This window comes from Diaphorina citri, unplaced genomic scaffold, assembly GCF_000475195.1.
Source record: "Diaphorina citri unplaced genomic scaffold, Diaci psyllid genome assembly version 1.1 scaffold480, whole genome shotgun sequence".
Classification (NCBI taxonomy): domain Eukaryota; kingdom Metazoa; phylum Arthropoda; class Insecta; order Hemiptera; family Psyllidae; genus Diaphorina; species Diaphorina citri.
The window spans coordinates 6,008-117,797 of NW_007377915.1; the positions used below are offsets into that span (position 1 = coordinate 6,008).

At 38.0% G+C, this 111,790-nt stretch overlaps 11 protein-coding genes, 5 long non-coding RNA genes and 2 pseudogenes across 20 annotated transcripts in view; 6 read left to right on the forward strand and 12 right to left on the reverse strand.

Moving 5' to 3' along the window:
* Window positions 1–8,797: 8,797 nt before the first annotated feature.
* On the reverse strand, window positions 8,798–9,912 carry LOC103509257. The gene is made up of 2 exons (XM_017444119.2): window positions 9,714–9,912; window positions 8,798–9,225 (listed from the first exon to the last, which is right to left on the reverse strand). The coding sequence occupies exons 1-2, from the start codon at window positions 9,769–9,771 to the stop codon at window positions 8,873–8,875; spliced, it is 411 nt and encodes a 136-aa protein (XP_017299608.1). The 5' UTR covers window positions 9,772–9,912; the 3' UTR covers window positions 8,798–8,872.
* A 3,020-nt stretch (window positions 9,913–12,932) lies between these two features.
* Window positions 12,933–14,696, forward strand: LOC113467457. The gene is made up of 2 exons (XM_026823647.1): window positions 12,933–13,045; window positions 14,376–14,696. Exons 1-2 carry the CDS (start codon window positions 12,947–12,949, stop codon window positions 14,694–14,696), a joined length of 420 nt encoding a protein of 139 aa, XP_026679448.1. The 5' UTR covers window positions 12,933–12,946.
* Window positions 14,697–15,249: 553 nt separating this feature from the next.
* LOC113467468 lies at window positions 15,250–15,367 on the forward strand (annotated as a pseudogene).
* A 14,028-nt stretch (window positions 15,368–29,395) lies between these two features.
* On the reverse strand, window positions 29,396–34,134 carry LOC103509258 (nucleoredoxin-like). Of its 2 annotated transcripts, none has more exons than XM_026823656.1 (6): window positions 33,884–34,134; window positions 33,311–33,610; window positions 32,263–32,363; window positions 31,624–31,919; window positions 30,379–30,494; window positions 29,396–29,773 (listed from the first exon to the last, which is right to left on the reverse strand). In XM_026823656.1, exons 2-6 carry the CDS (start codon window positions 33,530–33,532, stop codon window positions 29,525–29,527), a joined length of 984 nt encoding a protein of 327 aa, XP_026679457.1. In that variant the 5' UTR covers window positions 33,533–33,610; window positions 33,884–34,134; the 3' UTR covers window positions 29,396–29,524. The 2 variants fall into 2 exon arrangements, with proteins under 2 accessions (XP_026679457.1, XP_008472076.2); XM_008473854.3 differs by having other exon boundaries at window positions 33,311–33,630.
* A 652-nt stretch (window positions 34,135–34,786) lies between these two features.
* Window positions 34,787–49,030, reverse strand: LOC103509265. The gene is made up of 6 exons (XM_026823648.1): window positions 48,570–49,030; window positions 47,899–48,109; window positions 42,058–42,157; window positions 40,066–40,244; window positions 35,456–35,519; window positions 34,787–35,082 (listed from the first exon to the last, which is right to left on the reverse strand). Exons 1-6 carry the CDS (start codon window positions 49,028–49,030, stop codon window positions 34,916–34,918), a joined length of 1,182 nt encoding a protein of 393 aa, XP_026679449.1. The 3' UTR covers window positions 34,787–34,915.
* LOC113467459 lies at window positions 43,491–46,228 on the reverse strand. 2 transcript variants are annotated; one of them, XM_026823658.1, is made up of 4 exons: window positions 46,134–46,228; window positions 46,048–46,066; window positions 44,183–44,521; window positions 43,491–43,642 (listed from the first exon to the last, which is right to left on the reverse strand). In XM_026823658.1, exons 3-4 carry the CDS (start codon window positions 44,506–44,508, stop codon window positions 43,492–43,494), a joined length of 477 nt encoding a protein of 158 aa, XP_026679459.1. In that variant the 5' UTR covers window positions 44,509–44,521; window positions 46,048–46,066; window positions 46,134–46,228; the 3' UTR covers window position 43,491. The 2 variants fall into 2 exon arrangements, with proteins under 2 accessions (XP_026679459.1, XP_026679458.1); XM_026823657.1 differs by lacking the exons at window positions 46,048–46,066; window positions 46,134–46,228 and adding exons at window positions 45,681–45,709; window positions 46,015–46,039 and having other exon boundaries at window positions 44,183–44,519.
* Window positions 45,868–45,985, reverse strand: LOC113467467 (annotated as a pseudogene).
* Window positions 49,031–49,262: 232 nt separating the features above from the next.
* LOC113467458 lies at window positions 49,263–51,619 on the reverse strand. Its single transcript, XM_026823649.1, has 4 exons — window positions 51,524–51,619; window positions 50,773–50,851; window positions 49,918–49,941; window positions 49,263–49,622 (listed from the first exon to the last, which is right to left on the reverse strand). Exons 1-4 carry the CDS (start codon window positions 51,617–51,619, stop codon window positions 49,282–49,284), a joined length of 540 nt encoding a protein of 179 aa, XP_026679450.1. The 3' UTR covers window positions 49,263–49,281.
* Window positions 51,620–53,663: 2,044 nt separating this feature from the next.
* Window positions 53,664–57,911, forward strand: LOC103509259 (ras-related protein Rab-21). Its single transcript, XM_008473855.3, has 4 exons — window positions 53,664–53,842; window positions 55,843–56,010; window positions 57,068–57,186; window positions 57,406–57,911. Exons 1-4 carry the CDS (start codon window positions 53,696–53,698, stop codon window positions 57,641–57,643), a joined length of 672 nt encoding a protein of 223 aa, XP_008472077.1. The 5' UTR covers window positions 53,664–53,695; the 3' UTR covers window positions 57,644–57,911.
* A 1,605-nt stretch (window positions 57,912–59,516) lies between these two features.
* LOC113467460 lies at window positions 59,517–60,172 on the reverse strand. Its single transcript, XR_003391528.1, has 2 exons — window positions 60,100–60,172; window positions 59,517–59,966 (listed from the first exon to the last, which is right to left on the reverse strand). It is a non-coding gene; the product is annotated as an uncharacterized LOC113467460 (long non-coding RNA).
* A 27-nt stretch (window positions 60,173–60,199) lies between these two features.
* Window positions 60,200–61,583, forward strand: LOC113467461. Of its 2 annotated transcripts, XR_003391530.1 has the most exons (4): window positions 60,200–60,319; window positions 60,398–60,494; window positions 60,785–61,311; window positions 61,454–61,583. It is a non-coding gene; the product is annotated as an uncharacterized LOC113467461 (long non-coding RNA). The 2 variants fall into 2 exon arrangements; XR_003391529.1 differs by lacking the exons at window positions 60,200–60,319; window positions 61,454–61,583 and having other exon boundaries at window positions 60,373–60,494; window positions 60,785–61,277.
* Window positions 61,584–61,791: 208 nt separating this feature from the next.
* LOC113467463 lies at window positions 61,792–62,546 on the forward strand. The gene is made up of 2 exons (XR_003391532.1): window positions 61,792–62,170; window positions 62,365–62,546. It is a non-coding gene; the product is annotated as an uncharacterized LOC113467463 (long non-coding RNA).
* Window positions 62,547–65,480: 2,934 nt separating this feature from the next.
* Window positions 65,481–69,267, reverse strand: LOC103509266 (dnaJ homolog subfamily C member 22-like). Its single transcript, XM_008473861.2, has 4 exons — window positions 68,789–69,267; window positions 68,343–68,490; window positions 67,905–68,106; window positions 65,481–65,676 (listed from the first exon to the last, which is right to left on the reverse strand). Exons 1-4 carry the CDS (start codon window positions 69,104–69,106, stop codon window positions 65,481–65,483), a joined length of 864 nt encoding a protein of 287 aa, XP_008472083.1. The 5' UTR covers window positions 69,107–69,267.
* A 169-nt stretch (window positions 69,268–69,436) lies between these two features.
* Window positions 69,437–75,597, reverse strand: LOC103509261 (dnaJ homolog subfamily C member 22-like). Of its 2 annotated transcripts, XR_003391527.1 has the most exons (6): window positions 75,030–75,597; window positions 74,132–74,279; window positions 73,694–73,895; window positions 73,015–73,282; window positions 70,194–70,452; window positions 69,437–69,664 (listed from the first exon to the last, which is right to left on the reverse strand). XR_003391527.1 is itself a non-coding variant. In XM_008473856.3 (5 exons), the coding sequence occupies exons 1-5, from the start codon at window positions 75,345–75,347 to the stop codon at window positions 70,249–70,251; spliced, it is 1,140 nt and encodes a 379-aa protein (XP_008472078.1). In that variant the 5' UTR covers window positions 75,348–75,597; the 3' UTR covers window positions 70,093–70,248. The 2 variants fall into 2 exon arrangements, 1 of the variants encoding a protein (XP_008472078.1); XM_008473856.3 differs by lacking the exon at window positions 69,437–69,664 and having other exon boundaries at window positions 70,093–70,452.
* LOC113467464 lies at window positions 71,835–72,260 on the forward strand. Its single transcript, XR_003391533.1, has 2 exons — window positions 71,835–71,902; window positions 72,027–72,260. It is a non-coding gene; the product is annotated as an uncharacterized LOC113467464 (long non-coding RNA).
* A 335-nt stretch (window positions 75,598–75,932) lies between the features above and the next one.
* On the reverse strand, window positions 75,933–76,706 carry LOC113467462. Its single transcript, XR_003391531.1, has 2 exons — window positions 76,359–76,706; window positions 75,933–76,193 (listed from the first exon to the last, which is right to left on the reverse strand). It is a non-coding gene; the product is annotated as an uncharacterized LOC113467462 (long non-coding RNA).
* Window positions 76,707–82,560: 5,854 nt separating this feature from the next.
* Window positions 82,561–103,007, reverse strand: LOC103509267 (sodium-dependent nutrient amino acid transporter 1-like; the record flags this gene model as incomplete). Its single annotated transcript, XM_026823650.1, is given in 14 exon segments — window positions 82,561–83,119; window positions 83,351–83,776; window positions 83,981–84,142; window positions 84,453–84,650; window positions 86,340–86,465; window positions 86,831–87,068; window positions 87,943–88,096; window positions 89,817–89,821; window positions 89,987–90,108; window positions 90,617–90,728; window positions 90,730–90,853; window positions 92,244–92,375; window positions 92,940–93,051; window positions 102,948–103,007. Coding segments are annotated over 14 exon segments (2,115 nt in total), but the record flags the coding sequence as incomplete, so codon positions are not given.
* A 5,523-nt stretch (window positions 103,008–108,530) lies between these two features.
* The window catches only part of LOC103509268 (alpha-tocopherol transfer protein-like), a 29,770-nt gene continuing 26,510 nt past the window's right edge, over window positions 108,531–111,790 (reverse strand). The window contains exons 10-11 of the mRNA XM_026823651.1: window positions 109,073–109,219; window positions 108,531–108,593 (exon numbers count right to left, since the gene is read on the reverse strand). Coding sequence (XP_026679452.1) covers window positions 108,531–108,593; window positions 109,073–109,219 — 210 coding nt within the window. The remainder of the gene's footprint in view (window positions 108,594–109,072; window positions 109,220–111,790) is intronic.

Genomic DNA, 111,790 nt, shown 5'->3' on the forward strand with positions numbered 1-111,790 from the left:
GTCAAGACGCTCGCCTGGTAAACAGGAGGGCGTGGGTTCGATCCCAGCCGAGGCATGGAATTTTATCCTCATTTATTTGAGATTTTGACCACATAATGGAGCTCTAAGGGTTAGGTGGTAGAAAACGCCTCCGGCGTTAACCTCGCCTAGTGGTTACCTTCCACTCAAGAGTCTATTATTATTATTATTATTAAAAAACTGTGGCCAAGTTCTTTGTTTGCGTTGACACTTTTAGCTTTTCCCTTCAATCTACATTCCCAGTTTTGTGCCCGACCTAACTAAGAACCCTGCCACTTAAAAGAAAGCCGTAAAAAAAACTGTGGCCAAGTTCTTTGTTTGCGTTGACACTTTTAGCTTTTCCCTTCAATCTACATTCCCAGTTTTGTGCCCGACCTAACTTCGCTTTCTTTAGAGGCTTGTTCACATTTGTCGTGAGTTTCATACGATTTTTTCCCCAATGTCCTTGGCAAGGTAATTTAAATGCGAGTGTTCCCACTATACGCACGTCATGATTTTTTCCGAACGGCAGCCGGCAGGTGGGAACGGGCCTTCAGGGCAGTGCGTCATGCCAAGTTCCATAGTAGGTACTCACCCGAACAAGGTATTTCAAATTCCATAGGAGAGTTTTCATGCATATTCTATTTTATTCTTGTAAATGTAAATGCAGTTTCCTTGTGTTATTAAGTTATTATAATAATATCACAACTTTGGTGCTCACTGCAGCACTGTAGGATTTTTCCCAATATCTCAATAATCCTAACAACCAATGTTTACCTACCATGCTGGCACCGGTCGCTATGCGCATACGTCATAGCTACATTTGCTTGATACAAATTTCTTGATCCCGCCGGGAATCGAACCCGGGTCTCTCGCGTGCAAGGCAAGTGCAGTGACCACTACGCCATGGGAGCTGACTTCTATTTATTCTTCTTACAATACTTCCGCTATCTAGGTATATCTGGAAGGAGCAAACTGCTTCAAAAGAACGAACGTGACAACAAAATGAGGAACAAGCTTTTTATTTAATAGCGGCTTGAATAAATGAAAAACCGAATTGAATAAATGAAAAACCGAATTGAATAAAATATCTGAGATTCAATCATTCAATCTGTCTGAAACGATCCGTGGTAGAATGCACAGATATTCACTTGAAGCAGCAGTTTTATAGTTTTTATTACCTTTTTTTTTTTTTTTTTTTTTTTTTTTTGAGAATTATTTACAGACACTATAATTATAATGGTATACACTATATAATGGAAAACAAATTCTTGAAAAAATATATTATCACTTCACAATAAATCATGGAGTCACCTCATCTGTTGCATAGTACCTATAAAGACACTTGTTCAAATGTATAAAGGTGTTTTGACGCTATCGGTTAGATTTATTTTTTTGTTTAAGAGGTTTGACAGAGGGAACTGTAACTGCTATGGTCTTATCGTTCCGAAATGGAAGAGAGAAGGAAGACAGGATTACTGACTCATGACCAGCCGTTCCGAGAACGAACTTTATCCCATCAGGATAAAATCCGCCCCGGGCGGGGATCGAACCCGCGGCCTAGCGCTTACAAGGCAGACGCACTACCAACCAAGCTAACTAGGCTGGCCGGTTAGATTTAAAAACAACACACACTGTAGGGTAGGAATTTCTTTTGTCGCGACGCCGACGGTACGCCCCCACCCCCCATAGAGTGATTTTATCTAGACCGGCCCTGACTGAATGCCATTTCTATCTGCATGTTGATTTTGTAACCACACGGCAGATAGGTAGGTATGTTTGTTCCAATCCTGATTCATTTTTTTTTTTTTTTTTTTTTTTTTTTTTTTTGTTTAAAACCGCCCTTTACTCCAGCAGTAGGCTACTACTATTATTGTGGTCATATTCTCAAATTATTTTGAGGTTAAAATTCCATACCTCGGCTGGGATTGAACCCACGCCCTCCTGTTTACCAGGCGAGCGCCTTGACCACTACACCACCGAGGCAGGTTTACTATGAAAGTCTGTTTACTGTGGATACCATCGACATACAATGTTATTTACCTTCAGTTATCCATCGGACAGGACTTTTTTTTTCAAGAGGTTTGACAGAGGCAACTGTAACTGCTAGGGTCTTATCGTCCCGACAGCGAAGAGAGAAGGAGGGCAGGATAGGAGAAAGCCAGCCGTTCCGAGAACGAACATTATCTCATCAGGATAAAATCCGCCCCGGGCAGGAATCAAACCCGCATACTATAGCGCTTACAAGGCAGACGCACTACCAACTAAGCTAACTAGGCTGGCATCGGACAGGACTAAGGGCCGAATTTCAAACTCGGATTATCATTTAATCCTGGTCAGGATTAGCTTCTGGGAGAGCTATTCTATGTGGGAAAGTAATGTTGGACAATTAGTTTGACTAACTAAGACAGGAACTGAAAGTAGTTTTAAAAAAAAAAATCTTAAAACCTCTCCGAACACTCTAAGCCTAACCGCCCCTAAAAGGTAATCCGGTTTTAAAATTCGACCCTAATACTCGTAAGTAAAGGCTAAAGGATCAGATCCGTATACACAAAAAGCTCACTTTGGGGCTTTGGTGTACGGGCAGTACGGGCAAACAGCCTCAAAAGATGGGTTCAATCTTAATTGGTTTTTGGGGGGGCACGGTTGGTCCAGTGGTAACGCGCTTTCTTGCCATGCAGAAGGTCCCGGGTTCGAATCCCACCATCGACAAAAATTTGTACTCGTTTTTCGATTGCAAATATTTCTACCTTACTTTCTATTTGACTAGGGTTCTTAGTTGGGGATTATTATTTACACCGACTCGAGTTTCGCCTCACTCGTAGGCTTTTTCAAGATGACTGAGGTTGGTTTGTTGTTGTTTGCATAGGTGTTGGGCGTGCATTGTGATCTTGAATCAGCTGTTCAGTAGCATAGACTAAAGATGGAAGAGTGTCTAATTAATAATAATTCCCCTTCGTTCCACGATAAGGTATAGTATATTCTATTCTATCTGTTGTTTTCAGATGCCGTTCTCAACAGCCAACAGCGGCACATTTAAACGGTGTACTTGGCTTTTTTTCCCAATTTTGTTTTTTGAGGGAGATCTCACAACTTTTTGTTCTGAAAGTTTAAATATTATGGTTTTACTGTTATTATTTGCTGCTCTCAGATGCGGTTCTTAACAGCGGCACTATCAAGCGGGATTAAACCGACCAGTTCATCAAAGTATTCAAAAACAATACCAACATTTGCCGCAACGGTGACAAAGCCGCTTGCGACGCCTTCAACATGACCGACGTTCTTCATATGTGCGGTAGGCAAGGCTTATAACTATTCGCATATCGTCAATAAGACCTGCCGCAAGGATGACACCTGTCTTATCCTGGTTGAGAATACGGGACCTTACTATTATCATACGGAACAATAAGACGGGACCGCACGCCTACTGTTTGTGCTGCAGATATAGCAATGACCCGAATAATTAAAAGCAATGACCCGAATAATTAAAAGCAATGACCCAAATAATTGAAAACAACAATTGAGAGATTTGTGGAATATTTATTTAATTGAGAGATTTATACCGAATAACTAATAAATGGAAATTTCATAAGTAAACAAAAGTAATGACCCAATCAATTGAGAGATTTGTTGAATATTTATTTAATTGAGAGATTTATACCGAATAACTAATAAATGGAAATTTCATAAATAAACAAATAAAATAAATTGAGCCGTGATCTGGAAAAAGGGCTTAACTTTACTTACGCCCTTTTTCGCAAGTCAGCATATCGAAAAGAAAAATAAATAGGTACCTACTAAGTACTAAGAAGAAGAAAAATAAGAAGAGTAGCAGGAGGAGGAGGAGGAGGAGGAGGAGGAAGAAGATGGAGGAGAAGAAGAGGCTAAGATGGGGAGGAGGGAGAAGAAGCGGGGATATAAAAGGAATTGAGGAGCTGAGTGCAAAAAGGGCAATAAATGAAAATCATCAAACTGAGATATTTAACTTTAAAGTTTTCAATTAACTTCACTTACGCCCTTTTTCGCAAGTCAGCATTATATGTAGAATAGGCAATTTTGTTCTGAACACGACTCGACTGTGAAAAAGTCGTCTTTCTATCTCTTTTCTTTTCTACGACAAGTTATGGCCAATTCTCATTCTTGGGACATAAATCCGGAATCTGGAGGCCCTATGGCCTAGGCTCTGGACGAACGTCTTTGACCATAAGACCATCGCCACAGAGACAGGCTATTGTGGAACAGTTCCCTCTATCAAACCTCTTCAAGAAAGGGTCTTTTTACCTCAATTTCAAGGCCGGGAAGAACATCATCTAAAAAAAAGGCTTTCCTTTCGGCATTTTGACAGGCATGAGGTGTTGGCAAGTTTCCAAACGTTGTAAAATATTGCTTCATGCTGCACTATACATATCAACCTGGACGAACGTCTTTGATCATAAGACCATCGCCACAGAGACAGGCTATTGTGGAACAGTTCCCTCTATCAAACCTCTTCAAGAAAGGGTCTTTTTTACCTCAATTTCAAGGGCGGGAAGAACATCATGTAAAAAAAAAAAGCTTTTCCTTTCGGCATTTTGACAGGCATGAGGTATTGGCAAGTTTCCAAACGTTGTAAAATATTGCTTCATGCTGCACTATACATATCAACATCTAGATAAGGAGTAAGTAAATCAATACACATACTCAAGATGGATATCGGCGCTATAGGAACAAAAAGGCCCAACGACCCGCTGAGTTTTCATGATTGGCGTCCACAACAGAGTCCCGGCCCTCGACCCTACCCTAAGTGCGTGGCCACAACGGCGACCATAGACCATGGACCAATGACCCCCGCCGAGATCATTCACCATCGCAGAAAATCAACTCTATGTCTTTGATTGCAAATGTTTCAACAGGTTACTTTCTGGTGTTCTCGTGTTGACCCAGCACCTAAATGGGAAGTACTGTGTCTCTTCTCGCCCATCTGATGAGAGGCATACTACGGGATGGGCATGCTACGACACAGGCCACAAGCGTCTAATGATGTAGCAGTTGTTCCATTGCTACGAAATAAAAACGGCGGTGGAACACTCATCTTTTTTTTTTTTAAATCTTGATTTTCTGCGAGGGTCGGTACTATGTTCGGTTCTCCGTTGTGGACGCCTACTAACTCCCGACCCGACCCAAGAGAAAATAAACAAACCATGTTAATGAATAGAAGCGTCCTCAACGCAGCCTTGACCATAGTACCAACCCTCGCAGAAAATCAATCAAGAAATTGAGCTGATTACTTTTTTTTCCGTGAGGGTCGATATTTTCGTATACTTACATAAGTGCATTTTTGCAATAAGTCTGAATTCTACAGATTTCTTACAAATTTAACTTGGGCGGTACACACAGAATTATTAACAGAGGTGTAGCTGTAGCATACCTATCGACATGCTATGGTTGATAAGCGATATTGTTTCTAAAGCGCTGATTTGTGGATACCTATTGTGATATGAAATAAAACTATCAGACAATATGTAGCACGATGCTTTCTCTCTTTTCTCTCTCTCTCTCTCTCTCTCTCTCTTTCGATATAGGGAACTGTAACCGCTGAGGTCTTATCGTCCGGAAATCGAAGAGAGAAGGAAGACAGGATAGGAGAAAGCCAGCTGTCCAGGTCTACAAGTAGGACAGCGGTTTCCAACCAGCGGCTCCCGAGCCCCGAGCCACATGTGGCTTTTCGGGTGGGCCTCATCAGGCTTCATTTTTGCTCTTTTACTATGGGGTGGACTCTAAAAGTGTGGAGCATCCACCCCCCCCCCTGGATACGGGCCTCCTAAACCGTGTATGTGGCCCGCGAAGTACCTCCTAATGTAGTATGTGGCCCTCATACAAATGGAAGTTGGACATTGCTGATCTAGGATAATGTTTCGGCCTTGATGTTTAGACTGCGGGAGTAAAATGACTTTTCAGTCTTATCCCAGCAGGATATCTCAAATTCCATAGGAGAGTTTTCATGCATATTCTATTTTATTCTTGTAAATGTAAATGCAGTTTCCTTGTGTTATTATATCACAACTTTGGTGCTCACTGCAGCATTGTAGGATTTTTCCCAATATCTCAATAATCCTAACATCCAATGTTTACCTACCACCAGAGATGTGCGAACCGCAAAATGCAAAATGGAAAATGCAAAATGTAAAATGTACATTTACATTTTACATTTCAAATTGGTTTTGAAAAAGCATTTTGCATTTTACATTTTAAATGCTTTTTTTGACCCATTTTACATTTGAGCCAAAATGCTTTTTTTGAAAATGCTTTTTTGAAAAAAAAAAATTCATGATTTGGCCCTAAACTCCCAGTAGAAAACAGGGTCTCCACTCCAAATTTTTGAAAATCACTAGATTCAAGGAAAAGAAATCACTAGATTTTTATATTCTCCCAAATGGTAGTTTATTCGTGGTTTTTGAGGGTAGAAGTCTCATATAATATTTTTTATAGTGAAAAATCCTCTATGGACAATGGTAAAACTGGTTAACTTTTTTACTTTCTCTGACTTCAGTAACTTTTTTTTAAAGCTAGCAGCACGCTATTGGCCAGATGGTCACCCATCCGGGTACTAACCACGCGCAACCGTGCTCAACTGTGATCCATGCAGAACTGGTGCTTTCAGGTTGTGGTTATGTGCCGGGTTGAGTGGTAACTTAAAAACAAGGCAAGTTTACCAACCTTGCCTATCTCAACCCAGTACATAACCACGACCTCAAGGTGCTATCGCCGCTCACATACGGCATACGAGTCTATTGGTGTTGTGAATTGGTAGCATCCACCAATACATACGTCATACGAGTCTATTGGTGTTGTGAATTGGCATTTTTTAAATTACCTAATTTTTATAGGTAATCAACTAATCACCCTACACCTACCTCTAGGTAAATTAGAATACCTATACGTAGGTACGTACATATTCTACATTTACCTCCCTAGCTACTTTTAATTTACATCTACGAGAGCGCAGGATCCCGCAAAAGAATCCTTGGGAAACATAGAAATCACAGAGGGAGTGTTAAAAGAGGGGAAATAGACAGAGGGAAAAGGGAGGGAGAGAAGAGAAAATTCAGGGGAAATTCAGGTGGGTGGGTGGGCGAAATGTCACTTTAAAAAGAATCCTTGGGAAACATAGAAATCACAGAGGGAGTGTTGAAAGAGGGGAAATAGACAGAGGGAAAAGGGAGGGAGAGAAGAGAAAATTCAGGGGAAATTCAGTTGGGTGGGTGGGCGAAATGTCACTGGGAGGGGAAAAAGTCGAGTCACATGAGGGAAGAAAGAGGGAGAAAAAACGGAACTGCGAGGGCGCGAGGGAAAGAAAAGGGAAAAAGGGTACAGCGAAGGGAAGGCGGGCAAAGGAAGGAAAGTAGGGCAAAGGAAGGGAAGGTTAAAGGGAGTTTTTCCGAGACTGACAGGGAAAAAGCAAAGAGGAAAGCTCGTGAAGAAAATTACTTTCAGTCGAAAATTTAATCCGTAACTTTCGTCAGTCAGCCATAAGTCTAAAAGAGAAAAAACGGAACTGCGAGGGCGCGAGGGAAAGAAAAGGGAAAAAGGGTACAGCGAAGGGAAGGCGGGTAAAGGAAGGAAAGTAGGGCAAAGGAAGGGAAGGTTAAAGAGAGTTTTTCCGAGACGGACAGGGAAAAAAGCAAAGAGGAAAGCTCGTGAAGAAAATTACTTTCAGTCGAAAATTTAATCCGTAACTTTGAAGGACTTATCCAAACCTGGTCGACCTATGTATATATCAAATTAAAGTCCTAAAGTTATGGTGCAAATTTTGTTCAAAAAACCGAAAAAAAAGGCTTTTGGGGTTTTTTTTTTTTTTTCACATTTTCTCACAAAAATGAGCTCTGATCTTGAAATTTGTCGCGACGACCTATGAACTCAAAGCGGGAAAGTTTTAGACAACACTTCAGTCGATAATTTAAGACCGATTCTAGCGTCACCAATGTTAATCTACGCCGAGGGAGGCCAACAAATGGATGGGTGACTTAAACATTGGTAGTTATTAGGAAACATTAAAAGAAATAAAGGGAGAACGGGCTCTAGTCTTGATTTTAAATCCATACATGTAAGTAAAATCAAAAGTAAAAATCAAATCAATAATAACAATAAACTGAATATAAAACAAATTAGGAAGGTACATAGGTACTGATTTTATTTAACCACGATCGAATAAACCACGGGCTAAAAAATTCCCGGAGGGACGGGCCCAGCCAACAAATGATTAGGTGACTTAAACATTGGTAGTTATTAGGAAACATTAAAAGAAATAAAGGGAGAACGGGCTCTAGTCTTGATTTTAAATCCATACATGAAAGTAAAATCAAAAGTAAAAATCAAATCAATAATAACAATAAACTGAATATTAAACAAATTAGGTAGGTACATAGGTACTGATTTTATTTAACCACGATCGAATAAACCACGGGCTAAAAAATTCCCGGAGGGACGGGCCCAGCTTGTTCACACCCTTTATGGATATCACAGCATTACCAAGTACCTACCTCCTTTACAATCAATTTCCAGATTTCAATCTGGGTTTGATACATGTATTAGTCAATTATTTTTGTCATTGCTTATTGTAATAATTTCACAGCATTACCAAGTACCTCCTTTACAATCAATTTCCAGATTTCAATCTGGGTTTGATACATGTATTAGTCAATTATTTTTGTCATACCCAGCTTGTTCACACGCTTTATGGATATCACAGCATTACCAAGTACCTCCTTTACAATCAATTTCCAGATTTCAATCTGGGTTTGATACATGTATTAGTCAATTATTTTTGTCATTGCTTATTGTAATAATTGTTATTGTAATTATTACACTCGTCACTTGTAATAATAAATTGAAACCGTCAATTATTCTCGTCATTGCTAAATCTGCAGCACAGACATTGCGAGTATGGCAGTGTCTTATTATTCCAGCAATATATCTCCGTGTGATAATATGGCCCACTATTCTCCACCAGAACCACACAAGTCTCATTCTTCAGGCAAGTTCTATTGACGATATTCGTATAGTTATACTCCTTGCCGTCCCTGGCGGCAGAGACGAGGGTACTGCCGCACATATCGATGACGTCAGTCATATTGAAGGCGTCACAGGCGGCTCGGTCGCCGTTTCCACACATGTTCGTGTTGTTCTTGAACGGCTTGATGTACTGCTCGGTGCAGCCCCGCTTATACGTGCCGTTGTTAAGAACGGCATCTGAAAGCAACAAATCATAATAGTAAAACCATGCTGTTTAAACTTTTAGAACAAAAAATTGTGGGATCTCCCTCAAAAAAAAAATGAGGGGAAAATAACGCCAAGTACCAATCTACAAATGTCCTGTTTAAGAGATGACATGATAAAAGTGGTTGAGTGGAAGAGCTCCTCCAGGAGAACCCTGCCACTTAAAAGAAAGCCGTAAAAAAAAACTGTGGCCAAGTTCTTTGTTTGCGTAGACACTTTTACCTTTTCCCTTCAATCTACATTCCCAGTTTTGTGCCCGACCTAACTTCGCTTTCGTTAGAGGCTTGTTCACATTTGTCGTGAGTTTCATACGATTTTTTTCCCCAATGTCCTTGGCAGGGTAATTTAAATGCGAGTGTTCCCACTATGCGCACGACATGATTTTTTCCGAACGGCAGCCGGCAGGTGGGAACGGGCCTTCAGGGCAGTGCGTCATGCCAAGTTCCATAGTAGGTACTCACCCGTATTTGAATAAATCGTCAGTGTTACCATACCAATCAACAAGAGAAACGTGTACATTCTCAGGGTTGAAAAACCGAATGTAAGATTTAATGGAAAACCGAATTGAATAAATGAAAAATCAAATTGAATAAATGAAAAACCGAATTGAATAAAATATCTGAGATTCAATCATTCAATCTGTCTGAACTCTGAAACTATCCGTGGTAGAATGCACAGATATATACATAGGGTAAGAGAGTAGGTAGGTAAAAAAGGATTTCTTAAAACATCCTTTATTTCTTAAAAGGACAAAGTAAAGTAGGTGCGTATGTATGTGGGTAAAAAAAAGGATAGAAGTAAAAAGTCAGCCTAGTTAGCTTGGTTGGTAGAGCGTCTACCTTGCAAGCGCTAAGCCGCGGGTTCAACTCCCGCCCGGGGTAGATTTTATCATGAGCGGATAACTTTCGTTCTCGGAACGGCTGGCTTTCTCCTATCCTGTCTTCCTTCTCTTTTCGATTTCGGGATGATAAGACCTTGGCAGTTACAGTTCCCTCTGTCACACATCTTTAAATATGCAGTTTCTTTGTGTTATTATGTCACAACTTTGGAGCTCACTGCAGCATTGTAGGATTTTCCCAATATCTCAATAATCCTAATCCTAAATATCTCAATAATTCAATGTTTACCTACCATGCTGGCACCGGTCGCTATGCACATTTATATTACGTCATAGCTACTCATTTCTCTCACGAGGCTGAGTGGGCCCCGCAACAGCCAGTCACGGAATCAATCATTTGCATGATACAAATTTCTTGACCCCGCCGGGAATCGAGCTTTTTAATTATTATTAGATGTTATATCTAATAATAATAATTGTTGTCACATTTGTGAACAACATACCAAATTTAAAGTCTCTAGCTTATACCGTTCCCGAGATATTGTTAAATTACACCAAAAAAAGGTAAAATGCCACCAACCGTTGCACCGATCTTAACTTGTCGCATCGTTGTCACATTTGACAGCTACATACAAAATTTCAAGTCTCTAGCTCTTACCGTTCTCGAGATATTTTGTTTACAGACAGACACACGGACCTGTCTCGAATACCTCACATTGTTGGGGAACTTCTACTCCTAAAGTTATTGGAAACTTAGTGGGAACTTCTAACTTCTAAGTTATTGGAAACTTAGTGGGAACTTTTAAGATTAGTAGGTGATAATATTTTAATAATAATTCTTGACTCCAAGAAACATGCTATCTACAATGTCAGCTACATAGGTATGTTTGCTAATAATTACCTAGCCCATGTATAATATTATGCCATGCTAAATACCATTGTATTTTATGAGAAATAACCTAGTTAGCTTAGTTGATAGTGCGTCTGCCTCGTAAGCGCTAGGCCGCGGGTTCGATTCCCGCCCGGGGCGGATTTTATCCTGATGGTTTTGACACAAAAAACTGACCATCGAAAATTTGACCCGATTACATTACTTTCCTTCCTATAGGATAAGGAACGTAAAAATGACTTAGCCCAGTGAAAACTACCACATTTACCATTATTTCCTGCTGACAGTTTCAATAATTCGCATTGAATTTCTTAATCCGACTATTTTAACATATTTAGGATTCAATTTGAAATCTCCTTGCTCTAAGAATGTACTATTCGTATCTTTTGTCAATACCTAGGTATGCATAGTGATATTACAGACAAATCTCATAAAAATCAAAAATATACGAGACCTTGTTTAGACTGCTGGGGTAAACGGACTTTTCAGTCCTTTTCGGGCAGGATAAACAAGGTATAGTATGGCTTACCTTATTTTCTATTTGACTAGGGTTCTTAGTTGGGGATTATTATTTACACCGACTCGAGTTTCGCCTCACTCGTAGGCTTAAAATAATTTAAAAGGAAAAATATATAATACAGAGAGAAATTGAAAAATTAATAAAATAAAAATTCATAGACCTAACTCAGAATTTTTTTTCCTACAGCCCAAATAAGGCTCCCATAAGTCTGATCGGAGGTTAAACTTCGAATTTCCTTTGTTTAAATGAACTGAGTAGTTCACTGAAAAGAGTAGTTCTTTTTTATAACTCACTCATCTCTTGACTCACTCAACTCTTGACTCATTCACTCAACTCTTGACTCATTCACTCACCTCTTGACTCACTCACTCAACTCTTGACTTACTCACTCATCTCTTGACCCACTCGCTCACTCACTCATCTCTTGACTCACTCACTCACTCACTCATCTCTTGACTCACTCACTCACTCACTCATCTCTTGACTCATTCACTCAACTCTTGACTCACTTAGTCATCTCTTAACTCACTCACTCTCTAATTTCAGGTGTGAATGTACAAGACCAGACTTTGTACTCTCTGCATCATCATCTTTGTCTATCTGATTGGCGTTATAGTTCTCTCCACAGTTTCCATCCATGATTCGAGAAAGGTGAGTAATAGAAGGATAGAATAGAATAGAATAGAATAGAATAGAATAGAATAGAATAGAAAGGTAAGTAAATTGAGCGTTAATCCCCGGGTGAGATTTTCAAGACGAAGAGTAGAAAAAATGGGGAATTATTCTTTTCCTTCTACAACTTTACATTTTTTATAACTCACTCATCTCTTGACTCACTCAACTCTTGACTCATTCACTTAACTCTTGACTCACTCACTCAACTCTTGACTCATTCACTCAACTCTTGACTCATTCACTCAACTCTTGACTCATTCACTCAACTCTTGACTCACTGACTCATCTCTTGACTCATTAACTCATCTCTTGACTCACTCACTCATCTCTTGACTCACTCACTCAACTCTTGACTCATTCACTCAACTCTTGACTCATTCACTCATCTCTTGACTCACTCACTCATCTCTTGACTCACTCATCTTTTGATTCACTCACTCAACTCTTCACTCATTAACTCATCTCTTGACTCATTCACTCATCTCTTGACTCATTCACTCAACTCTTGACTCACTTAGTCATCTCTTAACTCACTCACTCTCTCTTGACTCACTCTTTAATTTCAGGTGTGAATGTACAAGACCAGACTTTGTACTCTCTGCATCATCATCTTTGTCTATCTGATTGGCGTTATAGTTCTCTCCAGTTTATGACTTGACTTGGACTCGAACCACCAACCTCCAGATCCGAAGTCCACCGCGCTAATACATTTTCTATACATTTTGACTTCTGATTAGTCATCTCTTGACTCACTCTCTAATTTCAGGTGTGAATGTACAAGACCAGACTTTGTACTCTCTGCATCATCATCTTTGTCTATCTGATTGGCGTTATAGTTCTCTCCACAGTTTCCATCCATGATTCGAGAAAGGTGAGTAATAGAAGGATAGAATAGAATAGAATAGAATAGAATAGAATAGAATAGAAAGGTGAGTAAATTGAGCGTTAATCCCCGGGTGAGATTTTCAAGACGAAGAGTAGAAAAAATGGGGAATTATTCTTTTCCTTCTACAACTTTACTCGTAGATTTCGAGATAATTTTAATCTGCATACATATGTAAATTTGAAGAATACCAGAAATTTTTGAAGAATTTGGTATTGAACAGCTGGTAAAGCATCCGCCCGTTTGACAGCTTTCAAAGGATCAATAAAATTGGTTTATAGAAGGATAGGATATAATAAAATAGAAAGGTAAGTAAATTGAGCGTTAATCCCCGGGTGAGATTTTCGAGACGAAGAGTAGAAAAAATGGGGAATTATTCTTTTCCTTCTACAACTTTACTCGTAGATTTCGAGATAGGTAATTTTAATCTGCATACATATTATGTAAATTTGAAGAATACCTACCAGAAATTTTTGAAGAATTTGGTATTGAACAGCTGGTAAAGCATCCGCCCGTTTGACAGCTTTCAAAGGATCAATAAAATTGGTTTAACTAAAGAAACTTCAAATATACCTTTTTTGATATCTGACGTTACGAAAAAAAGGAAAAAAAAAATCTGGAACCTAGGATAAATGATGTGAATTGGTAGCATCCACCAATACATACGTCATACGAGTCTATTGGTGTTGTGAATTGGTAGCATCCACCAATACATACGATCAATAAAATTGGTTTAACTAAAGAAACTTCAAATATACCTTTTTTGATATCTGACGTTACGAAAAAAAAAAGGAAAAAAAATCTGGAACCTAGGATAAATGATGTGAATTGGTAACATCCACCAATACATACGTCATACGAGTCTATTGGTGTTGTGAATTGGTAGCATCCACCAATACATACGGCATACGAGTCTATCGGTGTTGTGAATTGGTAGCATCCACCAATACATACGGCATACGAATCTATCGGTGTTGTGAATTGGTAGCATCCACCAATACATACGTCATACGAGTCTATTGGTGTTGTGAATTGGTAGCATCCACCAATACATACGTCATACAAGTCTATTGGTGTTGTGAATTGGTAACATCCACCAATACATACGTCATACGAGTCTATTGGTGTTGTGAATTGGTAACATCCACCAATACATACGTCATACGAGTCTATCGGTGTTGTGAATTGGTAGCATCCACCAAAACATACGGCATACGAGTCTATCGGTGTTGTGAATTGGTAGCATCCACCAATACATAAGAACCTTTTTGTTGGTTAAACTCTGTAGGACTTTCACTGACGACAAATTTCATTTCAGGTCGGTTACAATGCTGCGGGCCGGAGTCGCGCTATGGAAATGTCCGGGTCGGCCTTGGCCCGGCCCAAGTATCACATCCAGTGGTGCAGGCCGCTGCACTACATCGAGAGGCCGGAGGGCAGGCCTATTATCGGCCATAATAGTCATCTAACTGAAACCAGAAAATGGACCACTCACCCTCAGACCGCCTGGCAGACAGTCGGAACGAGTGTGGCGGAAAAAGTTGCCGACCTATGTCTCTCATGCCTCATTTACATTCAGCTCACTTCTGTGGCAATGAGCAGGAAAGTGGGCAGGGAATTGGGCATGACGAGAATGTAAACACCTCACTCGCCTCGCCACTTCTACTGCCACTGCTCCTGCCCTGTGCTCCCCTTATTGTCGGTTTTTTGTGCACGAGTCAAAGGACCGGCATGACGAGGAGAAGGGGCAGGAAGGTAAGGTAGCTACTGGAGTAAGGTAGCTACTGGATTGTCCTCACGAGGCTGAGTACACCCCGAACTGCAAGCACAGAGCCGAAAAACTTCGACCCCGCCTGGAATCGAGCCGGGGGGAACCTAGTGTGATACCCGCTCGGGTTCGGAGGTTCGCTGAAACTTACCATTTCTCTCATAAGCCGCAGTCTCTTCTCAAGCCGAATTACTTGACGGAAATAGTAGTACTCGTAAACCTGCGGATTATGCACGAACACATAACGAATGGCCTTTATTTCTTCTCTCAGATTGAAATCATCACTACTGTCGTCGTTGGGGTCGACATAGTTTCCGATGTCTCTAAGAATGTACTCGTTGTGGACGAGGTTCGTGTAGAAAATCAGGCGTCCCTGAGGATCTCGGTGTTCCTGACCTGTCAATCAAAGAACAAACGTTGAACAACCAGCAGCGATAGCACGTTGAATGTACCAGTTCCCCCACGGATCACTGAAGTTAAGCAACGTTGCGCGTGGTTAGTACCTGGATGGTGACCATCTTTGGAATTGTGTACTGCTGGGTTCCCGGCTCTACTCAGACTGCGTGAAGTTAAATTGAGGAGGCGGGTTAGCTTGTCCGCGAATGGTGGTATGTATAATTTATGGCACTTAATACTTAGGCCGGCCACACACTATGAGGTAGACCTGTATGGTACACCTGATCAGGTCCTTCTGTTAGGTCTACCTGGTACCTGATGAGCGTGCCGGGAGGCGCGCGAACGTCAAGAGTTCGAAGCGCCGCCCGGTAACCATAATAATAGAAAGTAAAAATCGATTTATAATGTTTATATGTGACTAATTAGAAGGAAATTGGTTACCTAGATAGTAAAAAGTCTCTGTTCGATCAAACAAATGTGTATGAACTTGACTAGTTTGAATATTCAGATGAAACCGGATGCCCGCCTACATAAACGGTATCTTCCTTGTGGAAGTTGGCTACTCAAGTCATGATGGTAAATAGGAAATTAAACAATGTTCCATCCCTCCAAAATAACTATCAAACTTTAACAAAGAAAACCCGGCTGTATCTACTAAACTTAAGACTCTTGTTAAGAGACATACTGTTCAAACCATGGAACTCATAAACTTCAGGGACATAGGTACTGTTGAAAGCGTGGTTCAAACCATGACCTCTCGTATGGACGCCTAGTGTGATACTCGGCCACGGAAATTTCTCTGAAAATCCATTCTTCTTCGTCCACAGATTGGCGTCAGTTCTTCTACGACAAGCTCACCGCGTGGCGGGAAATGACGCTCGACTGGCTGCACAACTTCCCCGGCCCCATCCACATCATCACGTACGAGGACCTCGTCTCGAACCTCCCTCACACGCTCCTCTCGATCCTCCACTTCATCGAGCTTCCGGTAACGCAGGCGGATTTGGACTGCGCCGTCCGCCGACGCGAGGGCATCTTCCGGCGACGCAAGCGGAAAACCAAACTGCAGCCGTTCACCAAGGAGATGAAGGTGCAGCTAGAGTACGAGTGGAACAATGTGTTCGCCCAGATCAACAGTCTGATTGATCAGAACAGCAGCAGCTATTTGTAAAAGAGGAACTACAACAGTCTGATTGATCAGAACAGTAGCAGCTATTTGTAAAAAAGGAACTACAACAGTCTGATTGATCAGAACAGCAGCAGCTATTTGTAAAAGAGGAACTCCAACAGTCTGATTGATCAGAACAGTAGCAGCTATTTGTAAAAGAGGAACTACAACAGTCTGATTGATCAGAACAGCAGCAGCTATTTGTAAAAAAGGAACTACAACAGTCTGATTGATCAGAACAGCAGCAGCTATTTGTAAAAGAGGAACTTCAACAGTCTGAGTGCACGAACACATAACGAATGGCCTTTATTTCTTCTCTCAGATTCAAATCATCACTACTGTCATCGTTGGGATCGACATAGTTTCCGATGTCTCTGAGAATGAACTCGTTGTGGACGAGGTTCGTGTAGAAAATCAGGCGTCCCTGAGGATCACGATGCTCCTGCCCTGTCAATCAAAGAACAAACGTTGAACAACCAGCACGGATAGCACGTTGATTGTACTAGCAGCTATTTGTAAAAAAGGAACTACAACAGTCTGATTGATCAGAACAGCAGCAGCTATTTGTAAAAGAGGAACTTCAACAGTCTGATTGATCAGAACAGCAGCAGCTATTTGTAAAAGAGGAACTTCAACAGTCTGATTGATCAGAACAGCAGCAGCTATTTGTAAAAGAGGAACTACAACAGTCTGATTGATCAGAACAACAGCAGCTATTTGTAAAAGAGGAACTACAACAGTCTGATTGATCAGAACAGCAGCACCTATTTGTAAAAAAGGTTCAAGTTTTCTGGCTAGGGAACGTTAAACAGGGAGGAGAATAGAGAATAGCTAACCCTAACCAGCCTAGCTAGCTGGCAGTTCTTCAAAGGCTTCTCTCTGCTTTTAAAGAACAAGCACAAGTTCTCACGATGTTTGACGGTTCAAGTTTTCTGGCTAGGGAACGTTAAACAGGGAGGAGAATAGAGAATAGCTAACCCTAACCGGCCTAGCTAGCTGGCAGTTCTTCAAAGGCTTCTCTCTGCTTTTAAAGAACAAGCACAAGTTCTCACGATGTTTGACTGCGTGTCTGGCTAAGGGAAGTTAAACAGAAAGTCTACTAGTGTCTAGATGTGGGACTGTAAACAGAGAATAGCTAACCCCCCCTAACCGGCAGTTCTTCAAATGGTTCTCTCTGAGCCAATTAAACATGGCTACTTGGCTAGAGACCTTCACCCCGGTGCATGTGCATGGCTGATAGAAGAGACATCTGTGGACGATTCATTTGACATCGGTTGACGTCAATCAACGGCCGCGACCGGTCGACTATGTCTGGACACACCAGTCATACACAATAAACTACCATTTATTACCTATACTCGTAATCCACAGAGAATAGCTAACCCCCCTAACCGGCAGTTCTTCAAATGGTTCTCTCTGAGCCAATTAAACATGGCTAGAGACCTTCACCCCGGTGTATGGCTGATAGAAGAGACATCTGTGGACGATTCATTTGACATCGGTTGATGTCAATCAAGGGCCGTGACCGGTCGACTATGTCCGGACACACCAGTCATACACAATAAACTACCATTTATTACCTATACTCGTAATCCTATATTGACCTCATGTACATATTTATATAAGTATAATGTCATTGATATTAATATTATTGTTATACTTATAACTAATTAACTACGCTAAACAATGTAAGGGCCATATTGTTTTTCGTCCAGCAGCACTCGATCGCCCAGATGGTCACCCATTCGGATACCAGCCACGCTCAACTTTGCTCAACAATGATTCATCGGGAAATGGTGATCTCCGGGCCGCGAGCTAGCAAGTTCTGATCTTTGTTGGGACTAAAAGATTCACTCACCAAAAAGGAAGGGTGACCTTTGTAGATTCGTAGAAGCAGCACTTCGAATTCACCATTTCCCGATGAATCATTGAAGTTGAGCAAAGTTGAGCGTGGCTGGTATCCGAATGGGTGACCATTTGGGCAATCGAGTGCTGCTGGACGAATAACAATATGGCCCTTACATTGTTTAGCGTAGTTAATTAGTTATAAGTATAACAATAATATTAATATCAATGACATAAATGACATTATACTTATATAAATATGTACATGAGGTCAATATAGGATTACGAGTATAGGTAATAAATGGTAGTTTATTGTGTATGACTGATAGTGTTAGTCGAGTCAAGGGTTTATATTTTTAAAATAAATGCAAATAATTATCGGAATAATTATTTAGAAAAGAATCTCTACAAATTAAAATATAAATTTTAAAAGACAATTGAGATTCGACATTCAACTAAAGAAAGTTTGGTGAGCTTTCGGGAATACTCAGATTCCCATCGTCAGACCAAGATCGCAAGAGAGGTGTTGACTCTACGAGCGCTGGAGTTGAAGTGAGACTATGGTATGCTGTTTAATAGGTTTTGATATATGAAAACAGTGTTCCCTACATCAGTTTTAAAGTTAATAGAGTTCTTTTCTTGATTAATATAAAAAACTTCCAAGGTTTTTCTTGACTCTACAAGCGCTGGAGTTGAAGTGAGACTATGGTATGCTGTTTAATAGGTTTTGATATATGAAAACAGTGTTCCCTAGATCAGTTTTAAAGTTAATAGAGTTCTTTTCTTGATTAATATAAAAAACTTCCAAGGTTTTTCTTTTTTCCAATGATCTTCTTTAGTAACAATTTTAACATTATCAAATTTAAAGGTATGATTTTCTTCAAAGGCATGGGTAGCTAAAGCTGCATAAACAAGGTATATTCTATTGTCTATTCCAGTGGTTCTCAAACTGTGCTCCTCGAAGAGCTTTCAGGTGCTCCGCGAAGAGCTTCCAGGTACTCCGCATAGTCTCATTTTTCTTACCACATTAAAAAAAAAAATCACACGAATATGTTTAGTCAAATGGGAAGTATTGGAACAAGCCGTACGGACCGTACGCTAATGAACATTTCCGAATCATTCCGAATTATTTTTATAAATTCCTAAAGGGTTGGGGGGGTGCTCCGTAGAGTTTACAGCAGTTGCTTGGTGCTCCGCGGCCAAAAAAAGTTTGAGAACCACTGGGGCTTTCTCCTATCCTCGTCCTCTCTTCGGTTTCAGGACGATAGAAACATGTTAGGTCAAGGGAACTGTAACAACAAAGGTCTTATCGTTCCGAAATCGAAGAGAGAAGGACAAGATAAGGGAAAGCCAGCCGTTCCGAGAACATATTTCTAAGGAAAAAAGGAATTTTAATTGTGTTAAGCATAAATGCTTGTCAAAAATGTCGTTCCCTGCTTAATGCACTACGCTAAAGAAAAAAAGCGCTATTAGAAAATCATCAAAATTAAAAGTAGGTACCTACATAGAGTACATCTTTGGTACATAGACTACATACCTAGGTGTTTGTGTTCGTTTATACTGCTCGCATACGATTGAAAAGTCCCTTTATATCCAGCAGTAGGCTACTGCTTTTATTGTGGTCAAATTAAAAATGAACTCCCCGTCTAAAAAAATGAGCTCCCCATCCGTGGCACAAGCTCTGCTTATACGGATGGGTATACCATTTATAAGAAAAATGTATGTTCTGAGTTTTTTGTCGATCAAGACTTCTGATTTATTTGATGGCCCGTCGAATATTCATCAAATGAAAGAAAGAGTAAGAAGCTCGGAATACAGATAGCATTACGTTGTATCTGAAACGGAATGAAACAGTTTCGTGTCATTAGCGATTAGCGCATTGACATCTATTCACTTCCTTAGGCCAGCCACTCACCATCAAATAGACCTGACAGGTAAACCTGATCAGTTGCACCTGTCAGGTCTACCTGATAGTGAGTTGCTGGACCAAGGAAGTGAATAGATGTGTGGCTAGACTTGGACATTTCTGCAATACTTCCAACCTAGCCCCGAGTGTGACTAGGAAAAGACAGCAGCACGCGATAGTCCAGTCGGTCACCAACCATCCGCAGCGTTGCTTAACTTCAATGATGAAAAAAAAACCTTCATACCTTAATTTCAAGGGCGGGAACAACGTCATGTCTTTGATCTTCTGACTCATTCTCATCAGCATCAAGAGACCTCGCCTCGTCCTCAGACTACACTTGTGCCAATGACTAAACCATGTGGCAGAACCCACGTGACACAACACTAACATCTCGCCGCAGAAGAAATACCTATAGGAGACGAAATTGAAGGCATTCTTAGCTAAATCCTCTTTAGGGGCGAGCTATTCATTTCTACCGAAAGTCACAACTTTGGGTTGGGTTGTGTTTTTGAATACAAATAAAGGTTTGACGTCACTGAGGTCCTTAGAGAGTGGTCCCCCGAGACCAAGTCTAGCCGAAAAGTTTATAGTGGGCGCAAAAATCTTCCGACTTCAGTCTTCAGAGCTTCAGACCGTCTGAGGGTCTGAGAGGCCTAGGTCTGAGTCTAGACAGCCGGAGCGTGAATGGCTGACCAGGCTGACCTTATCAAGGTGTGTCACGACCACCGGCCGTTGATATCGACTGAACCGTCCAAACTGCCTCGATAACAGAGTTTCACCTTGCCGGTCGACTATATTTGGATACACCTTTACAAATAGATCAGTTGCGCTTACTTGGGTGAGGTTTCTAAGACAAAGGACAGAAAAAATGAGGAACTAGGGAATTTTTCTTTTTCTTCTTCGATTTTTAGATCACGAGAAAAATCGATTAAAAAATGCCGGTAAGTCTTGAACGCTGACGTCACGGCATACGCTCCCGTAGGCGATGACGTCACATCAAATGTCCCGAGAAAAGCTCCCTCGCAGGCAACACATTAATCTGTTTGTGCGCATGCATTTCTGCGCAATTCATGTTTGTGCGCATACGTTTCTGCGCATATTTGAAGTCTGACGTCAGAGTTCAGTACTCTGACGGAAAATAAAAATTGAATTTTCGACCTTTTACAGTTATTTTTTCGGAGTTTTGACCTCAGATTTGAATTTTTCCCAACTTGTGTTTCTGCGCATCATCTGAAGTCTGAGTACTGAACTCTGACGGAAAATAAAAATTGAATTTTCGACCTTTTACAGTTATTTTTTCGGAGTTTTGACCTCAGATTTGAATTTTTCCCATAGGAATTGACCATTTATTAATAATTTTTACCCGTTTGCAACTGCTCCATTACGAAAATTACTCACCCAAAGTAGGCACATAAAAGGATGATACACTCGCAACCGGTTTTGATGCGTTTGGGTGTTGATAGTAGTTTATTAATAATTTTTACCCGTTTGCAACTGCTTCATTACGAAAATTACTCACCCAAAGTAGGCACATAAAAGGATGATACACTCGCAACCGGTTTTGATGCGTTTGGGTGTTGATAGTAGTTCATGCGCCAGAGAGCCGTACATGCTTGTTAGAATCATAAGGAGACCAATGGGGGAGCGAATTGAGAGGCTGCTCACGTAATAGTCATCTAACTGAAACCAGAAAATGGACCACTCACCCTCAGACTGTCTGACAGACAGTCTGAACAAGCTCCCGACCTATGTCTCTCAGATGAGACGGTCTGACAGAGTGAGTGGCTAGTATAAGAGATGAGTTGATGACACTAAACTTAATACTTACTCTTCTAACTTAAACCTATTTCGGTGATAAAGCACCGAGCTTTTTCACAACTTTTCTGGATAACTCAGCGTTACTAAGATACCAAGTATGTACGTACCTCCTTTGCAATCAATTCCCATTTTTCAATTATTTTTTTTTTTTTTTTCGCTGGAAATGTCACCACTGGTCACTACTTGAGTAAGGTAGCTACTGGATTGTCCTCACGAGGCTGAGTACACCCCGAACTGCAAGCACAGAGCCGAAAACCTTCGACCCCGCCTGGAATCGAGCCGGGGGGAACCTAGTGTGATACCCGCTCGGGTTCGGAGGTTCGCTGAAACTTACCATTTCTCTCATAAGCCGCAGTCTCTTCTCAAGCCGAATTACTTGACGGAAATAGTAGTACTCGTAAACCTGCGGATTATGCACGAACACATAACGAATGGCCTTTATTTCTTCTCTCAGATTCAAATCATCACTAGTGTCATCGTTGAGGTCGACATAGTTTCCGATGTCTCTGAGAATGTACTCGTTGTGGACGAGGTTCGTGTAGAAAATCAGGCGTCCCTGAGGATCACGATGCTCCTGACCTGTCAATCAAAGAACAAACGTTGAACAACCAGCGGCGATAGCACGTTGATTATACCAGTTTCCCACGACTAACTGAAGTTAAGCAACGTTGCGCGTGGTTAGTACCTGGATGGTGACCATCTTAGGAATTGTGTACTGCTGGGTTCTCGGCTCCACTCAGACTGGGTGAAGTTAAATTGAGGGGGCGGGTTAGCTTGTCCGCGAATGGTGGTATAAATTATGGCCCTTAATACTTAGGCCGGCCACACACTATGAGGTAGACCTGTATGGTACACCTGATCAGATCCTCCTGTCAGGTCTACCTGATACCTGATGATCAGGGCACACACACTATCAGGTAGACCTGACAGGTACGGCTGAAAACGTTCGTCTGTCAGGTCTACCTGACACCTGATGAGCACACACACAATCAGGTAGATCTGATTAGGTGTACCTGTCGTCAGGTCTACCTGATAGTGAGTGGCTGTCCTTGGAAACTTACCTAGAAGTAAAACCAGGGCGCTAGCGACCTCCGCGTACGCCTTCAGATCAAACACCAGGAACGAAAACACCACGGCCGTCATCGTTAAGGTCGAATAGTAGAGGAAACCGCAGAATCCCGTCAGAACGTATAAGATGGCGTAGACCGGCGGCTCACTGGTGTCGATGTAGGGGATGTAGAGGGGGACACTGAAGGTGTTCTGCGGGTACTTGTGCTTGTAGATTCTTTGGAGGCGTGCGAGCTCCTGAGGGCTCTTGGGCAGGAGAGGAAGTAGATTGAGCCCTAGAGGAAGAATGGGACAAAAAGAAATTTCATAAGAAGAATGAAGATCAAAAGAATGAGTTGCGATAGACCTGAGCTGTTTCCTCCTCAGTCGACACAAACTTGAGCTATTTTTGCTAAAGTTTTAGACGAGGAGGATTCAGCTCTAGGTTCATTGAGCTTGTGAAAGAATTGTTAGATGAAGTAAAATAAACAACAACAACAACAACAACAACAACAACAACAACAACAACAACAGGAAGGAATAAATGGCTCGATTACACGAAGCCAGAAACTGGATTGCCCTGCTGGACGGGGTCATACTTAGAGCCCCCCCTCGAGCTTCATTTTTCTCCATAGGCAACTATACAGAGACGATACACCCCTGTCAAAAAGAGGTCGAAAGAACCCCATACTACTGTTCCACATCTGACCTTTGACTAAAATGCCTCAACAGAAAGGTTGGGCTTTCATTTTAAAAGAGATCAGAGGCCACCCTAGTTAGCTTTGGAGGGTTCTTGAAAAAAACAGTTTTTTTGGTTTGTTGGCTTTATGGTTCTCTGGACAAAATTTGCACCACCATTTTCGTGTTCCTGGTAAAAAGACCTTTAATTTGATATATAAAGAGATCAGAGGCCACCCTAGTTAGCTTTGGAGGGTAGTGCGTCTGCCTTGTAAGCGCTAGGCCGTTCGATTCACGGGGGCGAATTTTATATTGAACGGATAAGGTTCGTTCTCTCAGTTTTCAGAACGGCTGACTTTCTCCTATCCTGTCTTCCTTCTCTCGGGACGATAAGACCTTAGCAGTTACAATTCCCTCTATCAAACTTCTTGAAAAAAACAGTTTTTTTGGTTTGTTGGCTTTATGGTTCTCTGGACAAAATTTGCACCACCATTTTCGTGTTCCTGGTAAAAAGACCTTTAATTTGATATATAGGTCGATCAGGTTTGGATAAGTCCTTCTATGGGCACAGACAGACAGATGACACCGAAGCGAATACAATAGTCCGTCCCTTATACCTTTTTATTACTATTGTAATAATAAAGGAAGGACGGACTAAAAACTAAGTTTCTAGTGGAGCTGTGATCGATTTTCCTGTGTTCAATGGTCAGTTCCCCGAAAGGAAAATAAACCTATAGAAAGTATCTCAAAGTAAACCATGTATGTATTAAAAAAACAAAATGTACTTCTTAGCTTCTTACCAATCACAGAAAGCGCCATCACAACACGGACTAAGCGCAACACATTCTTCTCTCTGCTCTTGAAAAAAAAAATCAGTTTCTGTTGGAGCTGTGATCAATTTTCCTGTGTTCAATGGTCAGTTTTCCGAAAGGAAAATAAACCTATAGAAAGTATCTCAAAGTAAACCATGTATGTATTAAAAAACAAAATGTACTTCTTAGCTTCTTACCAATCACAGAAAGCGCCATCACAACACGGACTAAGCGCAACACATTCTTCTCTCTGCGCTTCAAACTCACAAGCGTGGGATTGCGCGCATGACGGAGCGCGAACTCCTCAAAACTGTCCAACAGGGTGAGGAACTGCGCTAAATTCCAGCGCAAATAGAACACGTCCGCCGCGCAAATTACGCAGACTAGCCCTTCGAAGACCTTGCAATGAAATCAAATGTTTCATTTTTAGGTATCTCAATACATATTACAAACTGTTATGGTCAGGTCAATTAAAAAAAAAAAAAAAAAAAAAAAAAAAAAAAAAAGCGCATGACGAAGCGCGAACTCCTCAAAACTGTCCAACAGGGCGAGGAACTGCGCTAAATTCCAGCGCAAATAGAACACGTCCGTCGCGCAAATTACGCAGACTAGCCCTTCGAAGACCTTGCAATCAAATCATATGTTTAATTTTTAGGTATCTCAATACATACCTATTACAAACTGTTATGGTCAGGTCAATTAAAAAAAAAATACAATTCAAAATAAAAGAAAAAGAAACACTTAAACAAGGTCTAATATCTATAAGTAGGTAATTTTATTGTAAACATTACCCATGAAATAAATAAGACCTTGTTTAGACTAGGGATGGGATATTCGACTCTTTTTGAATATTCGAATACCACGACTCGATTCTTTTCAAATATTCGACCTAGTTTAGACTGCCTCATTCTGGCTCAGGATAAACAAGGTATATTCTATTAATTCAAATGATGAGAAAAAAAAAGCACTACTACAAAATCATCAAAATTAAAAGTAGGTAGGTACATAGAGTACATCTAAGTGTTTGGTACATAAACTACAATAGGTGTTTGTGTTTGTTTATACTGCTCGCATACGATTGAAAAGTCCCTTTATATCCAGCAGTAGGCTACTCCGGCTACTGCTTTTATTGTGGTCAAATTAAAAATGAACTCCCCATCTAAAAAATGATCTCCCCATCCGTGGCACAAGCTCTGCTTATACGGATGGGTATACCATTTATATGAAAAATGTATGTTCTGAGTTTTTTGTCGATCAAATATAAATGGAAACTTGTTAAAAAAAATCTCAAATTATATTGATGATAAAATGCCATACCTCGGCTGGGATTGAACCCACGCCCTCCTGTTTACCAGGCAAGCGTCTTGACCACTACACCACCGAGGATCGGACCTAGGTCTCTCAGACCCTCAGACGGTCTGAAGCTCTGAAGACTGAAGTAGGAAGATTTTTGATTTTTGCGCCACTATAAACTTTTCGGCTAGACTTGGTCTCGGGAGACCACTCTCTAAGGACCTCAGTGACGTCAAACCTTTATTTGTATTAAAAAAACACAACCCAACCCAAAGTTGCAACTTTCGTTAGAAATGAATAGCTCACCCCTAAAGAGGGTTTAGCTAAGAATGCCTTCATTTTCGTCTCCTATAGGTATTTCTTCTGCGGCGAGATGTTAGTGTTTCGTCCTCAGACTACACTTGTGCCAATGACTAAACCATGTGGCAGAACCCACGTGACATAACACTAACATCTCGCCGCAGAAGAAATACCTATAGGAGACGAAAATGAAGGCATTCTTAGCTAAACCCTCTTTAGGGGTGAGCTATTCGTTTCTAACGAAAGTCACAACTTTGGGTTGGGTTGTGTTTTTGAATACAAATAAAGGTTTGACGTCACTGAGGTCCTTAGAGAGTGGTCCCCCGAGACCAAGTCTAGCCGAAAAGTTTATAGTGGGCGCAAAAATCTTCCGACTTCAGTCTTCAGAGCTTCAGACCGTCTGAGGGTCTGAGAGGCCTAGGTCTGAGTCTAGACAGCCGGAGCGTGAATGGCTGACCAGGCTGACCTTATCAAGGTGTGTCACGACCACCGGCCGTTGATATCGACTGAACCGTCCAAACTGCCTCGATAACAGAGTTTCACCTTGCCGGTCGACTATATTTGGATACACCTTTACAAATAGATCACTCCCGAGACCAAGTCTAGCCGAAAAGTTTATAGTGGCGCAAAAATCGTCCGACTTCAGTCTTCAGAGCTTCAGACCGTCTGAGGGTCTGAGAGACCTAGGTCCGAGTCTAGACAGCCGGAGCGTGAATGGCTGACCTTATCAAGGTGTGTCACGACCACCGGCCGTTGATCGATATCGACTGAACCGTCCAAACTGCCTCGATAACAGAGTTTCACCTTGCCGGTCGACTATATTTGGATACACCTTTACAAATAGATCAGTTGCGCTTACTTGGGTGAGGTTTCTAAGACAAAGGACAGAAAAAATATGAGGAACTAGGGAATTTTTCTTTTTCTTCTTCGATTTTTAGATCACGAGATAAATCGATTTAAAAAATACCGGTAAGTCTTGAACTCTGACGTCACGGCATACGCTCCCGTAGGCGATGACGTCACATTAAATGCTAATAGAAGAAATCTCTAAGAGACGAAGAAATCTACCTTTTCGAAGAAATCTCCCAGGTCATGGACGCAGTAGACGAACAGGGCGGACGTCGTACTGACGTTATGAAGAAATAGGATGGTGACGACGACGTTGGAATAATAGCGATGCCATTGAGTCTTCCGGGGGTCTTGGTAGAAGTTGGGCAGGGAGAGGAATCCGAACATATGCAACGAATGTAAGAACCGACGTAAGATGTGCGGTTCGTTGGGTTTAATGGTCATTTTGTTTTATTTTTAACATATGCAACGAATGTAAGAACCGACGTAAGATGTGCGGTTCGTTGGGTTTAATGGTCATTTTGTTTTATTTAAATAATTAAAATAATTAACTGAGTATAATTATTAAAGAGTCTGTCCCTCCATGGAATATGCTTTGGCAGCCAGGGCGTTGAAGTTCAAAAATTTAATTAAAATAATTAACTGAGTATAATATTATTATTAAAGAGTCTATCCCTCCATGGAATATGCTTTGGCACTTTGGCAGCCAGGGCGTTGAAGTTCAAAAATTCATATCTCCTTGGCGGAAGTACCACAGAGGTTGTTAGCTCATACACAAAAAGGTCACTTTGAGACTTAGGTGTAGGAGCAACTGCCTCACAGGATGGGTTAAGCTTATACGAATTTCTCTATAATAAAATACGACTAGCTTATACGAATTTCTTGATAATAAAATACGACTAGCTTATACGGATTTCTTGATAATAAAATACGACTAGCTTATACGAATTTCTTGATAATAAAATACGACTAGCTTATACGAATTTCTTGATAATAAAATACGACTAGCTTGTACGAATTTCTTGATAATAAAATACGACTAGCTTATACGAATTTCTTGATAATAAAATACGACTAGCTTATACGAATTTCTTGATAATAAAATACGACTAGTACAACGACTACCTATAGTAAAAGAGACTTGATAAGCCTTTTTTTTTAAGATGTTTGACAGAGGGAACTGTAGGTAACTGCTATGGTCTTATTGTCCCGAAATCGAAGAGAGAAGGAAGACAGGATAGGAAAAAGCCAGCCGTTCCGAGAACGAACATTATCCCATCAGGATAAAATCCGCCCCGGGCGGGAATCGAACCCGCGGCCTAGCGCTTACAAGGCAGACGCACTACCAACTAAGCTAACTACGCTGGCTACAAGCCTTTTACCACCTCGGTATGTTCAGAACTAAATCATCTCCTTCGCCTAAGGTAGGTTCTCCCTACCACTTTTCTTGTTTCACCATAATCAAGTCAACCTATCTACGTGTTACACTCTGAGTACCAATTATCTGTCTTTAACCTTTTACCTACCTATTTCTACCTACTTGGAAAAAGTTCTTGCCAAACTTTTATTTTCCATCGTAATTTTCAAAATTATACCTCGAGGTATCGTAAGTTTTAATTGGGCCAGTAGCCTCCGTCAAAGATTCCCGGCGGGGTCGAAGTTTTTTCGGCTCAATGTTTGGAGTTCGGGGTGCACGCAGTCTCGTGGGGGCAATTGAGTAGAAACTTTAAATCGAGTAGCGACCAGTGGTGGCATTACCAGTGTACAAGTGAAAAATGTGGAAAAAGATTGCCAAGTAGGTTTGGTAGGACCATTTGGGCAAGAAATTGTTTGATAATTAACACGGGGGGAATCCGTTCCGATCATTTTCTTGCTCAAAAAGCCTCTATGGATGACCATCTAGAGAGGAAACGCTGCATGCAACCTAGGGTCTCAGATTTAAAATAAATAAAAATAAAAAAAAGATAGCCAGTTAGGTAGTTACTTTGTTTTATATTTAATTTATAATAGCAAAATACTGTATTCCTGCCTCGGTAGCGTAGTGGTCAAGACGCTCGCCTGGTAAACAGGAGGGCGTGGGTTCAATCCCAGCCGAGGTATGGAATTTTATCCCCACGGGGAAATCCGTTCCAATCATTTTCTTGCTCAAAAAGCCTCTATGGATGACCATCTAGAGAGGAAACGCTGCATAAAAATAAAAAAAAAGATAGCCAGTTAGTTACTTTGTTTTATATTTAATTTATAATAGCAAAATACTGTATTCCTATACCTATATCCTACATGACAATAAATAATAATGAATTAAAGCCTTTCATGCAAGAAGTTGATTCAAAGTCAACATCGTCTAGAAACTCATCTTTGCTAAAGTAAGACGAGACCGGATCAGCATCTTCAATAATCACAGACATAGGTACGCTTATAGCGAATCTTTTCACAGAAATATTTCCTCGGTTACCACTGCTGACTCGGGTCCATCGCTATGCTGAATCTAGGTCAACATCGACTGGAAACTCATATCTTTGCTGAAGTAAAACGAACTGGATCAGCACATTCAATAATCACAGACATGCGCTCATAGCGATACATTTCACAGGAATATCTCCTCGGTTACCACTGCTGCCTCGGGTCCATCATTCTGCTGATTCAAACTTAGCATCGACTGGAAAGCCATATCTTTGCAGAAGTAAGACGAGACGAATTGGATCAGCACATTCTTGTTGATGACGGTTTCGTTTTGAAGCTGACTGAACCGGTGTCGAGGGAAGTCAACCAGGACGACGTTGGGGTAGCTGGCCTTGATGTGAAGGTAGGAGCGGAGCTGGGTGTTGATGTCCTCCTGGAATCCAAACAGAGATAATTACCGGCAAAGAAGAAAAAAGAAAGAACGCTCAGGTCGCTTGACTACCACGACAGCACTGCTCTCGGCGCGGTGCAACTAAAGCGTCGTGCGACCCAGTCGTATGCTTCGGTCAGTAATTAAAATACATACAAAGTAGTAGTTCTTGGTCACCCCTTGCAGTTGCTATAAACGGAATTGTACCTTAAATGTCTTCTACCTTCATCGCACTCATCCTCACGATAATAATAGTGCTTATTTATACTGCTCGCATAGGACTGAAAAGTCCCTTTACTCCAGCAGCAGGCTACTACTATTATTGTGGTCAAATTCTCAAATTATATTGAGGATAAAATTCCATACCTCGGCTGGGATTGAATCCACGCCCTCCTGTTTACCAGGCGAGCGCCTTGGCCACTACACCACCGTGGCAGGTCCTTGTCATATTGGCAAAGAGCCCTTAGTATCGTAAAGAGTAAGACTACTCGTATTTTTGTTTAATGGTACCCATATTGGGGGGCACTCTCACAGTCTATAAAGAAGAACGACTTGTGAGCAAACCCCATTGGAAAAAGTGATTCAAGCAAGCTATTAATCTGACTTACGTGTACAGATACAAAGAACAGCAGTGGATTGTCTTGGATGACGGTGGAATGACAATATTCTGCCGTCGCCAGTAGAACCGTCTCAGCAAACTCTATCTCATCCTCGTCTTCCCCTTCTGTAAATGGGAAAGCAAATCAGGAGTGACATTAGGCATACCCATAAGTTCGATTTCCGCCTGGGCCGGATATTATCCTGAACAGATAATGTTCGTTCTCAGAACGGCTGGCTTTCTCCTATCCTGGTATTCCTTCTCTCTTCGATTCCGGGACGATAAGACCTTGGCAGTTGGGGTTCATACCTAGTTCCCTCTATCAAACCTCTTTAAGAAAAAAAGATTATTCAATTTTTGTAAATTGTTTTACAGTCTAATATTACGTCATTACTTTTCCAATAGATGGAACGAGCCCCTTGTTCCTAGTTCACTTTTTTTTTAATGCCACCGTCTACACACCACTTAAAAATTACTTTTCAAGTAGGGCAACACTTGACAGTTGTTTTGGCGTTACAGTCTTGAGCGAGAGATCAGAAGAGGTCTGGTCTCTCGCTCATATTGTTGCAAGTGCTCATTGCACATATTAGTGGCGATTTCATAAGAGTGTTAATGTTCGGTATATTGGGGATATGAAATAAGGGTTTGTCGGATTGTCTCAATCTAGAGTTTGGTACCCTAAGCTTAGTTTTTTTCGTGGGACTGCGCGCATGACGGAGCGCGAACTCCTCAAAACTGTCCAACAGGGCGAGGAACTGCGCTAAATTCCAGCGCAAATAGAACACGTCCGCCGCGCAAATTACGCAGGCTAGCCCTTCGAAGACCTTGCAATCAAATCAAATGTTTCATTTTTAGGTATCTCAATACATATTACAAATTGTTATGGTCAAGTCAATTAAAAATAAAATACAATTCAATAAGTAGGTAATTTTATTGTAAACATTACCCATAAAATAAATAAGACCTTGTTTAGACTGCCTCATTTTGGCAGCATAAACACTCATTGCACATATTAGTGGCGATTTCATAAGGGTGTTAATGTTCGGTATATTGGGGATATGAAATAAGGGTTTGTCAGACTGTCTCAATCTAGAGTTTCACTGAATAAAGTTTGAATTTTCACGAAATTTAAGTATAGTTTAGGATGTTTCAAGTTAGAAAGCAGAGAAGATAGGCACTTTTTTCCTAGTTCACTAAAAAAAAATTCAATTTAAAAGTTGAGTTGAGGATGTTCCAGCTCAGATAGCTCTCTTACCTATGAACAAAATCAAAGCGGGGGAATCGTACAACTTCGGGCAGTGTCGGGGACTAAGAACGTTCACCAGCTTCGGAGGCCACGGGAAAAACTCCCCATCCGGATCTTCGCTCAGTTCATGTCTGGCCTCCGTGGTGATCACATCTAAGCGGCCTCCGGCCTCCACGGCCAACAGAATGAGGCTTGGAATTCCGTGAACGTTGTAGAGAGAGGCGAGAGATTGGCGCGTTTCGGAGGCGTAAGGGATCGCGGGCCATGGCATGCCGCTCAGGTAGGACTGGTAAGAGCTCTCGCTTCTGTGAACGAAAGGGACCGTGGGGGATAGGTTGAACACCCCTGGTTATTATTTTGTTTGGTCTCTTAAATAATATTTCTTGATTGGCTGATTAACGGCGCGATGATAGCACGTTCAGTGAACTAGTTGCCAGTGGATCACTGAAGTTAAGCAACATTGTGTATAGTTAGTATCCGGATGGGTGACCAACTGGGCAATCGCGCCCTGCTGGCTTTTCCCGGCCCCACTCAGTCTGGGTGAGGTTAATGTGAGAGGCGGATAGCTTCTCGCAGTGATGATTTAACCTCTTTTAAACCAATTGTTAGTAGGTAGTGCGTCAGTCCAAGTATGAAAGTCCAACTCACCTATCAGAACTAACGAAGATAATTTCAAACTGATATCCATCCTCTTTGAGTTTCCTATAGGTTTCTATGAGTTGAGGTGTGAACGCTTTGCATGGGGGACACTGTAATAGGAGAACGAACAAATGGAACACATTAATATCTCGTCACGTGAGGGTAGTGTGGCTATCATGAACGAAATCACCTACAATATAATGGGAAAACTTTGAACTACATCTTTCTGACTCCCCATGAGCTCACGTGACGTGACGTGATGATAGTGTGTTTCTAGCTTCATACTAGTGCGGGATCGTACTCAGATTTTCCAAGAAACATAATTTGTATGAACGCCCGCTATTTATGATGTATGCAATATGCACAGCTCGAAATCTAGTCACACTCTGTCACACCATCTTCTAATCTAAACAAAATTAGAGAACCTTTTTAATTTTCAATGGAAACGTAGAAAAAGATATTACATTTTTTGAAAATAAGAAACAGCGAGAAGTTATACTATGAAAATAACGCGAAATTCGACTAAATTGTTGCATATTGCGTACACAGACGAAGAAAAAAGAAAGAACGCTCAGGTCGCTTGACTACCACGACAGCACTGCTCTCGGCGCGGTGCAACTAAAGTCTCTCCTATAGGTCGTGCGACCCAGTCGTATGTTTCGGTCAGTAATTAAAATACATACAAAGTAGTAGTTCTTGGTCACCCCTTGCAGTTGCTATAAACGGAATTGTACCTTAAATGTCTTGCGCCAGCCTAGTTAGCTTAGTTGGTAGTGCGTCTGCCTTGTAAGCGCTAGGCCGCGGTGTCTTCCTTTTCTCTTCGATTTCGGGACGATAAGACCATAGCAGTTACAGTTCCCTCTGCCAAACCTCTTGAAAAAAAAAATCATTTTTCAGCGTTCCTATATGTACCTACTTACCCAGTGAGCTGAGAAGTACAGTCCTATCACCTGACAGGACTCGATGTACGATAAGACCTTAGTAGTTACAGTTCCCTCTGCCAAACCTCTTGAAAAAAAAAAATCATTTTTCAGCGTTCCTATATGTACCTACTTACCCAGTGAGCTGAGAAGTACAGTCCTATCACCTGACAGGACTCGACCAAGCTGTCAAATGAAACAGGTTCCTGTCCGTTCCTAGTGCAACACCCACCTAAGTCTAGTTTACCCACTGAGCGCAACAGTTCGCCCGGTGAAACATCCATGTTTGGGGTTCTAGTGGGGTTGGTGGAATGTGGTGAAGCAGAGGTTGGTGCGGAAATTCGGTTGTCAACAGACATATTGTAGGTTTTTTTCGCTCCCTTTGATCCCCCGGGTTTGAGTAGATTATTGTAGAGTTGATCGCTCTCCTTGACTCCCTGAAAGGGGCAGATTATTTCTGTGGGGTGAAAAGAAAACATTTTCATTATTGGATAGGGAAGAATCTAAGGCTAGGAAATTAGAGAGTAATAGGTACCTACTTAGAAAAAATAATAATAAATAAAAATTAAGAAATAAATATTGCACTGTAATAAATTTAAAAAAAAACTACCTACCTATGACAGAATTAATTTTATTTATAGTATCTACCTACCTACCTAATAATAATAGGTAATATCATCACAATCATCTACAATTCTACATAAACTTACCTATGATAATCACTCACATCAAATTCGCAAAGAAGTAGGTACCTACGAATATTTCGCGAGTTCGTTATTTCAAAATCCCAACACGCACACTTTTCCAACTCACTATTTCAACTAAAAAGTAAAACTTGTTATTTTAACTAAAATTAACTCAGTTTCCTTCAAAACGCCCAAAAACAAACACAATGTCACTCCCGTCTAGATATTTGCGAAGCGTTTCAATCTGACTCACCATCTCACCAAAATCTATGAGAAACGAGCAGATATGAATTATTGAATTAAAAACTAGGAGTTATGGAGAAAAATCCCTTTTTCCGAGGCAACCAGCACGTTAAAAGCTTATTATGAGGGAAAAAAATCCCTGGGTTTCCTCACGAACGGAGGAACAAACTGATATCCATCCTCTTTGAGTTTCCCATAGGTTTCTATGAGTTGAGGTGTGAACGCTTTGCATGGGGGACACTGTAATAGGAGAACGAAAAAATGGAACACATTCATATCTCGTCACGTGAGGGCAGTGTGGCTATCATGAACGAAATTACCTACAATATTATGGGAAAACTTTGAATTTGAACTACTTCATTTTGACTACCCATGAGCTCACGTGACGTGACGTGACGTGATGATAGTGTGTTTCTAGCTTCATACTAGTGCGGGATCGTAATCATCGTACCTACTCAGATTTTCCAAGAAACATAATTTGTATGAACGCCCGCCATTTCCCATTTATGATGTATGCAATATGCACAGCTCGAAATCTAGTCACACCATCTTCTTATCTTCTTAATAAATAAAATTGGAGAACCCTTTTAATTTTCAATAGAAACGTAGAAAAAGAATTAACATTTTTTGAAAATAAGAAACAGCGAGAAGTTATACTATGAAAATAACGCGAGTGTGTTTTTCTCCCCAATTTTGTATGACTTTTCATGTTGTTACTGACTTTCATTGCAATAAAAACATTTACTTATACGTACCTACGTCTCAGCTAGCCAAAAGATTCTGAGTGAGGTCTTCACAGGACTACTTGTGTCATTATTGTTTACGAAGGGTAGCAATATTGACTCCAGGAGAGAGATTGAGGCCTGATCCCGTATCAATAACATGTCCACTGGTAAGATTCAACTTTGCTATAAGCTCTTGGTTAGCAGCATTATGCTCACAGCAATTGCGAATAGCAAACACAGCCCATTCCTTAATCACTAGAGACACGGACAAGAAATAAAATAAAGACTAAGAGTCAATAGGAAATGTTTATAAATAGGTACAAGAGTCTTGGTAATGCTGTGATATCCACAAAAGTTCTGCTTTACCACAAACAATAATAATAAAATTAAAAAGAAGAAGAAGAAATTGAACTTCAAAAATCCTTCAGCTATCATCAAGAAAGCACAGATGTCAGTCATTTTGTCTACCACCATCAGGAAAGTCCTGAACGAATGAGAAAAAACTTAGATATTCATATTATGGTGAAAGTTATTTAACATATGTAATATTATGTACCTTAATAAGGTGCGTATGCAATAATAATAATAATAATAATAATAATAATAATATATGAAATATAAGACTCACGTGGATTTTTAGCGTCTAGGTTGCAACACTCAAGTAGGACGGGAAAACATTCAGATGTCCTCGCCTGAAATAATTCAATCATCGTAAGGTGTGAGTTACAGGTTTTGTCTATCTATTTGTTATACCATAACTTTCGAAGTGTCAGCTCCCATGGCGTAGTGGTCACTGCACTCGCCTTGCACGCGGGAGACCCGGGTTCGATTCCCGGCGGGGTCAAGAAATTTGCATCATGCAAATGATTGATACCGTGACTGGCTGTTGCGGGGCCCACTCAGCCTCGTGAGGAAAATGAGTAGCTATGACATATAAATGCGCATAGCGACTAGTGCCAGCATGGTAGGTAAACATTGGATGTTAGGATTATTGAGATATTGGAAAAAAATCCTACAATGCTGCAGTGAACACTAAAGTTGTGATACGAGTATAATAACACAAAGAAACTGCATTTTCGTTACATGTACATAACTTTCCACACATGGCCTTGTTGCTTAGCGTGTAAATAAATAAACATAACTTTCGAAGCAAAAAACTTTTAAAAAAAGGTTTTTCAAGTTCTTTTACCGAGGAAAATTGTGTGAGCAATAATGCGATAAAACTACTAATCAGAGAGGAATGAAATTACACGCATTTAAAAGAATAAAAATGAAAATTTGGTTGACCTATGTGCGGTAGGTGCGGAGCTAAGGGGACATTTCGGGAATCTCGTATCTATAAGAGAAAGGAAAATAAACACCCACCCCGTACTGACGGGAAAAGACGAAGAAGAACTTTCATGAATTTTTTTAATCAACTACCAATAGGTTTAAGAGAAATGGAAACGAAAAGATTTATCATTCTAATGAAAGAACATGTTACAAAAAAAGCATTTTATAGTATTGAAGAGTTTTTAGAAGATATTAAGAGATAGTTAGGTTAGAAGATATTAAGAGACAGTCTGGCTGGGGGACGTTAAACAGGGAGTAGACCAGCTTAGTCTGGCTGGGGGACTATAAACAGTGAGTACACCAACCTGAATTTCCTTTGCTAAAGAAATAGCAAAGGTTGAGTCCAAGGGCATCCACTCGTAAAATTCTGTAGCCAAAACCAAATGTCAGCCCAAAAGTGATCACCCTAGGGCTGATTGAGGGCTGACGAAAAACGCCGACCCCGTCTGTACACGGGAAAAGGCGAAGAAGAAGAAGATTAAGAGATATTTAGGTGTTAATACAGTTAGGAATTTTAAGGTAAATTCTACCTATGTTCTTTATAGTTTAGACGTCATTTTCCAATGTTTTTTTTACTGTTAAAATAGTTATAGTTAGGGAATAGGGATTTCAAAATGAATTCCACCTGTTTTTACAGTTTAGGTATTGTTTGTTATTGTTAATGTTTTCTTTTTAGGTATCGTTTGTTATTATTTGTTTTCTCTTTTCATATTAGTTTTTTTTATTTATATATGTATAGTGGCAGGTTACATACTTAATCTTGCATGTCAGACCTTTATGTCAAATAAAATAAAAATAAATGAAGTTGTATCTTACCAGGTTCTGGTTGATGACATGTGACCAGCAGAGATTAGCCACTAATTTCACACAAGTAGCTTTCACTCCATATACAACATCATGTTGGGTAGAGTTGAATAGATTGGTCAGGTTTTGATCTGGAGCAAATCTATGTCTACTATCTTGTTTACCAACCAAGTGCATGCCTTTCAAAAATTCTGAAACAATACAAGTACAGTCGAACATAAAGATAAGGTTCGTCTCAGAACGGTTGGCTGTCACCTATCTTGTCTTCCTCTTCCCTCTTTCTTTGCTTTAAGGACAATAAACCTTATCAGTTACAGTTATCTCTAACGATCACTTAATCTAAACCTCTTCTATTATGTATATGTAATAAATTATTATGAAGAGGAGACCTTATCAGTTACAGTTATCTCTAACGATCACTTAATCTAAACCTCTTCTATTATGTATATGTAATAAATTATTATGAAGAGGAGAATCAGACTCTGGAAACCGTTGCCACCCCTTAAAAAGAGATCATAAACGAGTTTTCTTCCTGAATCACAAAAAAACATGTACAAGATAATGAAATACCCGTACAAGGGAATTACATATTACCTAGCACTAGCTAGAACGTTCAGAGTTTTATATGATGATAATAATAGTTAGAAGTAAATTCAAGTTTCATAGTCTGACGTGATTTTGTAAAGATTCATCTTGAAAATAAGAACACCAGAAACTTAAACTCTTTTCAGTTGGGTGAAGAGTATAAGTTCCTAGTTAAATGACATTTTTGGTTTGCCAACACTCACACTTAACTTACCACTTTTGAAGTTCGCACGTACCTTACTGTTTAGTTTACTGGTGTTCTTCTTTTCAAAATTCAGCCAGCCTAGTTAGCTTAGTTGGTAGTGCGTCTGCCTTGTAAGCGCTAGGCCGCGGGTTCGATTCCCGCCCGGGGCGGATTTTATCCTGCTGGGATAATGTTCGTTCTCGGAACGGCTGGCTTTCTCCTATCCTGTCTTCCTTCTCTCTTCGATTTCGGGACGATAAGACCATAGCAGTTACAGTTCCCTCTGTCAAACCTCTTAAAAAAAAAGAAAAAAATCTTTTCAAAATTCAAGTTTATCAATAAGTTTAAAACACTTTTGAATCTTTATTAATAATCTAGTCTTGTCTTGTAATATACAGGGTGCGCCAGACAAACACTGACAACGGCTCAGGGTAGGTAGACCTCATCATTTCCAACAAGGTTCTGTGGGTCATTTTCCCAACTTCGGCTTCGTTTCCGAGAAATGTCCAAAAGACCACCTTTTAAAAAAATGCAGACCTTGTGTCAGTTTTTAGGTTATAACTTTTTCAACCTAACTTCGGCTTCGTTTCCGAGAAATGTCCAAAAAACCACCTTTTAAAAAAATGCAGACCTTGTGTCAGTTTTTAGGTCATAACTTTTTCATTTTAATCGATAAACTGTTTTTGTTAAAACCACGTGCCAGAGCACAAAATTTTGATCCGAATAGATCTGATCTCCGATTTCCAAAGTTCAGGTTTGATGTGTTTTTTCAAGCTCGGAAAAGATTTAACTTGTTATGTCCGATCATTTCCAACAAGGTTCTGTGGGTCATTTTCCCAACTTCGGCTTCGTTTCCGAGAAATGTCCAAAAAACCACCTTTTAAAAAAATGCAGACCTTGTGTCAGTTTTTAGGTCATAACTTTTTCATTTTAATCGATCAACTGATCGGACATAACAAGTTAAATCTTTTCCGAGCTTGAAAAAACACATCAAACCTGAACTTTGGAAATCGGAGATCAGATCTATTCGGATCCTACAATGCTGCAGTGAACACTAAAGTTGTGATACGAGTATAATAACACAAAGAAACTGCATTTTCGTTACATGTACATATCCTACAATGCTGCAGTGAACACTAAAGTTGTGATACGAGTATAATAACACAAAGAAACTGCATTTTCGTTACATGTACATAACTTTCCACACATGGCCTTGTTGCTTAGCGTGTAAATAAATAAACATAACTTTCGAAGCAAAAAACTTTTAAAAAAAGGTTTTTCAAGTTCTTTTACCGAGGAAAATTGTGTGAGCAATAATGCGATAAAACTACTAATCAGAGAGGAATGAAATTACACGCATTTAAAAGAATAAAAATGAAAATTTGGTTGACCTATGTGCGGTAGGTGCGGAGCTAAGGGGACATTTCGGGAATCTCGTATCTATAAGAGAAAGGAAAATAAACACCCACCCCGTACTGACGGGAAAAGACGAAGAAGAACTTTCATGAATTTTTTTAATCAACTACCAATAGGTTTAAGAGAAATGGAAACGAAAAGATTTATCATTCTAATGAAAGAACATGTTACAAAAAAAGCATTTTATAGTATTGAAGAGTTTTTAGAAGATATTAAGAGATAGTTAGGTTAGAAGATATTAAGAGACAGTCTGGCTGGGGGACGTTAAACAGGGAGTAGACCAGCTTAGTCTGGCTGGGGGACTATAAACAGTGAGTACACCAACCTGAATTTCCTTTGCTAAAGAAATAGCAAAGGTTGAGTCCAAGGGCATCCACTCGTAAAATTCTGTAGCCAAAACCAAATGTCAGCCCAAAAGTGATCACCCTAGGGCTGATTGAGGGCTGACGAAAAACGCCGACCCCGTCTGTACACGGGAAAAGGCGAAGAAGAAGAAGATTAAGAGATATTTAGGTGTTAATACAGTTAGGAATTTTAAGGTAAATTCTACCTATGTTCTTTATAGTTTAGACGTCATTTTCCAATGTTTTTTTTACTGTTAAAATAGTTATAGTTAGGGAATAGGGATTTCAAAATGAATTCCACCTGTTTTTACAGTTTAGGTATTGTTTGTTTACTGTTAAAATAGTTATAGTTAGGGAATAGGGATTTCAAAATGAATTCCACCTGTTTTTACAGTTTAGGTATTGTTTGTTATTGTTAATGTTTTCTTTTTAGGTATCGTTTGTTATTATTTGTTTTCTCTTTTCATATTAGTTTTTTTTATATATATATGTATAGTGGCAGGTTACATACTTAATCTTGCATGTCAGACCTTTATGTCAAATAAAATAAAAATAAATGAAGTTGTATCTTACCAGGTTCTGGTTGATGACATGTGACCAGCAGAGATTAGCCACTAATTTCACACAAGTAGCTTTCACTCCATATACAACATCATGTTGGGTAGAGTTGAATAGATTGGTCAGGTTTTGATCTGGAGCAAATCTATGTCTACTATCTTGTTTACCAACCAAGTGCATGCCTTTCAAAAATTCTGAAACAATACAAGTACAGTCGAACATAAAGATAAGGTTCGTCTCAGAACGGTTGGCTGTCACCTATCTTGTCTTCCTCTTCCCTCTTTCTTTGCTTTAAGGACAATAAACCTTATCAGTTACAGTTATCTCTAACGATCACTTAATCTAAACCTCTTCTATTATGTATATGTAATAAATTATTATGAAGAGGAGAATCAGACTCTGGAAACCGTTGCCACCCCTTAAAAAGAGATCATAAACGAGTTTTCTTCCTGAATCACAAAAAAACATGTACAAGATAATGAAATACCCGTACAAGGGAATTACATATTACCTAGCACTAGCTAGAACGTTCAGAGTTTTATATGATGATAATAATAGTTAGAAGTAAATTCAAGTTTCATAGTCTGACGTGATTTTGTAAAGATTCATCTTGAAAATAAGAACACCAGAAACTTAAACTCTTTTCAGTTGGGTGAAGAGTATAAGTTCCTAGTTAAATGACATTTTTGGTTTGCCAACACTCACACTTAACTTACCACTTTTGAAGTTCGCACGTACCTTACTGTTTAGTTTACTGGTGTTCTTCTTTTCAAAATTCAGCCAGCCTAGTTAGCTTAGTTGGTAGTGCGTCTGCCTTGTAAGCGCTAGGCCGCGGGTTCGATTCCCGCCCGGGGCGGATTTTATCCTGCTGGGATAATGTTCGTTCTCGGAACGGCTGGCTTTCTCCTATCCTGTCTTCCTTCTCTCTTCGATTTCGGGACGATAAGACCATAGCAGTTACAGCTCCCTCTGTCAAACCTCTTTAAAAAAAAAAAAAAGATATGAACAAAATACTGACTCTCAAACTGCATTGAAGCATCAATTCCAAATATCTGATGGGCCAAATTTTATTTCAGTCTGACTTGAGAGCTAGAAATTTTGTTCATAAAATGGAGTGTAAAGACACACTACTGTCACGTCACGTGAGCTCATGAGGAGTCAGAACGAAGTAGTTCAAAATTTTCCCATTATATAGGTAATCTCGTTCAGGACAGCCACACGACTATCAATGACGTGAGGGCAGTGTGGCTATCATGAACGAAATCAAGTTCAGGTTTGATGACCTAATTGTTTTTTTTTTACCTTTTCTTTTTTCTTCTGTTATAGTTGTCAAAAGAAGAAAAAATGGCCAAGCCAAGAAAAAATGAAATTTAAGTAATTTCAGAGACACATACCTAATTATCTACTTATTCTATTCCAAATCTACCCGTACATTCCAACATTCCAAATTACACTCCAGTCGAACTCTTTTTGGAGAGTTATTACTAGCCGTTCCCCGGGCGAAATACTAATGAATCGATGGTTACAAATTACAAAATGCTAAACGCACACACTCAAAAAACAAAAATTATCTTCACACAGAATATGCCACGTTCATGCTGCCAGCTTGGGACTGAAAAGTCCCTTTAGTCCCTATGCGTACAATTATTTTAAATTCTATGCGTATAAATCGATTAAAATGAAAAAGTTATGACCTAAAAACTGACACAAGGTCTGCATTTTTTTAAAAGGTGGTTTTTTGGACATTTCTCGGAAACGAAGCCGAAGTTAGGAAAATGACTCACAGAACCTTGTTGGAAATGATAAGGTCTACCTACCCTGAGCCGGTGTCAGTGTTTTTCTGGCGCACCCTGTATTTGGTAAGATTTGTAATTGTATGTAGAAATATAAGTTGAACATGTTGGTGTATATTTCTAGATATATTACAACTCTTACCAAATATATTAAAAGAATACAAATCTTACCAAATACATATACGAGTATGTATTACAAGAAAACAAATCTTACCATATATATTGGACACAAAGGTCACATCATCCTGCATAACTTTCTGATAATCACTGGAAGCCGACAGTTCAGCCAATAATTCCAGACACAACACAGTCGCCTGAAAATAAATAGATACATAATATATTAGGTATATATCTTTTAAACTTTCCCCTTATAACAAAATAAATATTTAAAAAAAAAACTTATGATACCTAGGTGCTTGCTTAGTACTAACCCTTATAATACCTGAAGTGTTTAAGACAGTAAATCAGCAGCCCTAGTTATAATTTCGCAGCAATGAAACTGCAACACCCCCTTGTCTGTGTCAAAACATTCCCATTCAAACAAGAATTGAATCACCAGAGTTTTTACTTTCCTTATCCTATAGGAAGGAAAGTAATGTAATCGGGTCAAATTTTCGATGGTCAGTTTTCAGTGCCAAAACACGTTTTGATATCTCTAGAGCCTAAATACAAAGTTTCAGCCATTGGTCCGTGTGTCTGTCCTTCTGTCTGTCTGTAAACAAAATATCTCGAGAACGGTAAGAGCTAGAGACTTGAAATTCGGCATGCAGCTGTCAAATGTGACAAGGGTGTGACACGAAACTGTTGGTTAAGATCGGTGCAACGCTTGGCGGAATTTCGGCCGCTCTTTGGCGGTTTTAGGTGTAATTCAAAATATCTCGGGAACAATATGTGATAGTGACTTGAAATTTGGTATGTAGTTCACAAATGTGACAGGGATGCAACACAAAACTTTTAGTTATTATAGGTGCTGCAGTTGGTGGCATTTCGGTGGTTTTCGACCGCTTTTTCGCGGTTTTCAGCTATACTGTCTAAAAGTTAGAGATATTGTAAAGGTTACAATAGAAAACACACAAATAAGCATCATTCAATAAGATAAGGAAAGTCGTGTGATGTTCACAAAAGATTTTTTTTCATCATCATCATCATCATCATCATCATCATCATCATCATCATCATCATCATCATCATCATCATCATCATCATCATCATCATCATCATCATCATCCATCATCATCATCATCATCATCCATCATCATCATCCATCATCATCATCCATCATCATCATCCATCATCCATCATCATCATCATCATCATCATCATCATCATCATCATCATCATCATCATCACCATCATCATCATCATCATCATCATCATCATCATCAATCATCCATCATCATCATCATTCATCATCATCATCCATCATCATCATCCTCATCATCATTCCATCATACATCATCGATCATGCATCCATCATCCATCATCATCATCATCATCCATCATCATCATCATCCAATCATCATCATCAATCATCATCCATATCATCATCATCCTCATCATCCATCATCATCATCATCCATCATCATCCATCTCATCATCATCACTCATCTTTTTTTTTTTTTTTTTTAGCATAAAAACCACAAGTAACTTACGCAAATTCATTTCCCACAGCTGTCTGCTCTAGAATAACATTTCGAACTAATGAATTCTGTGCAATGCTAGGTAGAGACTTGTAAATATTGAAGAGTATCATCATGACTATAGTATCCATCTTGGAATCCTTGTATTGGAAACAACTCCTGGAACAATGAATAACTCACTGAGACCTGTATACTTATGCCTGGATAAAATACTAATGCAAAATATGCTTGATCTAGACCTGTATACTGATTGGTTCATTGAGAAATGTATACTTGTCATACTTCCTCTTTCAGTTCCTTGTCCACGATGATTCCAACTCCATTTCTCCCCCTCTGATCAGCACCACTGTAAAATAGCTTGTATCCCTCCGCTAACACTTTGGCCTTGTCTCCTTTCCACCTTGTCTCTTGTACACACAATATTTGAATTTTCCTTCTCTCCATTAGATCAACTAGTTCTTTACCTTTACCTGTTAAGCTCCCTACATTCAATGTCCCTATTCTCACATTTCTCACACACTTTTCCCCATCCTTCTGAACTCGCTTCGTTAGCTGTACCCACTCCTGATATGGTAGCCCTCGCCCACTTATGATTACCACATGATTTCCTGTCATCAGAGCAAATTGTGAAAGGGTAATGGTAAATTATTTACCATCAGAAAAATCTACACCTCCCAATAGACCCTGAAATAAACTTACAATAAAAATGGATGACATATGTTCCAAACATGTTCCACACAATGAATGTCATTCTGTACCACAGTATTGCCAACTACTTGTAATCCTATCTTCACACATAGCATTGAGTAGTATGATTGGTTCTGCTTCAATAAGATTTCAAACAGATACAGCAAGGATTTCAATTCAATAACCAAGTCAAATAGAGTTTGCCTAACATTTAAATTAGATGCACACAGATTTCTCAAATCTCTCAAAATATTTGTCAGCTCTTCAATATCAGCTTGTGATGAATTACTTGAGATTTTCTTGTTCAACATTTCAAAATCATTTCTCAATTTCTCCATTGTATTGAATCCTGAAAACATAGCCACAATAATAATTAGTTTAGATGTTTGTTACCTACCTACTCAGAGAGTTTTTCTAGGCTCTGAATGGCCTAAGTATGTTGTTAACGTTGGCGACTACTTCTCTGTCTCTAAGCCCAGGAGCTGCATCACCTCTACAGGATTAGTACACACACAAGTGGCTTGTGGCAGCAAGTGTGGACATCTAAATCAGAGAAGTTGATGAAGAGAATACACAACTATTCCACAGACATGATAAGAGTTTCCTAAATTTTGATTCCACAAAGTAAAGGTACCAGCACTTACCAAGTGCTTTATACTTAGTGTATCCTTATTCCCTCATCAATATACAAGAATAGACAAGACACTTCTTCCACCAGAGACTCCAGGATTTGGAAAACTTCCGGATTTTTCCTATCTGCCCTATCAAATACCAATCACCAAAGATTTCAAGATGATGTTTATTTTATTTACACCCTAAGCAGCAAGGTCATGTATGATGAAGATGTTTGATAGAGAGAAATAGAGAATTGTAAGGTCTTAACACTCCTATTGTATCACCAAACTCACCATCCCCCCCCCCCAAAAAAAGTAAAAAACATCCATACTTTAAAAAGGATATAAAAATGATTGAGAGTGTGCAACAAAAAACCACAAAAATACCCCAGATATTGAAAAACCACCCATACGAAGAAAGACTACAAATACTGGACCTGTCAACACATGAAAAAAGACGTGAGAGGGGTGACCTCATGGAATCATTTAAAATCATCAACAGTAATTACTCTGTGATATCAAGAGATTTATTTACTTTTAACAACTACAACCACCTGAGAGGTCATCTTTTTAAACTAATCAAGACCAGAAGCAACAAAATACAGAGAACAAACTTTGTTACTAATCGTGTCTTCAATGCATGGAACAACCTACCGGAGCAAGTTGTATCTTCTCAATCTACAAACATGTTTAAAAACAGATTGGACCGCTACACGCTACGTGCTACAAGGACCAAATTGGACTGGATCTACCATACAACCAATCAACCAAATAACCAGTCAAGCAACCAACTAATCGTGCAAAACTTTGGAAAGGATTGGGGGATAGAGTGCCTACTGGCAACAGCCATTTGCTCTGAAATCTATTAAGTAAGTAAGAATTTACTATTTACTTACCTCAACCTCACTGTCCTCACCCATGCACACTAGAGAATTGCACACATAAGGTATATAATTTTTTTTTTTTTTTGCCCATTATGACTAGCGCTTGCTAGTACTTGTAACTTCAAGGTTTTCTGGGCGATTTGGCGACTAGCTACCCGCCTCCTCAATTTAACCTCACCCAGCCTGAGTGGAGCCGGGAACCCAGCAGCACACAGATTCCCCAGATGGTCACCATCCAGGTACTAACCACGCGCAACGTTGCTTAACTTCAGTGATCCATTGGGAACTGGTGCATTCAACGTGCTATCGCCGCTGGTTAACAAGTTAACATAAGGTTACACGTTACAGGTTACACGGGTCACACCTTACCTTACACTCTTACACAGTTTACATTTACATTAAATTTATTTTTGGTTTGGATTTTGAAAATTTGAACTTTCCCGCCGGCCGAAATACCGTTAGTTCATGATGATGAACAGGTTTTTGTATAGCGGTCACATGTAACTGCACAATATCCACTTCAGCTGGGGCTTGATGAACATAGAGTCTTGATGATCGCTAATTTATTTTTGGTTTGGATTTTGAAAATTTGAACTTTCCCGCCGGCCGAAATACCGTTAGTTCCGTTTATGTTTTTAGTTTGATAACTATGCAGCTAATAGGGAGCGCGCAGCGCGACCGTATTTCTATAAGTTCGGCCATGCCTCGGGATGAACTAGGGGGATTCCGGAGCGAAGCGACGGAATTCAGCTATCTATAAGTACATATAAATAAAATTCTAGATTTGTCTGTAGGTACATTGCTTAGAATTGTGTCATACCCATAATTGATTCAATGGCGACCTGGCAGTTCAAAGTTATGCCTATTGCCCTGCACTAGTGATGGGTCGTGGGTAAATACCCACTGGGTGGGTATTATTTTTGGTTTGGATTTTGAAAATTTGAACTTTCCCGCCGGCCGAAATACCGTTAGTTCAAACAATACTCACATAGATTTCTAGCGCTAGTATAAAGGGGCGTATTTTAAAAGCCATATTTTATTACGTGAAATAGACGAATAGATCAGTTGCACTTAATTGATACGTTTTGCTTGGGTGATGTTTCAAAGTAATGGAGCAGAAAAGATGACGACCAATGGAATTTTTCTTTTTCTTCTACAACTTCTAGATCTAGATAACGAGATAAATCGATTTAAAAAATACCGGTAAATCGTGAAGTTTGACGTCACGGCATATGCTCCCGTAGGCGATGACGTCATAATTCATAAAACTCCGCTTCGTTTGTTTGTGCGCAAGCGTTTCTGCGCATTTTGACGTGAAATCTGACGTTACAACTCTCCCATGCAGCCATTTTGAGTGGATGCAACATTGAGAGCACATTGAAAATTCAACGTGTTGAATTTTTAACTGACTGAATCAATGTTAAATACATGTTGAATCAAAAAACTTTGGAACCTATAGACTTTGTAATTTGTAATTTGTAATTTGTAATTTATTTGCATCAATAAAAATAATAACAGTGGTAACTTGTTGAATAATAATTGAATATATGTTGAATACCTCATTGATTGTTTAATTGATGATATAACTAGGCAATGTTGATAAAATATTGAATCCATCATCATCATCCATCATCATCATCCATCATCATCATCCATCATCATCATCCATCATCATCATCCATCATCATCCATCACCATCATCATCCATCATCATCATCATCCATCATCATCCATCATCATCATCCATCATCATCATCATCCATCATCATCCATCATCATCCATCACCATCATCATCCATCATCATCATCATCATCATCCATCATCATCATCCATCATCATCATCCATCATCATCATCCATCATCATCATCCATCATCATCCATCATCATCCATCATCATCCATCATCATCCATCATCAGTCATCAGTCATCAGTCATCAGTCATCAGTCATCAGTTATCAGTCATCAGTCATCAGGGAAGAACTTAAAAATACCTACTTCATGTATAATGGTTATATTCATAGGTAGGATTACTCTTTGTATGTTTTTCTAAACTTATAAGTAGGTATGTAATGTATTGTGCCTTTAAATGACCACCAAATAAAGGTTTATTTATTTATTTATTTATTTATAGGTATATAATATAATAATATTGAGAAAGCCCTTGTCTTGAAGATTTTGGAGCTATGCTTAATGATAAGATAAGTAATTATTCTATTCTATTTTCTCACCTGGACATCATTTACATCAGAATGATCACTCAGAATATTGAATGCATGTTTATTAAACATCTGCATGAAGTAGGTCACATCAATGCCTGGCTTCATATTCGACTTGATATATTCCATCAGATAAAGCTGATCATCTCTGCTTGAACATTCAAATAGTAATGCAAACTGGACGCTGTTATTTGAGTAAACAAGTTCCTCCAGGAAATAAATTCTAAAAAAAAAAAAAATAACAGATGGGGTTAGCATTTTTTGTCACACTCTCAATCAGCCTTTTTTTAGAGTGATTGCTTTGGGCTGACGTTTGGTTTTGGCTACAAATTTTACGAGTGGATGCCATTCAAACTCAACCTCTGCTATTTCTTGAGCAATTTTTTTTTTTTTTTTTTTTTTTTTTTTTTAAAAAAAAAAACAAAAAAAATATCTTCTGTTCATATTTCCTACGATGTTTTACCTTCACTTCTTCCTTGACAGTCACATCTACTACCAACAGCCTATGCTGGGATGTTATGCTCTCTCCATTTATTACCTTACAATTTCTTATTTCCTTGTGGTGTTTTCTCCGGCAAAGTATATAATCGATTTGGCTCTCATTCCCTCCACTTTTATATGTTATCAAATGTCTATCTTCCTTCTGGAAACAGGTATTCAGTATCTTCAGGTCAAAAGCTCGCGCATGTTCTACTATCATTCCACCCTCCTCATTTCTCTCACCAAATGCCCAACCTCCATGTACCGACTCCTCATCATTTTCCCTACCTCCCACGTGACCATTCAAATCCCCACACAGATACATCTTCTCATTCTCAGGCACTCTCATTACGACTTCATCTAGGTTTTTCCAGAATTCTTCTTTTTCACTATCATCACAACCTACTTGAGGGGCATATACACAGATCACTCTACTCAACGATTTCCCTATTGCAAGTTTCATACTCATTATTCTATCATTAATCCTCTCCACTTCACATACTTCCTCTTTCAGTTCCTTGTCCACGATGATTCCAACTCCATTTCTCCCCCTATGGTCAGCACCACTGTAAAATAGCTTGTATCCCTCCGCTAACACTTTGGCCTTGTCTCCTTTCCACCTTGTCTCTTGTACACACAATATTTGAATTTTCCTTCTCTCCATTAGATCAACTAGTTCTTTACCTTTACCTGTTAAGCTCCCTACATTCAATGTCCCTATTCTCACATTTCTCACACACTTTTCCCCATCCTTCTGAACTCGCTTCGTTAGCTGTACCCACTCCTGATATGGTAGCCCTCGCCCACTTATGATTACCACATGATTTCCTGTCATCAGAGCAAATTGTGAAAGGGTAATGGTAAATTATTTACCATCAGAAAAATCTACACCTCCCAATAGACCCTGAAATAAACTTACAATAAAAATGGATGACATATGTTCCAAACATGTTCCACACAATGAATGTCATTCTGTACCACAGTATTGCCAACTACTTGTAATCCTATCTTCACACATAGCATTGAGTAGTATGATTGGTTCTGCTTCAATAAGATTTCAAACAGATACAGCAAGGATTTCAATTCAATAACCAAGTCAAATAGAGTTTGCCTAACATTTAAATTAGATGCACACAGATTTCTCAAATCTCTCAAAATATTTGTCAGCTCTTCAATATCAGCTTGTGATGAATTACTTGAGATTTTCTTGTTCAACATTTCAAAATCATTTCTCAATTTCTCCATTGTATTGAATCCTGAAAACATAGCCACAATAATAATTAGTTTAGATGTTTGTTACCTACCTACTCAGAGAGTTTTTCTAGGCTCTGAATGGCCTAAGTATGTTGTTAACGTTGGCGACTACTTCTCTGTCTCTAAGCCCAGGAGCTGCATCACCTCTACAGGATTAGTACACACACAAGTGGCTTGTGGCAGCAAGTGTGGACATCTAAATCAGAGAAGTTGATGAAGAGAATACACAACTATTCCACAGACATGATAAGAGTTTCCTAAATTTTGATTCCACAAAGTAAAGGTACCAGCACTTACCAAGTGCTTTATACTTAGTGTATCCTTATTCCCTCATCAATATACAAGAATAGACAAGACACTTCTTCCACCAGAGACTCCAGGATTTGGAAAACTTCCGGATTTTTCCTATCTGCCCTATCAAATACCAATCACCAAAGATTTCAAGATGATGTTTATTTTATTTACACCCTAAGCAGCAAGGTCATGTATGATGAAGATGTTTGATAGAGAGAAATAGAGAATTGTAAGGTCTTAACACTCCTATTGTATCACCAAACTCACCATCCCCCCCCCCCCAAAAAAAAAAAAAACATCCATACTTTAAAAAGGATATAAAAATGATTGAGAGTGTGCAACAAAAAACCACAAAAATACCCCAGATATTGAAAAACCACCCATACAAAGAAAGACTACAAATACTGGACCTGTCAACACATGAAAAAAGACGTGAGAGGGGTGACCTCATGGAATCATTTAAAATCATCAACAGTAATTACTCTGTGATATCAAGAGATTTATTTACTTTTAACAACTACAACCACCTGAGAGGTCATCTTTTTAAACTAATCAAGACCAGAAGCAACAAAATACAGAGAACAAACTTTGTTACTAATCGTGTCTTCAATGCATGGAACAACCTACCGGAGCAAGTTGTATCTTCTCAATCTACAAACATGTTTAAAAACAGATTGGACCGCTACACGCTACGTGCTACAAGGACCAAATTGGACTGGATCTACCATACAACCAATCAACCAAATAACCAGTCAAGCAACCAACTAATCGTGCAAAACTTTGGAAAGGATTGGGGGATAGAGTGCCTACTGGCAACAGCCATTTGCTCTGAAATCTATTAAGTAAGTAAGAATTTACTATAGAGCTTTTTCGCTCCCTTTGATCCCCCGGAGTGAGTACCTAGATTATTGAGGAGTTGATCGCTCTCCTTGACTCCCTGAAAGGGATAGATTATTTCTGTGGGGTGAAAAGAAAAGATTTTCATTATTGGTTACCTAGGGAAGAATCTAAGGCTAGGAAATTAGAGAGTAATGGGTTACCTATAGGTAATTTAGTAAGTAGGTACCTACTTAAAAAAAATCATAATAATAATAATAAAGAACATCATCATCATCCATCATCATCATCCATCATCATCATCCATCATCATCATCCATCATCATCATCCATCATCATCATCCATCATCATCCATCATCATCATCCATCATCATCCATCATCATCCATCATCATCCATCATCCATCATCAGTCATCAGTCATCAGTCATCAGTCATCAGTCATCAGTCATCAGTCATCAGTCATCAGTCATCAGTTATCAGTCATCAGTCATCAGTCATCAGTCATCAGTCATCAGGGAAGAACTTAAAAATACCTACTTCATGTATAATGGTTATATTCATAGGTAGGATTACTCTTTGTATGTTTTTCTAAACTTATAAGTAGGTATGTAATGTATTGTGCCTTTAAATGACCACCAAATAAAGGTTTATTTATTTATTTATTTATTTATAGGTATATAATATAATAATATTGAGAAAGCCCTTGTCTTGAAGATTTTGGAGCTATGCTTAATGATAAGATAAGTAATTATTCTATTCTATTTTCTCACCTGGACATCATTTACATCAGAATGATCACTCAGAATATTGAATGCATGTTTATTAAACATCTGCATGAAGTAGGTCACATCAATGCCTGGCTTCATATTCGACTTGATATATTCCATCAGATAAAGCTGATCATCTCTGCTTGAACATTCAAATAGTAATGCAAACTGGACGCTGTTATTTGAGTAAACAAGTTCCTCCAGGAAATAAATTCTAAAAAAAAAAAAAATAACAGATGGGGTTAGCATTTTTTGTCACACTCTCAATCAGCCTTTTTTTAGAGTGATTGCTTTGGGCTGACGTTTGGTTTTGGCTACAAATTTTACGAGTGGATGCCATTCAAACTCAACCTCTGCTATTTCTTGAGCAATTTTTTTTTTTTTTTTTTTTTTTTTTTTTTTTAAAAAAAAAACTTTGAACTTTTTCATTAGAATGGCAATTAAAAATTGAATTTTCGACCTTTTAAAGTTACTTTTCCGGAGTTTTGACCTCAGATTCGGATTTGTCACGACTTTTTCGTAGGAAAATAGACCTTTTATTAATAATATTTTTCCAATTGCAACTCCTCCATTGTCTATTTCACATCATATTCATGGAGGTTATATTAATACCTCCATGCTTATATTGCTTATATCTTATATTATAAGAACGAGACCCATTCACATTTCATAAATTCATAGTAATCATAGTTCACACAGCACACACTGATCGCTCTATCTCTAGAACCACAACACCTAGAAAGCTGAAATTTGGTAGGAATATTCCTTTTATAGTCTAGGTGTGCAAGTCACGACTTTTTCGTAGGAAAATAGACCTTTTATTAATAATATTTTTCCAATTGCAACTCCTCCATTGTCTATTTCACATCAAATTCATGGAGGTTATATTAATACCTCCATGCTTATATTGCTTATCTTATATTATAAGAACGAGATCCATTCACTCATTCACATTTCACAGTTCACATTTCACATTTCATAGTTCACACACTGATCGCTCTACTAGCGGGATTCCGGAGCGAAGCGACGGAATTCAGCTAGTATATTATAAAATCAAAATCCATTATTCACTCATTAGACATTTTTTTTTTTCTTCTCAAATAAAACAAATAATTTCCATTTTTTTAAATATAAATATTTTTTATTTTCTTCAGTTTATTCGATTTATTTACAAATATTTTTTCAAAAATTTATTTTATTTGTTTTTTTCTATTCACTTTATTTGTGTCATAAAAAAAAATGCAAAAAGGAGCTTACAACTAAATAGTCCGCGATAGTGTGCTAGCAAGTAAATATAAGCAAGTAAACTTAAATGATTTGTTAATATAAAAGAAGATTAACAATTAGATGAAAGTCACAATGTAATTAATTGATTTGTATCTCACACAAGTGTTGACACGGCTATTCAAGATTCAAGATTTCAAATTTCAAGAATAATAAATAATAAATTAATTATAAAATTAAAAATTGCCGCTCAAAAAAAACTAAATAAAACATGGCGGACAAATAAATAATAAAAAATCCTATTCAAAATATTTGAAAAAATATTTGTAAATAAATCGAATAAACTGAAGAAAATAAAAAAATATTTAGTTAAAAAAAATGGAAATTATTCGTTTTATTGGTTTTATTTGCATAAAAAAATACGACTACAGATACACACCCCCAACTTAAAACTCATCGCGCGATAATTCAAAAACGTCTTTCTTACATAATTTTTTACTTTCTTTTCCATGCAAAAAAAAAAAAATCCTTTTCTTTTTATAAAAATTGAATATTTTGTCCAAGTCTTTAAGTGTCTAGCTAGGTTTAAATTGAATTATGTTTAAATTGATCTTTTACTGATTCATAAAGTTTTATAAAACCTTCAATTAGCTACCCTTTTCCTTTTCTTTTTATAAAAATTGAATATTTTGTCCAAGTCTTGAATATTTTGTCTAGCTAGGTTTAAATTGAATTATGTTTAAATTGATCTTTTACTGATTCATAAAGTTTTATAAAACCTTCAATTAGCTACCCTTTGTGAAGTCCAAATTCTTATTTCAGAGTTGTTTTGTTAGTTAATAAGTTAGAGATCACAAGTAGCTAGAAATATCTCTCGTTTATCTTTTTGATAACAAATTTACAAGTCAGATAAGTGGTGTTGGAATCCTATGAGTTTTCATTGACAATGTCATGATGGCTAACAGTTTGGATAGAAACTCATCAAGCACATATAGTTTCAAAGTTGTTCTCCTGGGTGAGGGTTGTGTTGGAAAAACATCTGTTGTTCTACGCTATGTTGAAGACAAGTTTAATGAGAAACATATAACAACATTACAGGTAATCTGCTACTAGGCATCTCTAGCTGTGTTTTTCATTCCAATATGGGATGATGTGAACCTGATATGAACTGGATGCATGTTTTTCATTTCGCTTTCCTGGCATTGAATGCTGCGTCCCAAATTCCGGAAACAACTCTCAATTAGCATCAAGCACAGAATTGTTTGTAATTTCTCCACTAGATGTTATGTTCATTGAGTTTCCGCAATTTTTACCCCCACTCTTGAGTGTTGATGTGATGTAGGAAAGAAAAACAGGCCTTTTAATCACATTTCTATGTCTGATACTTACACTTTACTTTCTATGTACAAAAAAACCAATGTCAAAAGGCCTGTTTTCCTTTCCTGCATCAACTTGACATTCACTCTGTGTCAGAAGGTTGTTAAAAATTGTGGAAACTCAACAAATGTGATATTTAACAGAAAATTGCAAAACAGTTTTGTACTTGATGCTAATTGAGAGTCACTTCTGGAATTTATGATGCTGCTATGGCAGTCAGGGTTTTGAAGTTCATAAAACATATCTCCTTGGTGGAATAAAAAAAAATATCTGGTGTGAACATCACACGACTTTCCTTATCCTATTAAATTATGCTTATTTGGGTGTTTTTCTATTGTTACTTTTACAATATCTCTAACCGTTTGGTCAGTATAGCTGAAAACCACCAAAAATCGGCTAAAATACCGCCAACCGCAGCACCTATGGTTTTTGAGTTACATCCTTGTCACTTTTGTGGATACATACCAAATTTCAAGTCTAGCTCATACCGTTCCCGAGATAATAATAAATTACACCAAAACAACGCCAAGTGTTGCACTGATCTTGACCAAAAAGTTTGTGTTGCATCCTTGTCACATTTCACAACTGCATACCAAATTTCAAGTCTCTAGCTCTTTCCGTTCTCAAGATATTTTGTTTACAGACAGACACACACACGGACCAATGGCTGAAACTTTGGATTTATGCTCTAGGAACCTCAAAACGTGTTTTTGCACTAAAATCTGACCATTAAAAATTTGACCCGATTACATTACTTTCCTTCCTATAGGATAAGGAAAGTAAAAAAGTACCTATGATAGTAAAATATAGTTTATATTCTAAGTATTGTTCATGTAGGATGTAGGCAATATTTGTACCAACCCACAGTAACTTTTAAAGAGTTGAGGGATTACCCTTTATTGAAACAAATTAACAGCCTGTAGAAATCTCCTCTTGATCTTTAGGTGTATAAATAGTGAACCTCTGGAATGTTGTGAGAACACTTTTCCTTCCTTCATCATAGCACTGTGCTTCTCTACAGTGCTATTACATACACAATAAGCCCACTCAGAGGCTAGGTGTTAATGTTAAGGCATACAACCCTAAAGCATGGGTTAAGCCTCTTTGAATCTCTACATTTGTCCATACACAGTGGGTTTTAAACATTTGAGTCGGCATACAACCCTAAAGCATGGGTTAAGCCTCTTTGAATCTCTACATTTGTCCATACACAGTGGGTTTTAAACATTTGAGTCAACTATGTATGATTCATTCCTAGGATGTGTCATACCCATGATTGATTCACTCTGTGGGGAGGGGGGATGAAAGTTGACTCAAAAAAGTTTGTACCTACTGGTCAATCTATTAAATTTGTTACTGACAGAAAAATTGATTAGGTAATGTTCTTAATTGAAATAAAATGAAGGTGTGGAGGACACAGGAGGTTTCACTCCACAATGCAAGTCCACCAATTTCCTAGTCAAGTTGTCTCTGGTGGATAGGTACTTTCTTCTTTTTTGCTTGGTGGTATTGAATAAATCCTTTTACCTACTTAACCTATATTATTTCCCTTCAATTACAGAGATGTGCAAAATGCTTTTGAAAACCAATTTGAAATGCAAAATGTAAAATGCCTCTAGAAAACCAATCTCTGGTGGATAGGTACTTTCTTCTTTTTTGCTTGGTGGTATTGAATAAATCCTTTTACCTACTTAACCTATATTATTTCCCTTCAATTACAGGCATCTTTTCTGAACAAAAAATTAAATATTGCTGGAAAGAGACTTAATTTGGCAATATGGGATACAGCAGGCCAAGAAAGATTTCATGCTCTGGGTCCAATTTATTATCGGATGTCTAATGGTGCAGTGTTGGTTTATGATATCACTGATGAGGATTCCTTTGAGAAGGTAATGATTCTCTTATCTCATTACTCATACATACATTTGAAATAATAAACATGTTATTAGTCACCTATCTACCTAAGTAACATATACTTAGACATACAAACCATAGTTTAGTGAACTGTAAAATCTTAGATTATAAAAACAAGATCCATTCACTCATTCACATTTCATATTCACACACTGATCGCTCTATCTCGAGAACCACAACACCTAGAAAGTTGACATTGGTAGGAATATTCCTTTTATGGTCTAGGTGTGCAATAAGAAAGGATTTTGCGATCCTGAGATATTATGATCAATTTTTGATCGCTAAAATCTCCATAAGAAATACACAGAGTGCAGAGACTGCGGGAGAGAAATGTTCTGCTCTCAACCAACATTTTGAGTTTCGTTTATGTTTTTAGTTTGATAACTATGCAGCTAATAGGGAGCGCGCAGCGCGACCGTATTTTCTATAAGTTCGGCCATGCCTCGGGATGAACTAGGGGGATTCCGGAGCGAAGCGACGGAATTCAGCTATCTATAAGTACATATAAATAAAATTCTAGATTTGTCTGTAGGTACATTGCTTAGAATTGTGTCATACCCATGATTGATTCAATGGCGACCTGGCAGTTCAAAGTTATGCCTATTGCCCTGCACTAGTGATGGGTCGTGGGTAAATACCCACTGGGTGGGTAAATAAAAATTGGGTATTTTTAAAAAAAAAGAAAAAAAAAAATAAACAAAAAACATCGTCACTTGATTTTTTTTTTTTTTTTAATTTCCCGGGCACAATTCGACTGAGGCGCTTCTTTAGTTTGATAACTACAAGTTCGGCCATGCCTTTTCCACAAGTTTGGCCATGCCTCGGGATGAACCTGCACTGACAAACGTGTGACGGAGTGTGACTGTGTGTGTGGTGGTTCTGTACAACAGACGGGTCAACCACTAGATAAATAGTTTAACAAAAAATATCATGTAAAAATGCTCAAATATTCACTTCATGTCCAAAAATTTCAATCTCACAGAATCATTTATAACTTTTTTAATGAAAAATTACAACATTGGTTTTTCCCAGGTAAAGAATTGGGTGAAGGAATTGAAGAAAATGCTTGGTAATGACATATGTTTGACTATAGCAGGAAATAAAATTGATCTAGAAAAACAAAGAACTGTGATGCAAGAAGATGCTGAAAAGTAAGTTGTTTGTGATGATTTCTTCTGAAACTTGAATGCCCTGTAGAGTAAAATGTAGGTAGTCAATCAAGCATGCTTGTTTGTGTAAGCAAACGTCCACAACCGAGTCCCAACAATCGATAATAGCCTAGTCCCAACCCAAGAGAAAATAAACAAACCATGCTAATTAATAAAAGCGTCCTCAACAGAGCCTTGACCAAAGCTTTTGTATTTTGCCAGGTACGCTCAGTCTGTGGGGGCTGTTCACTTTCACACCTCAGCCAAGATGAACCGTGGTATAGAGGAAATGTTCCTGGAATTAAGTCAACGCATGTTAGAGAAGGCGCAAGAGTTTGATTTGGCCAAGGCATCTGAGTTGAGTAGACGTGGTAGTATGAGACGTAATGTAGTGGTTGTTGAGGATGAAGATTTACCAACTTCATCTTCCACTAAATCAGGCTGCTGTCTGACTGGATAATCAGACCAACATCGACTTACAGAACAATACGAGTTCCATTTCCCAGAGGTGAAGAAATTTTTGTGATCATACGTCTTTTAAGAGTGAGTAATTTACGTCTTCACAAGTAGGTACATATTTCCTTTGCGAGAGTAGGGCTATCAATTTATTTTCCATCCTCACTATTCAAAAAAATAGGTATATATTTTTTATTCTATAATGATTTGCCATAAAGCATTAAAAATGTCGCGTCTAAGTTTACATAAAATAATTAATTCAACAAGAGGGTAGGTATGTGGCAATGTCCCTAAAATTCCCTGTTATATTATTTTTAATTTATTACCAAGCTGGAGATAATAAAATGTATATAGGTATCTCCTTTATTCACCAGTACAAGCTAACAGTTTTATTATTATTATTATTATTGAAGACAGTACATAAAAAGATGACAATCCAATATGTTGGACAAAATAATCATTTATTTTACCACAATATTGAGGGTCTTCTATATTTTAGCAGCCTTACAGATTTTCTAGCAATGCACACAACGAAATTAATGCCCGCGGGTACACTTTGAGATTAAAGTCATTACGTCTTATTTTGTTACGTCTAGCCCTCTTTAACAACTTCATGTTCTTCGTGGGTCTTGTTTTTACAATCACATAATAAATCTCTCTATACTTGTTTGATTAAAAGAAGAAGAAAACGTAAATAGGTATATACCATCGGAGGTAACACATTCACATTAAATGCACCAGTATTATTATTAATGCTTTGTTTAACACCCTACAGGGAGGGTAATTACTAAACAAAGTTTCCTACCTATCTAAATTAGAAAAATCATATTATTAACTTAAAAAAAACCTACAAATGCAAAGTTGGGTTATCTTATATTATAAAATCAATATCCATTCACGTTTCACATTTCATATTAACACACTGATCGCTCTATCTCGAGAACCACAACACCTAGAAAGCTGACATTTGGTAGGAATATTCCTTTTATGGTCTAGGTGTGCAATAAGAAAGGATTTTGCGAAATTCTAAACCGATCCTGAGATATGATCAATTTTTGATCGCTAAAATCACCATAAGAAATACACAGAGTGCAGAGACTGCGGGAGAGAAAACTTTTCCTCGCTCGCCTAATATTTGAGTTTCGTTTATGTTTTTAGTTTGATAAATACAAGTTCGGCCATGCCTTTTCCACAAGTTTGGCCATGCCTCAAGTTCGGCCATGCCTTTTCCACAAGTTTGGCCATGCCTCAAGTTCGGCCATGCCTTTTCCACAAGTTTGGCCATGCCTCAAGTTCGGCCATGCCTTTTCCACAAGTTTGGCCATGCCTCAAGTTCGGCCATGCCTTTTCCACAAGTTTGGCCATGCCTCAAGTTCGGCCATGCCTTTTCCACAAGTTTGGCCATGCCTCAAGTTCGGCCATGCCTTTTCCACAAGTTTGGCCATGCCTCGGGATGAACTAGCGGGATTCCGGAGCGAAGCGACGGAATTCAGCTAGTAACAAAATAAAAACCACACACAAAAACACCCGAAAATCACTCAAAAAACCAATAAGAATTCTGGAATCACAATAAATACAAATAACAGAAGATTAGGTTAAATATCTTTTTACCTTTTGCTATAGAAAGAAAAAAAAGGTTGTAGTTTTCGCCATTTTTGACACAAAAAAATACCCACTACACATTTTAGTGAATTTGTGAACAAAAAACTATCATTCACCACCCCTCCCCACAACATTTAAGACGTAATGGACACTCGTTTCCTGACATTCATCTCACATGTGAATTTATTGCAGTGTTAGGGGCGTTGTCATGGAAACCCTGAACTAAAACTGACCATAACATGAACGTGTGTGGGTAAACAATTGGGGAAAATGTCTCTAGACAGTTTGGCCATGCCTTTTCTACAAGTTTGGCCATGCCTCCGGATGAACTAGCGGGATTCCGGAGCGAAGCGACGGAATTCAGCTAGTTTCCCATAAGGCCCCTCAACCTCTCTTTGAAAAGACCGAGGGGGGTCAGCAAAGTCCAGATCTGAGGAGTATTCGTTATATAGTTCCATAGCAGTGGGCTGCGCCCAGCCTTTCCAGAGGAGAAAAATGCAGGGTCTTCTCTCTGGCATAGTCCCACTGGTGGAACCTTTATAAAAATGAACTCCATTGCAGAGGGAACATTCACAATGCTGTTCATGATATTGTATAACAACATTATGAATGCACACCTCCGCCTATCCTCTAAATTCTGAAGGTCCAAGTTCTCGGCTACGAGTTTGTATGAAATGGCATTGGGGTAGGTTGGGTAAAAACCATTTTCTTTTTTGAACGCAGACCTTAAAAATTTAGATGAATGCACACCTCCGCCTATCCTCTAAACTCTGAAGGTCCAAGTTCTCGGCTAGGAGTTTGTATGAAATGGCATTGGGGTAGGTTGGGTAAAAACCATTTTCTTTTTTGAACGCAGACCTTAAAAATTTAGCTTGTACATTTTTCTAGCAAAGACACATAAGTCTTTGTTATAGGAGCCCAGATGACGGTGGCATATTCCAGTTTCCTTCTAACAAGGGATGTATATAAAAGTCTTAATGTGTCAATGTTTTGGAAAAAAGTTGCTATTTCTGACTATCATACCCAGAGTTTGAAAAGCTTTCTTGCATGTTTCAGCTATGTGATTTTCGAACTTGAGGTTGGTCTGAAATGTGACACCAAGAGGAGTTTGAAAAGCTTTCTTGCTTGTTTCAGCTATGTGATTTTCGAACTTGAGGTTGGTCTGAAATGTGACACCAAGATCTTTCTTGGTTTTCACTCTTTCAAGTATTAATTCATTAATTTTATACTGAATTATACTTGATTAGTATAATGTAGAATCAACAAAGTGTTTAAAATGTACCATGTGATACATTATTTTAGAGTGTATTTCCTTCCTAAATGATGTAACATCAGATTTTAGATTAGCACCATTTTTCTTGAATTTGCTAAAATTCCATAGTTCGCGAATCGACATTATCGACAGTGTTCTTTCCCAAAATTAGCGGAAGCGCGAATTGTATTCCTAAGTTGGTACCAAGTTCACGGATTTTGCGAAATTATTGGCAAATTTCAATTTTGCCAAAAAAAAAAAAAAAAAAACACCCTTTAGAACCCGGAAAAGGTAGAATCAACAAAGTGTTTGAAATGTACCATGTGATACATTATTTCAGAGTGTATTTCCTTCCTAAATCATGTAACATCAGATTTTAGATTAATAGCACCATTTTTCTTGAATTTGCTAAAATTCCATAGTTCGCGAATCGACATTATAGACAGTGTTCTTTCTTCTTTCCCAAAATTAACGGAAGCGCGAATTGTATTCCAAAGTTGGTACCAAGTTCACGGATTTTGCGAAATTGTTGGCAAATTTCAATTTTGCAAAAAAAAAAAAAAAAAAACCCCTGTAGAAGGTCATGGAATGTAATGAATTTGACTCGAGGTCGGGAATTGAATGGAATTCAAAATGTAAGTATAATTTTATTATACTTACATTTTCAAGTCCCTGATTTCAAAACAGTGAAATAGTGATGCAAAAATATTTCAATTTTGTTCCTGGTTAGTTTCTAGATTCTAGCACGCATGTGTAACAATTTCGTAAAATCGATTTTTCCCCCTTGTTTTATTGATCTATTTTTGCAATTTAGATAGGTAGCATATTTTGTTTTCTCCCTTTAGGAGGTTTTTTTTTCAATTGCATTGTGTAGAAATGATAAGGCAATTCCCCTTATCTTATGGTATGTCCTTTTCTGCTTAATGCTGTCCAATTTTCCTATTTTTGCAATTTAGATAGGTAGCATATTTTGTTTTCTCCCTTTAGGAGGTTTTTTTTCAATTGCATTGAGTAGAAATGATAAGGCAATTCCCCTTATCTTATGGTATGTCCTTTTCTGCTTAATGCTGTCCAATTTTCGATTGCACTCTCGAATATTATTTTTTTAAAATATTATTATCATCATCATCAACATTATTATTATTGAAGTATTGTGCTTATTTTCGATCATCAGATGAGGTATAAAGGTACTATGGCTAATGCATTTTCGAATATTATTTTTTTAAAATATTATTATCATCATCATCATCATTATCATCATCATCATCATCATCATCATCATCATCATCATCATCATCATCATCATCATCATCATCATCATCATCATCATCATCATCATCATCATCATCATCATCATCATCATCATCATCATCATCATCATCATCATCATCATCATCATCAATATTATATTATTATTGAAGTATTGTGCTTATTTTCGATCATCAGATGAGGTATAAAGGTACTATGGCTAATGCATTTTGTAGCCCATGAACTCCAGTGGAGTAACTGTTTCCATCAGGGCGTTGTTTCCAAATAATCGAGTGAGCGCAACTTAAGTACCCCTGTCTAGCCATCTTTTATTATTCCGCTCTATGCCACTTTCTCTTATGTGCCGCGTCCATTTTAGTTTAGGATATTGCACTGCAGTCTCAGAACAATAATAAACATAGAAGGAAGGTTTGGGTCTTTTTACTCTTTTTACATATCAAGGTCGAAGGACAGTTCACGAACAGCTGACTAACTAAATTTGTTTAGTCAGCCGACTAAACTCTCTCTCATTGACTCTGTGCCACTTTCCCTTATGTGCCACGTCCATTTTAGTTTAGGTTATTGCACTGCAGTCTCAGAACAATAGTAAACATAGAAGGAAGGTTTGGGTCTTTTTACATATCAAGGTCGAAGGACAGTTCACGAACAGCTGACTAACTAAATTTGTTTAGTCAGCCGACTAAACTCTCTCTCATTGGTGGAAATTTTCTGAAAATTATTGAAATCTTTGTTTACATTTTGCAGTCCTGGTCTGTATTTTCAATTTCCCCCGATTTCTGAATGGTTTTATGAATTTTTAAAGTCAGTAATGGATAAATAAGATACCCATCGAATTTACTTAGAAGTTGTTAAAAGTAAAAGTTTCGTAAAAAAGCAGAAATAATGTTTCAAAATTTCTGTAAACATCATCCTACCCAGGAAATTATTCATGGTCCGGCACTGGTACCAAATTAGCTGATATACAACAGCAGTGAATTACAGATTTGAAAAGTGTCTTTCGTGTTAGTCCTAAACCTTCCTTCTATGTTTATTATTGTTCTGAGAGATGCTACAACAGCAGTGAATTACAGATTTGAAAAGTGTCTTTCGTGTTAGTCCTAAACCTTCCTTCTATGTTTATTATTGTTCTGAGAGATGCCACAGCAGTGAATTACAGATTTGAAAAGTGTCTCTCGTTTTAGTCCTAAACCTTCCTTCTATGTTTATTATTGTTCTGTGACTGCAGTTCTATACCTATGTTCTGAATATAATACTGTGTAGGTATATTTCTTACATTCCTTTAGTTAAATCTCTGCTTTTAATCTATTGTATAGTCAATAGAAAATTATAACCTTGTACTTTTTAGTGTAATAAAAATATAAAATATTGTACCTAAACCTAACTAAACTATTTTTTTATTCCTTAGCATATGGAACAAAAGGAAGATATTTTTATAGTTACATTAAAATAAACCATTCTCATTATTATTATTATTATGAGATAAAAGGAGAAACAATATTGTACCTAAACCTAACTAAACTAATTTTTTATTCCTTAGCATGTGAGATAAAAGGAGAAACAATATTGTACCTAAACCTAACTAAACTATTTTTTTATTCCTTAGCATATGAGATAAAAGGAGAAACAATATTGTACCTAAACCTAACTAAACTATTTTTTTATTCCTTAGCATATGAGGTAAAAGGAGAAACAATATTGTACCTAAACCTAACTAAACTATTTTTTTATTCCTTAGCATATGAGATAAAAGGAGAAACAATATTGTACCTAAACCTAACTAAACTATTTTTTTATTCCTTAGCATATGAGATAAAAGGAGAAACAATATTGTACCTAAACCTAACTAAACTATTTTTTTATTCCTTAGCATATGAGATAAAAGGAGAAACAATATTGTACCTAAACCTAACTAAACTATTTTTTTATTCCTTAGCATATGAGATAAAAGGAGAAACAATATTGTACCTAAACCTAACTAAACTATTTTTTTATTCCTTAGCATATGAGATAAAAGGAGAAACAATATTGTACCTAAACCTAACTAAACTATTTTTTTATTCCTTAGCATATGAGATAAAAGGAGAAACAATATTGTACCTAAACCTAACTAAACTATTTTTTTATTCCTTAGCATATGAGATAAAAGGAGAAACAATATTGTACCTAAACCTAACTAAACTATTTTTTTATTCCTTAGCATATGAGATAAAAGGAGAAACAATATTGTACCTAAACCTAACTAAACTATTTTTTTATTCCTTAGCATATGAGATAAAAGGAGAAACAATATTGTACCTAAACCTAACTAAACTATTTTTTTATTCCTTAGCATATGAGATAAAAGGAGAAACAATATTGTACCTAAACCTAACTAAACTATTTTTTTATTCCTTAGCATATGAGATAAAAGGAGAAACAATATTGTACCTAAACCTAACTAAACTATTTTTTTATTCCTTAGCATATGAGATAAAAGGAGAAACAATATTGTACCTAAACCTAACTAAACTATTTTTTTATTCCTTAGCATATGAGATAAAAGGAGAAACAATATTGTACCTAAACCTAACTAAACTATTTTTTTATTCCTTAGCATATGAGATAAAAGGAGAAACAATATTGTACCTAAACCTAACTAAACTATTTTTTTATTCCTTAGCATATGAGATAAAAGGAGAAACAATATTGTACCTAAACCTAACTAAACTATTTTTTTATTCCTTAGCATATGAGATAAAAGGAGAAACAATATTGTACCTAAACCTAACTAAACTATTTTTTTATTCCTTAGCATATGAGATAAAAGGAGAAACAATATTGTACCTAAACCTAACTAAACTATTTTTTTATTCCTTAGCATATGAGATAAAAGGAGAAACAATATTGTACCTAAACCTAACTAAACTATTTTTTTATTCCTTAGCATATGAGATAAAAGGAGAAACAATATTGTACCTAAACCTAACTAAACTATTTTTTTATTCCTTAGCATATGAGATAAAAGGAGAAACAATATTGTACCTAAACCTAACTAAACTATTTTTTTATTCCTTAGCATATGAGATAAAAAAAAAAAAAAAAATGTTTCATCCCATCGAATGAAATTTAATCTCAAAGTGCGGTCCTAGGCATACATGAGTCAACTTAACTAAAATGATAAAAATAACTGTGCTCCTTGTTTCAAACAAGAACATGGATTTAATAAACAATACACATAACAATAATTAGAATTAATAAATAATTTCTAAACAAGATGGAAGTAAGATCCTACATGTTAAAGCTTTTTAAAAGTTATCACTGCAACAGGAATGTTTAGATACAACCTCTTACCTCAACAATACATAGTATCTACATATTCTACATACATACTATACTCTACAAAACTATTGCTTTATTGCAGCGGTGCGCACTTTGTTTTTTTTTTTTTTTTTTTTTTTTTTTTTTTTTTTAAGTGGGAAAATTGTTTCATCCCATCGAATTAAATTTAATCTCAAAGTGCGGTCCTAGGCATACATGAGTCAACTTAACTAAAATGATAAAAATAACTGCTCCTTGTTTCAAACAAGAACATGAATTAGAAAACAATACACATAACAATAATTAGAATTAATAAATAATTTCTAAACAAGATGGAAGTAAGATCCTACATGTTAAAGCTTTCTAAAAGCATGAAACACGTCATACTCAGCTGTCCTATTCATGAACCGCTACGCCACACCTATGATACAACTCCATCCCTAGGCAATTCAACCGCCAGTAGATCCACCCACCATGGTGACTTGAAGAAATGATGAATGGCCTCATTCAGAGGAATCTCTTCACCTTCCCCATCTGTGATCTTGGCGTTGAAATAGAGATAACTTCCCCACAGTGAGGAGTATAGGAGGGCACAGGCACCAATAGTGAGACATCGCCTAGAATAACATATTATGTGGATGAAGAATTTACTTTATTCTTATTCTTGAGTAGAAATTTCTAACATACCCATTACATGAAAGAGAAACAATATTGTACCTAAACCTAACTAAACTATTTTTTTATTCCTTAGCATATGAGATAAAAGGAGAAACAATATTGTACCTAAACCTAACTAAACTATTTTTTTATTCCTTAGCATATGAGATAAAAGGAGAAGCAATATTGTACCTAAACCTAACTAAACTATTTTTTTATTCCTTAGCATATGAAACAGCAGTTCCGCCCGAGAACACAAAATCATCCGATTTTCGTCCCAACCCAAACCAAAAAAGGAAAGTCATCCGACTTGCGTCCCCCGTCCCTGAGTACCTCCCAAAATTCTTTAATATAATCGAGAGCTGCATGCAAAATTTCCAGGATGAACAGCAAAAAAGGGTGGCCTGGGGCTTTATATATGAATTGAAACCCTCACGGTACAAATACATGTACCTAGTCGGTCTTATATTATAAGAACGAGATCCATTCACAGTTCTTTAATATAATCGAGAGCTGCATGCAAAATTTCAACTTTCCAGGATGAACAGCAAAAAAGGGTGGCCTGGGGCTTTATATATGAATTGAAACCCTCACGGTACAAATACATGTACCTAGTCGGTAGTTATAATAGGGTGAAATCTTCCAGTTCCTAAAGGTGTCGATCGATCTAACAGATCACTGAAGTTAAGGTACGTATGAACCTCTGACACAATAAGTGAGGTAGAATATTTCGGGGTGCACTCAGCCTCGTAATAAACTATGGGGAAAATACTCATACTCATAATTCAGCGAAATTCAAGGTGACTTGAATCCTGATATAAAGTAGACATCATAATCTTGTGTGCTGTAAGTTAGTCTCGACTTGGAGGTGGACAAATAATAAGACAAGACAGTACATAAAAAGATGACAATCCAACATGTTGGACAAAATAATCATTTATTTTACCACAATATTGAGGGTCTTCAATATTTTAGCAGCCTTACAGATTTTCTAGCAATGCACACAACGAAATTAATTCCCGCGGGTACACATTGAGATTAAAGTCATTACGTCTTGTTGGATTGTCATCTTTTTATGTACTGTCATGTCTTATTATTTGTCCACCTCCAAGTCGAGATTAACTTACAGCAAACAAGATTATGATGTCTACTTTATATCAGGATTCAAGTCACCTTGAATTTCGCTGAATTACGAGTATGAGTATTTTCCCCATAGTTTATTACGAGGCTGAGTGCACCCCGAAATATTCTACCTCACTTATTGTGTCAGAGGTTCATACGCAATGCACACAACGAAATTAATGCCCGCGGGTACACTTTGAGATTAAAGTCATTACGTCTTATTTTGTTACGTCTAGCCCTCTTTAACAACTTCATGTTCTTCGTGGGTCTTGTTTTTACAATCACATAATAAATCTCTCTATACTTGTTTGATTAAAAGAAGAAGAAAACGTAAATAGGTATATACCATCGGAGGTAACACATTCACATTAAATGCACCAGTTGAATCACTGAAGTTAAGCAAGCCCTCTTTAACAAATTCATGTTCTTCGTGGGTCTTGTTTTTACAATCACATAATAAATCTCTCTATACTTGTTTGATCAAAAGAAGAAGAAAACGTAAATAGGTATATACCATCGGAGGTAACACATTCACATTGAATGCACCAGTTGAATCACTGAAGTTAAGCAGCTCTGAGCTTGGTTTGTAACCGGATAGGTGACGATCTGGGCAATCAGGTACTTCTTACTTCAAAGTATAAAATAAAGCAATATAAACATGAAACACCGAAGTTTTGGTAAATTACACAGTACAGTAAAGACAATTATTCCTTTTATAGATCCCCAATCATGATTACCTATGCAAATAAGTATTAGAAATACCAACTGTTAGGTTGAAGCAGAAATAAATTGTAGAAATTGGTTGAAGCAGAAATAAATTGTAGAATAGGTTGGGCCTTCAGAGGGCCCTATTAGAGCTCCTTTTTCTGAGTGAGTTTTATAGATCACTGAAAAAAAAAGAGGTACCTGATTAGTGATAATGATAAGTCCTTTTTTTCCCTTTCACTTACCTGAGGAATCGTTTTCTTTAGAGGTCCTTTTTCTGAGTGAGTTTCATAGATCACTGAAAAAAAAAGAGGTACCTGATTAGTGATAATGATAAGTCCTTTTTTTCCCTTTCACTTACCTGAGGAATCGTTTTCTTGGCTTGGGTTTGGTTTGCCATCGCTTGGACAAGGTATCAAATGCAAGTGCTGAGGCCAGAACCATTACTGTACATGCTGTAGACTCATCAACATACCAATACACAGGATAGCAGGCATAGGCAGCGGCCAGACACCACCAAATAGTACCAGTCTCATGTCCTATGTTACCCACTGACCAGACACCTGTATATGAAGAACAAGAAACAAATGAGAGTAGGTAGTTGTCCAAGACTTAATCTTATTGGTGATGTACTTGGTGTGTACACTTTGAATAATAATAATAATTTTGTCCTCTCCTTTTGAGAATACATTATATGAGAAAGATGTCCTTTTTTTAAAATTCATAGCAGAATTCAGTCATGAACACGATAAAATATTAAACACACTCTTGGTTTGTAAATTTCATTTTTGATTCTTACCTAGAGCACATGCTATGGGTAACAAAAAGTGCAGATATTTCCATGGGAGTCCTCCAATATCTTCTTCTGGAATAGCCATGGATACCACTGTGCTCCACAAATATGCAACTACAGTCATTCCTGTAAACCGGATTGTGGAAAATGGAGGCTGGAAATGTACAAAATTAGAATTATAACCAAGGTAGGTTTACCTAACTAGAAATTAAATGTGTGGAGAACATTCAAAGTGTTGATTTTAGAGCTTGAGAAACACATCTGCAGGTGTTGGGTTAATGGCTAAATTATACAATGATCCAGCTACTAGCCTTGTTCAGGTATTGTTTAGGTACGTTGGATCAAATATACCAAATCTGTACAAATAGATTGCAAGGTCACTTTACTTTGAAAAGGTTCCTGGGTTAGGTTAGAATTAAGAATGATGAAATTCATTGGTCTACTCTACTTACATATTTATAACTTCTCAAGTTATGATTGAACTTATCAAGATAATCTCTATCTTTGTTTGCATCGGCTACATAGTTCTGTATATGAAATATGTCCCGCAACCATCCAAATCCAAAGTATCCCCCCAGTGTACACCACCATAGGAAGCCTTGAATATCTCGTCCCAGGTAGAAATGGTGAACACCAAAGATGCCTCCAACCAACCATAGTAAATAGGTTATGTATAAGCTCTTCTCAGCATGAACTTTGGTTTTATCACTATTATTGTATGTCCTAGATGTAACATAATTAGTATCTGAACTATTGTGTTTTCTACTCATTATTGTACAACTACCAAACTCAAATAAACACACAATTTTTAGGAAAACACAAAAACACTCTAGTCTAGCTTGATAATTAAAATAATTTCATTATCTTCTGATCGACACTTTTGAGTCACAAAGAATCTTTTGAAAGGCAAGACAAGCACTTTAACTAATAATTAATTTTGTGAAGTACAAGAAACGTTTTGGTTTTGGCACAATAAAATGACCATCAGAGACAACCTGACTTTATAAAGTTATTGCACAGACAAGAAAAAAAAAGAAAAGAAGTCGAAATACAAAATTTTACACAATAGCATATAAAGGTATCTAAGTGAAATAAAAATAGCGTCCTTTTGAAAAATATCTGCCTAATACTGTAAGACTATATGTTTCAACGTACTTTGTCAAAAAATACAATCCGTACGATGCTATGCATAATGTATGTATAAATGAATATAGCTTATCCCTTAAGGAAATTAAGGGAAAAAGTACCATGCCACAGATTTCATTACTATTACCTATTGGGAGCGCTGGTTCTTCTGACGTCTCCTAGCGTGTTTATTGGTTCATAGTCTATTGGGAGCGCTGGTTCTTCTGACGTCTCTTACTTGGCGGGACTCATTGATTAAGAGATTTGGAATGGAGTTCCAGACAGTGAACGAAGTACAAGAAACGTTTTGGTTTTGGCACAATAAAATGACCAGAGACAACCTGACTTTATAAAGTTATTGCACAGACAAGAAAAAAAAAAGAAAAGAAGTCGAAATACAAAATTTTACACTATAGCATATAAAGGTATCTAGAAGTGAAATAAAAATAGCGTCCTTTTGAAAAATAATTATAAAGTTATTGCACAGACAAGAAAAGAAGTCGAAATACAAAATTTTACACTATAGCATATAAAGGTATCTAGAAGTGAAATAAAAATAGCGTCCTTTTGAAAAATATCTGCCCAATACTGTAAGACTATATGTGTCAACGTACTTTGTCAAAAAATACAATCCGTACGATGCAATGCATAATGTATGTAAAAATGAATATAGCTTATCCCTTAAGGAAATTAAGGTAAAAAGTACCATGCCACAGATTTCATTACTATTACCTATTGGGAGCGCTGGTTCTTCTGACATCTCTTAGCATGTTTATTGGTTCATAGTCTATTGGGAGCGCTGGTTCTTCTGACGTCTCTTAGCGTGCTTATTGGAGAGGAGTTCACAGGCTTGCTGTATTTCGTAGAACTTGCTTTGGTTATGTTGCTTCTCTTCATCACTCTTGGCTTTATCGGGATGATATTTCACGGAGAGATGTCGACATGCGGAGTTGATTTCACTCTGTCTGGCCGTGTGAGCTAACCCGAGTACCTAGAATACACAAACACAGTGGATTAGTCAACTGTACAGTAGAGATTTACATATCAGGTGCTATCCAAAAACCACTTTTTGAAATCAGGGGACCCTAAGACGGACATTTCTACCCATTTCCCGATTTTGAAAATTTGCTCATTACATAGTTAGTATAGCTTTGCAATATCTACTTATTAGTATTACTACCTATAGCTTTGCTGTAATTATTGTATTAGAAAGTAAAAAAAGAACGGCACAAAAAAAATAATAAAATGCACGGAACACTCTCATTCAAATTACAAAGCCTACGAGGACACTTTGTCTCGTTTGGGGAAAAAATCGTGTCGTGTGTAATGGGAACACCCTCATTCAAAGCCTACGAGGACATTTTGTGTCGTTTGGGGAAAAAATCGTGTCGTGTGTAATAGGAACACTCATTGAAATTACAATGCCTACAGTGTCCTGTAACACCAAAGCATGGATCACTAGTTCCTCATTTTTTTCTCTTCCTTTTTGACTTAAAAACCTCACCTAAATAAGCTCAATTTTATTAGGTAGGTATTCTATTGTGTTTCAGATTACCCCATCATGTATCTCACACACAAAGTTTTGGCTGGTTTGAAATTTCATTTGAAGGACATACCATGGAAAGAAATAAGAAATATCTTAAAAGTCCATAATCGTTTCATCAAATATGATGATATGCCTCCTGGGTCCAAGTTAATTTATTCTTTGCCATTTGCCCATTACTTCATCAACTCGTACATTACCATTGTACCTTTTGGCTCAATCTACCTACTGTCCAGTGTTGCCTATTATAACAGTCGATTCCTGTCTTTAACAAAGGAAGATTTCAAAACCCATCCCTTTTTAAAGGACCCCACTGAGTACTATGTGTTTCTGAGTGTAATACTTGGAATAGTCATTATTTCTCTCAAGTTTACCCATGATTGGCCAATTCGTATCTACAGGCTGCAAAATAATCAATATAATGCTCTATTTGTAAACAAACTGTTGCCCTTTAGGATCAAAAAATACAACTTTGAAGAAGTAAGCAAAGCTAAAACATGGAAGTTGAGTATATTTCATGAGAATAAACATTTACTAGATAACAAAAAGATAGTGGGTCTCTTTGATCACTATATAGAACCACCCATTGAATATTTTCAAATGATGACACCCAAAGATCTGAGGAAAACTAATAAAATGTAATACTACTATTATAATATTTGTGTAGTATAAAATGGAATTTTTAACTGTGTTAAGCATACTTAAATTGTTGTCAGAAATATTGTTATTATTAAATATGTTTATATTAGACATCCTAGGTTATAAAGTTATGAAATAGGTAACTACAAAACTTATTACCTTTATATGATTCTTTTCCTTGAAAAAGTCCACGGGGATGGACGAAACTCGAGTCGGATAAGATCAAAACCGGAACGTGTATCCATTGAATCATATAAAGGTAAGGTACTTAAATTGTTGTCAGAAATATTGTTTCCTAAATATTACACCTTCATTAAACACTTAGATAAATCAAAATCCAATGTGTTAGGGTTAGCCTCGGCACCATTAAGTATCATATAAAGGTAATAAGTTTTGTAGTTACCTAGAAATATTGTTTCCTAAATATTACACCTTCATTAAACACTTAGATAAATCAAAATCCAATGTGTTAGGGTTAGCCTCGGCACCATTAAGGTTAATTACCTACTTGATTAGATTAGCAATGATTAGAATCTAGTTCATGTCTTGATAAATTAAATTTTAATACTGTTTGTAACACGCATTATCGTGGAAAAGTATATCAGGTTTGCTGGAAATATAAATTCATGTCTTGATAAATTAAATTTTAATACTGTTTGTAACACGCATTATCGTGGAAAAGTATATCAGGTTTGCTGGAAATATAAAACAGTGAAAAGTTCTTTGTCTGTCTGTTACACTGAAGTAGAACTTTTTTGTCCTCCTTTCACGAGAAAACGGCCCGACCGATTTGAAGTTTCAAGTATTTGGGGGGGGTAACTGAAGAGGTAGGTAACTGCCAAAGCCTAGTGGCTATCACATGATTATGCTTGTACGCCAGAGATCACGGGTTCGATTCCCGTCGTGGTCGAAGTTTTTTGGCTCTGTGCTTGGTGTTCAAGGTGCACTCACAGTCTCGCTAGGACAATGGAGTTCCTACTTTAATGGAGTAGCGACCAGTGGCGGCATTAAAAGATTGATGATGCAAGTTAATGAGAATACTAGAGGCACTTAGGAATGCTGTGATACCCACAAAAGTTGTGAAGGAGATTTACCACAAGGAATTGATCAGGTACACTTTCTACTGCAGTTTCATTAGATGTGTAGGTTTAGTCTCTTAAGAGACTGTAATCTAATCTGTACTTCTGCTTATATTGAAAACTAGCTGAATTCCGTCGCTTCGCTCCGGAATCCCGCTAGTTCATCCCGAGGCATGGCCAAACTTGTGGAAAAGGCATGGTTAGAGTGTGCAGTAGGTATTTTGAAATTGGACGAGTTGTATCAAAATATGGGAATTGTAAAAATTTTGTTGTTAAAGGGCACAGGTCTTACCTTGAAAGCATTCTGTTCACCAAATGGATCACCGAGTTCTACTATTTGACTCCAAGTCTCATACCAGCCATGTTGCTGAGCAAACTCCCATGTATCTACTAGAGACTGTTTCAGATCCACCCACCATGGTGACTTGAAGAAATGATGAATGGCCTCATTCAGAGGAATCTCTTCACCTTCCCCGTCTGTGATCTTGGCGTTGAAATAGAGATAACTTCCCCACAGTGAGGAGTATAGGAGGGCACAGGCACCAATAGTGAGACATCGCCTAGAATAACATATTATGTGGATGAAGAATTTACTTTATTCTTATTCTTGAGTAGAAATTTCTAACATACCCATTACATGAATCTCAAACAGTTTGTCTGAAGTTTGGTAAACTACACAGTACAGTAAAGACAATTTTTCCTTTTATAGATCCCCAATCATGATTACCTATGCAAATAAGTATTAAAAATACCAACTGTTAGGTTGAAGCAGAAATAAATTGTAGAAATTGGTTGAAGCAGAAATAAATTGTAGAAATTGGTTGAAGCAGAAATAAATTATAGAATAGGTTGGGCCTTCAGAGGGCCCTATTAGAGCTCCTTTTTCTGAGTGAGTTTTATAGATCACTGAAAAAAAGAGGTACCTGATTAGTGATAATGATACCTAAGTCCTTTTTTTCCCTTTCACTTACCTGAGGAATCGTTTTCTTGGCTTGGGTTTGGTTTGCCATCGCTTGGACAAGGTATCAAATGCAAGTGCTGAGGCCAGAACCATTACTGTACATGCTGTAGACTCATCAACATACCAATACACAGGATAGCAGGCATAGGCAGCGGCCAGACACCACCAAATAGTACCAGTCTCATGTCCTATGTTACCCACTGACCAGACACCTGTATATGAAGAACAAGAAACAAATGAGAGTAGGTAGTTGTCCAAGACTTAATCTTATTGGTGATGTACTTGGTGTGTACACTTTGAATAATAATAATAATTTTGTCCTCTCCTTTTGAGAATACATTATATGAGAAAGATGTCCTTTTTTTAAAATTCATAGCAGAATTCAGTCATGAACACGATAAAATATTAAACACACTCTTGGTTTGTAAATTTCATTTTTGATTCTTACCTAGGGCACATGCTATGGGTAACAAAAAGTGCAGATATTTCCATGGGAGTCCTCCAATATCTTCTTCTGGAATAGCCATGGATACCACTGTGCTCCACAAATATGCAACTACAGTCATTCCTGTAAACCGGATTGTGGAAAATGGAGGCTGGAAATGTACAAAATTAGAATTATAACCAAGGTAGGTTTACCTAACTAGAAATTAAATGTGTGGAGAACATTCAAAGTGTTGATTTTAGAGCTTGAGAAACACATCTGCAGGTGCTGGGTTAATGGCTAAATTATACAATGATCCAGCTACTAGCCTTGTTCAGGTATTGTTTAGGTACGTTGGATCAAATATACCAAATCTGTACAAATAGATTGCAAGGTCACTTTACTTTGAAAAGGTTCCTGGGTTAGGTTAGAATGGTTTACCTAACTAGAAATTAAATGTGTGGAGAACATTCAAAGTGTTGATTTTAGAGCTTGAGAAACACATCTGCAGGTGCTGGGTTAATGGCTAAATTATACAATGATCCAGCTACTAGCCTTGTTCAGGTATTGTGTAGGTACGTTGGATCAAATATACCAAATCTGTACAAATAGATTGCAAGGTCACTTTACTTTGAAAAGGTTCCTGGGTTAGGTTAGAATAGTTTCCCTAACTAGAAATTAAATGTGTGGAGAACATACAAAGTGTTGATTTTAGAGCTTGAGAAACACATCTGCAGGTGTTAGGTTAATGGCTAAATTATACAATGATCCAGCTACTAGCCTTTTTCAGGTATTGTGTAGGTATGTTGGATCAAATATACCAAATCTGTACAAATAGATTGCAAGGTCACTTTACTTTGAAAAGGTTCCTGGGTTAGGTTAGAATTAAGAATGATGAAATTCATTGGTCTACTCTACTTACATATTTATAACTTCTCAAGTTATGATTGAACTTATCAAGATAATCTCTATCTTTGTTTGCATCGGCTACATAGTTCTGTATATGAAATATGTCCCGCAACCATCCAAATCCAAAGTATCCCCCCAGTGTACACCACCATAGGAAGCCTTGAATATCTCGTCCCAGGTAGAAATGGTGAACACCAAAGATGCCTCCAACCAACCATAGTAAATAGGTTATGTATAAGCTCTTCTCAGCATGAACTTTGGTTTTATCACTATTATTGTATGTCCTAGATGTAACATAATTAGTATCTGAACTATTGTGTTTTCTACTCATTATTGTACAACTACCAAACTCAAATAAACACACAATTTTTAGGAAAACACAAAAACACTCTAGTCTAGCTTGATAATTAAAATAATTTCATTATCTTCTGATCGACACTTTTGAGTCACAAAGAATCTTTTGAAAGGCAAGACAAGCACTTTAACTAATAATTAATTTTGAGACACTGTTTTAATGAAAGTCCTTAATTGATACTTCCAAATGAAATCAATGGAACTACAAGTATTTCACTTTTACCGTTACTTTTTAGGTCAGGAATAAATTAACATTTCTAACCTGTGGATCTTCATCAAGATACGTTTTAGTCAAGACTTGGCTCTTACCCTCGGAAATGCTGAGATTTCTGAGACACTGTTTTAATGAAAGTCCTTAATTGATACTTCCAAATGAAATCAATGGAACTACAAGTATTTCACTTTTACCGTTACTTTTACTTTACTTGATAGCTTGATACAGAATACAGATTAGATTTCTTGCCGAAATTTCTCTTTTCTACGTTTACGTATCATCCAAGTCCAAAGTGTGTCATCTCCATGGCAACGGAACGGGATCTTTGTAAACATTGAGCGTATTTTAATCCCTGTGTAGCGTATACTAATAATACTGATGTGCGTGTAAACAAATATATAATCCTAAAATAATACACAGCTTATAAACTCCATCAACAACAAAGCTTACACTCTATTACGAAAAAAATCGAGGCAGTTTGTATTTACATTTCTTTTGCTCTGACGGCCGCGACCATTTCTTAATGTTTTCAATTGGTAGGTACCAATTTATTTTTAATGCAAATATGTTAATGTTGATATTGATTTTCTTTTATTTAAAAAAGTCAACCTGCCTCGATCTTCTTACCATTACGAAAAAAATCGAGGCAGTTTGTATTTACATTTCTTTTGCTCTGAAGGCCGCGGCCATTTCTTAATGTTTTTGGTACCAATTTATTTTTAATGCAAATATGTTAATGTTGATATTGATTTTCTTTTATTTAAAAAAGTCAACCTGCCTCGATCTTCTTACACATGATTATTCATTGTAGGTATTCAGTGTACAATATTGTATTGTATATTATACTTAATCAGTGCAACATAAGCTTAGAGTGTTTCAAGTTACAAAGCGTACCTATAGATAACTTGATATTACCCATTTTTAAGATAAACCCACCAATGCGTCATGTACTAAAACTATTCAATGACAAGATCTCTTATGCCCAGTACCCAGCAGCAACATTTTCATCAGAAACATTGTTTCTCAACGATCCAGAAATATTTTTGCAGCAAATTTTTTCACTCTCCAGACTTGTGTCTTGAACTTTTTCCGTAATTGTTGCGAAATAAATGTTTCTGTTGGGTACTACGACAAGATCTCTTATGCCCAGTACCCAGCAGCAACATTTTCATCAGAAACATTGTTTCTCAACGATCCAGAAATGTTTTTGCAGCAAATTTTTTCACTCTCCAGACTTGTGTCTTGAACTTTTTCCGTAATTGTTGCGAAATAAATGTTTCTGTTGAGTACTAGGCTTTAGAGTTTAGTGATTGAAAATGTAGCAAACTTGATGAAGAAATCAATTGGAAAGAGGAGAATTTTAAATTAACTATAAACTATAAAAACTTAACTAGCATAATATCTACTATGAAGTGACAACTATAAACTATAAAAACTTAACTAGCATAATATCTACTATGAAGTGAATGTACACTTGGTAGTTCCCATGATACTGACTTGGCGGGGGTACTAAGCTTTAGAGTTTAGTGATTGAAAATGTAGCAAACATGATGAAGAAATCAATTGGAAAGAGGAGAATTTTAAATTAACTATAAACGTTACTTTTACTTTACTTGATAGCTTGATACAGAATACAGATTAGATTTCTTGCCGAAATTTCTCTTTTTCCTTTTTCTACGTTTACGTATCATCCAAGTCCAAAGTGTGTCATCTCCATGGCAACGGAACGGGATCTTTGTAAACATTGAGCGTATTTTATTAAAGTTAAAGCGAACCGTGATTCCTCATCCGTTGGGAACGGGCCGGAGAGGAATCCGATTAAAATTTAATTGGAGCAGTTGCAAATGGGTAAAAAATATTAATAAATGGTTGATTCCTACGTAAAAAGTAGTGAAAAATCCAAATCTGATGTCAAAACTCCGAAAAAGTAACTTTAAAAGGTCGAAAATTCAATTTTTAATTGCCGTTCTAATGAAAAAGTTCAAATAGTTGTGACGTCAGATTTCACGTCAAAATGCGCAGAAACTCTTGCGCACAAACAAACGAAGCGGATAACGTCATCGCCTACGGGAGCGTATGCCGTGACGTCAAAGTTCACGATTTACCGGTATTTTTTTAATCGATTTATCTCGAAATATTTGGCTATAAGAACAAGAACACCCAAAATAAGCGTCATTCAATAGGCTAAGGAATGTCGTGTGATGTTCACACCAGATTTTTTTTATTATTATTTGATAAATGAGTTAATGAGTAGCTTTGTGCTACATTGTTCATAAAAAAAAAAAATATAGTAAAACATGGCTGAACCCATGAGATTGTGAGATTTCGCTGTGTTTACGTCTAAAGCGGAATCTCATTAGTTTAGCCATGTTTGACTGGATTAAATTTCACATAATACTGACACTGTTGTTGTGTCTGATCACTTACCGGTAGTACTCACCTTGGATATTCCGCAGCAGGTGCGAAATATCTCACAAACAAAAGTGAAGAGGTACAAGTGGCTACCAGAGAAAGCAGTGGAATTTAGTGAACGTGTAAACAATGTGGAATTGCCAACTCAACCACAAGCTGTTTACTCAGAACTTGGATTTGGCTATAAGAACAAGAACACCCAAAATAAGCGTCATTCAATAGGTTAAGGAATGTCGTGTGATGTTCACACCAGATTTTTTTTTTTATTATTATTATTTGATAAATGAGTTGATGAGTAGCTTTGTGCTACATTGTTCATAAAAAAAAAAAAAAATAGTAAAACATGGCTGAACCAATGAGATTGTGAGATTTCGCTGTGTTTACGTCTAAAGCGGAATCTCATTAGTTTAGCCATGTTTGACTGGATTAAATTTCACATAATAAATCAAATGTGCTTACTTGGGTGATGTTTCAAAGTCACAGAGCAGAAAAAATGAGGACCAACGGAATTTTTATTTTTCTTCTACGACTTCTAGATCCAGAGATAAATCGATTTAAAAAATACCGGTAAATCGTGAACTTTGACGTCACGGCATACGCTCCCGTACACGATGACGTCACATCAAATGTCCCGAGCAAAGCTCCCTTCCCTCGCAGGCAACACATTAATGTGTTTGTGCGCATACGTGTCTGCGCATTTCTTTCTGCTCCTCCGCAAGCGTGCTTGCATACTGGTGCTACCTAGCGGACGAAAAAAACAACTGCGTAAAGTCTGACGTCACACATCTTTGAACTCTTTCATTAGAACGGAAAATAAAAATTGAACTTTCGACCTTTTACAGTTATTTTTTCGGAGTTTTGACCTCGGATTTGGTGTACACTTATGTATATTTGAACAGAAACAAACCCGCGACATGGGCTTACAAGGCAGATGCGCTACCTTTCAAGCTAACTTAAACTAGGCTGGCGCAGACACTGGTCCATCTTGTTTTAGACCAGCCACTCAGGCTGACCTCTTCTCACAGACCTGGGTTTCGAGCTTTTTCCGCCACACATGTTAAGACGGTATGACATTACTAGTGTTCTAAATGGAGTTTTAACCCTTTCACCCCTAAAGGGACAATATGTCCCACAGAATCATTATTGTGAAAAGTGGAATGTATCAGCCCAGACCTATCAAAAAAATTCTGTTCTCAGTGTTTTTCAAATGTTTCATTTGATATCCAGGTGTCAGTAAAATTCACTTTTCTAAATTGTCTGATATTGTCTCCAGATTGATTTTTGTTCAGTAGCCCTAGTGCCCTAGGAGACCTTGGAGGACATATAGCCCTAAAAATAATACCTGATAAAAAATTAAAGATTCTAAATGAAGTTGGGGTGGAAGGGTTAAGGGGTGTAATGTAAAAACCAAGGTTGAGCACCACTGTTTTCAGAGGACATATAGCCCTAAAAATAATATCTGATAAAAAATGAAAGATTCTAAATGAAGTTGGGGTGGAAGGGTTAAGGGGTGTAATGTAAAAACCAAGGTTGAGCACCACTGTTTTAAATTGATTTATCTCTGGATCTACAAGTTGTAAAAGAAAAAAAAAATCACTAGTTCCTCATTTTTTTCTCTTCCTTTTTGACTTAAAAACCTCACCTAAATAAGCTCAATTTTATTAGGTAGGTATTCTATTGTGTTTCAGATTACCCCATCATGTATCTCACACACAAAGTTTTGGCTGGTTTGAAATTTCATTTGAAGGACATACCATGGAAAGAAATAAGAAATATCTTAAAAGTCCATAATCGTTTCATCAAATATGATGATATGCCTCCTGGGTCCAAGTTAATTTATTCTTTGCCATTTGCCCATTACTTCATCAACTCGTACATTACCATTGTACCTTTTGGCTCAATCTACCTACTGTCCAGTGTTGCCTATTATAACAGTCGATTCCTGTCTTTAACAAAGGAAGATTTCAAAACCCATCCCTTTTTAAAGGACCCCACTGAGTACTATGTGTTTCTGAGTGTAATACTTGGAATAGTCATTATTTCTCTCAAGTTTACCCATGATTGATGTGCAGGTATTCTCGAGTTTGTTTTTGAAATTGAAAAAAGAATACTTCAATCTATGTTCGGAATTAAAAAGAAAAAAGAAAACAGTATGAACGAGAGTATAAAGAAAAGTTAGCAAATGTCAGAAATCCTCAAGATTTTTGGAACGTGGTGAAGAAATTCAAGCCCCGGAAACAGAATAAAGGTAAAGAGATACCGATTGAGGAGCGGGCATGCTATTTAGTCCAATTGTTCAAGTTGGAAAAAATCAGGAAAATGAAACGGGTACCAGATTACTCCACTTCTCGTTCCCTGATGTTTTGAGGGAGCAGATGGATTCTGACTTTTGTATGGGGGAGCCAATTGTTCAAGTTGGAAAATGAAACGGGTACCAGATTACTCCACTTCTCGTTCCCTGATGTTTTGAGGGAGCAGATGGATTCGGGTACCTACCAGATTACTCCACTTCTCGTTCCCTGATGTTTTGAGGGAGCAGATGGATTCTGACTTTTGTATGGAGGAGCTGGAAAAAGGAATTTCTAACCTAAAGAATGGCAAAAGTCCTGGACCGGATAATGTACTGAACGAATACCTGAAAATTTTGCAGGATGATTGGAAAAGACAGCTGCTTAGTTTTATTAACTTTATTTTCAACGGAAGTAGAATACCTGATAAGCTTACCGATTCGTTCATGTTATACAAGAAAGGACCATTAGTATGTGAAAATTTCAGAAATATTGCCCTCATGAATAATATCCTAAAATTGATCACTGATAAGCAGAATACCTGATATTCGTTCATGTTATACAAGAAAGGACCATTAGTATGTGAAAATTTCAGAAATATTGCCCTCATGAATAATATCCTAAAATTGATCACCCATCTTGTATCACAACGTATCCTGGTATGGAGTGAAGACAACAGAGTATTTTCCGAAGCACAGGTTGGCTTCAGGCCAGGGCGGGACTGTGTGGATAACATTTTTCTCCCTCCATAGCATCATTTCCATACATCTGATTAACCAACGCAGGCTGTATGCGGCCTTTATAGACTACAAGTCCGCATTTTCCGAAGTACAGTAGGACTTACTGTTTGCAAAAAAGTTTACTTTTGGAGTAACTGGAAAGATAGTATCTTTGTTAGGAAGGATCTACGTGCGAGCAACTACTCGAATCAAGGTGGAAGGCGAAATGACATCTGGCCAAGAAGTAACCAAATAGGAATTCGTCTATCTAGTCAGGTTTAACCATGAATTTTATTGCAACTGCCTAATTATATGTAGGTATGTCAAAATTCATTGTAATTATTTTATTACAATAAAAACAATTCAGTACTGTTTTATTTTATTACAATTATTATTATTATTAAAAAAAAATATTAATACTACAAGAATTGAAATGAAACTCCAAGTAGTCACACAGATCACATGAATTTTCCTTCTTTTTTTTATTTACAAGAGAGTAGGTATTTTTCAACATATTTTTACAGACATGGTTCCATTAATAATACTACTAAAAACTGACCATCGAAAATTTCAACCGATTTTATATTACTTTCCTTCTTATAGGATAAGGAAAGTAAAAAATATTGTAGTCAAATTTTCAAATTATAGTGAGGGTAAAATTTCATACCTCGGCTGGGATTGAACCCACGCTCTCCTGTTTACCAGGCGAGTGTCTTGACCGCTACACCATTAATAAAAGGTTGTTGGGCGGTATTACTTCTGAAGGGCCGATACCTACATGTAAGTTTCATTGGAATATAAAATTTTAAAACTCAACAGGGGCTCTTCTAAAAAAAAGTCAATAATCATTCGAATAGAATTCTTGTAAATCTAAAGAAACAACTTCTAATTAAAACTAGCAAGTGATAACAAAAGTAAAAATAAATAAATAGATAAAGCGAGTAATACAACAAGAATATAATTTCTTTCTCCACTAACGGAAACTACACTGATATTGAAAATCTCTTAGGACCATGTCACATCTAGACTGCAAAATATAGCATACTACATTTTACATGCGTACATACTTTGCATTTCGACTGCACTATGTAGTCTATACGAAATTTTTGCAGTGTGAACAGGCGAATTATACACTGAGCCAAATGAAATTCCGACCACCTTGAAAATTTAATTTTTGGTAATTTGACACTAATCAAAACAATGATGACAATTTTAATTAATTACTTAGCTGTGGATCCAAACCAAACTTTAGTGCAGGTAAAATACATGTTCTATCCAATAACCAACTAGCATGTACGTACATTACATGTAGAACAAAATTTCTAGGTGGTCGGAATTTCATTTGGCTCAGTATATTATGCAGCCTTTAACCTAAAACTACTGCAGTGTATCCGACAATTTGCATATGCTACATTTTGCAGTCTAGATGAAAAGAGCCTTTATGCAGCCTTTAACCTAAAACTACTGCAGTGTATCCGACAATTTGCATATGCTACATTTTGCAGTCTAGATGAAAAGAGCCTTATGCCTAATCTTACCACAGATAGTTTTCAGTTAATCCAAAGAAGAAATACTGGCCTATGTAAATCAAAGGGGTGACGTTAAAGAAAACCCTTGACACTGTGTTAACTCTCAGTGGTAAGATGGCCTATGCGTTCAGATCCGAAATCATCACTTCCCTGATAACTAATTAAGAGCTTTAGGCTCAGTGTACCTTGAAATAGTCACCTATCCTCGTGTGCGCCACGCTCAATAGTGCTTCACACAGGGTATCTCAGACTCATGGCGCTCCTGAGTTCTATTATTTTAAACCCTGTTTATAACTGATTTCTCAATAATTTCGTAAATACCTGATTGTTCAAAAAGCAATGAACAATAATCATAATCATAGGTTATCCTAGATAGAAGTACCTACCTAAACCTACAATGGTAAACTGACACGTCAAGTATTTCAAACTTGGCGTTTACTATCTCACCTCTGATTCTTACGCCAGCAAACATGATCTGCCTGATTAGACATGAAATACAACTGAGAGGAGTTATGCGTATCATCATTGTACGCATGCGCAGAATCATTGTACGCATGCGCAGAATCGTTGTACGCATGCGCAGTGACATCGGGTGAGTTATACCTGGTTGTATAGTCTCCAGAATAAAATGGTAAACTGACACGTCAAGTATTTCAAACTTGGCGTTTACTATCTTACCTCTGATTCTTACGCCAGCAAACATGATCTGCCTGATTAGACATGAAATACAACTGAGAGGAGTTATGCGTATCATCATTGTACGCATGCACAGAATCATTGTACGCATGCGCAGAATCGTTGTACGCATGCGCAGTGACATCGGGTGAGTTATACCTGGTTGTATAGTCTCCAGAATAGGTAGTAGAGTCAGGGAGTTGTCCATCCCTGTAGTAAGCATGGCTGGGAGCATGTACATACACACTGGACTGTAGATGTGTATTGTACATGTTCTGAGCAGCAGGCATGGCTGCGGCTTCATCGTAGATATAACTATGAGGTGTTTGTTGTATCGTATAGACCGGAGCCTCGCCTGACTTGACTGGAATACTGTACCGACTTCCCACTGGACCTGCGTGTTGGCCGCGTTTGATAGAATGAGTATAATCTCGCGTACCACGTCGCCTCAGTGTGAAGTCCCGCTCTCCTGTGATCTGATATTGTTTCTTCCATTGAACCCAACAATGACGATAGATAGGATCTACAGGTCCCCAGTTCCGTGTCGGCTTCAGAGAGCTGCGATATTTCTGAAATTACACAATCAAATATGTGGATGTAACAACTCCCATTAAAAAAGTTTCTCCCTTGAAGTAAAAAAAAGTACATGTTTTTGCATTTTACCAAAGTCTAATCGGTATCAGTAAGCAAGATATTCAAGGTGGCTCCTTTTTAGAAAATTACCCTGCATGTACATGAGAAATAAAACAATAAAAATGGCACGAAGTATTTACCTGTCTGAGGTCAAAGTCGACTTGGGCTAGAATTTGCCATAGTGCTACAACTATTATAATAGCCCAGGCGCACAGGTATACAATCCAGCCTGTAGTGCTCTCCCATGATCTATCAGTAGATATAGTCAGCGGCATCAACACCATGGATCCAACTTCAAGCACCTGTGTAACGGGAGGAAATCAAACTGAATAAATTATAGTCAAGTTGGTCTATCTTCCTTTCGTATTATGGTAAAAACACAACCCGTTCCGCAAGGGAGATATGAACTTTCAACTTCAATGCCCTGGCTGCCAAAGCTTATATATATTCCATGGTGTTTACCCACAGAAATCCAAGTATGAAAACATATCCCTTAAATGAGAGACCTAATTTTTCACCAAACAAAATTTCACTCAGAGACCCTTCTGTCAGATAACAATTTAGACTACATGAGCGTCCCGTGGCAGTCAAAGTGGTCGCGCTCTTACTTACCCCCAGGATGATGGGCGCTATGAACCAGATGGTTTTCCAGAACCAGTTGAGATTATAGCCGAGAACAAACTCGAAATCATTGGAGAGGTTCTCCAAGCCGTACACCCATATGAAACCAATCAACTCTAGCATGGTAGAGATGAGCACTAGACGACCTATGACGTAATGCTCTAGGATATGTACAATACTGAGGTCACCCTGTAATTAAAAACGAATATTTATAGTCATTTTGTACGAAAGACATGTTATGTACTTACTGGGTATGAACCCTAGCCTAGACCTTGGCACCAAGGTGTCCACAACGGAGCCTGGAACCTCCTGCTCATTTGGATACGCCTGTTTTGAGGTTAAAATGTTATCAATTATGTATACAAAACTATCGACCATAGGAGAAAAAATACTAGGCTCTATCAATTTCTATAATTAAATATGTTTATATTAGACATCCTAGGTTATAAAGTTATGAAATAGGTAACTACAAAACTTATTACCTTTATATGACACAATGGATACACGTTCCGGTTTTTATCTTATCCGACTCGAGTTTCGTCCATCTCCGTGGACTTTTTCAAGGAAACTGACGATGATGCGGATGATGGCGGTTTCAATTAGTTATATTTCGAGGATAGCATGGCGGAGGAATTTGATTTGTTGGCGCAGAGAATACCACTGGCCACTGGACAAGGTGTTGAACGGGAGAGGAGAGAAGCTGATAGCATGTATGGAGAGTCATGTCTTTCTAGTACTCAATGGAAGGACGGAAGGGGATGTTCCGGGACAATTCACCTATCTCAGTCGAGTTGGATCAAGAAGAATAGGAACAAGTACGGTGGATTTGGTCTGGACGAACCTCGAGTCGTGTTCATTTATAACGGAACTGCGAATCTCTGACACTGTTGTTGTGTCTGATCACTTACCTGTAGTACTCACCTTGGATATTCCGCAGCAGGTGCGACGATAAAGGAACTGCGAATCTCTGACACTGTTGTTGTGTCTGATCACTTACCGGTAGTACTCACCTTAGATATTCCGCAGCAGGTGCGAAATATCTCACAAACAAAAGTGAAGAGGTACAACTGGCTACCAGAGAAAGCAGTGGAATTTAGTGAACGTGTAAACAATGTGGAATTGCCAACTCAACCACAAGCTGTTTAAGCATCATAGTCAGTACACGCTCTTTGTTCTAAGGCGTCCTACATTCTCACTATTAACACGCATCCAATTCCATACCAAAACAAAAGTAAAGAGGTACAACTGGCTACCAGAGAAAGCAGTGGAATTTAGTGAACGTGTAAACAATGTGGAATTGCCAACTCAACCACAAGCTGTTTTATTGTTGACAGTGGTCAGTTGGTGGTGGGGGCACTGTCTCATCGTTCGGCATCAGCTGTTGTCCCATCGTTCGGCACGAGCTCTTCTATACACGAGATAAGGACCGTATCAACGAGAAATACACAAGTCTGTCGAGAGGGGGAAAAATATCAACGAGATCGTTGATACGGTCCCTTATCTCGTGAACAGCTGATGCCGAACGATGGAACAGTGCCCCCACCATTAAATAACCACTGTCAACAATAACACCGCCATCATCGACAGTTTCCTTGTAAAGGTCCACGGAGATGGACGAAACGAGTCGGATAAGATCAAAACCGGAACGTGTATCCATTGTATCATATAAAGGTAATAAGTTTTGTAGTTACCTATTTCATATCATAACTCTATAAATTTCTTCATTTCCTGCGAGGGTCGGTCGTCTGAGCTATGGTCAAGGCTCAGATGAGGACGCTTCTACTTAGGAGAAACATCAGTTCAGTCCGAAAAGCCAAAATCATCCGATTTCCGTCCCAACCAAAAAAAAAGGTCATCCGAGTTGGTTGAAATACTCACAGGAAGAATAGACAATGCTGTAAGTAGAAATCCCAGAGTAGATATTAGAACAGTCATTGTCCACCAGCGACGCTTATTCTTGCCTTCTACCACAGCACACGTCACTACAGTGTATACCAGACATATCTGAAACACAAATATCACACATCAGTGTATCGGTTCATGAAACTATGGACTAATGAAAATCACTAGAGGGCAGCCATTTTGAAAAAAAAGTACTCTACCTTATTGAAGTTATTAATATTATCAGTTTTACACTTGCAACATTTATTATTCCTTACTTACCGTACTAACAGACTAATGAAAATCACTAGAGGGCAGCCATTTTGAAAAAAAAAGTACTCTACCTTATTGAAGTTATTAATATTATCAGTTTTACACTTGCAACATTTATTATTCCTTACTTACCGTACTAACAAAGCCAGACAGTAGAATGACTAGGAAGACTAGAGTGGCCCATACACGTGCTATGCTGGTATAACCTTACTTACCGTACTAACAAAGCCAGACAGTAGAATGACTAGGAAGACTAGAGTGGCCCATACACGTGCTATGCTGGTATAAGTGGTAGACATGGTATCGTATATGAGGGTCATAACAAACAGCTCATGCATCTGAACGGTTTGGAATGTGTGTGTGGATGAATTGAACAAGTGTAGCCAGGAGTATACGATACATACGAATGTCAAGCCTGTTACTAGACTCATCATGATATAAATCACTGACGTCCTGGAAATTAAACCAAAACAGACAACAGTTAGGTAAAGAGGTATACATAATTATGTTTATAAAGAATTCAAAGCGCAAACGTGCATTACACTAGTGTAGCTTGATGCTTTGGACAGTTGATGTGACGTCATATGTACCTATGTCGTGACGTCAAGATACAAAGATACAAGAGTACATAATTATGTTTATAAAGAATTCAAAGCGCAAACGCGCATTACACTAGTGTAGCTTGATGCTTTGGACAGTTGATGTGACGTCATATGTACCTATGTCGTGACGTCAAGAATTCAAGATACAAGATCTACCGGTATTTATAAAGTCAATTTATCTAGAGGTTGTAAAAGATAAAAAATAGCTATTCCTTTTTTTTCTGATCATCAACTCTGAAACTTAACCTTCATAAATAAATACATAAGGTCTATTCAAAAGCAACCTTCGTGGCCGAGTGGATATCACACTAGGCTTGATAAAAAATAGCTATTCCTTTTTTTTTCTGCTCTTCAACTCTGAAACTTAACCTTCATAAATAAATACATAAGGTCTATTCAAAAGCAACCTTCGTGGCCGAGTGGATATCACACTAGGCTTGCACTCCCGAGGTCCCGGGGTCCATTCCCGGTGGGATCGAAGTTTTTTCGGCTCTGTGCTTGGATTTCGAGGTGCACTCAGCCTCTTGAGGACAATTGAGTAGCCTTTTTAATCGAGCAGCCACCAGTGGCGGCATTACCAGTGTCAAAAGAAAAATTATAGACGTCAGAAATAGTAAAGGAGGCTCTTCGTATTGCTGTGATATCCACAAAAATTGTGAAGAAGCCCTCAGCTTCACCACAAATAAATTATGATATTCGAAATCTTTAATATGTAAGCAACTCACCAGAAGGCATTATTTTTGGCATAAAGTCGACCAGCACAGGTAGTTATGTTACCGAACCCAACATGGGTAGAGAAGAAAAACTGTATCACAGCATAGTACCAAATCTGAAACAAAATCACAATACATACAAAATAGGATAATAGGGATGGGTATTAAATCAAAGAGGTGACGTTAAAGAAAACCCTTGACACTGTGTTAACTCTCAGTGGTAAGATGGCCTATGCGTTCAGATTCGAAATCATCACTTCCCTGATAACTAATTAAGAGCTTTAGGCTCAGTGTACCTTGAAATAGTCACCTATCCTCGTGTGCGCCACGCTCGAAAACAATTGGCACTTTCGATTGCAAAAATTTCAACGGGTTACTTTCTGGTGTTCTCGTGTTGTCCCAGGACCTAGATAGAGTAAATACTAAGTATTGTGTCTCGCCCAGTTAGCCCAGTAGTAACGAAAACAATTGGCACTTTCGATTAGGGTTGGGACATCGAGACGAAAACATCGATGTTTTTAAACTTCGATATATCGAGTATCCGATGTATCGTAATCAAAAACATCGATCTTCGATATTATCGGGATTTCGATGTTTTTCGGATTTTCGGTATTATATGGTCCTTTCCGCGTAAATTCCGTATGGGAACACGTCATAAACCTGGATCATAATGATGTTATCAGTATATTCTATATTAATTTATATTCATCAGTACATACATAGGTAGAATCAAATCTTATCTGATGACAACCTGCTGTGTTTTAACGTTTAGCTTGACAATTACTCACAATAACTTTAACTTTGCACGATCTTTTCCCACCTCCACAAAAGTACGAACTTTTGAACAAACGCAACTCAATTGCCGCTGAATAGTAAACAGTAGGTACCTAAACGTCATCGCATGTTATCAGTTATTCTAAAGTGTTGTGAGTCATTCCAGGTGTTCTATGTACGTTGAGGTAGGACCATAGGACGCCATTGTTTAATGAGCTGGAACACGGCAACCCTGACAAAACTCAAACTGTGTAAATTCGCATTAAGAACATGGACACAGACAGGTTTGGTTCATTGACATTGTGGACCAGAGTAAACATTCAATACACCAACTATCACTCTGTCATATTTCTAATTCCTATTATTCAACGACCCAATGTAAATCCCAAGATTAAACGCGATAAATTTTGCACTTCCATAATACCTTATGCAGTTTAGCTGATACGTCTCGAGGCCAAAAATTAAAATGTTAGAAAGTCTCCATCATCAACTTGAAACGTAAAATCGCCCCAATGTGGACAGATGCACGAAGAAACCAAACTTGGTCCTTGTTTCGTTCGATCAACTTTCTGTCTTGACAACTTACCCTGTGACGCCTCAGGGTATAATACATTCAAGATAGTTTCTGGGCTGCTGAGTCTCGAATCACACCGTTAAAATTAAATTACTCATTTCATGCCACATCCGTCCCTGATTAATATTTTTTAACTAACTTCAATATAACTTTGGATCGGGGTTATGTTTTTGGTAGCACAATATTTTGCATTTTAAGATTATTCAGATCAAAATTATTCGATTTCTGGTGAAGAGAAAAAAAAATGGAATTTTCCCGACATTTAACTTCCCCAGCTGTTTATTAATCCTTTGTTTAAGCCACTGATTTCCTCTAAATTGCTACAGTCAAATTTGGTACCGTACGTCTTGTAACCATAAGGAAAACGAATTTTGGTCCCTACAAACTTCTGGTAATGATAACCGCGACGGACGGGAGTTGAACAATTACTAAAGAGTTCACCAAAACCGAGTACACCCATGAACCAGCATATATTTGGGATGCAATACTTACCGAGGCTATACACTCGGATGATATATATTTGGGATGCAATACTTACCGAGGCTATAAACTCGTAATATTGTACTACGAATTAGATATTTCGGTACATAGTCTAATAAACTCATAGAGAAGTTTAAGATAGGCTTACCTTGCAATAATTAGGATAAAAGATTTTTTTCTTTCATAGTCTGTGTCGGGTAAAACCGGGTCAGTAGCCGCTATACTTACCAAAGTACGAGGAACGCCCATATGAGGAGTAGAAATGTAACCAACACACAGAACCACAACATATCAGCACTAGGAGACATGAGGAATGTTTTCCTCAGACAGTCCTCACCATTAGATCCCTCCTGAAACACAAATGAAGGTACTTCATTTAAATTTACGTATAAAAGCTGTGAGAACACAGACTTAAAGCGCTTCCAAAAAGGAAAAAGGTTGGGACCTTTTTGTCCACACCTTTATGTAAACATTTTGAGGCTGGATGCGAGTGAATTTCTGTTTACGTTTTTAATGTGTATTTTCCCATAAGTATTTTTTAGTGAACCAAATCTCAATTTATCCCCCATTTTCAGCAAAAAAGGGATGGGACCGATTTGACATTTAGTGTAATTTCCTTTCATTTAATGTATAGATTACACTTGGACGATGTGTATTTGGGATGCAATACTTACCGAGGCTATAAACTCGGACGATGTGTATTTGGGATGCAATACTTACCGAGGCTATAAACTCGGACGATGTGTATTTGGGATGCAATACTTACCGAGGCTATAAACTCGGACGATGTGTATTTGGAATGCAATATTTACCGAGGCTATAAACTCGGACGATATATATTTGGGATGCAATACTTACCGAGGCTATAAACTCGGATGATGTGTATTTGGGAAGACACTCAGCAAAGGGGATAGGACCCTTCGCACTCCATACAGCATAGAACAGGGATAGTGCCATGAATAGAACATAGTAGACACTCAGCAAAGGGGATAGGACCCTTCGCACTCCATACAGCATAGAACAGGGATAGTGCCATGAATAGAACATAGTATATAGCAAGTAGACCTGACACTAGGACCTTCACGAAACCTACACCTGTTGAATAAAACAAACAGTGTTGGGAATAAATAAATGATCTTTATGCTGCTTTATGATCAACCTCGCATATCGCAAATATTCTGACGTCACCTCTCAAGTTAGAATCTAACATACGAGTTGGAATGTTAGATTCTCAAGTTACATTATAAAAATCAATGTCTGTCTGTTCGTATTTTATGCACAGCCAAACCGTTCATTCAAACTTTGTCAACTTATTGCTTAAGGTGGCGTTCCGATCCTAGCTGCCGGTCAGCGCGACCCGGCAGCGCTGCCGAGCTGGGCGGCCGCTGCCTACTGCTTCCTATGTATTCTTATGAAGCAGACATAGTCAGCGGCATCAACACCATTGATCCAACTTCAAGCACCTGTGTAACGGGAGGAAATCAAACTGAATAAATTATAGTCAAGTTGGTCTATCTTCCTTTCTTATTATGATCTAAATTACTCATTTCATGCCACATCCGTCCCTGATTAATATTTTTTAACTAGGTAACTTCAATATAACTTTGGATCGGGGTTATGTTTTTGGTAGCACAATATTTTGCATTTCAAGATTATTCAGATCAAAATTATTCGATTTCTGGTGAAGTGAAAAAAAAAATGGAATTTTCCAGACATTTAACTTCCCCAGCTGTTTATTAATCCTTTGTTTAAGCCACTGATTTCATGATTTTCCTTTCCTCTAAATTGCTACAGTCAAATTTGGTACCGTACGTCTTGTAACCATAAGGAAAACGAATTTTGATTCCTACAAACTTCTAGTTATGAATTTTGGTCCCCACAAACTTCTGGTAATGATAACCGCGACGGACGGGAGTTGAACAATTACTAAAGAGTTCACCAAAACCGAGTACACCCATGAACCAGCAGGGTATTCATTTAATTACATAGGTACATATTAAGTGCTTTCACGGCTGATTAATCTAATCTAAAGAACCAGTAAATGACAAATGTTATCAGATAAGAGGGCGTAATAAACAATGAGTTCATTCAGGTAGTAAATACATACATAATACCCGTGCTGGCTGTAGGTTACTTGCGTACTATCATAATTTTGACCTTCTAGTTGCATACTAAAATAATAAAAACAAAAGAAAATGCATAATATTGGGACTAGAGCAGGAGGCAGGATAGGAAAAAGCAAGCCACTCCGAGAACGAACATTATCCGTCCAAGATAAAATCCGCCCCGCGCGGGAATCGAACCCACAACCTAGCATTTACAAAGCAGACGCACTACCAACCAAGCTAACTAGGGAGGGAGTTCAGTGATTTGAAATGAAGATGACACTATTGGGGAAATTATACCTGAAATGTCACCACGCTCCCTGGACTCTATTTCATCTTCTTCAGGACTTCAGGTACTCGGCACCGCTGCCTATACTTACCTCTAAACAAAGGCACTGCTCTCCATAGTTTGCTTGTACCTTGCTGACAGAATTGTCCGAGTACAATTTCTAGGAATACGAGGGGTATTCCCAGCACTATGGTGACTAATATGTAAGCTATGAGGAATGCACCTGAAACACAAAATATTCAATCATTTGAAACAAATATAAATTTATATAAAGTATTCGAACAAAAAATGCAAAATATTCCATCATACAAAACAAACTGTGCAAATAATCAGAACTATGCAAATAGTATAACACAAATCCTGACATCCTATATGTATAAATTTATATAAAGTATTCGAACAAATGCAAAATATTCCATCATACAAAACAAACTGTGCAAATAATCAGAACTATGCAAATAGTATAACACAAATCCTGACATCCTATATGTCATACCAAATGTTTACCTAAATGAGAATCTTTCAATGAGAGTGTTCCCACTGCACACGACACGATGGGATCGGGCCCTCTTAAAGTGCAAGGTTATTAAAAGGAATAGCCCCAAGAATCTTTCAATGAGAGTGTTCCCACTGCACACGACACGATGGGATCGGTCCCTCTTAAAGTGCAAGGTTATTAAAAGGAATAGCCCCCTGGTTTGAATAGCATTGCCGGCGGGGGCCACGGTAACTAATTATAATTAGCCTGGGTAACATAAAATACATAAATGTCCCTATAACAACTTACCTCCTCCATGTTGATGTACTATTCTGGGCAGACGGAGTATATTGCCCAGACTAGCAGTCAGACATAAGGTGACAAATGTAGTGCCTAACCGATGCATACACTTCCATGATTCCTGGAATCACAATTCAGATAAGATAAATAATAGGTAAGATTAGAGTATTAGACCAATGGTTTTCAAAACATTCCCCTATTTTCCTAATTTTGTTCAAATATTAAGTCCTAAAAAGGACTAAAAAATATATATGTATATTTCCTAACCCTATAACTCCCAAAAAGTTGATTCTCACAGAAAAAAAATGATCATTGAAAAAATGTGTTCTTTTTGCGTGCTACCTATCCCTGTAATTCCCAGAAAGTTGATCTAGAACCTACTGTACCTTCCGATCTAGTACCTTGTTTTCCTAATTTTGTTCAAATATAAAGTCCTAAAAAGGACTGAAAAAAGGACATATATAAAAATATATGTATGTTTCCTAACCCTATAACACCCAAAAAGTTGATTCTCACAGAAAAAATGATCATTCAAAAATGTGTTCTTTTTGCGTGCTACCTATCCCTGTAATTCCCAGAAAGTTGATCTAGAACCTACTGTACCTTCCGATCTAGTACCTTCCATCTTCCATAACACAGTCCTATCCCAGCAGGATAAACAAAGTAGGTATATTCTATTCTAGTGTAATATGCAAATAGTAAGCACAGATCATAATAAACATGATGCTTGTGTTGATATCATGAACGTCTGTTCATATATGAGTTGAACAGGTAGGTACACCCATATCAAGATTTGTATAGTACAGGCTCGTAAAAAACACGCCATGCCATTGTGACTATTGGCTTTATGATTGAATGTTGATTCAATTCAAAACTTCAAGGCTACCAGGTAACACATTATCAACTTTATAGTTGGCATACTTTTACTATCTTCTGTACCATCTAAACTCAATATAGGTAATCTACACTCAGCAAATAACATTTTAAAATATTGACAAATCTTGCCAAAACAAGGGATAGAAAGAAGTGAAATAAAAAAAACGACCCACTATGCAAAATATGTATGTTCTAAGAACTCCTTCACAAGTTATTGAAACCCATTGGCATATAACGACAGAATCAGTCGTTACCAAAAGCTCGCTAGATCTTGTTGAGACTTTGATCCCAGACATATGTAATCTTCCGAGTATCTATCGCCCAAACATACTCGTATGATGTGAACAAGAAACGTTTTTCAAAACACATTTTAAGTAAATCAAGAGAGTGAGGCCCAAACATACTCGTATGATGTGAACAAGAAACGTTTTTCAAAACACATTTTAAGTAAATCAAGAGAGTGATAATACCATACATGATCGCCCAAACATACTCGTATGATGTGAACAAGAAACGTTTTTCAAAACACATTTTAAGTAAATCAAGAGAGTGATAATACCATACATGATACCTATGATATGTTATATATACGTACTTCCACTCAGAGGCCCTCTTCCAGATAAACATTGAAAATACATAAGTGACCTGTAGTAGCAAGTGAGGACGTCCAAAGCGGAATCTCCTTGGTGGAATTTAAAAAAAAAGGTACGATAATAGCATACAGCTGTGCTGTGTTGACTGCAATGATACATTGATATCTTGTCCTAGAGCTGCTGATGAAACTGCGTTGGAAGCAGGTAATGACATTGACCCTGATGTTTCCAATATGCAGACATAACTTAATATCCAATATACAGACATAACACGTAACTAGTCCGTATTTTGTTATCCCTCTGTGGCACTTTCGCCAAGGAGATATGAATTTTCAACTTTAACACCCTGAATGCCAAAGCATATTCCATGCTGTTTATTCAAATTTTTATTTGCCCACGTTCTCCCGCCAATAGGAGAAGCACCAAAAATGTATTGAATTGTATGTTGTTGTGTACTACGAATAATGTGTGTCTTGTGTGACGTATAACATGGATATTATGTCCTATGGCAATCCTAATGATTGTAACTCAGATGACATCAGACTACCCGACACTCCGACCTATTGACCCGTTACGTAGAATGGAAAATCCAAGCAAGGTTGTTAAGTTGATTCTAACATTATTGGTCATCAGTAGTAATAGCATAGGAAATAGGAATAGTATTTAGTATTGGCACTTCAGGTGATCCTCACCCATAAATCATTAATAGTCATACCTTCCACTTGTACACCAATGGACCACACTTATACCCATGGACCTCTGGAATACTCTGGATGAGGCCGGCACAGTTGGCTAAGTTCCTGGACCTACGCCTGGGACAAGAGTCTGGAGAGGAGCATTTAGGTAAACATTTGGTATGACATATAGGATGTCAGGATTTTTGTCATACTATTTGCATAGTCTGTTTTGTATGATTGAATATTTTGCATTTGTTCGAATACTCTATAAATTTATACTTGTTTCAAACGATTGAATATTTTGTGTTTCAGGTGCATTCCTCATAGCTTACATATTAGTCACCATAGTGCTGGGAATACCCCTCGTATTCCTAGAAATTGTACTCGGACAATTCTGTCAGCAAGGTACAAGCAAACTATGGAGAGCAGTGCCTTTGTTTAGAGGTAAGTATAGATATCCACCTAAGCCGTATTTTGTTATCTCGTTAAAAGAGTGTAAGCAATAAGTTGACAAAGTTTCACAGCAATCGGATGAACGGTTTGGCCGTGCATAAGTACCTACCTACGCCGTATTTTGTTATCTCGTTAAAAGAGTGTAAGCAATAAGTTGACAAAGTTTCACAGCAATCGGATGAACGGTTTGGCCGTGCATAAAATACGAACAGACAGACATTGATTTTTATAATTATGTTAGATTCTAACTTGAGAATCTAACATTCCAACTCGTATGTTAGATTCTAACTTGAGAGGTGACGTCAGAATATTTGCGATATGCGAGGATGATCACGCACTTCAGGTGATCCTCACCCATAAATCATTAATAGTCATACCTTCCACTTGTACACCAATGGACCACACTTACACCCATGGACCTCTGGAATACTCTGGATGAGGCCGGCACAGTTGGCTAAGTTCCTGGACCTACGCCTGGGACAAGAGTCTGGAGAGGAGCGCGTCTGCCTTGTAAGCACTGGGTCGCGGGTTCGTTCCGGGGGCAGCTTTTATCCTAAACAGATGAGTTACAGTTCCCTCTATCAAACCTCTTTGAAAGAGGAGAACACCACAGCAGCTTCAGCAATATTATCACTTCTTAATAACACCTATTAGAAAACCAGTTCACAAACCCTAACCTCTCCTAACCCAGATTTACTTAACCCATAGCTGCTCATGAATATTTCAGCCTCAGTAGTGAGAAGTATAATATTATGTATAGTGGTTCTAGAGTACTTGGAGTAAGTTGTATAGATATTAGTAGTGAGTGTGGTAACTTTTGCTTTCAATTAGATAATCTTGTTAAAATTCCAAGTACGCCAGGTACAATGCACTGTACGTACTTACTACCTGACTATACCTACCTACATAATTGTGAGCATAAGCATTAGCGTAGCATAGCTATACCTAATACAAGTAAAGTGATCAAAACTCATTATTTGTGGAGTAAAGCACAGCATTACTAAGTGCCTCCTTTTCTAATAATTCTCATTAATCATCAATTTTTTTAGACTGATAATGCCACCACTGGTCGCTAATCTTATATTATAAAATCAAGATCCATTCACTCATTCACATTTCATATTTCACAGTTTTACCCTTATTTTACACTGCTTTTCCACTTGGGTATAAAACACTTATACGGCGATAAAAATGGGTGTTCGGGGCGGACATGGCCCGTCTATGTATAAGCGGTGTTTTATAAAGTATTTTAGGAGGTTATCTGATCGTGATCGCGCGGTGTTTTTCTCAAGTTGCTGCTCTAAAACACCGGTTTTACACTCAAAATGTTTAAGGGGAAGCTGCAATCAAAGACTAAAGAGAAAGCCCGCGAAGAGGTCCCAAAATTTAACGAGGGAAAATTCTCTCTTGCACGTCTCTAGTTTGGTGGGAAATTTCAGCTTCACGTGGGATATTTGTCGAGTGCTCCTCCGGTATTTTATATGCGAAACAAAACTGAATCAATATGGCCGACAAAATGACCGCCCTTTTTTATCTTCAACACCCTAGCCGCAAAGCTTGATGTTTCCACTCGCTCCCTCATCTAGTTAAATCTTATCTTCTTAGTAGATCTTATATTATAAAATCAAAATCCATTCACATTTCACACACTGATCGCTCTATCTCGAGAACCACAACATCTAGAAAGCTGAAATTTGGTAGGAATATTCCTTTTATGGTCAAAGTATAATATTATGTATAGTACGTGGTTCTAGAGTAATTTAGAGTCTAGAGTACTTGGAGTAAGTTGTATAGATATTAGTAGTGTGGTAACTTTTGCTTTCAATTAGATAATCTTGTTAAAGTTCCAAGTACGCCAGGTACAATGCACTGTACGTACTTACTACCTGATAAATTGTGTTAAACCTACTCCTAGTGTATAGCGGGGTCACGGTGCTGGTGTTGGGATGGTTCAACCCACTTTAGGATGTTTTCCGGATTTTCTCTAGCAATAATCAGAATATTCAACCACTCAAATTGGTTTCTGTAGCTTGTTCATATGATTGGTTTCTGTGACTTGCTCATAATACGTATATACCTAATGAGTTTTACCTACATTATAAACGCCACTTTTAATTGAATGCTTGGCATATACCTACATATCACTCATTTGCGAGAGAAGGGACATAAAACTGTTGAAAATGATAACGCGTTTTTGAGTTATGGGTATCACTGGAAAGGTGAGAACGAGCGGAATCTGATGCTGAAGTCAAAAATTAAAAATTTCCAAACAATTTTTTTTAATCAATACCCAAAACCGCGCTATTTGCAAAATGGTCATTTTTATAGGTGCATATTTCAAAAACAATCCATCATCAGTTGAAAGTTTTTTTTTTTTCCTTTAGGCGCTTTAAATATGTGTTACAACATGTCGTTCGCGCCGGTCCTCGTCTTATATTTTATCAATGATGTTGAGGGATCTACACCAGGTTTATCATCAGATAGGGAGGGAGGGTTGGGGAGTAAGGAACGTATGGGGGTGTCAAGGGGGCAAATCAGGATGTGTGCTACGGTGAGGGGTTTAGGCGCTTTAAATATGTGTTACAACATGTCGTTCGCGCCGGTCCTCGTCTTATATTTTATCAATGATGTTGAGGGATCAACACCAGGTTTATCATCAGATAGGGAGGGAGGGTTGGGGAGTAAGGAACGTATGGGGGTATCAAGGGGGCAAATCAGGATGTGTGCTACGGTGAGGGGCTCAGCACACCGACAAGTAGGATGAGGGGATTTGGTAAACAGGTAACTATGTGTTAGCCTGGTGTGGCCGGTTCTCAATCTTGTTAGTACTACTTCTTCAAAGCGAGTGTTTCTAGGGGCCTCAGCACACCGACAAGTAGGATGAGGGGATATGGTAAACAGGTAACTATGTGTTAGCCTGGTGTGGCCGGTTCTCAATCTTGTTAGTACTACTTCTTCAAAGCGAGTGTTTCTGTGGCTGGAGGTCCAGTTGTCAATTACAGGCTTGATTCTCTTGAGTTTATTGGGAATTACAAGGTTGTTCCACGAGAGTCTAAAGTTTGAAACGCCAATTAGACAAAGTTTTGTTTAGTATAAAAACGCATTTGAATCACGTTCTAGTTGCAAAAGAAAAGGAAGTAAACATTACGATTTCTTTGGGATAAAACGATGTTTCATCAAATAACGCGTTGTCGATTACACAGTGTGAGTAGGTATAGGTACATCATTTGATACTACTAAATAGTGGGCCAGAAAATATTGAGGACCCAAACACCACAAGTCACCCACTTACCTACTTTGTGTTCTTAGCAAGATGACCTCTGACGTCATGAATGTCGTACACGTCATAAACCTGGATCATAATGATGTTATCAGTATAATAAATTCTATATTAATTTATATTCATCAGTACATACATAGGTAGAATCAAATCTTATCTGATGACAACCTGCTGTGTTTTAACGTTTAGCTTGACAATTACTCAAAATAACTTGAACATTGAACGATCTTTTCCCACCTCCACAAAAGTACGAACTTTTGAACAAACGCAACTCAATTGCCGCTGAATAGTAAACAGTAGGTACCTAAACGTCATCGCATGTTATCAGTTATTCTAAAGTGTTGTGAGTCATTCCAGGTGTTCTATGTACGTTGAGGTAGGACCATAGGACGCCATTGTTTAATGAGCTGGAACACGGCAACCCTGACAAAACTCAAACTGTGTAAATTCGCATTAAGAACATGGACACAGACAGGTTTGGTTCATTGACATTGTGGACCAGAGTAAACATTCAATACACCAACTATCACTCTGTCATATTTTTAATTCCTATTATTCAACGACCCAATGTAAATCCCAAGATTAAACGCGATAAATTTTGCACTTCCATAATACCTTATGCAGTTTAGCTGATACGTCTCGAGGCCAAAAATTAAAATGATAGAAAGTCTCCATCATCAACTTGAAACGTAAAATCGCCCCAATGTGGACAGATGCACGAAGAAACCAAACTTGGTCCTTGTTTCGTTCTAATTCCTATTATTCAACGACCCAATGTAAATCCCAAGATTAAACGCGATAAATTTTGCACTTCCATACCTATGCACTATGCAGTTTAGCTGATACGTCTCGAGGCCAAAAATTAAAATGTTAGAAAGTCTCCATCATCAACTTGAAACGTAAAATCGCCCCAATGTGGACAGATGCACGAAGAAACCAAACTTGGTCCTTGTTTCGTTCGATCAACTTTCTGTCTTGACAACTTACCCTGTGACGCCTCAGGGTATAATACATTCAAGATAGTTTCTGGGCTGCTGAGTCTCGAATCACACCGTTAAAATTAAATTACTCATTTCATGCCACATCCGTCCCTGATTAATATTTTTTAACTAGGTAACTTCAATATAACTTTGGATCGGGGTTATGTTTTTGGTAGCACAATATTTTGCATTTCAAGATTATTCAGATCAAAATTATTCGATTTCTGGTGAAGTGAAAAAAAAAATGGAATTTTCCAGACATTTAACTTCCCCAGCTGTTTATTAATCCTTTGTTTAAGCCACTGATTTCATGATTTTCCTTTCCTCTAAATTGCTACAGTCAAATTTGGTACCGTACGTCTTGTAACCATATTAAGGAAAACGAATTTTGGTTCCTACAAACTTCTAGTTATGAATTTTGGTCCCCACAAACTTCTGGTAATGATAACCGCGACGGACGGGAGTTGAACAATTACTAAAGAGTTCACCAAAACCGAGTACACCCATGAACCAGCAGGGTATTCATTTAATTACATAGGTACATATTAAGTGCTTTCACGGCTGATTAATCTAATCTAAAGAACCAGTAAATGACAAATGTTATCAGATAAGAGGGCGTAATAAACAATGAGTTCATTCAGGTAGTAAATACATACATAATACCCGTGCTGGCTGTAGGTTACTTGCGTACTATCATAATTTTGACCTTCTAGTTGCATACTAAAATAATAAAAACAAAAGAAAATGCATAATATTGGGACTAGAGCAGGAGGCAGGATAGGAAAAAGCAAGCCACTCCGAGAACGAACATTATCCGTCCAAGATAAAATCCGCCCCGCGCGGGAATCGAACCCACAACCTAGCATTTACAAAGCAGACGCACTACCAACCAAGCTAACTAGGGAGGGAGTTCAGTGATTTGAAATGAAGATGACACTATTGGGGAAATTATACCTGAAATGTCACCACGCTCCCTGGACTCTATTTCATCTTCTTCAGGACTTCAGGTAAGCATAGCATACCTATACGTACTCAATATGTACAACAATACATACCTACTTCCACTAGTACAGGTGACTCGCTACCATCATACGATAATAGATATGTTACGTTCAATCGACGGAATCAATAGGCGAGGAAAAAAAACTATCAAACCGGTATAAAGTGGGAATATTAAAAAAAAAGATGGATAAGTATTCGTACTCAATATGTACAACAATACATACCTAGGTACTTCCAATAGTACAGGTGACTCGCTACCATCATACGATAATAGATATGTTACGTTCAATCGACGGAATCAATAGGCGAGGGGAAAAACTATCAAACCGGGATTTATCTTTAAATTCTAAATCTCCGAAATCAATAAGGTATTCCTCAAATTCGGGGATTGCGCGTTTTTTCAATGCCAGACTGATAGAGTGATGAATTCTTTTGCCAATATGTAAAGGATATGATTATGCAGTTGGGTAAAAATTATGAATAATATGATCGAGTCCGACGTAAAATATTGTGAAAATTTCAAATCTGAAGTAAAAACTCCGAAAAAGTATCTTTAAAAGATGGAAAATTCAGTTTGTAGGTATTTTTTGCCCTTCGAATGAAACAGTTTAAACAGTTGTGACGTCACGCTAAAAGTCATGCTGATGGAAAATTCAGTTTGTAGGTATTTTTTGCCCTTCGAATGAAACAGTTTAAACAGTTGTGACGTCACGCTAAAAGTCATGCTCACAAAGGCATTACAAAGTCGCTTGAGCTTGCTTGGGACAGTGGATGTGACGTCATGTCGTACGGGAGCGAATATCATGACGTCCAGATATAAGATTTAGGTAACGGTACATGTTTTTTTTTTTTAATCGATTTATCTCCGGATCTAGAAGTCGTAGAAGAAAAAGAGAAAAATCCCCTAGTTTCAGCTCTTCAACTCTGAAACCTCACCTAAATTGGGACACTAATGCATTGAGTGATTTCGCTGATTCAACCCAACATAGGTATGTATAACATTAATATTGTATTCTATACATTCCTACGTACTGTTGTATTGTATGATAGAATGGATCTAATAATCTATGACTAAACAGTTTTCACATACTCACGTATGAGACCCATACTCTGAGTATCAAGCTATCAAGTAGACTGTAGTACCTACTCGTACACCTCACATGGAGATTGATCTACTTTTATTGTGGGGAATGATTATAATAATGTAGGTATACCTCCGTAGCATACTTATCCTGTAGACCTATAACCTTGTCACTCGACTCGTAGAGCTAGAGAGTTCTCAGAGGTGTATGAAATATTAATAACAGGGGTTCTGGCACCTGGCACGCAGGTTCTGAATACATACAAGATTATTTCTTATGAAATACCTGCACAGCTTCTTGGTCTTTGGGTATTGTATTATGTATTCTTCTTCATATACCATCCATTTGATTTATTTCTTTTTTTTTATAACCATACACTCAGTCTACCCCTAACATACATTACATCGGCCTCTTGCCATCTTCTCTAACAGTCCTGAGAGTTCTGATGGGAATTGGTTGGGGAGCACTTTTAATACCATGTTTAAGTGTCATTTGAGGTTTTCTGATTTTTCTCTGCACTAAGTAATAACACCCTTGAATCCTACACAAGAAAACTCGAGATACATGTATTATGTATTCTTCTTTATATACCATCCATTTGATTTATTATTTTTTTTTATAACCACGCACTCAGTCTACCCCTAACATATGTACAATACGTCGGCCTCTTGCCATCTTCTCTAACAGTCCTGAGAGTTCTGATGGGAATTGATTGGGGAGCACTTTTAATAACATGTTTAAGTGTCATTTGAGGTTTTCTGATTTTTCTCTGCACTAAGTACTAACACCCTTGAATCCTACACAAGAAAACTCGAGATACTCGGGTCCGTCACACATTGGAAGGGTAGTCGCTCAACAGTTATTACTTAGCTCGTATTCCCACGAAAAATCAAACGACGGACCTCAATCTGAATCTGATTTGTTCTAAATCTCTCGTTAATTATTTTACATTACAATGTAATAATAACAATATAGTCACTAACACACACAGACAACTGCACTAGGTTTCCCCCTCCTAGCTATTTTACAAACAAAACAGTTTTTTTGCATGAATGTTCTATTTCACTCTCTTACCTTATTTTTCTGATTTTCGGCTACCAGACGTGAGGTAGATCCCATGGGGGTGGTGTTGGAATCCAGTCAACTTTCGCCTTACTAACCTACTGGCCTTCCGGGGTTTGATAAATATACTCAACTTGATATGTTTGAAATGAGAAGGTGTAGTCGCTTTGTGCCTATAACCAAATACTAGGTAGGTACTGTTAGGTGTAGATACCTATTCAGCAAGTACTTGTCTGAAATATACCTACCCACCTACCTACCCATGTAGCCAAAGTGGTTGAAGAAGTAACCGCAATATTGAATGAATATTTATTTTTCAACGTTGACGCAAATATATGAAATGTAGTTACCTCTGCATTTTAAAAGAGAAAGTTTATCAAAAATAGACCTTTAAGTACCTCAATTGCAACAATGTAAGGATTTCCTGCAATCTGATTGGTTCCTTCATTTTGGGTTGATGACTCATTGCTGACACATTAATCTGGATGAACTATAGCACCCGTATCTATCTAGTCTTCCGAAAATTCCTTTCCACTAGGTGACTGGGGACTCATTGCATCGTAAAACCATTGGGTTCTTTCTTATATTTTTTCCAAAAATTCCAAACTCCAGGTACAAGTCTATTGTAAAAAAAGGTTAAAGTGAACCATTCATGAAATCTCTCTCTCCCTCTATTTAAATTTAAATAAATGAGATTTTTTTTTAACTGTTGGGACTTTTTAGTCATAATCATAAAGTGTATGCAAATGTGATTCTGAAACTACTTAAATATGTACATAGAACTTGGACCTAGACAATCTAGAGCAGGGCGGAAAAGAACCTGGTCTACTTTCGCGCCCCAAAACACACATTCAATCCGTTTTCTTCCATCATTTGTAGTTTTTCCTGTATGTACCTAAAAAAACGGCTACTTTCTCTGTGGCGTATAATATCTCTTAGTAGCGCTATCAAATTTTGACTTGGCGGGGCGGAGCACTACCGCGCTCCTTGATTCCTTTGCACAAAATACCTATAGTACCTAACTTCAAACTTCAAATTGTTTGAGATTTCCAAATCACTGCATACCTATTATATATTTTTTATACATTTCATTTTCTACCTAAAGGTTTTTGTCACCCCAAGGTATACTTCAGGTAAGCATAGCATACCTATACGTACTCAATATGTACAACAATACATACCTACTTCCACTAGTACAGGTGACTCGCTACCATCATACGATAATAGATATGTTACGTTCAATCGACGGAATCAATAGGCGAGGAAAAAAAACTATCAAACCGGTATAAAGTGGGAATATTAAAAAAAAAAGATGGAAAATTCAGTTTGTAGGTATTTTTTGCCCTTCGAATGAAACAGTTTAAACAGTTGTGACGTCACGCTAAAAGTCTAATAATGTACTTAGGTATACCTACGTAGCATACTTATCCTGTAGACCTATAACCTTGTCACTCGACTCGTAGAGCTAGAGAGTTCTCAGAGGTGTATGAAATATTAATAACAGGGGTTCTGGCACCTGGCACGCAGGTTCTGAATACATACAAGATTATTTCTTATGAAATACCTGCACAGCTTCTTGGTCTTTGGGTATTGTATTATGTTGTTGTATTGTATGATAGAATGGATCTAATAATCTATGACTAAACAGTTTTCACATACTCACGTATGAAGCCCATACTCTGAGTATCAAGCTATCAAGTAGACTGTAGTACCTACTCGTACACCTCACATGGAGATTGATCTACTTTTATTGTGGGGAGACTGCAGCAACCTCCGTGGCCGAGTGGATATCACACTAGGCTTGCATGCCGGAGGTCCCGGGTTCGATTCCCGGCGGGGTCGAAGTTTTTTCGACTCTGTACTTGGAGTTCGGGCTGCACTCAGCCTCGTGAGGGCAATCGAGTAGCTACTGTAATAGAGTAGCGACCAGTGGCGGCATTACCAATGTAAAAAGATTGATGATGAATAAGAATGAATACCAGAAAAGGTGATTCCCGGCGGGGTCGAAGTTTTTTCGACTCTGTACTTGGGAGTTCGGGCTGCACTCAACCTCGTGAGGGCAATGGAGTAGCTACTGTAATAGAGTAGCGACCAGTGGCGGCATTACCAATGTAAAAAGATTGATGATGAATAAGAATGAATACCAGAAAAGGAGGCACTTAATAGTAATGCTGCGGTACCCACGAAAGTTGAGAAAAAGCTGTCTGATTTACTTCGGGTTACTAATCGGTTACTAAAATCATTTCAGTGGCTCCGTATGTATATGGGCTATTTGGGAGAAGACAGTACTGAATGCACACAATGTATTGCCCTCTCCATCAAGTATTCAATTCTAAGGCGCCACTGGTCGCTACTCGATTTTTTTCAATTAGGAGCTCCGTATCTAGATGGGCTATTTGGGAGAAGACGGTACTGAATGCACAAAATGTATTGCCATCTCCATCAAGTATTCAATTCTAAGGCGCCACTGGTCGCTACTCGATTTTTTTCAATTAGGACGAGAAGAAATTTGATTCAAATGCCTTTAGATATTTCAGTGAAGCTCTTTGATTATCAAATGAGCAGAAAGCTCCAGGCTAGCATAGTTAGCTTGGAGTAGCGCGTCTGCCTTGTAAGCACTGGGTCGCGGATTCGTTCCGGGGGCAGCTTTTATCCTAAACAGATGAGTTACAGTTCCCTCTATCAAACCTCTTTGAAAGAGGAGAACACCACAGCAGCTTCAGCAATATTATCACTTCTTAATAACACCTATTAGAAAACCAGTTCACAAACCCTAACCTCTCCTAACCCAGATTTACTTAACCCATAGCTGCTCATGAATATTTCAGCCTGAGTAGTGAGAAGTATAATATTATGTATAGTGGTTCTAGAGTAATCTAGAGTCTAGAGTACTTGGAATAAGTTGTATAGATATTAGTAGTGAGTGTGGTAACTTTTGCTTTCAATTAGATAATCTTGTTAAAGTTCCAAGTACGCCAGGTACAATGCACTGTACGTACTTACTACCTGACTGGAGAGGAGTCCTGATCCGCTGCTGCTTCAACAACATCCTGTATATTTCAAGTTCACGTAACCACCCTGTATTGGTAGTTGCCTAGGTACTGAGTGAGATCCGTCAAGGTTTCCAATGTCAGTGAGATATTATGTACATATGTAGTTATCATACTTTACCAGGACTTCCTGGTCTTCTTCAACGTACAAGTCTATTATCATTATACGAAATATATGTAAATTGTGTTACTACCTGACTATACCTACCTACATAATTGTGATAGCATAGCATAAGCATTAGCGTAGCATAGCATAGCTATACCTAATACAAGTAATGTGATCAAAAATCATTATTTGTGGAGTAAAGCACAGCACTACTAAGTGCCTCCTTTACTAATAATTCTCATTAATCATCAATTTTTTTAGACTGATGATGCCACCACTGGTCGCTAATCTTATATTATAAAATCAAGATCCATTTACTCATTCACATTTCATATTTCACAGTTTTACCCTTATTTTACACTGCTTTTCCACTTGGGTATAAAACACTTATACGGCGATAAAAATGGGTGTTCGGGGCGGACATGGCCCGTCTATAAGCGGTGTTTTATAAGTGTTTAAGGAGGTTATCTGATCGTGATCGCGCGGTGTTTTTCTCAAGTTGCTGCTCTAAAACACCGGTTTTACACTCAAAATGTTTAAGGGGAAGCTGCAATCAAAGACTAAAGAGAAAAGCCCGCGAAGAGGTCCCAAAATTTAACGAGGGAAAATTCTCTCTTGCACGTCTCTAGTTCGGTGGGAAATTTCAGCTTCGCGTGGGATATTTGTTCGATCCTGTCCATGCCGAGTGCTCCTCCGGTATTTTATATGCGAAACAAAACTGGATCAATATGGCCGACAAAATGACCGCCCTTTTTTATCTTCAACACCCCAGCCGCAAAGCTTGATGTTTCCACTCGCTCCCTCATCTAAATAGTTAAATCTTATCTTCTTATATTATAAAATCAAGATCCATTCACATTTCACACACTGATCGCTCTATCTCCTGATCCACAACATCTAGAAAGCTGAAATTTGGTAAGAATATTCCTTTAATGGTCTAGGTGTGCAATAAGAAACGATTTTGCGAAAATCTAAACGGATCCTGAGATATGATCAATTTTTGATCGTTAAAATCTCCATAAGAAATGCACAGAGTGCAGAGACTGCGGGAGAGAAATGTTCCGCTCTCGACCAACATTTTGAGTTGTTTAGCTACTCAATTGTCCTCAAGAGGCTGAGTGCACCCCGCAATCCAGGCACCGATCCGAAAAACTTCAGTCCTGCCGTAAATCGAACTGCCATGCCTCGGGATGAACTAGCGGGATTCCGGAGCGAAGCGACGGAATTCAGCTAGTCTATTATAGTAGCTACTCAATTGTCCTCAAGAGGCTGAGTGCACCCCGCAATCCAGGCACCGATCCGAAAAACTTCAGTCCTGCCGTAAATCGAACCCAAGACCTCCGGCGTACAAGCCTAGTGTGATACCCACTGTCTATTTTTCACCCCCGGAGGCCAACAGGGCCGAAATTCTAAATTACATTTTGAGTCTAAATTTCAATGCGGATCATTATTGTAGGACCTAGCCAAATCATTCCAATCAGGCAGCGTAACGTCATTCGCAAGTTGACTTTTACCAACCTCAGTGGTGTAGTGGTTAGAGGATCTGGAGGTTGTTGGTTCAAGTCCAAGTCAAGTGATAAAATTTAGCGTAGTGCATTAAGCAGGGAACGACATTTCTGGCAAGCATTCATGCTTAACACGATTAAAATTCCTTTTTACCTATGTTCTTTTGTTCACAAGTAGAAATGATTCTTCTTTATTCATGCTTTATCTATCATGAATTTCCGAGATTTTCCAATACACCAATACATATTAAAAAAAAAAAAAAATAGTTGACTCAAGATAGGTCGACACAAACTTTAGCCATCACGCAGAATTTTAGACGAGGAGGATTCAGCTCTACCTAAGTACTTTGTGCTTGTGATGGGTTGATTAAAAAAAATAATCAAGCATCAATTTAAGTGTGAGACCCAGTTGGTACAAATTTAGACCCTCTCAAACCCGGGACCCAACTGGTTTCCTCCATAGCGAGTGACGATATCACAGATAGACTTGGCTGTGGGGAGTGTTTGTGATTCTAATCTTACAATTTAAGTGTGACACCCAGTTGGTACAAATTTAAACCCTCTCAAACCCGGGACCCAACTGGTCACTGACCTTCGCTAACCCGGGACCCAACTGGTTTCCTCCATAGCGAGTGACGATATCACAGATAGACTTGGCTGTGGGGAGTGTTTGTGATTCTAATCTTAAAATTCGGGACCCAACTGGTTTCCTCCATAGCGAGTGACGATATCACAGAATCACAGATAGACTTGGCTGTGGGGAGTGTTTGTGATTCTAATCTTATCTTATCTGTCTGCTTCCCTGTGCTTACTGTCATGCCAGAGGGGAGTTGTTTTTCTAGTCATAATAGACTACTCATTTCCAACGCGAGATTTCCACTCGATAGCTTATCTACCTATTCATACTATACTCTGTCCAAAGTAAAAAAAAAAACTAGATGCCACAGGTGCGAAAACCTTTGAACCAATCAGAAGTCGCCTTTACAAGTACTGTGTGCTGTGTGGCAGAAAAATAAATCCGGTTATTTTCTGATAATATAATCCGTAGATTTATAGAGGAAGATATACGATGATGTACATTATAGGTACGTAGTACCTACAGATCTGGTAACCCTGTATTCGGAGCCTTTCTTTTTTTTTACTCTGGGCAGAGTATTTATACAGGGTGAACACGAAAAACGTTACCAAAAAACGACCTCAGGAATCACCCTAGGCTTTTGGTAACGTTTTTCGTGTTCAACCTGTAGGTATATGTAGATAAACTTAGCTCGTATTGTGTGCTGCATTAGCACAATATATACGTACAGTCGTACACCTGTCATGAGAAAAATCCATCCCGGTCAATATGTCAACTCATCAAGAGTCACTGTTGTGTAATTTTAAAGTAGCCTCAAGAACCCATATGATCCCGATTTTAGATCACAACAGAAGTTTACATTGAATTCTCTAGTTTTGTCTCCAAGTGGCGTTATTTACCTCAGGGTTAGGTTGAGTTGCATGTTCATTATAGGAGCGGAACACCCCACAGTAGTCCATGTCCAGAGCAGCTATTTCATCCCTGGTTGGCTTCTTGGTTTTGTCTGCATTCTGAATTGAAGTCAGGAATGAACGCGTTCGCCGAACCTGTGGGAAAGAAGAAAAGGCAAGATGTTTTAGTAACCGAACGTAGTGAAGGTCTACGTTTTTTAAGAGGTTCAACAGAGAGAACTGTAACTGCCTAGGGTCTTATCGTCCCGAAAACGAATAGAGAAGGAAGACAGGATAGGAGGAAAGCCAGCCGTTCCGAGAACGAACATTATCCCATCATGATAAAATCCACCCCGGGCGGGAATCGAACCCGCGGGCTAGCGCTTACAAGGCAGACGCGCCACCAACCAAGCTAACTAGGCTGGCGTCTAAGTTTTAATTCGACAGTTTTGCATTTGGTTTGGATTTTTGAATATCTGAATCTTCGTTCCGCTATAACTATAGTAACTCGCGATTGCCTGGTCCCATTTTGATGAGAAATTGTACAGGTTCACGTTGCATCAAAGCAAGTCGCAAGTTCAAATTTAGGGTCCCAGGGTGCAATTTAGGGTGCAAGTCCATTTTTATACGTTGTTCAAACTAAAAACAAAAAACAAACTATGTAGACTCGTGTACAATGTTACCAAATCTGTAGTAGGTAGGTACATCATCGAATTTTCCCATACAAAGACCTTTCGGAATCTTCAGAAAATAATCGGTTCACACTGTACGAGTAAAGAAAGGCGCCTTCTGATTAGTTCAAAGGTTTCGTACCTATGGAGCCTTTTTTTTTACTTTAAACAAACCTATAGTGTGTCCAGATCAATGTGACAGCAAAAAAATAGGCATTGTTGCCAAACATGTCACATGTGCAATGGTAGAAAATCTTTAAAAGGGGAAGGTATATTGCACAGTGCTTCCTCCGACAGTGAAACAAAGTCAGGTAAGGCGATATCCACCTTGCCTGCTCTGGAATCAAACCTCTGAACTTAGAGCTACCTCTGCATTTTAAGAGAGTTTATCAAAAATAGACCTTTAAGTACCTCAATTGCAACAATGTAAGGATTTCCTGCAATCTGATTGGTTCCTTCATTTTGGGTTGATGACTCATTGCTGTCACATTGATCTGGATGAACTATAGGTAAGTAGGCATAGGTAGGTCGATCCAAGGTGATTCTACACTAGAGGAGGACTCTGGATGAACTATAGCACCCGTATATATCTAGTCTTCTGAAAACTCCTTTCCACTAAGTGACTGGGGACTCATTGCATCGTAAAACCATTGGGTTCTTTCTTATATTTTTTCCAAAAATTCCAAACTCCAGGTATAAGTCTATTGTAAAAAAAGGTCAAAGTGAACCGTTCATGAAATCTCTCTCTCCCTCTATTTAAATTTAAATAAATGAGATTTTTTTTTAACTGTTGGGACTTTTTAGTCATAAAGCCGAAGCCGACAGTATAAAATAATAAGGTAAAATATTAAATAAATAACCAATATCAAATGACAAATCTCAATGACTAGTGGATGTGACCAAACTCCGCTCTACGCAATCAGTACTGAAATCACCCCGAGTAACAAAGATAACCTATGCAAAACGCAATACACGGCAACATCCACATAGCCTAACACAGTTCATTTTCAGGGGTATTAATTTGTTCATTAAATTTCTTAGTTCGCGGCCACAAGGGCGACCATAGACCATGTACCATTGACCCTCACCGCGCGCCGTGACCATCGCAGAAAAAATACCTACTCAGCTCAATTTCTTAAATTTACTACGAAAGTGCTGCCTCCATTGAGGACGCTTCTATTAACATGGTTTGTTTATTTTATTTTCGGTCTTAACCAACCTGAATTAGTTATTCCTACCATCCCCCATGCCTAAACCAGATATTGGCTACGCCCATGAAATTAACCATCTTTGTTTTTTTTTTTTTTTTTTTTTTTTTTTTAATACTCCCCCTAATTCCAAAAGAAAAAAAAAGGACTCTGTTTTTTTCTTTTTTTTTGCGATCAAATAATTAACGAGTGACAGACACGAAACGAGATAGGATAATTTTCGCTATTGTATACTAATAAAAAGTAAAAAGAAAAATGATTGTTTGTGTGTCGGTACGTAGTACGTACTGTAGCTGTACCTACTGCATACATAGTAGGTAGTAGTACATTAGATTAGTTATTAAGTTGTACAACAAGTCTGTGTAGATATTTTGAATGAATCACTCCTTGACGTTTGGTTGAGGGTTCTATTTTTTTTTTTATTTTTTTTTTTTTGCTATTGACGAACCTGAATAGGAAAAACCAGACCAGATCTCTACAGGCTTAATATACATATATATACCATATCGTATGGTACCTCAGTACCTACATTACCTAGTCCAAGGTCTTATGCTAAGGTGTAGTCGCTTTGTGGCCTATAACCAAATACTAGGTAGGTACTGGTTAGGTGTAGATACCCCTATTCAGCAAGTACCTTGTCTGATATACCTACCCACCTACCTACCCATGTAGCCAAAGTGGTTGAAGAAGTAACCGCAATATTGAATGAATATTTATTTTTCCCAACGTTGAACGCAATATATGAATGCAGTGTTGAAGATACATTGAAAGTATGGTTGGAAAAATGAAATTGTATTTGTCAATGCAATTGAATGAATATTTATTTTCTCAACGTTGACGCCAAATAT

Coding starts and splice junctions, on each gene's coding strand:
- LOC103509258 (XM_026823656.1), bottom strand. CDS start 33,532: ATGTCTGTTGACAACCGAATTTCCGCACCAACCTCTGCTTCACCACAT. Junction 32,364..33,310: donor TGTACTTCTCAGCTCACTGG/GTAAGTAGGTAC, acceptor CTCCTATTACAG/TGTCCCCCATGCAAAGCGTT. Junction 31,920..32,262: donor ATCTTCGTTAGTTCTGATAG/GTGAGTTGGACT, acceptor TTTCGTTCACAG/AAGCGAGAGCTCTTACCAGT.
- LOC103509259 (XM_008473855.3), top strand. CDS start 53,696: ATGATGGCTAACAGTTTGGATAGAAACTCATCAAGCACATATAGTTTC. Junction 56,011..57,067: donor ATGAGGATTCCTTTGAGAAG/GTAATGATTCTC, acceptor GGTTTTTCCCAG/GTAAAGAATTGGGTGAAGGA. Junction 57,187..57,405: donor ATGCAAGAAGATGCTGAAAA/GTAAGTTGTTTG, acceptor GTATTTTGCCAG/GTACGCTCAGTCTGTGGGGG.
- LOC103509266 (XM_008473861.2), bottom strand. CDS start 69,106: ATGAGTAGAAAACACAATAGTTCAGATACTAATTATGTTACATCTAGG. Junction 68,107..68,342: donor ACCCATAGCATGTGCTCTAG/GTAAGAATCAAA, acceptor CTTCATATACAG/GTGTCTGGTCAGTGGGTAAC. Junction 65,677..67,904: donor CCAAGAAAACGATTCCTCAG/GTAAGTGAAAGG, acceptor ATGTTATTCTAG/GCGATGTCTCACTATTGGTG.
- LOC103509261 (XM_008473856.3), bottom strand. CDS start 75,347: ATGAGTAGAAAACACAATAGTTCAGATACTAATTATGTTACATCTAGG. Junction 74,280..75,029: donor ACTTGAGAAGTTATAAATAT/GTAAGTAGAGTA, acceptor GTACATTTCCAG/CCTCCATTTTCCACAATCCG. Junction 70,453..73,014: donor GTGAACAGAATGCTTTCAAG/GTAAGACCTGTG, acceptor TGTGTATTCTAG/GTACTCGGGTTAGCTCACAC.
- LOC113467459 (XM_026823658.1), bottom strand. CDS start 44,508: ATGGAGAAATTGAGAAATGATTTTGAAATGTTGAACAAGAAAATCTCA. Junction 43,643..44,182: donor ATATGTCATCCATTTTTATT/GTAAGTTTATTT, acceptor TCATTGTTCCAG/GAGTTGTTTCCAATACAAGG.
- LOC113467457 (XM_026823647.1), top strand. CDS start 12,947: ATGTACAAGACCAGACTTTGTACTCTCTGCATCATCATCTTTGTCTAT. Junction 13,046..14,375: donor CCATCCATGATTCGAGAAAG/GTGAGTAATAGA, acceptor ATTTCATTTCAG/GTCGGTTACAATGCTGCGGG.
- LOC113467458 (XM_026823649.1), bottom strand. CDS start 51,619: ATGAAGCCAGGCATTGATGTGACCTACTTCATGCAGATGTTTAATAAA. Junction 50,852..51,523: donor CTGATGTAAATGATGTCCAG/GTGAGAAAATAG, acceptor TATCCCTTTCAG/GGAGTCAAGGAGAGCGATCA. Junction 49,942..50,772: donor GGGAGCGAAAAAGCTCTATA/GTAAATTCTTAC, acceptor TGAGGGAATAAG/GATACACTAAGTATAAAGCA.
- LOC103509265 (XM_026823648.1), bottom strand. CDS start 49,030: ATGGAGAGAAGGAAAATTCAAATATTGTGTGTACAAGAGACAAGGTGG. Junction 48,110..48,569: donor GGAATGATAGTAGAACATGC/GCGAGCTTTTGA, acceptor TTTTTTTTTTAG/AATTTATTTCCTGGAGGAAC. Junction 35,520..40,065: donor ATGTCATCAACCAGAACCTG/GTAAGATACAAC, acceptor GAATTATTTCAG/GCGAGGACATCTGAATGTTT.
- LOC103509257 (XM_017444119.2), bottom strand. CDS start 9,771: ATGTACACGTTTCTCTTGTTGATTGGTATGGTAACACTGACGATTTAT. Junction 9,226..9,713: donor GACGATTTATTCAAATACGG/GTGAGTACCTAC, acceptor TGTTGCTTTCAG/ATGCCGTTCTTAACAACGGC.